The 118,755-nt window shown below is 50.1% G+C and overlaps 4 protein-coding genes across 5 annotated transcripts; 1 reads left to right on the top strand and 3 right to left on the bottom strand.

Moving 5' to 3' along the window:
* Nucleotides 1-30,829: 30,829 nt before the first annotated feature.
* Nucleotides 30,830-33,874, top strand: ACRV1 (acrosomal vesicle protein 1; the record flags this gene model as incomplete). The annotated part of the gene is made up of 3 exons (XM_004605152.2): nucleotides 30,830-31,292; nucleotides 32,777-32,890; nucleotides 33,750-33,874. Coding segments are annotated over 3 exons (702 nt in total), but the record flags the coding sequence as incomplete, so codon positions are not given.
* A 6,382-nt stretch (nucleotides 33,875-40,256) lies between these two features.
* On the bottom strand, nucleotides 40,257-57,544 carry CHEK1 (checkpoint kinase 1). Its single transcript, XM_004604790.3, has 12 exons — nucleotides 57,423-57,544; nucleotides 56,659-56,882; nucleotides 55,250-55,314; nucleotides 54,925-54,994; nucleotides 52,038-52,226; nucleotides 50,613-50,717; nucleotides 47,445-47,540; nucleotides 46,750-46,858; nucleotides 46,364-46,541; nucleotides 45,875-46,006; nucleotides 45,574-45,675; nucleotides 40,257-43,393 (listed from the first exon to the last, which is right to left on the bottom strand). Exons 1-12 carry the CDS (start codon nucleotides 57,485-57,487, stop codon nucleotides 43,298-43,300), a joined length of 1,431 nt encoding a protein of 476 aa, XP_004604847.1. The 5' UTR covers nucleotides 57,488-57,544; the 3' UTR covers nucleotides 40,257-43,297.
* A 2,938-nt stretch (nucleotides 57,545-60,482) lies between these two features.
* Nucleotides 60,483-85,869, bottom strand: STT3A (STT3 oligosaccharyltransferase complex catalytic subunit A). The gene is made up of 18 exons (XM_055132713.1): nucleotides 85,791-85,869; nucleotides 83,821-83,947; nucleotides 83,367-83,427; nucleotides 80,590-80,711; nucleotides 79,973-80,118; nucleotides 78,870-78,960; nucleotides 77,185-77,291; nucleotides 75,962-76,126; nucleotides 74,122-74,302; nucleotides 73,268-73,423; nucleotides 71,971-72,062; nucleotides 70,882-71,037; nucleotides 69,584-69,772; nucleotides 68,238-68,354; nucleotides 68,026-68,128; nucleotides 65,715-65,903; nucleotides 64,833-64,948; nucleotides 60,483-63,784 (listed from the first exon to the last, which is right to left on the bottom strand). Exons 2-18 carry the CDS (start codon nucleotides 83,906-83,908, stop codon nucleotides 63,746-63,748), a joined length of 2,118 nt encoding a protein of 705 aa, XP_054988688.1. The 5' UTR covers nucleotides 83,909-83,947; nucleotides 85,791-85,869; the 3' UTR covers nucleotides 60,483-63,745.
* A 7,503-nt stretch (nucleotides 85,870-93,372) lies between these two features.
* Nucleotides 93,373-109,790, bottom strand: EI24 (EI24 autophagy associated transmembrane protein). 2 transcript variants are annotated; one of them, XM_055131222.1, is made up of 11 exons: nucleotides 109,642-109,790; nucleotides 106,891-107,003; nucleotides 102,440-102,585; nucleotides 101,239-101,299; nucleotides 100,582-100,648; nucleotides 99,791-99,915; nucleotides 99,348-99,467; nucleotides 98,766-98,877; nucleotides 97,431-97,542; nucleotides 96,849-96,923; nucleotides 93,373-94,451 (listed from the first exon to the last, which is right to left on the bottom strand). In XM_055131222.1, the coding sequence occupies exons 2-11, from the start codon at nucleotides 106,930-106,932 to the stop codon at nucleotides 94,289-94,291; spliced, it is 1,023 nt and encodes a 340-aa protein (XP_054987197.1). In that variant the 5' UTR covers nucleotides 106,933-107,003; nucleotides 109,642-109,790; the 3' UTR covers nucleotides 93,373-94,288. The 2 variants fall into 2 exon arrangements, with proteins under 2 accessions (XP_054987197.1, XP_054987198.1); XM_055131223.1 differs by having other exon boundaries at nucleotides 109,638-109,760.
* Nucleotides 109,791-118,755: the final 8,965 nt, after the last annotated feature.

Raw genomic sequence — 118,755 nt, 5'->3', positions numbered from 1 at the left:
CTATCTACTGTACTATTGCTCCAGCCCGTTAATCATTTCAGTCTTATAAGAGGAGTTATTTGCGTTAAAGACAATGTTAAAATTGGGGCAGGAGCAATAGCACAGCGGGTAGGGCGTTTGCCTTGCACTCGGCCAACCCAGATTCAATTTCCAGCATTCCATATGATCCCCCAAGCTCCGCCAGGAGTAATTCATGAGTGCAGAGCCAGGAGCAATCCCTGTGCATTGTGCATTGCCGGGTGTGACAAAAAAAAGCAAAAAATAATAATAATAATAAAAGTATTAAAATGAACAATGGTTGCAAAGATCTGAGTTTTTGTAAGAGACTTTTCAGCATTGAATAACCTTATCCATACATCTTCATCCAGATCTGTATCTTTATCTATGTATGTATAATGACTGACCTGTTTACTTAGATATCTGTAAAGAGACTATGGAAAGTAATACCAAAATATTTGTTCCAAGAAAATCAGTTGATCAGGTTTCTTAACAATCAGTTATACTTTCTCTTATATTAAAATTATTTCATTAAAATGTGTTTTATTAAAACATTTATTTGAATTTTTAAAAATGAATGAATAATGTTGATAGATAATATTTGAATGTGGAGAGGAAATGAAAAACTATCCAGTCATATAATTAACTTTTCACTGACACAAATTGTTCATCTCATGTTGCTCTAATACTCTCTCAACCAAGAAGTAACACAATGGTTCACTGGATAATGTTTTCCCACACCTAGAAATTGGAGAGTTTACTCAAAGTATGGCATGACCTTTTTTTCTAGTTGATTTTCCTAAAACTGTTTACTCATCTTTTGACTTTTTTTCTGTTTTCTGGATGTTCCCCCGTGGTGCTCAGGGTTCAGCCCTGGCAGTGCTCAGGGTCACAGGCTGTGCAGTAGATGGAGCCTGAGGACCCCACCTGCAAAGCCCGCATGCTGCCACCCTCCCCCACCCCGATGCTCTCAACTTCACCAAACGTCAATCAGAGACAAACCCCTGGTGAGTGAAATTGTTGTAAGAGTGCTTCTGTCAGATCTACTCGTCCCCTCGGCCTGGTCTGGGCACCAGGCAGGCAAGTGGCCTTCTTGTGCCACCGCCCCATGGGATCACAGGGTCTGTGCAGTGCCGAAGGCTGCCACTCGGCTACCATCTGAGGCCCAGCCACTCCCTTCTCAACTTTCACTGCCCCTTCCGTGTGGCATCTCAGAAAGCCAGAACGGCCTCCTGTGTCCCTGTCCTGTGCTTCTATCAGTTGATTCGTGTTTCCCAGGTACCTGAGTGTCTGACAGTGGATGACTCTGGTAGTGGGAATGGTCTGAGAAGGCTGTTTCCCAGGTGAAAATGCTTCTAGCCAGCCCCCTCGGCCCCCTGACACGCCAATACCGACTGCAGGGCCTGGGCTGGGCCCTCTCTGAGGTTGGCGCTACCCCTGCTGGCTCAGTTCTTCATGCCAATCTCTGTTAGAGCTGTACCCCACAGAATACACGCCCGACTTCCCATCTAGCTCCTGGTGAGTGATCACCCAGCTCCAGGCCTCAGTCACCCACATTCCATCCCGTCCCCGGAGCACCGCCAGGAGTGACTCTTGAGTGCAGAGCCAGAAGTTTTCCCTGAGCAATTTGTTTAAAACAGTTTTTTTTTTTAAACATGGGATGATCCTGTTCCATGAACTTATTTCTCTGGACCCCAAAAGCAGCAGGTGATCGGTCACTACCTTTTTAGAGACACAGGTAATGGGAAGGGTGTAGCCCCACTTCCTAACAGCCAATGCGGAGAATCTGAGTTCTTTCGACATGCTTAATCAATACAGTCACGTCCCCACCAGAGGGCTCCTGTCTGGAGGCCAGACGGGGGGGGGGGGGGTGGGGGGGGGAAAGAGCGTTGGAGCAAGATCCCAAATGTGCAGTGGAGGCCTTTGCCAGGAAGGAGCTGGCTGGCCGGTGTCCATTAAATCCACCCTCCGCCTGAGTGTCCACGGAGGCTCTTAGAGCGAGGAGACAGCAGACAGCCCTAATTCACGGCCGCGGGGCCAGCTCGGTTACTAAAATAGGGCTCACTTCTCCCGATCGTCATTCTTGTGTCAGTGAGCGGCTACTGACTCAGAGGGGGTCAGGCACAGTCTCTGCCGAGACAGGAATGAGCCCCTCTGTGCCAGACTGTGGGTTTAGAACTACAAGCTCCGGCCTCCCTCCAGGCCCACTGGATTCCAGGAGCACGTGAGGTGGAGAGAGAGCACTGGCCAGGGGACGGACTCTCTTGACGCCTCCTCCTAACCATCACTGAACAAGAGATCCGGGCAAATCTGCCATGACTATGGCTCCATCAAGGAAATAAGGAATATAATCATTAGGTTACTGGTTTAAGCCTTTTTATTAATTTCCCTACCAATTATTAGCTATACAATCCAATAAAGGGGCTGGAGCAATAGCACAACAGGTAGGGTGTTTGCTTTGCACGCGGCCCACCCGGGTTCGATTCCCAGCATCCCATATGGTCCCCTGAGCACCACCAGGGGTGATTCCTGAGTACAGAGCCAGGAGTAACACCTGTACATTGCTGGGTGTGACCCAAAAAAGCAAAAAAAAAAAAAAAGTTAAAATCCAATAAATAAAAACTGATTTAAAATTGGAACTAGCAGGGCCGAAGAGATGGTACAGTGGGGAGGGCACTTGCCTTGCAGGTGACCAACCAAGGTTTTGATCCCCTGCATTCCATAGGGTCCCTCAAACCCAGCAGGAGTGATGCCAGAGTGCAGAGCCAGAATTATACCCTGAACATTTTCCAAAACAACAGACAAACAAAAACTGGAACTCATTATTATCACAAGTCAAAATTTTTCAAAATGAGAATATATTTTCTATTGAAGAAATATTAAAGCAGAATATATTAAACTTTGTGGGGCACAGCTTAAAGCGATGCTTCACTATATTTATAACATTAATCCTCATACATTCATAACATTCACTCCAACTAAAATATCACCCAACTTTTTCTAAGACGTTATTAAGTTATGAGACAAACCTTGACATTTTGCCAACAGAAATGACTCTGCCAAGCAGGCGGGGTGAGGAGGATGAGAAGGGACAAAGGAGAGTGGGGGAGGGGCCCTGGCTCGCTGGCAAAGGGTGTGGCACAGCAGCACCGCACACCCAGAATATTAATGTTAGTGCTGTTATAAATCAGGATAGCTCAATGTGAACACCACCGTCGGGGTCATGGAGATGGCTCAAAGGTCTGAAGCACACTCTCTGCAGGCAGGTAGTCCCCAGCATTGGACAGCCCCCCACACACTGCCAGGAGTAAACCCCACATACCAAGTGGAGAGAAGCCCCTGGGCACCCCAGATGTGGTCCTCAAACCAAACGAACTAAAAAGTGCATGAATGCATAGGAGATGGCTCTAAGGACAGGATGGGGCCAGGGGTCAGTTCCTGCCCTCCACCTGTGAGCTCCCCCATCACACAAACATACACACACACATACACACACACACACACACACACACAGGGAAGAACACCTGAGCACAACTGCATGCGGCACCCCCCCACACTCACACACACATACCCACACACATACAGACACACATAGGGAAGAACACCTGAGCACAATTGCATGTGGCCACCCTCCACACTCACACACACACACACAGGCACACACATGCGCACGCGCGCGCGCACACACACACAGAGGGAAGGAAATGGACAAGGTTTGAATAGATGCCGAAGCAGAAATTCTAATGGCAAATATGCACATGAAAGGTATTCCACAGCATCCATCATCAGGAAACTAGAAATTAGTATCATTGGGAAAACCTGCTAACATGACTGCTCCTGAAAGAAAAAATCTCTGACCCAGAGTTTCCGCCTGAAGAAAGCGGAAGTCACCAAGTGCTGGGGAGGAAGCGGCTCGGTACAGCCAGTCCCCTGGCAAGGCTGACGGTTACAGGGTGAACCACACATTCCTGCTGAGACATTTGCAGCCACTGCCAGAGAGAGTCGGAGACACAGCTCCCCTGCAGAGGGACGTGCAAAGGTTTAGAGCAATTTCTTTTCACAACCCAAAGCACAATAATCTACACGATGACCCAGTGACTGGCTATCCATGCTAAGCAACAAAGAAAGATGTGTGCGGCCGCCTGGGTACTAGATAGTGAAAAAGAACCAAATGGAACAGCCAGAGAGACCAGCTGAAGGGAAGACGCTTGCCCAGGATGCAGCTGACAGGGTGGCCCAAGTTAGAGTCCTGACACCACATATGGTCCCTTGAGCACTACCAGGCATGACCCCAGAGCACAGAACAAGTGTGGTCTCTGGAGTCACACCGGACAGAGCCCTAAGCATGACCCCTGAGCACAGAACCAGGTGTGGATCAGCCCCTGGGTACTGCCCGCTATGGCTCCTGTCACTGTATTCACTGTCATCCCATTGATCATCGATTTGCTCGAGTGGGCGCCAGTAGTGTCTCCATTCATCCTAGCCCTGAGATTTTAGCAGCCTCTCTTTACTCATTCTTCCCAGCAGTACCGCACTGGAGGCTCTTTCAGGGTAAGGGGACTGAGACCCACCATTGTTACTCTATTTGGCATGTCGATTATGCCACGGAGAGCTTGCCAGGCTCTGCCATGCAGGCAAGATGCTCTTGGTACCTTGCCAGGTTCTCCGAGAGGGAGAACTATTCTACAAGAGGTCGGGGGCAGTATGCTTCCAGAAGCTTTGTTTTACAGTCTCTGGATCTTGGCAGTTGATGGGAATACACGGCCCCAGGGACAGTTTGTGGGTGTGGCTGCCAAGCTACTGGAAAACGGGGGATCTGGGTGGAAGAGGCCCAGTCCCGAGCTGAGCAGGCTTGGAGATCTCAGCCCCGGGTTCTGCACACGTGGGTTCCTCTGCCAGTTCCTTCATGCATGAGGCTCGTCTGAACATGTGGAGAGTGGCCTTGAGCATGACTGTGGCTGGGTTCCGGAAGTCTTCCACTGCAGGGCTCTGCTCGGGGTGGGAAGAAAACTCAACCCGCCCCCCTCCCCAGGGGCTCCAGTGAAGACAGCCAGGCGTAGGGCAAGAGACTCTGCTATGGCTCCTACCCCCAAATAAAACAAAATGGAGCCACTCTAGCCAAATCTCCAGAGGAAGATTTACTAATACATAACTAAATGGCAGTTGGGAGCCTCAGGGCAGGCTCTCTAGCCCAGGCTGATCACTAATCTCAGGTGATCTGTCCTCCCCAAGGGGAAGTCACTCCTTCTTTGCTTGTTTCTAGGCCAGGCCTGGAGGTGCTTAGAGGCACAGTACTCGGGGCTGGGAATGGGAGACAGGTGCCAGGGATGGAATCCAGGCCTCGGGCGCTCAAGCCTGTGCTCCAGCCCTTTGACTCTTCCCTGAAGTCATCTTTTCTTTGGCTAGCAAAAACCTTGCTGAGGACCTGAGCGACAGCACAGCAGGGAGGGCGTCTGCCTCACGTTTGATTCCCAGTACCACGTATGCTCTCCCCAACCCTGCCAGGAGTGACCCCTGAGCACAGAGTCAGGAGTAAGTCCTGAACACCGCTAGGCGTGGCCCCAAAGCAAAGAACAATGCAAGGAACACTTGCTGAACCCTTGCTCCGACATACCAACCTTCCGTCTGGCCAGGGACGGATGACATTGCTAGAATGCTGACTGTGAGCAGGAGGGGCTGGGCCGGTCCCTGGCCAAGGTCCCCTGAGCTCCACTAGGAGAGATCAGCAGCATCCAGCCCCGCACCGCCAAGTGTGGCCACCCCCTCCACACACACACAGCCCGTCTCTGCCGCTAACGCACTGGACCATGCTGGGGACAGAGGATATTTCAGCACATGACACCTCTCCCAGAACCACAGGGCCCCACAAGCACGGCATAGAATCTCTGGAAGGGACAGGAGCCCCTTGAGCACCACTTGGGAAACCCCCACAAAAAAGAGACAAAATAACCTCATTGAATTTGGGGGGACTCCCTAGTGAGCCTGGTGAGCTCCCTGGTGAGCTGAGGTCATGGGGTACTGGGGTGTGGTAAACAGCTTGAGAGGGTTAGGTGCATAGGCCAGGGATTTGGTCCTGGGGGACACTAGGGCCACACTGGGGGTGGGGGTCTCAGCGCACGAACTTGGGTATTGGGGCTGGACTGAGCTATCAGGATGAGCCCATGTAAACTGCTCCGCACACGGGCAGGAACACAGGGACCCATGAACACGAACAAGATTTCTCGTGTGTCCTGACTGGTTTGGATGAGGCTGAACATCTTTTTCCTTTTGGCTGCCTTAGTAAATGATTTCATAAATTTCGGTATACTGACATTGTCAGTCTTCCTCTTCTCGCAGGTCCCCGGTACTTAGTTTGTTTGTTGTCAGTATGCAGATCCTAGTTGCTTTGTTTGTTTTCAGTATGCAGAAAAGTTTCCAGCTTTGCATGTTCTTCCTGTAACTCCTTAGTTGATGACCTCACGGTATGGAGCCCTTTAAAGTATAAACTGTAGGATGGTAATAAAAGGAGATTTCAGGGCTCTCTACCTTTGTCACAGGTCTGAGAGAACCTGGGCCCTCCATGACATACATTTCTCTCGCTTTCGTTGTCTCAGCGCCTTTGACTGAATGAATGTTCACGCAACACTTGGGTCCTTGCACGTGCAAGGGATACTCTCCCTGTCTCTGGGTCATGGCCCTGAGCCTGCTGGATGCTCTGGCTTTATGCTAAGAGAGCTCCCCCCGCCACTTGCTGGTGGGGGATCTGAGGTGCTGGGGGTCATATCTGGACCTTCCAAATACCCAGTATGCACCCCAGTTCTTTATGCCCTCTTCCCAGTCTCCTGATTGCGTTTCTCACAGGAAAAAAAGTGGTGGCTAGGAAAGGCGGTAGAGGGGGGCTGGTCACCAAGGGCCCCGAGGGACCTGTCTGTGGAGACAGTCTCTCTCCTGATCCTTTTATAAAACTAGCGAAGACTGGACACCTAGGAAGGATAAGCCTCACTATATGCAGCAACGATTCAATCTCTTTTTTGGGGGGTGGGGGGTAGTGTAGTGGGGAGCAGTGTTGCTGTTTTTGATTCAAACCCAGTGGTGCTCAGAGCTTATCCTGGCTCTCCTCAGGAATCACTTACGGAAGGGCTCAGGGGACCATATGTGGTACAGGGATCAAACCCAGGTCAGCCACATGCAACGACAGAGCCTTCCCTGCTGCCCTCTCTCTGGCCACTTCATCTGATTTATTTTTTGCTTTTTGGATCACACCCAGTGTTGCACAGAAGTTACTCCTGGCTCTGCACTCAGGAATTACTCCTGGCAGTACTCGGGGGACCATATGGGATGCTGGGAATCGAACCCAGGTCAGCCGCATGCAAGGCAAACGCCCTACCCGCTGTGCTATCACTCCAGCCCAATAATTTATTTTTTTTTCTTTTGGGGTCACACCTGGTGATGCACAGAGGTTACTCCTGGCTCATGCACTCAGAAATTACTCCCGGCGGTGCTCGGGGGGACCATATGGGATGCTGGGACTCGAACCCGGGTGGGCCATGTTCAAGGCAAACACCCTACTCTCTGTGCTATTGCTCCAGCCCCCTTCATCTGATTTTTAAGAAACAGTATAACATTGCACTTTAGCACTGTTGTCCCATTGTTCATCAATTTGCTGGAGCGGGCACTAGTAACATCTCCATTGTGAGACTTGTTGTTACAGTTTTTAGCATATTGAATATGCCATGGGTAGCTTGCCAGGCTCTGCTGTGTGGGCGCGATACTCTCGGTAGCTTGCCGGGCTCTCCAAGAGGGGCGGGGGAATTGAATCTGGGTCAGCCGAGTGAAAGGCGAATGCCCAACCGCTGTGCTATCGCTCCAGCCCAAGAAACAGTATAAATTCTAAAAAGTGTACAGAATTTATCCAATTTTGTCATGGAATGTAAAAAACAAGTGGTCCCAAAATTAAAGCTTGGGAAATATCCTTACCTCATATATTTTAAAAAGCTTCACCTTCTTCTATGTAAATGGGCACATATTTCTGTCATGGACACACAGGACTACTTCTGCTTTTTTGGTTTTGTTTTTGTCTTTCAGTCACACCTGGCGGTGCCTGGGGGACCCCGCAGGGCCTGGCCGTGACCCTGGGCCCCTGTATGCAAAGCAAGCACCAGACTGCTGGGTTCTCTCCACTCCTGCTTGTTTTTAAAGGCCTGGGGAGCCCTGGGGCTGGAGCTCAGAGGCTGAGCACATGCTCGCAGTGAGAAAGCCTGGCTTCCCACCCCCAAGCACCACCACAGCCACAAAAAAAAGGCCTGGAAAGATACACCTGCAACTTAATGAATAACTGGAGACAATTACTAGCAATATCCACTTTGCCTTTTTTTTCTTTTTTTTGCGTTTTGGGTTGCGCTCCTGGCTCTGCACTCAGGAATTACTCCTGGCAGTGTTCAGGGGACCATATGGGATGCTGGAAATCAAACCTGAGTTGGCTGTGTGCAAGGCAAATGCCCTACCCACCATGCTATCGCTCCAGCTCCCAGCAAAAGCACAGTGGATGGGGTGTTTGCCTTGCACACGGCCGACCCGGGTTCGATTCTTCCATCCCTCTCGGAGAGCCCGGCAAGCTACTGAGAGTATCTCGCTCACACAGCAGAGCCTGGCAAGATACCTGTGGTGTATTTGATACGCCAAAAACAGTAACAAGTCTCACAATGATTATGGTCCCCCGAGCACTGCCTGGAGTAATTCCTGAGTGCATGAGCCAGGAGTAACCCCTGTGCATCACTGGATGTGACCCAAAAACAAAAACAAAAAACAAAACAAAACAAAACTGTGGCTGGAGCAATAGCACAGCGAGTAGGGCTTTTGCCTTGTACGCCGCCAACCCAGGTTCGATTCCCAGCATCCCATATGGTCCCCCGAGCACTGCCAGGAGTAATTCCTGAGTGCACAAGCCAGGAGTAACCCCTGTGCATCGCTGGGTATGACCCAAAAACAAAAACAAAAAACAAAACAAGTCTCACAATGGAGACGTTACTTGTGCCCACTCGAGCAAATCCATGTGCAACAGGATGGCAGTGATACAGTGATGCAGTGATCTACTTTGCCTAATTTTCTGCTACTCTAAATTGAACATATATATATATTTTTATTTTATTATTTTTTTTAAATTGAACATATATTTACTCATATCATTAGACCATACAAATACACAAACCATGCCAATATAACAATAAACAGAATTTATTCAGGAAATAAAGCTAAGAGTGGAAAGGAGATAAAACATGAGGAGGGGTGCCAGCATGTGTGCATGTCAGATGGAGCCAGTGGTGAGGGCGTCCCCTGCCCCTGGGGTAAGAAAACAGAGGTCAGCTCTCAGCCTGGCCCAGTGTGGGCAGGGGTCCAGGCCACTGTATTCACTGTAGTATGAGCACCACCGACTGAGTGACAATGGTCAGCAGGCATTTGCTGCAGAGAGGGTGGGAGGGAGTGGAAGAGAACGGAGACCAGGGCAGGGAGGAAGCCTGGTTCCAAGGGTGCAGGAGGGACAAGCGGCCACTTTGGGGTCCTTGGGGACCGGCAGCCCATCCTCTGTGGCTACAAAAGAGGAGAATAAGAACCAAGCTAAATGCCCAAGCCAGCCAGGCCAAGGTGGGTGGCGGGGGCAGTGGCGGCAGCTCTAGAACTTGTTACAGAAAGAAGCATCCTTGCAGCACGCAAGGTCCACGTCGATGTCTGGTCGGAAGAAATCGAGGGGAAGACACAGGTCACTGCAGCCCTGGTGTGCATAGAGCAGCTGGCCACCTGGAGGGAGAAGAGCCAGCTCTGACCCCTGCTGAGCGGTGCCATTGGGCTGGGCACTGTCCCCAGGAGTCAGGCTGCCAGCTGGTGGTCCCCTCCCCCCCGCCACCATCCCTATCTCCTCCACCCCCCATGATCTCCATATCCCCAGAGCTCTACCCCTAGAGATTCCAGTGGCATTTTGTCACCCACTTCCTGTCATCTGTGAGTTGTGTGGGGACTGTTCATGGGCCCAGGACCCTCACGGAGCCCCTTTGTCCTGTGGCTCAGGGTGGCAGGGCGGGGGGGCCCCTACCCAGTGAGGGTCCCTCCCGAGAGGCCCAGCCCTACCTCGGTAGACCTTCCTCAGGAAGCACTGCTGGTCGCCGCTGCTCTCACACGTGTCCTCGCCCGTCTCGCACACCCCATTGGCATTGATTCGCTGACACTGGTAACATGTCAGGGCTGGAAAAGGTCAACCAGCATTGTGGGCTCCTGGGGTCCAAGCTCCCTGGCTGGCCGCCTCCAGCCCTGACACCACAGCAAGAAGGGGCAGAAAGCGATGGCTCCAGCGAGGCTTGTCCCCACGGGGGGCCACGTGCCTCTGAGAGCATGTTCAGGTTTATGGGAAGGCCCAAGTTGCGTTCGCACTGCAGACCCCGGGACCCGGAAGGCCCACTGTGCCCACCCGTTACAGTAAAGTAACCCATTTCTATCTGCACCGCCCACAGAGACCCCTCCCTTGCCTCCAAGTTTGGGGTCTCAGCAAGAAAGCCAGAGAAACTGGAGAAATACCCAGGATTAGAGGGAAAGTGGGGGCCGGAAAGACAGTAGGTGGAGCACGTCCAATGCCTGTCTCGTATGCAGGAGGCCCTGCTTGATCTGGGGCACCACAGTTCCCCAAGTACCTCTGGGGGGAACCCCCAAGCTCACTGGGTGGCCCCCAAACAGACAAAAATAACAAAAGAAAAATGAGAGTGGTTGGGAGAAGGAGGAGGAAGACAAGGAGGAGGAGGAGGAGGAAGAGGAGGAACTAAAGGTGCTGGAGTGAGGATCAGGGCCAAGGTGAAAGCAGAGGAGGAGGAAGAGTAGGAGGAGGTGAAACAGATGGAGGAGGTAGAGGAGGAGGAGGAGGAGGTAGAGGAGGTGGAGGAGGAGGCGGAGGAGGAGGAGGAGGAGGTGGAGGAACAGGAGGCGGAGGAGGAGGAGGTGAAACAGATGGAGGAGGTAGAGGAGGAGGAGGAGGAGGAGGAGGAGGAGGTGGATGTGGAGGAGGAGGAGGAGGAGGTGGAGAAAGAGGAGGAGGACGAGGAACACAGAGGAGGAAGAGAAGGAGGGGGTGGAAAAGAGCCGGCAGGCCTGTTGTGTGACTGTGAGGTGAAGGCAGCAGCACCCAAGGCCCTCCCTTGCCCCCAGGGCCGCCCCAGGGCTGGCTCTCACCCTGCAGGGAAGCGGGCAGCCCGCAGAGGCCCAGGAGCAGAAGCAGCAGATGCAGACGCACAGCCATTCCGAGCATCTCAGGATGGAGCTGCAGGCACTGGCCCCTGGGGCTGACGGGCTTTATACTCCAGCTGGGAGGGGCCAGGGTGCCTGGACACAGGATGGGATGGGACAGGGCCAGCCCCACTGCCTTGCCCCCAGGCCCGCCCCCAGGCTCTGCCCTGCCACTGCTTACGTACTTGGCATGGTTGGCTTTCTCTTAGCTTCTTCGTTTTGGGTTTTGTTGTTGTTGTTGTTAGAGTTTGTGGTTTTGTCTGTTTGGGGGCCACACCCAGCAATGCTCAGGGGTCACTCCTGGCAAGGGCTCGGGGCACCATATGGGATGCCAGAGATCGAATCCGGGTCAGCCGTGTGCAAGGCCAGCGCCCTATCTACTGCACCATCGCTCTAGCCTCGCTAGGAAAGGGGAAATCACATCTGCTTCAACCTCATACACACTTTGTGAGACCCAGCTGGGCCAAGGAGCCCAGAGAAATAGGGGTGCGCTCCACCATGATCTTCCAAACAAGGGGACCCTGGTACTTCCCTGAGGACAGAGCAGGTCCAGATGCTGAAATCTGAGCCCATAGAAGAGGGTAGCTGCTTAGACTATTGCTAAATAAGGCACTAAAATTCCAAAGAGCAGATTTGGGTTTATCTACCAGACAGGATGCAGCCAGACCAGAATAAAACAAATAGGAATCTGTTTGCTCGTGCTCTTGATTAAAGAGGTGAGCATGGGAAGCCCAGCGTTTAACTGAGAGCACCCCGAATCAATCAACAGACAAACCCAATGATTCGGAAACACAGAGCTGGACAGGAAGCTTGAAGCTTTGGCTTTAGGCCCTTCTGCTGCCCCTTAGGGTGTGGCTGGACCGAGGATGGGCAGATCTCTGTGAAAATACTTGTGAGTTTGGGGGGACAGGGAAATGGCTCGCAAGGCTGCAGTGTATGCTTTGCATGTGCAAAGCCTAGGTTGCATCCCTGATACTACCTGGTCCCCCAAGTTCTGCCAGGAACGACCCCCAAGCACCAAGCTGGGAGAGAGCCCTGAGCGCTGTCGGTGTGGCCACAAAACTTAGCCCAGAAGGAAAAGGTTTCTACTTTAAGGTTCTCTGGGGACTCCCGTTTCACTGTAGCCTAGAATGGGTGCGTCCTTTCCTCTCACCTCCCAGAGCTTTTCCTGGTCCTCCTGAAGGCCCGGGTTGTCCCGGCTCCTAGTCAGTTCTCTCTGCAGGGAAAATGCACTCAGGCCCATCTGAAATGTGGGGTGCTCGCTCCATACTGTGCACTGTGGCCGAGTGCGGGCACGCATCAGCAGGGAGGGAGAGCGAGCATCGTTTCAGCAAAGAGAAGCGACTCACACTTGTGTTAGCCAGAACTGTGGACCACAAAGGAGGAAAAGCACGTTTGCTTGGGCTCAGATCTGTAAAGGAGCGTAAGTTTAGGCAGAAACACAAACTGGGTTGGAAGAGGGATGCAAGTCGGGAGCTTTCCTTCGAGAGGAAAGTAGGTGAAGAGCAGCCTGCTGGGCGAGGAGGTGACGGGCCAGAGTAGGTGAGAGTTTGCGCTCCCTGTCCTAGAGACGGCATCGGCCAGCTGTCTTCGGGAATGTGACTGTGGTCCAGTCCCTAAGAGGCGATCGCCCTGGCATGGCTGCTCCCAGGCCCCCGCTGCCCTGCAGGGCCAGAGATCAGAGCTGGGGCCTCACATATGACCACTGAGCTCCACCTGCAGCCTTTGAGGCCCACATAAAAAATGACTCTAGTGTCCATGGCTCATGCTTCCACCAAGGAACATGGAACTGATGCTTCCCAGGACGACCACTGAAGGGAGCCTCTGAGGGGCCTGCAAAGATTTCGTGCTCCCCAAAACATGAAGCCCTTAGCTCCGAAGACAAGGACGCCACACCGGCCCCGAGCTTGCACTGTCAGTGAGGGCCCGGAGTGTCACCAGGGCTGATGCACGACGGACCAGCCAGATGCCTCAGGACGAAGCTCGCCACTCACCTAGGAGCAGGAGCCCATGAAGTCACACCCACACACACACACACACACACACACACACACACACATGCACACACACTCACACACACACACGCACACCCACACGCACATGCACACACATGCACACGCACATACACGCACATGTACATGCCCACACTCACACACTCACACTCACACATGCACACACATGCGCATGCGCTCACACGTACACACACACACACACACACACACACACTCATGCTTGTGGTCCTGGCTATGACCCGGCTGCCCCACACCCAGAGTCCTTGCAGACACCCTGAAATCCCAGGTTCACACCTTCCTCTTTCCAAAGAGCAAGAACCCAAACCCTTGGCTACTCAGGGCAGCTGCCCACATGCTAATGACTGTCCTCCTGTGTGAGAGGACAGAGACGGGCTGGCCCTGGGGCCGAGAGAGGCCCAGCAGGAAGGCTGTGAGCCCTGAATGCAGAGCCCACAGTAAGTTCTGGGTACTTCCAGGTGTGGCCTAAATGCAAAGGGGGAAAACCCCTGTTATACAGGTGGACTCAATAAAATTAACTTTAACATGGGCCAATCAGTGGTCAGCAGAAGGGATTGGAGGGGTTAATCTTGGAAATCAATGTATAGTGGTGGAAATCACTGGCCTTCCAGTGGCAAACAATATAGCATGTATGTATGTTGACTAGTCACTGTCACTGTCATCCCGTTGCTCATCGATTTGTTCGAGCAGGCACCAGTAATGTCTCTCAATGAGAGACTTATTGTTACTGTTTTTGGCATATCCAATACGCATGGGTAGCTTGCCAGGCTCTGCCGCACAGGCTCGATACTCTCGGTAGCTTGCTAGGCTCTCCGAGAGGGGTGGAGGAATCGAACTCGGGTTGACAGCATGAAAGGCAAAAGCCCAACCACTGTGCTAACATTCCAGTATGTTGACTAATCTTAATTTATTTTCCAGTGCTGGGGATCAAACCCAGGACCTCACACGTGCCAGATAAGAGCTCTACCACTGCACCCCGGGCCCCATGCTAATTTTTGTTTACATTTTGTGGGGGACCACATCTGAGGTGCTCAGGGGTTGTTCCTGGTTCTGCACTCAGGGATCAACCCTGGCAGCGCTCAGGGGACCACATGGGATGCCGAGAAGCAAATCCAAGTGGGTTGTGGGCAAGGCAAGTGCCCTACCTGCTGTGCTGTCGCTCTGGCCCTCATGTTGACGTCTCAGGGTGCAGACCTGAAACTACAGAACGGCACAACTCTTTGCCACCTAAGGGGGAGATCCAGCTGCAGGAGCGGCTTGCACACGGCGGGGGCTGGATGCAGTGTGTCGTTGGTGTGCAGTTTGCTCCTTCTCCCTCTGGCCCTCGGGAACGGGAAGGAGGCCTGGCTCCTTGGCAGAGTGGCAGCGAGTGAGAGGAGGAACAGCCGAGGGTGCACCCAAGGGGCAGAGTCCTGGGCATCAGGCGTGTAACCTCAGAAACAGTCCAGCCTCTCAGGTGTGGACACGAGCTTGGCAGCAAGGAGGCAGAATCCGGGCTCTGGGGCCTCGGGCCCTTGTGGAAAGTTCCTGATGACAGTTACTGGTAATCAGCAGCGAGGAAAGCCTCTCCAGTTTCCCAGCATGCAACTCTGTCATCCCCCCTCCAACTCTGGCCACCGAAGAAGCCCTGAGTGTGGGAAGCGCTCAGCAGCTGGCTTCTTGGGTGTGACCTCTGACCTGGAAGAAACCTGCAAGGTGCCAGCGTCTCCCAGAGGTCACTCTTGGCTTACCTGGATGTAGCCCAGTGGTGTCAGGCTAAGTGACAACTGGCTGCTGAGGCAAGGAGGTGGGAGAGCCCAGGCAGGAATTCAGGGCCACCATCCTGACATCACCAAAAGGGGACATAAAAATCACACTGTGCTCCCGGAAGGGCAGAAGGGCACTAAAGTAACTAGGAAGTGAGGAAGTATCGAGAATTTATCAGTTCTGCTTCAGGACTGTGATTTGGGGGGTTTGCTGTTGGTGTCAACCCAAGGGGGTTCAGGGGCCATTCTCGGAATTGTCATTGTCATCCCATTGCTCATCGATTTGCTTTAGCAGGCACCAGTAACATCTTCATTGTGAGACTTGTTGTTACTGTTTTTGGCATATCGAATACACCACAGGGAGCTTGCCAGGCTCTGCTGTGCAGGTAGGATACTCTCGGAAGCTTGCTGGGCTCTCTGAGAGGGACAGAGGAATCGAACCTAGGTCAGCCACGTGCAAGGCAAATGCCCTACCTGCTGTGCTATCGCTCCAGCCCTACTCTCAGAATAGCGCCGGGAACTGAACTCAGGTCTCCGTATGCAAAGCTGCAGCCCTCTGAGTATCTTCCTGGCCCCCACATTCTGGTCTTTTTTTTTGGTGGGGGTCACACCCAGCAATGCACAGGGGTCACTCCTGGCTCATGCACTCAGGAATCACCTCTGGTGGTGCTCAGGGGACCATATGGGATGCTGGGATTTGAACCTGGGTCAGCCTCGTGCAAGGCAAACGCCCTACCTGCTGTGCTATCACTCCAGCCCCCCACATTCTGGTCTTAAAGGTCGATTTCTAATTCTTCCCACCTTGTGAAATTCCTTCAACTTTAACAACCAACTTCCATAGGCCAGTTCTGGGGACTCCAGCTGGACCCGGAAACAAAACCACCTGGATGGGCCACAGACTGAAATCCTCAGACGGCCGACACTCACAGAACGGCTGGCCTCCTGGCACGTCAGACTCACCGAGAAAAACAAGTTTTACTACCCCAAAGTTGTTTGAAGATGACACCACAAAAAGCATGCTTGAGCCCCCACAGATGTTCGCTGATAAAGAACAGGGCTCGGGAGAAAAGACGTGAGCAGTGGAAGATGCCGTCATAGGAACAGCAGAGGGTGCGGGAACAAGATGTAAACAATGGGCAGTGGGGGGATTTTATCCAGAGGTAAATTGTCTCAAAACAGTGGGCCAATTCCCACCTAACTTACAGCTAACAATTCTAGTCCGATAAAGAGACTTTTAACACCCTGACTCCCGGCCCTGGCTGGTCTCTTTTGTTTTGAGGCCACACCGCGTGTTTTATGAACATTGGTTTGCCTTTTGACTCACCACTAGAATATTTCTACCTGAGATGCCCAGGTGCTGTCTTTGACTGGCCGGGACATCAGCCTGACCTGAGGCCACCAAAAGAGACAGGATTTCCTGCAGCTGTTAGGAGAGATGAAGTCATGAAATTTGCTTATGAAAGGATAGACATGGAGAGTATCGGGCTAAGTGAAATGAGTCAGAAAGAGAGGGACAGACATACAAGGACTGCACTCATTTGTGAAGGATAGAATAACATCACATGAGGCTGACACCCAAGGACAGTAGGTACAAGGGCCAGGGGGATTGCCCCATAGCTGGAAGACTGCTTCATGAGCGGAGGGGAGAAGGCAGATGGAATAGAGAAGGGATCACTAAGAAAATGATGGCTGGAGGAATCAGTCAGGATGGGAAATGCATGCCGAAAGTAGATAATGGACCAAACATGATGACCTCTCAGTGTCTGTGTTGCAAGCCATAATGCCCAAAAGTAGAGAGAGAGTATGGGGAATATTGTCTGCCATGGAGGCAGGGGGAGGGTGGGGAAGGGAGGGGTATACCAGGAATATTGGTGGTGGGGAATATGCACTGGTGGGGGATGGATGTTTGATCATAGTGAGATTGTAACCCAAACATGAAAGCTTGTAACTATCTCATGGTGATTCAATAAAATTTATTTATTTTTTATTTATTTATTTATTTTGCTTTTTGGGTCACACCCAGCAATGCACAGGGGTCACTCCTGGCTCATGTACTCAGGAATCACCCCTGGCGGTGCTCGGGGGACCATATGGGATGCTGGGGATCGAACCCGGGTCGGCCGCGTGCAAGGCAAACGCCCTACCCGCTGTTCTATCACTCCAGCCCAATTCAATAAAATTTAAAAAAAAAAAGAAAGACACAGGCTTTCCAAGAGCTTGGCCTGCTCCAGATGAAATTTCCCTCCCAGCCGTGATCCTTGAATGTGGAGCAAGGAGTGAACACTAAGCCCCGCCAGGTGTGGCTCCCAGACAAAACACACGAGACACTTCTCTCCTGGCCCGGCTCTCCGGGCTCTGAAGCCTAACGCTCTGTTTCGAGGTGAAGCAGCTCCGCGCTGGCTTCTTCGGGGCATCCAGTAAACTCGCAAGTAACTAAGCTTGTTTCTCTGTCCAAAGAGCAACAGTGACCCTGTAAGAGCGGGCCTCCTGGGAGCCAGCCCGCCGGCCAGCGCAGGTGCTCCCCTCTCTGACCGCCACACCTGCAGGGTGAGAGGGGGCAGCTCTGCCCACACCGACGTGACCTGGACCCTCCCACCTGGACAAACGCTTCAGGTCTGGGCGAGTGCCTGGGGGTGCTCAGGGACCACTGGATCTCAGGAATTGAACCCTGGTCCCCCCCCCCACACACACACATACACACACCTCAGGCATGCAAAGCGCCTGCACCCACCCTCAGGGCTGCCTCCCAGCCTGGCTAAGCACTGTCACAGGACCTGGGAGGAGACTAGTGCTCGGGGCTTGGAGGGAATGCTTCTTTCTCCCCCCAGACCCCCTCGGGGGCCACACTAAGTGGTGCTCAGGGCTTCCTTCTGGCTCTGCACTCAGGGACCACAGCTGGCTGTGCTGGGGACACCATAGAGGCCCCCAGGGACCCAACCCAGGTCGGCCCTATGCAGAGCAAACACCTTACTGCTATACTATCTCTCTGCTCCAGTTGAAATGTTTCCTTACAGAACTGTTTTCAGGAAAATCTGACATTGTGAAAGGAAAGAGACATCTTCCATGTCACAATGGGGATATCAAGCAAATCAGCACTGTTCTGGGCACATGGTTCAAAGGTGGAGCAGCTGCCTGGCATGGTGTTCCCCCCACACACACATCTGCTCCACCAGAACCGATGGGTGTGGCCCTGGGGTAAGGGGAAAACTGGGTGTTGGTTGAGTCTGGGATGAGACCGGGCCCATGTGAATGCCATGCCAAGGAGCTGGCGCTCAGACACATTGAGCTGGCATGGAAAAGCCTGGAGCTGCCCTCTGGGAAGGGAAGGCCCAGGACTGGGCGTTGAGAGGGACCCCGGGGAAAGGAGGCTGCGATTCATCTACAGAGCAAAAAAATGACCAGCTCAAAACAACCCAGGCAGAACAGCAGAGGCTGCCGGGAGACAGGGACCAAAGACTGACGCCCCAAAGGGCCCCACTGTGCCCCGAGATCCTGCCAGAGACCAGCGGCTCACTCTCAAGTCCACTCCCTCCGGGGCTGCCGGCACTCCGCCTCCTGCCTCCCTCCACTGGGCACTGGCGCCTGGCCAAGAGCTCTGAGACGTCCGTGAACATGTCAGGCACATGGAATGTGCTGGGACAGTGGGGTGTGTCCGCCTGCCCCCAGAGTCTCTCCGAGGCAACATCTGTCAACCCTGTGATTCCTCTTCTGGAAGCCAGTCGGGATAGAAGCTGGCAGGAACCAGATGCATCTACCGGGTGTGCAGAAGTTGTCCTACTGTGTGCTGGGCCTCTGGCGGCTAAAGCCAGCATCGAGCAGAGCTTCAACTTCTAACATGGCACATGCTCCGTGCGTGAGAAGCAAAGGAAGCGTCCCTGCTAAGCTGTTCATCGAGGGCGGAAGAACACGCCAAAGAGAACTGCTTGGAAAGCAGCTTGAATTTACAGATATGAGAGAGAGAAAGGGGCAGGGAGGGAGGGAGAGAGGGAGAGAGAGAGAAAGGGAGAGAGAAAGGGAGAGAGGGGGGATGAAGAAAGAGGGGAGGGAGAGAGGGGGAGAGAGAAGGAGAGAGAGATGGAGAGAGGGTGAGAGCGAGAGAGAGGGAGAGAGAGGGGGAGAGAGAGGACAGAGAGAGGGAGAGAGGGGGAGAGAGGGGGGAGAGAGAGGGACAGAGAGAGGGACAGAGGGAGAGAGGGGGGAGAGAGAGGGACAGAGAGAGGGAGAGGGGGGAGAGAGAGGGGAGAGAGAGGGACAGCGAGAGGGACAGAGAGAGGGAGAGAGGGAGAGAGAGAGGGACAGAGGGGGGAGAGAGAAGGGGAGAGAGAGGGACAGAGAGAGGGACAGAGAGGACAGAGAGAGGGAGAGAGGGGGAGAGAGGGGGGAGAGAGAGGGACAGAGAGAGGGACAGAGGGAGAGAGGGGGGAGAGAGAGGGACAGAGAGAGGGAGAGGGGGGAGAGAGAGGGGAGAGAGAGGGACAGCGAGAGGGACAGAGAGAGGGAGAGAGGGAGAGAGAGAGGGACAGAGGGGGGAGAGAGAAGGGGAGAGAGAGGGACAGAGAGAGGGACAGAGAGAGGGAGAGAGGGGGAGAGAGGGGGGAGAGAGAGGGAGAGAGGGGGAGAGAGAGTGACAGAGAGGGAGAGAGGGGGAGAGAGAGGGATAGAGAGAGGGAGAGGGGGGAGAGAGAGGGGAGAGAGAGGGACAGCGAGAGGGACAGAGAGAGGGAGAGAGGGAGAGAGAGAGGGACAGAGGGGGGAGAGAGAAGGGGAGAGAGAGGGACAGAGAGAGGAACAGAGAGAGGTAGAGAGGGGGAAGAGAGAGAGGGAGAGAGGGGAGAGAGAGCGGGAGAGAGAGCGGGAGATCGAGCGAGCTAGCAAGCATGCTCTCAGCAGTCTTCGTCCATGTCCCTTTTGGGGCCCTCCGTGTCTGCTGGCCGTGGTCCACTCTCCGAGGCACAGCCTTCACTGGACTGGTTGGAGCGGGGTGCAGGGGGCAGCCCTCTCCTCTCCAACTCGGGCCCAGTTTCCATGCTTTGGGCTGCTGAGAGTAACTTCATATCGTGTCTTGGTTTTATTCCTGCCCTAGACTATTGCCAGGGTCACCCCATCTTCCTCCTGCTTGTATTTTTGTGGCAGACTCACACCCTCTGTGATGCCCAGAGTCCTAGTTCGGGAGACCCTCCCAGCATCCCAAGAGCTACAGCTTTGTTCATCGTCTGCAGAAAGTCCTATCAGGGGGTATGGAGGGTCAGAGCTCCCCCTGGCTTTGGTTCCCACGGCCTCACATGCCTGCTGACCACCCAGCATGCAGTGGGATGGTGGACATGCCTGTGCTGTCCCCCATGACCCATCTGCGTGAACCCCGAAAGGCCTCTCCAAAGGTCAGCGGCTCTGCCTGGCCGTGCAATTTGTCCCTTTAGTGACAGTCGGGCAAGTGCAGGACCAGTCGGCTGCGGGTTCCACAGGGAATCATATGAGGGAAGCAGCTAACGGCCCCCACCCCTTCACTGACTTTTCCTCGCGTGACTCGGCAGTGGGAGGTGGACACTGAACAGACTTGGTCACTTGATGGGGCACGACACTGAACACACAGCACGGCTGATGCTTACGGGGTAACTGGGTGCGTGTCCAGTCAGACCGGTAGAGAAAAACATGTTTTATTACCTCCGTTGCTTTGACAGAAGGCAGAGCCCTAGACGGGCCCGGAACCTCGAGAGGTCAATGACGGAGACCAGGGAACAGAAACGACAGACGACCAAGGCAGGCGGAACAACTCGGGAGGCGGGGCCAAGAGAACGGTCACCAGAACCGAGGGGTGTTGGACCTGGGTGAGCCAGCAGGAGTGGGCCACCCCGGGAGCCAGGCGCCTGCCCGTGCAGGTGCTGCCCTTCCTGACCTGTAGGGTGAGAGGGGGCTGCCTCTACCTTAGCCAATGTGACTGACCTGGACAAGCTTCAGGTCTGGGTGCATGCCTGGGGGTGCTCAAGGCTGCTGGGACTCAGGAATTGAACTCTGCCCCCCACCCCACACACACACCGCAGGCATGCAAAGCGCGTGCACCCACCCTCAGGGCTGCCCCCTGGCTGGGCTGAATGCTCTCACAGGAACTGGGGGAGGGGCCAGTGCTGGGGTGTGGAGGGAATGTTTCTTTCTTTACCTTTGGGCTGTGAGCCACAGGGAGCTAGTAAGGCTCTGGGTTCGACCCCAGCAGCCTCTACGCGCCTTCCCAGCAGTTCTGCGATCGGAGACCCCTAGCAACGCTACAAAAGAGATTAATCTCCCACACAACCACAGCCAAATGTGTGCGTGCATGTGTGCATGTGTGTGCGTGTGTGCATGTGTGTGTGTGTCTGTCTGTGTGTGTGTGCCCAGCAACCAAGACACGCAGTGCTTGCCCTGTAACCACGTATGGCTGTGCCAACCATAGCATGTGTGACCCCGGTTATCACAGGGAAAGGAAGAGAGACGTTTCACACCCAGCATTGTGCCCCCATTTCGTACCGACCCACCCTTTTATTTCCAACCCTGGCGTTATATTTGCTCATCCCTAACATGCAGTTTATCTGTTTCCGGGTTCTAGATATCTGGGAGCTCTATTCTGGAATCACTGATATCTCCCGTTTGCCAGGGAGTCTGCACTATGCATGACCCTAGCCACACTTTAGTTTCAGGACTCAGCTTTTTCAGGGCAGTGCTCAGGGGCTAGTCTAAACTCAGGGCTCGGAGGAGCAGGCGGGGAGCAGGGGTTGACCCTGGGGCTCCCACCTGCAAAGCCCTCGAGCACTTTGAGCGTCTCCCTGCTCAGGAGTCAGTTTCCAGGGTCATACCCAGTGGTGGTCAGGGGCCACTCCCAGAAGGACTTGGGGGCTGCTCCTGGTGGTGACCAGAGGAGCATGTCGTGCCAGGGAGGGAAGCCAAAAGCCTGTGTGCAGAGGATGTGTCTGGCCCTTCGAGCCGCCTCCTGGCGCTCAGGGTCAGTGTCAACAACAGAAAAGGGAAGTTGGGCTGAAGAAGACAGAAGCCACGGGGGAGAGCAGAATCCGAGGAGGAAGTGTTTTGTGCCGGGGAGAGAAAACAAGGCCATAAACATAGGCTGTTAGTGGGATGGAGTCGGTAAACTGAGTCACCAGCCAGATATAAATTGATGCAAGGAGGTGTAGGATAACATAGCCTCAGGTAGTTTATTGGGTTACTCCCGTTACGGTGCTCCCATTCCTCTGTGTTTATTTGTAACTTCTTTCTTAGTGTTCTGTTGACTTGTAAATATTGTTTTTCTCTTCTCCTTGAGTCCTTTGCATAGTTTATTCAGAGCCATGTCCTTTTTGTATGGACACAGGAAGACTTAGCAAATGCCATGCTTTTGTAACCTGGGAGTCATTTGACTCTACATGATATTTTTCTCCTGGGCATCTGTTCTCTCTGCTAAGCCTCAGCTGCCCTTACTTCCTAGCACCCCCAAAAGCAGGGTCCCGACGAGGGATGAGATGGACCCAGGGCAAGTGGTGAGTTGTGTGCTACCCTGGCATCGAGATGGGCCTGGCCAAAGTGCCTAATGCTTAACTATAAGTTAAGAGCTTGATCATGGACAGAAGGGAGGCGAGGAGAAAGAGTTCCCTTCTCTCCAACATGAGGGTGCAAGAAGCATTCATTTCTTCTCTTTGGGATCATTTTCTGGGTTTCTTAACATTAAAAACCTTGCTAGGTATTATGTAGACCTGGATTAAGAAGTGGCCGGGGTGGGGGGAAGGGGGGAGCAATAGGACGGAAGGTAGGGCGCTTGCCTTGTAAGTGGCCAACCCAGGTTCGAGCCCCAGCATCCCTGGTGGTCTCCAAGCACTGTCAGGAATGAGTCCTCAGTGCAGAGCCAGAGGAAGCCCTGAGCATTGCGAGGTGTGGCCCCCAAAATAAACAAAGTAGCCTGGGGGCCAGAGAGAGAGGGCAGCAGGGCGGGGGAGGGCACTGACCTTGCCGAGAGCCCCCCCCAGCTCTGTCAGGAGTGATCAGGAATGATCCCTGAGCACAGCCAGAACGAAGCCTTGGACACCACCGGCATTACTTAAAAAAAAAAAAAAAAAGTAGCCTGAAGTGTGCGAAAGGGGAGGAGCGTGAGAGGCCAAACCATGGAGAGTGTCTCTGGAAACTGGCATCTGAGGAGAGCTGACAGCACATTTCAGGGGCGAAGGACAGACGGAGATGCACATCTGGGAGAAGTCAGGGGGCAGCGTGGCACTGGGCGAACACGGGCCTCGTGAGCTGGTGCAGCTGGGAGGGCGGGGAGGCACGTGTCTAGAATGCATGAGACTCAGTTCGATCCCCAGCTCCTGATTAGAGTCAGCCGGTGTAACAGACATTCGGAAACCAGGAATGGAAAATGGGAACAGTACGGCTTGCTTCCACGGAAGGAAGCAAGGAAGCAAAGGAAGGAGGCAGGCTGGAAAACCTGCAGATGTCTTATCCCCAGAACATTTCAAGCTCCAAATCCCATCCCCAAGTTTTTGCTTGTTTTTTTGCTTTTTTCCTCCCTTTGTTTTTGGGGCTCTACCCCAGCTTGGCAGCATGCAGAGCAAGCGCCCTGCCCTCTGGACTGTGCCGCCCCTCCCGCCCCCGTCATGTTTTTGTGTATCTGGTGCCCAGATACTCAAAGGTGCGGCTCTGGGGTGCCAGGCTTCTGAACCAAGGGAGGTTTGCAAAGCAGAGCCCAGGAAAGCCAGCCCCAGTGGTACTGGGACACATTCCTCTGAAGGGAGTGTTATGAAAAGAGGGAGCAGAAATTGGGAGATGAGGTTCAAGGAGGGAATGTGCAGGTTTTGTCTCCGTGATTAAAAAGTCAGCTGGTCGGAGCCGAAGCAATAGCACATCGGGGAGGGTGTTTGCCTGGCATGTGGCCGACCTGGGTTCGATCCCCAGCATCCCATATGGTCCCCCAAGCACCGCCAGGACTGGTTCCTGAGTGCAGAGCCAGGAGTAACTCCTGAGCATCGCTGGGTGTGACCCAAAAAGAGGAAGGAAGGAAAGGAAGGAAGGAAGGAAGGAAGGAAGGAAGGAAGGAAGGAAGGAAGGAAGGAAGGAAGGAAGGAAGGAAGGAAGGAAGGAGGGAGGGAAGGAGGGAGGGATGGAGGGAGAGAGAGAAAGAAAGAGAGAAAGAAAGAAAGAGAGAGAGAAAGAAAGAAAGAAAGAAAGAAAGAAAGAAAGAAAGAAAGAAAGAAAGAAAGAAAGAAAGAAAGAAAGAAAGAAAGAAAGAAAGAAAGAAAGAAAGAAAGAAAGAAAGAAAGAAAGAAAGAAAGAAAGAAAGAAAGAAAGCAAGCTGGTGTAATAAACATACAGAAACCAGGAATGGAAAAAGGGAACAGTAGTGGCTTGCTTCCATAGAAGATGAGCAGTTTGCCTCTTGAGGAAGGGAAGGCAGGTGTGGCCCAGAAGGTTCTGACATGCACAAGGGATGCACCTGGCCCTGAACACTGGGGAGAGGGGAAGAGAGCACCTCGCCCTTTCCACCCATTTCTGGCTAAAAACACCCTCACGTGGGGGCTGGAGCTATAGCACAGCGGGTAGGGTGTTTGCCTTGCGCAAGGCTGACCCGGGTTCAATCCCCAGCATCCCATATGGTCCCCTGAGCACCGCCAGGGGTGATTCCTGAGTGCAGAGCCAGGAGTTACCCCTGTGCATCAAAAAGAAAAAATAAATAAAACCCGCACGTCCCACATGAGCTCCCTGAGGCTGATCCCCGTGAGGGAGAGGAGTGACTGACAGCGTGCCCTGCTCTTTCCCGCCTCTGCCTCAGGCCAGGAAGCCCTGCTTATGTCCCCTGCCGCAAGCAAAGTTGGGCAGCGTCCCTTTGCCGTGAGAGATGGGGTACCCTTGACCTGGGATCTTTGGCCAGTCCACTCTAGACTTTCCTCCCTGTAAAGAGAATCCTGGAAACAGAAACGGATCCTTACTTCCCCTGGGGAACGGTCTGACAGGGGTCTTGACAGGGATAGGTGACAGGGCCAGGAGTCTAATGGAGGAAAAACATGAAGCCAGGCATTTTCAGAGCCAACACCCTGTCACGGTAACACAGTTGGAGCAAGAGAGGCAATGGGAGAAAGAAAGCCAGGACTGACCACTGCCTAACTCCTGGCATGCTGCCCTGTGCCAGCGTGTACCTAATTGTGTCCTTTTCAGCCTGGCATCCCTCTGTCAGGAGGCAAAGCTTCAGGCCTGAGGCAGAGCTGCCAGCCCCCTGTCAACCCCATTCCCCCGTGTCAAAGGCCAAAGGCTTCTCCCTCTCCCTCTCCCTCCCTCTCCCTCTCTCCCTGTCTCTCCCTCCCTCTTTCTCTCTCTGTCTCTTCCTCTCTCTCTCCCTCACTCTCTGTCTCTCCCTCTCTGTCTCTCCCTCTCTCTGTCTCTCCCTCTCTCTCTCCTCTCTCCTCTCCCTCTCCCTCTCTGTCTCTCCCTCTCTCTGTCTCTCCCTCTCTCCCTCTCTCTCTCCTCTCTCCTCTCCCTCTCCCTCTCTCTCCTTTTCAGATCAACACACTTCCCTATCAAGAATACTTTGAGTGGGGAGAGGGTGCTTGTCTTGCACGCCGCTGACCCAGGTTCAATCCCTGGCATCCCATAGGGTCCCCCAAGCACTGCCAGGAGTGATTCCTGAGTGCAGAGCCAGGAATAACCCCTGAGCATTGCCGGGTGTGACCCCAAAATTTTTAAAAATTATAAAAAAGGAATACTTTACAGAGCAGATAACTTTGAAAAGCATATTACAAAGAGCACATGTCATGTGGGCAGTGAGAATTTTGGGGGGAGGCAGGGGGTGCAAGTCTTTCATGCAGTGTCCAGGTCCCCCAAGCCCACCCTGGCGGTGAGGGGGCCGTGGGGTGCTGGGACCCCAAGGCCTTCGGCCCAAGCATACACTCTGGTCTTTTGAGCTCACTCCCTGACCCAAGAATTTTTCTCCTTCAAGCTGACAGCCCGGACATGCTCCTGACATGTCCAGGGGCAACGCGACCTCCTCAGACACAATTTGTCACAGGCAGCATCGGCAGGCCCGACCCGCTCCATGAGAACCTCTGAGCAGACACATTGTGAGGGAATCTGAGTTCTTCCTGGGGTTCTAGAACTCCTGCAGAACTCTCCTGCAGCACTGGGAGTCTCCGCTCAGTATCTCCTCACGGCTCTGGGGTGCCCCATCCCAGGGTACCCCACTTCTCCAAATGCAGATGAAGACGTTTCTGTTACTAATGAGTCTCTTTTGGCTTGGATCTGCCGGCGGTGAGTCCTCTTTCTTGACTCTGGGGGTGTCCCAGCCCTTGAAGAGAGAAGGACGGTATCTTAGTTCCCCTGGGCTCACACTCAGGGTCCCCTCTACTGCTGGCCCTCCCGACCAGCTCTTGGGGTTGGCACAGTGCTGTTCCTCCTCTCAGCCATGCACCGTGTAAGTCTGAAGCCGTCAGGGGGTCTGTGGAAGTTCAATAAAGAGTTGTCAAAGGTCTGAGTACGAAGGACCGCTGTGTCGTTGACAGGCAAGGAGAGCCGTTAATAGAGGGGAACATGGGGTGTCCAGAAAGCCCAGAGCACCAAGGGGAATCAGGTTGGGGGAGAGGCAGATGCAGGCCTCCAGCACCCCATTTCTGGCAGGTTATGTTCGCTCCTTCTTCCCACAGGATAGCGGTTCTGAGCTCAAGACGCCAGACCCAGGACAGGTCTTTAAGAAGTGACACTGTCACTGTCACTGTCATCCAGTTGCTCATCAATTTGCTTGAGTTGGCACCAGTAATGTCTCCATTGTGAGACTTGTTACTGTTTTTGGCATATTGAATACGCCACAGGTAGCTTGCCAGGCTCTGCTATGCGGGGGAGATACTCTCGGTAGCTTGCCAGGCTCTCCGAGAGGGGCAGAGGAATCAAACCCGGGTCAGCCGCATTCGAGGCAAACGCCCTACTGCTGTGCTATTGCTCCAGCCCAAGAAGTAACAGAAATATATATATATATATATATATATATATATATATATATATATTTGCTTTTGAGGTCACACCCAGCGATGCACAAGGGTTACTCCTGGCTCTGCACTCAGGAACTACTCCTGGCAGTGCTCGGGGGACCACATGGGATGCTGGGAATCGAACCCGAGTTGGCCGCGTGCAGGACGAATGCCCTACCTGTCGAGATATCGCTCCAGCACACAGAAATAATTCTTTCAGAAATAATCAGAGGGGCTGGGGAGAGAGTCAGGCAGCTAGGGAGCTTGCTTGGCAAATGCAGCTGACGCAGGTTGGATTCCCGGCATCCCCTCTGGTCTCCCGAGCTCACCAAGAGTGCAAAGTGCAGAGCCGGGAGTAAACTCCGAGCATCACCGGGAGTGACCTCTGAACCAAAATAATGATCATCACATCATCATCCTCAGAGATGAGTTTTGCTTGCTTTCTTTCTTTCTTTCTTTTTTTTTTTTTTTTGCTTTTTCGGTCACACCTGGCGATGCACAGGGGTTACTCCTGGCTCTGCACTCAGGAATCACCCCTGGCGGTGCTCAGGGGACCATATGGGATGCTGGGAATCGAACCCGGGTCGGCCGCGTGCAAGGCAAACGCCCTCCCCGCTATGCTATTGCTCCAGCCCCGAGTTTTGCTTTCTTGGACTTGTCACAGTTGGACTCCGGCCAGGCAGAGAGCACATGGCACAGGCTTTGTGCACGAGAGCCCTGGTTTGATCCCCAACCCCGGGAGCATGGTTCACTGGGAGCAATCCCTGAGCAAGCCTGTGAGGAGCCCTCAGCACGGCCCAGCTGGCCCCCAGAGAAAGCAACCCCAGGGCTGACTGCGGGACAGAGCCATCAGGCGCCCAGGTGGCAGGGAGTAAGGCAGGCAGAGCCCGAACCGCGGAGGAACCAGAAGTGAGGGGACTCTCCCCAGTCTCCTTTCTGGAGCAGGAAAATCCTTGTGCTAGAGCTTCTGTCAACAGTCAAGGAGCTATTTCCAACTTTGTGGTAACACTTTTTTATTTTTAAAGTTTGTGGGCTACACCCAGCAATGCTCAGGGGGTCACTCCTGGCTCTGTACTCAAGAATTACTCCTGGTGGTGCTTGGGGGACCCTATGAGATGCCGGGGATCAAACCCAGGTTGGTTAGGGTACAAGGCAAATGCCTTCCCTGCTGTGCTATCCGTCTGGCTGCAACACTTTTTTAAAGACATTCTGAAAGTCTAACAGAAAATCTTAGCTTTGCGATGTCAACCTTGTCTAATGTTCTTCATCTTTCAGACATTGACGCTAAAGCACCTAGAATATATTCTATTGCAAGATTCTTAGAGAATTCTGCAAAGCTCTAGGGCCCCTCAATCTCCTGTTCAGATTCCTGCTAGGATTCATTAACGTAGTTCTTATACCCTCCTTTCCTTCTAATATGTATGTGTATATATATATATATATGTATATATATATATATATATATATCATCCCGTTGATCCTCAATTTCCTCAATTTGCTTGAGCGGGCCCAGTAACATCTCAGTTTGTCCTAGCCCTGAGATTTTAGCAGCCTCTCTTTACTCGTCCTTCCCAACGGTGCCACATTAGAGGCTCTTTCAGGGTAAGGAGAATGAATGAGACCCATCATTGCTACTGTATTTGGCATATGAATACACCATGGGGAGCTTGTCAGGCTCTCCCATGGCCCAATAATACTATATTTAAAAGCAAAAACAAAACATATTATTTGCATTTACTGATCATATTCATTTTTTAAATTTTAAATACTTAACTATAGAATATCTCTAAAATTCACCTTTTACTTTTTGAGGGTTTTTTTTTTCCTTTTTGGGTCACATCTGATGATGCACAGGGGTCACTCCTGGCACTGCACTCAGGAATTACCCCTGGCGGTGCTCAGGGGACCATATGGGATGCTGGGAATCGAATCCAGGTCGGCCGCGTGCAAGGCAAATGCCCTACCTGCTGTGCTATCGCTCCAGCCCCTCAACTTTTACTTTTTGATAAATTACTATCTTCTTAAAGTCTCACAACAAATTTTAAAAAGAAGATAACACTAAACAAGAAATCAATGTTTCATAAGTTTCATTTATACATATACACAACACTATATATATATGTATGTATATATATATATATATAAAACACTGTAGCACTGTCGTCTCCTTGTTCATCGATTTGCTCAAGTGGGCACTGGTAATGTCTCATTGTGAGACTTGTTACTGTTTTTGGCACATCGAATACGCCACGGGTAGCTTGCCAGGCTCTGCTGTGCAGGCAGGATACTCTTGGTAGCTTGTCAGGTTCTCCGAGAGGGACAGAGGAATTGAACCTGGGTCAGCTGCATGCAAGGCAAACGCCCTACCCATTGTGCTATCGCTCCTTTACATATATATATATATATATATTTTTAACATACATATATATATTTGGCTTTTTGGGTCATGCCCTGGTGATGCTCAGGGCTTCCTTCTCGCTCTGCACTCAGAAATCACTCCTGGCTGTGCTTGGGGGAATCACATAGGATGTCAGGGATCGAACCCGGGTTGGCCGCATGCAAGGCAAACACTCTACCCACTGTACTATCCCTGGCCCTAATTTAATCTTTCAGATTAGTTGCAGAGTCTAATCAAAGACTAATCAAATTGTTTGGTGCTACCATTCAATTTAAGCATGGATTATTGGAGATAGCAGTGCTAGGCTTGCACATGACGGACTCAAGTTGGATCCTGGACATTAACATAAGATCCCCAAACACCCTCAGGAGTGATCCCTGAGCACTAAGCCAGGAGTAGCCCTGAGCACCACAGAGTGGGGCTCCAAAACCAAAATAAATAAAAGTCATGGTGGGGAGAAAGTGCAACACAAAGTAAAGAAAACTTCCAGCCCAGAAGACTGAATTCAGCTTCTTTCAAGCTTGAAAGATAAACCCAGAATGAAATGGAGAGATGGAAAGTCACGCCCTCTTATCCCCCTTCACTGGTGCCCAGACCCCTGGCTACAGCCTCTAATTCACTGAGCCATTATGGTTAATAATATGGCACGAACTGCAACCCAAATGGAAGCTTTTCCCCCCTCTGCGTTTTAAGGAGAGTTTATTAATTTTATTAATATATTTGGATTCACTCTCTCTCTCTCTCTCTCTCTCTCTCTCTCTCTCTCTCTCTCCCCCCTTTCTCAAAGAACCTCCAAATAAAATCTGCTTTTACTTCAGAAAAAAAAAAGTCATGGGGCTGGAGCGATAGCACAGCGGGTAGGGCGTTTGCCTTGCACGTGACCGACCCGGGTTTGATTCCCAGCATCCCATATTATCCCCCAAGAACTTCCAGGAGTAATTCCTGAGTGCAGAGCCAGGAGTAACCCTTGTGCATTGCTGGGTGTGACCCAAGAAAGATATATAATATATATAATATTATATATATTTGATATATAATATATATAAAAGATATATATATCTTTTATATATTATATATATTTTTTAAGTAGGAGCTGAAGTGATAGTAGAGCTGGTAGGACACTTACCTTGTACACAGCCGACACGGGTTCGATTCTTGGCATCCCATATGGTTCCCCAAGCACCACCAGGAGTAATTCCTGAGTGCAGAGCCAGGAGTAACCCCTGAGCATCGCTGGGTGTGACCCCAAAAAATAAAATAAAAGTCTTACTTAGCACTCGGGTCCTGATCGCCACTGGTGTGAACTAGAAGCGACTGCCAGTCTCAGCGCCCAGCCCTGGGGGTCACCTCGGGTGCCCGCGCTTCCTCCGGCCTCTGCCCTGCCCACTCCTCCCCTGCGTCCCAGGCCCGGCCGGAGGGGCTTGCCGGCCCCACGGCTCATGGTTCTCGGTGTGACTTCCAGGGAAGTACATCTCACGGGATGATGTGCTCGCGGATGCCGAGGCGCTGTACGAGAACTCCGTCAGCAAGAGCGCGATCAGCGAGCACACGGTGGCCGAGCACACCCCCGGGGTGCGCGCGGCGGTCGAGCACACGCCGAGTGAGCACGCCGTGAACGAGCACACCTCCAGCGAGCACACGGCGCCCGAGCACTCGACGGGCGAGCAGACGACCAGCGACGCGTCCGCCGAGCAGGCGAGCGAGAAGCCTTCGAGCGAGGCTTCCAACGAGCAGTCCATGAGCGAGCAGGCCTCCGGCGACGCGTCCTCCAGCGACCAGCCCTCGGGAGACAAGGCCCAGTCAGAAAAGCCTTCGAGTGAGCAGCCGTCCAGTGAAAAGTCCTCCGGCGAACAGTCATCCTCAGGTGAAAAGGTGTCTGGTGAACAGCCTCCCGTCACTTCCACCACTGCAGTCACAAGTGAGTCGCATTGGGGGGGGCTGAGTGTGCCTGTCACCCACCAGGTGGGGAGCAGGTAACACATGGCCCCAATTGGCAGGGGGATGGGGGATGTCCTCCTGCATGGTGTACAGGGGACCCTGGGGCCACTCTTGGTGATTTGTTTTTATTATTATTAATTATCGAATCATCATGTGGAAAGTTACAGAGCTTTCAGGCTTAAGTCTCAGTTATACAATGCTCAACACCCATCCCTTCACCAGTGCCCATATTCCACCACCAAGAACTCCAGTATACCTCCCCCCGAACCCCACCCCCATCCCCCACCTGTGTAGCTGATAGATTTCACTTTACTTTGATTACATTCAATATTTCAACCAAAAACTCACTATTATTGTTTGGAGTTTACCCCCCAAAGTCAGACCTGTTGAAAAGGAAGCAATTGATAATTTGTTTTCCATTGCTGACAATTAAGAGATATGAGGTCACACGGCCGCCAACAGTGGCCACGCGGTTTTTGGACTTCTGTATTTTAGTAACTAAGTCTAGGGAAATTTCTGCCAGAAATTGCATCACTGCAAGCTTGCACCTCCCTTTTGTGGTGCTCATAAAATGGTGGTCGCCATGCCGTGCCCAGAAAGGAAAAGCCGAGAGAGAAAAACCCTTCCTCTCCTGGTGCGACATGGGGCCATGGCTCAGTTCGCAATCTAGAGACATTTCTGCAAGAAGGTGCTGGTGCCCAAAGGAGTTTAGCTGGCCTCTGGAATCATGCTCGTGCAGCAGCGGAAAGGGTGATTCTTGGCCAATGGGACTACACCTGGCAGCTTGTTGCTAGGAGCCCCCAGCCTAACCCAGCAGTGCTCTGGGGGTCATGCAGTCATAGGACTGACACCGACACAGTGAACAGGCCTGCACTCCCCCCCAACTCCAAGTCACTCAATTTTAGGAAGCATAGAACACAGGTCCGCAGTCCTCCAACGGCGGGTGTTTAACACTAGGAGACAGGAATCAGGCTGTGTGTGGCTCTGAACATTATTTGGAGGGCTTCTTTCAGAAAGGTGACACTAATACAGTCGTCCTTCTGTCCGTCCCTCCAGGTCCAATCGATGCAGGAAAGTACTGATGCCCTCAATTGTCAGTGGGCTGGTAAAAGACTCTCGTGAGCTTCAAGCTCAAGCCTTACGGCCCGAGAATGCTCTTGCATGGCCGCAAAGATATGCCTAGCACTGAGGCTGGACAGTCACTTGCAGTGGGCTTTGTTGGAATAGGGAAAGTGACACGTGCAAATGCTTGTTAGGTCCAGGGAAGGTTCCCGGGACAGGTGCAATTCTGTGGCTCTTCTCGCCAAGAGATTAATTTAGTCGGGGATGGGGTGGGGGTGGGGACAAGAGATAAAATGTGTCTCTAGGCTAAACTCCTCTCATCCCTCCCGAGACGTGGTTCCAGGCCACATACCTGGTCTACAAGGGAATTTCACCAGGCTTATCTTGAATTTTCAGACCCAGCATTAAATTGCCACACGTGCTCTTACATGAATGATCAAAAAAAGTGTCTTCGTGGAGAGGGAGTTTGTACCACCCAGAACTCCCAGCAGTGCATGTTAAAGAAAATCTATGAAGGTAGGTGGAACTTGATGAGATGTTCTTTGACATGAACCAACTTGATTACTGATGGGGGTCATTTGAGGCTCCCGGGATCCTTGGGAGAGGGTCAGGCTGTGATTCCTCAGGAGCTTTAACTTGGGGAAAACTTAGCTTTTTAATAACCAAAGGCAGGAGAGTCAGCCCATCCCAGCAGGCTTATCATGTCTTAAAAGGAGGCAGCAGCAACATGGCTGCTTCTTCCTAAGAAATGGTTTTCCTTGATCACTGAGAAACATACTAGAAGGTCAGGACTATATGTCGATCTTGGTCCTGGCTACATATACTCCTTGACCTTCACACAATGGTATGTGGTAGGCAGTTGTTTATTATTTGTTTGTTTGTGTTTCGGGGGCCACACCCGGCGATGCTCAGGGGAGTGACTGGGCTCTGTGCTCCGGAATCACTCACTCCTGGAGGTGCTCAGGGATGCTAAGGATCGAAGCTGGGTCGGCCACGTGCAAAACAAGCGTCCAGCCCCTATGGTAGACATTGAGTTAAAACCGAGTAAACTAATAAATCATTTTCTAGGAGTCTCTATTTACAGGCTGCCAGAAAAACTTCCAGTCCTTTCTCTCTTAGACCCACTCATCTCCCAGATGCAGCTGACGACCCCAGGAAGCCCCAGGGACAGAATTCCCTTGTGGTTTGTCCTTAGACAGCAGGAGCAACTGACAGGAGGGATGGAGAGGAGGGAAGGCAGGTTCCGGAAGAGGCAGGTGGAAAGTAGCAGGAAGCAAGCCCACTGGAGGTCTTGTCATAGCTTCATGGGGACCAGGGAGAAAGAGAAGCCTGGAGGAAGCTCCTGCTCATGGCAGTCTGTCTCTGCTCCTTCCAGGAGGAAAACTCCAGTTCATGGTTCAGGGATGCGAGAACATGTGCCCATCCATGAACCTCTTCTCCCATGGGACCAGGATGCAAATCATATGTTGTCGGAATCAGTCTTTCTGCAACAAGATCTAGGACTCTCAGCCCTTGCTTCTTGTCCTGGCTAGAGCAGCAGAAACCCTGTAATCCCATGGGTCTGATTTACTTTTAGTTTCTCAGCAACGACTCCCTGTCTCTGTGTCGGACAGAACGTGCAAAGAATGCATCCTGCTCAGATCTCTATTCTTTCTTCTCTCTTGCTCAAATGTCTTATCTTTCTTTTCTGAGATTCTTTGCTGTCCTCTCTTTCCTGTTCCCCTTGCCCCGTCTCTGAATGCTCTTTTAATAAATTCTATATATTGAAAAATAGAGTCTAACATTTTTTGTTGCCACAACCTGCAGTGCTCAGGGCTTACTCCTGGTTCTCCACTCAGAGATCATTCCTGGCAGGGTTTGAGGGACCATATGAGGTGCCAGGGATAGAGTCTGGGTCTGCTGCTGTGTGCAGTGCAAGTGCCTTCCTTGTTGTTCTATTTCTCTGGCCCCAAGTGCAGAGATTCTCACACTCACACAAAGGATTCTTGTGTTGATGGGAATGTTCTTGACTTAATCAATATTAGTTATACTGTTTCACAAGACATTACCATGGAAAGAAATTGAGTGGATCTACAGAATCCAGGGGCTGGGGGGGACAGTACAGTGGCAGAACGCCTGCCTTCAGGCATGAGTGCAGAGGCTCCGTCCCCAGCACCACCCCTTATGCCGAGCTGGATCAGGGACACTCGTCTAGGGTCCTTGATGCACACAGGGCATCTGAGCTCCACTGCACCACAATCAAATGTGTGTGGCAGCGTCATCATCATGAGAATAAAGGGAAACTTTTTTTTTAATTCGAGAACATCCTGACCCCATGCCAGGCTGTCTTCACCAGGGCAACTTGGAAGGGGATGGGTTGAGTTTCCATCCCCGCCCCAGCAAAACTCCAGCAGCTGAAAACCTCCAGAACCCAACTGCAGCCATGCTCAGGGCCGCTCTCCACAGGCTCAGACAAGCCTCACCCATGAGAACCGCAGAAAAACCCAAGTATGTGGGACCTGTGACTGAGATCTCCAAGCTTCCTTGGAATGGGACTGGACTCTTCCCCCCCCAGCTCCCCAGTTTTCCAGTAGCTTGGCAGTCACACCCACAAACTGCCTCTGGTGCCATATAATCTTATCAATGGCCAAGATCCAGAGACTATGAAATAAAGCCTACTGGAAGAGAAAGACATAGAATTTCTTGGAGCGCAGCCACGTGACCTCTTATACACTAGTCCACTGATGTACCAAAAGTAGCATACATTTGTTTGGGTTTAACATATGTGCTTGCAATCTCTTATACAAGGGCTTAAATGGCTCCAGGATGAAATACCAACAATCTTCACACACTTTCCTCTTATGGTGATGGGAAAGTACATGGTGATGGGATTGGTGTTTGAATATTAACTGTAATGAACTATTTGAACAACTTTATAAAAATTAAATTAAAAAATTCATAACTGCATAACAATATTTTAGTACACAATAGTATATCATTAGAAAAGAGTTAAGGTCCCTTAGTTGTCTAGAAAGTATAAAGGATTATCTTCAGACTTTGATAAATTTACCCACAGACAGATATTACCAATTGTGGTGAAGTACTCACTCTTCCCCCCCATCAAATTTTGAAGTTAGATTCAAACTGGGAGGGGAGAAATAGACTTTCAAAGAGAATGGTAAGCAAGACAGAAAAAAGAGAAAATATAAATGCAGGGGCCATGAGGTGGCACAGAGGGCTAGAGCAAATGTTCGCATGCAGGAGCCCACCCACGTGAACTGGGCTCAGCATGTGCCCCCCCTCATCCTGAGTGAGCCCCCCCTCCAAGCACTGTGCCAGACATAGTCCCAAGCATTACTGGGTGTGGCCCATAGGCCAAAAAAACACCCATTTGGATCTAAATATAAAGATAGAAATAAACCCAAACATCAGTAATTACACTGAGTGCATTCTGTACTTCAGTTAAAGACAAAGATGATCAAACTTGACTAAAAATAATTAAGAAGGCCTGAGCGACAGTACAGTGGGGAGGGCGTTTGCCTTGCACGGGACCGACCTGGGGTCGATGCCTGGCATCCCATATGGTCCCCGAGCATCGCCAGCAGTAATTCCTGCATGCAGACTCAGGAGTAACCCCTGAGCAACCAGGTGTGACCCTTAAGATACATCTTATATGTGACAGAAAAATTCTCCATAGAAAGGCTAAAAAGATGCTATGCAAACATTAACCAAAAGAAAGCATGTGGAGTTCTATTACTCTCAGTCCCAAAGCCCGCTGTATTTTTATCTGTAGAAGGGTCCTCCTGGGCCCAGAGGTACTACAGGGAGTAAGGTACTTGCCCAGTCCAAATCTCCTGAGCACTACCAGGGGCCACCCCTGAGCACAGAGCCAGAAGTAGTCCCGGGGCACTGCAGGATGTGCCCCTTCCAAAAAATATTCAAAAAGCAAAGAGGATCACTGCTAAATACGTACATGGTTTAATTCACTGAGATGTGACAAGTTTGCACCCATATGCAACCTAAGAATGTATCACTTGTTTCTGTATCACTTGTCATCCCGTTGCTCATCGATTTGCTCGAGCGGGAGCCAGTAACATCTCCATTCATCCCTGTCGCATGCTAGTGTAGCCCAATGACATCTGCTCGCTCCAGGAACATGAAGAGCATCAAACTGTTCATTCAGGGTCTTGATGAAGAAGTCTGACCATCTCATAGGTGGGCGGCCAGGCATTCTTTTGATATCCCATGGAATCCAGTCGGTAACAGCGCTAGTCAAGCAGTCATCTCCAAATCGCATTACGTGTCCGGCCCATCTGATTTTCCCCTCCAGGGCTCACTGCCTCATCGTGGCGGGGGGTGGCAATGGTGCCAACTGGCAAAGAGTGAACCAACAGGTGCTGCCCAGAGATGCAGGCAGGTGCGTGTTTGTCAGCGTGCAAACTAAGAATACAGCCCCAAAATATATAAAGCAAAGTCTAGAGTACTAGGGGAAATGCACAACCAAGGTGAATTTGTGCTTCCTCTGTAGCTCATTAAATAAGTAGGTAATATCTAGAAAATGTGACTATTACCTGAGTCAATCACACATGTAGAAGCATGTATGTGTAAGCACACACAAAGGGAGCCAGAGCATACAGCAGGGAGGACGCTTGTCTTGCATGCGGCCAACACAGGTTCAATCCCCGGCATCCCATGTGGTCCCCTAAACCAAACAGGAGTGACTCCTGAGCACAGCTAAGGGTGGCCCCAATTTTTTTTTAAACCTGAAAAGCACAAATATATTATTTATAAGGACCAACTATAGGATGGGGGGCACCTCCCTGTAAAGCATCAAGCCAGTGAGTTCTCTCAGTTTGGTGCCCAGCCCAGCCCCAGTGACTGAGCCAAGGACAATGTGTGATCTTGGACCCTAAATCAAGGGCATGTTAGCACAACCAAGAGTGTCCCGCCCAGTGCACAGACCCATGTGTGAGCCCCAAAACCAAAGTGCATCACCCTGACCATCACAACAACCAAAGGCAAGGATCTGGGTATGTGGAACAGTCCTAAAAGATCAGCAGCTCCAGGGCCGGAGAAGGTACAATGGGTAAAGTGCCTGTCTTGCATGCAGCTGACCTGGGTTCAATCCCCGGCATCCCATATGATCTCCTGAGCCCACTAGAAGTGATCCAGGAGCATTGCTGGTGTGGCCCCGCAAAAGACAAAGCCAAAATAAAAAATCCAACAGCAAAAAGATCAGTGGCTCCTTTCTGCTGCACGCACCAGTGGGTGCAAGTTGGTGAAAGCCAGGAAGGTGGGCCCCCATCCAAGATGTGAAATCACTGGGTGTCACTACAGATGCAAAGCAAGCAGACGATGGCACTTCTCAGGGCCCTACAGCCACCTGGTGGCTGCAACTGGCAGCTACCCCTGCAGAGCCACAGCTGCTGGCGGCAACCACCAAAAGCTCAGAACACCAGTCTCCTGTCCACAGCTCCATGGACACAGTTGCACAGACTCATCAACAGCCACCTTCAGAAAGAGACCCCCTTGGAAGCGTGCAGCCCTGTGAGAAGCCGGGACCAAGTCTGAGTTCAAGATGGGCAAGAACAACTCCTAAGGCACCACCCCCCTTCTGTGTTATCCCCCTACCCACCCACCCTGACTTGGTGGCTGCTGTGGTGCCCGAGGGTGGCACATGCCCAGCTTCAGCGCCGTTATGGAGCCTGACACGTGCTCTCCAGGGGCTGCTGCCCGCCAGGAGTCACACTTCTGGCCACAGAGCCCACATGTCTTTACTAGCAGCAGCACTGACTGGGGCTGCACTTCTCTGTGGTGCTCACATACGCCTGGCCGGGAACAAACCTGTGTGGTGCCAGGGACCCACAGAGACTTCAGGCTCCAAGGGCGCAGCTGCCAGGCTCACTCTTGGCACGCGGAGTGTCCCAGGCCTTTAGACTGGCGTCCATGGGCGTGCGGGGACGGGGTTCCGCTGGGCTATTCCTCTGGGCCTGGAAGATGCACTTTTTCATCTGTTTTGTTTCCATCATCAAAGACAAAAAAGAAAAGAGGAATTGGGGGCTGGGGGGGAGGGGAAGAACCAAAATTTGATCCAGATAACAGAAATACAACATGTTAAAACTGTGGCATGAAGTGAAGCAGTAGAGGGAAATTTATGCTTTAAAATGCTTGTGTGAAATACCTGAGTAAGACTTTGTATTCACAAAGTCAGAGGACAGAGGAAACAAGTAAAACCTACCACATTGATCAAATCGGCAGCTCCAGACTGAGGGAAAACTGTATGGCAAACTGGCTAGATTCTTCTACCAATAAACCAAGATGGAAAAGAAGGGACAATAGTAAAACTTACAGACCAAAAAGCAAGCAAAACGTGGATAAGCAGGTAAGATGCTCACCTGGCATACAGCTGGCCAAGATGTGATTCCCCTAACCACATGGTTTCCAAAGTGAGACTAAGAGTGATTCCTGAGCACAGAGCCAGAGTGACCCAAGAGATGGGATGGCCCAAAAATCAAACAGAAAAAAAGTGAAAATACACCATTCAATTGCAAAGGACTTTATTTGGATTATTATTCAAAAGCATAGTGAAAAATAAGAATTAAAAACGCAGGGCCTATGGGGCTGGAGTGATAGCACAGCAGGTAGGGCGTTTGCCTTGCACGTGGCCAACCCGGGTTCAATTCCCAGCATCCCATATGGTTCTCTGAGCACCGCCAGGGGTGATTCCTGAGTGCAGAGCCAGGAGTAACCCCTGTGCATTGCCAGGTGTGACCCAAAAGGCAAAAAAAAAAAAAAAACCACCTCAGGGTCTAGAGCAATGGTAGAGTAGGTGAGGCCACTTACCTCACACACAGCCGACCTGGGTTCGATTCCCAGCATTCTCACACACACACACACACACACACACACACACACACACACTTTCCCACAAAATTTTAGCTGCTGGGAGCCAGAGAGCGGCCAAGGTGCTTGCCTTGCATGCGGCTGAGGCCGAGTCCCAAACTCCTAAGTCATTGGGTGTCACTGGTCCCCTGAGCTCTGCCAGACGTGGTCCCCGAACACAGGATGTTATAACTGCAGGACGATATCTCTGGACAATAAATCCCCCCTTCCCCCATTTTTTACAGGGGAATTTGCAGATTTTCACTGACAAAATATACTTTTTTAATGGGGGGGAGTTTGGGGGCCACACATAGCTGTTCCCTGTGCTTAGGGAACATTTCCAGCAGTGCTTGGGGGACCACATGCGGTACCAGGGATCAAATCAGGGCCTGTGGCATCCCAGGCAGACACTTTAACTCTTGTATCATCCCTCCAGCCCCAGATACTAATAGTAAAAGCATTAATAATCAACATTGCTTTTTAAAAAAAAGGATGACAAAAAGCTTTTGTTCAACAAAGTACAAAAAACTCTTCATATAAATGAATACATTTAAGACTACCAACAACTCTGGGGTCAGGAGATAGTACAGTGTATCACGCCTTGTACGCCACTGACCTGAGTTTGATTCCGAACACCAAATGGCCATGAGCACATGTGGTCATGGAGGTTGCTGACACTCTTGGGTGTGGGCTTGGAGGTTCCCAGCACCGCCAGGGTGGTCCGAGGATCCCCAGTGCCACCTGAGTAGCATCACATACTTGGGCCCCTGCATTGAACCCCTGCCCCAGTGGGACCCGGCGTCTCCTAAGCACTGCTTGGGAGTCCCACCACCACCACCCACACCCACACCCACACCCACACCCACATAAAAGACCCACCAATGCTAAAACAGTTGTGATCAGCCTTCTTCATGCAGAGGCAGTTCAGTTTCCGTGTAACTAACCAGGCTTTGTCTGTCCTAACTTGAATCAGATTTTTCCCACCGGGAGACACATATTCCGCAGCTGACCTTGTTTACTCTCTCTTCACCTGCCCCTGACACAGCGGTATTTCCCCTACCAAATATTTCATTCATTTCTTCAACACTCATTATTCGACATACATTTATTGAGCACTTAACTACTTGCCAGGATGTTCAATATACAAAACACACAAGGTCGACATGGATACAAAATCTAAGTTTACATACATTTTCATGGGGAGACAGACAATAAATAAATAATTTCAGGTGGTGATCACTTCTGGAAGAAACTATTACATGATTGGTAATAATTGGGCTTAACAGGGACGTTTGGGCTCAGGTTCGGGGGGGGGGGGGGGGGAGCTAGATCCATGACACAAAGTCCTAAAGGGGTTTCCGCTGAGACACACCAACACAAAGGCCCTGGAAGGGGAAGCCCCGGACAGCGGATGCAGCGGACAAAGGCCTCGCAGCCGGCGTTACAGTGAGCCAAGAGGACAGGCGTTTGGAGGGACAGAGTCAAGTCAGAGTGAAGAGTTCAGATCCAGTCTTGGTCACTAGAAGTCACCGGAGGTGTTCTGTTTTGGGGGAAGAGGTGTAGGGGTGTTTGGGCCACACCCAGCACTGCTCCACCTGGCTCTGTGCTCAGGGCTCACTTACTGGAGAGCTGGGGGACCACCTGCGATGCCAGGTTGCTGGAAGTTTCTGAGTACAGGAGGGTGAGCACTATTTAACCTTTAAAGACTAGAATGGTGGCTCAGGACTATGAAAAGCCCGAGGGAAAAGACAGGCTGGAAAACGGCAAGAGTTGAAGTGGGAAAACAGATTTAATAATAGACACCCGGGAGAGAGATGGAGCTTAAATTCAGGTGACAGCAAAAAAAACAAAACAAAACAAAAAAAACCCAAAAAAAAAACCCAAGAGAGGTGCTGAGCTCCCAGCTGTATTTTGACAGACCAGATGCACTGAGTCTATTTACTAAATACTGTAACATTCTAGGTGCTGTGTGAGGCTCTGAGGTGAGGGTGGATGGGTGGGGGACACACAGAACTGAACAGGATAGATCAAGTTCTGGACCCAAAGAAGCTGACGTAATATATAAACCAACGGGGAAAACAGACATATGGACATTAAATTATCTCAAAATTAGATTCAATATAAGTGTTATGAAAAATAAAGGGGCTGGGGTGGAGCGTTAGTACAGTGGGTAGGGCGTTTGTCCTGCACGTGGCCAACCCAGGTTCAATCCCCGGCATCCCATAGGATCCCCCAAGCACCGCCAGGAGTGATTCTGGAGTGCAGAGCCAGGAGGAACCCCTGAGCATTGCTGGGTATGACCCAAAAGCCGAAAAAAAAAAGAAGGAAAAGAAAAAGAAAGGAAAGAGTGACAGAAGGGTGTGATTTTAGGTAAGCCAAGTAATGATTTTCCAGAGAAGGTGACACAGAGGCAAAGACAGAAAGGGAAGCACAAGTTTCAGGAACAGCGAGGACTAGTGTTCTGGAGATTGGAACGGCCAACACAAGGACACCCGATTCAGAGTGATGAAAAGTCATGAGGACAGACAGCAGGGCGGGCACCTGGCTCACATGTCAGAGCATCATTCCAACTGCCCATCTGAACGAGAGAGGCCTCGGCCCACACATGGGTCACGGTGCCTCTGCCTAGCGCAGTGTTGTCCCAGCACAAGGAGGGGACGTTTCTAATGTACTGGGCGGACGGGAGAGGATTCGTGGCTTGACAGTAGACTGTTAATCACTTCAACGATGATTCCTAGAGTTTGGGCTTCAGAAACTGGAGCTTGACATAACAGTTATTGAGATGATGGAAGTGAGGGAGGAAGAGGCTGAAGGTCACAGGTCAAAGCCGTTTCTGGTCATCATGTCCAGTGGCCTTGTGGAGGAAGCAGGAAGGCTGCAGCTCTCGGTGTCTGAAGCTCACTGAAGAGATTAGAGCCTGTGCTAACGTAGTGGCTGGCTGACAACGCTCAAGAACATTTCTTTCCTGGTTGGCAATTTACCGAATCTACTCTTAGGGGCTGCCTATTAGTTGAAACCTATTCCTCCTTTGCCTACTCTTTGGTAACAATTTTACCTGTAAGCACTGATATACAATCAACTTGAACCATAAAATTTTGTATGTTCTTGGCTTCAAAGAAGGTAATTTTATGAACTACCAAAAGGAATACAGAAATCCAAGCCAACATATCCAAAAGTTAATAAAACTTTACACAAAGAACATCTTTATATATCTAGTAAGAAGAAGAATCAGTAATCAGATTTATTTCTTTTATAGCCTTCTTCTCCCTCTTTCCTTATCACCTAAGAGCTTAGTCATCAATAAGTTCACAGAATTAACTATTCATTTTCAAAACAGAATTTATTTCTGCAATAAAAAATTAAAATATGGCTGTGAAGGTAGGATATAGAAAAATATTATACTTGTGCAACAGTAGTATTAGAAAAAAAGGTAGTTAAGCACTAGCTCTTATATGCTCAACTTCTACTCAAAGACCAAGCAGCATTTTGTAATTAACTACACTAGAAAAAACATATTCACCTGCAATTTTAATTAATAGCTGTCATTCAAAAACAGTGTTTAAATACCTGGTCACTGCCCCTTTGAAGTTGTCAGTATAAAATCCAAGGCTATGTTTTTCAAAGTTGGCTTCACATCAGAGACTAATGAACCTAACATCCCAAACGCACAAGGATTGTCTTTTTAAATTCATCCATTTGATGACACCAATAGGTCAGTAAAAATAGGACAAGGCTATATCTATCATATTCCATAATATTAGTAGAAACACTGGTGAGTTCCCGTGCCCCGAAAGCTTGGTTTCTATCTGGTGGATCTCAAGTTTAGACACTGGACGAAGAGGTATCTGATGAATTCTATTCGTCCCTTCCCCAAAGTTCTACTTAGAGTGAAGATGTAGGTATCACTTTACACAGGACGTACATCAAGACTGGAACGTGTTCGGTTAACAAGGGGAGGGGACTCTGCAGCGACTACCCAGCCAAGGAGAATCTTCTCTAGGAAGAGTCATGTCAACATAGCAGCACCATATTCACCAGGAGATCCCGGAGCCCAGGGCTCCATCACGTGGCAGGAAGCCAAACTTTCTGGCTGCTGATCACATCACTCAGCTTCCCTTTAATCTTCAGGAAATGTCTCTTGAATTCCAATCCATCACCCTATATAAGAAGCAACATCAAAAAATAATGTAAAAACAAAACAAAACAAAACCTATGCCATAAAAGCAAACCAATCTTTAGCAACAAATTGAAACAAGCATCCCTGAAGAAATGACCGTATAAAATAGTTCTGACCGGAGTCTGAGTCCACCACTCTCCCCACCACACTGGGCTCAGAGCCTGTTTCAAACATCTCTATCTGCCTTTGGGAGAAAGCTAAACCACTGCAGAGAGTAAGACTGCAGGTAAGACTGGTACGCAGCTAGGCGGTTCATCCCAGCAATACCTAACCCCCAAGCACAGCTGGGTGTAACCCCAAAACAAAGCCAAAGGAATTAGGGGGTTTTAACTACACAGCTATGCTTAAGCCAAAGTACAGTACTGGTGATAGTACAGTGACCAGGGAGCTTGTCTTGCACGCACCCAACCCAGGTTTGATCCCTGACACCCCAGATGGTTCCCCAAGCACCACCAGGAGTGATCCCTGAGCACAGAGCCAATACTCAAAAGTCCTGAGCATTGCCAGGTGCGGCCCAAACAAAAGCAAACAAATAATATACTGTAATACTAAGCCTAGTGGTGCAGTGATAAGACTGCATTCTGGGGACAGAGCAATAGTACAGCATGTAGAGCAGTTTGCCTTGCATGGGTGGCCGACCCAGGTTCAATCCTGGCATCCCACATGGTCCCCCAAGCACTGCCAGGAGCAACTCCTGAGTGCAGAGCCAGGAGTAAGCCCTGAGCATCTCTGGATGTGGCCCCAAAACTACAATAACAACAACAAAAACACAAAGACTGCATTCCATCAGGATCTTAACAATCTGATCCAGCATCTGGACAACAGTTCTATAGTATAATCCACAATATGGAACGTGAATTACTCTTCCAATCTTTGGACCCAGCTCTAAACTGATTTTACTGTCTTAATTTACAATCATTTAAATTTTTTAATTTGTGACTTACTTATACTTAAAAAAAAAAAAACACTTTTACAAGGAAACTGTCACCAAAAATATGCTTTAGAAGACTAGAACTGTAGGGGGCTGGACCTATAGCACAGCAGGTAGGGCTTGCACGCGGCCGACCCGGGTTCGATTCCCAGCATCCCGTATGGTCTCCTGAGCACCGCCAGGAGTAATTCCTGAGTGCAGAGCCAGGAGAAACCCCTGTGCATCGATCGCCGGGTGTGACCCAAAAAGTTAAAAAAAAAAAAAAGAAGAAGACTAGAACTATAGCACTGTCATCCTGTTGTTCATCAATTTGCTCAAGTGGGCACCAGTAATGTCTCCATTGTAAGACCAGTTGTTACTGTTTTTGGCATATCGAATATACCATGGGTAGCTTGCCAGGCTCTGCCAAGCAGGCAGGATACTCTCGATAGCTTGCCGGGCTCTCCAAGAAGGATGGAGGAATTAAACCCAGGTTGGCCGCGTACAAGGCAAACGCCTTACCCGCTGTGTTATTGCTCCAGTCCTCATAAGACTAAGTTTTTAAAAATTAAGTTACAGCAAGTAGGATGCTTGCCTTGCATGTGGCTGACCTGGGTTTGATCCCCAGCATCCCATATAGTCCTAATAGTGGTTTCCGAATGCAGAACCAGGAAGAACCCCTGAGCATCTCCAGGCATGGCCCAAAAAACAAAAATTAAAAAAAAAAAATACAACTGACCCTCCTCAAAAATAAAATTAAAAAATTAAGCTACATTACTTTTGTATACAGATATTTGTATATACATGTATATAGATGTTGCATATACAAACACAAAAATTCTCTGCACCTCCAGGAGAAAGTAGCCCCAGAGTACCACTAGGTATGGGCCCTCCCACTCCAAAGAGAATCTTCATACAAGAGTATTTACAAATTAAGACTATCATAATGAAATAGATAAAAAGCAAATCTGTTCTCTTCAGATGTTAAGATTAAGCTTGACTATTTTCTCCTTTATACCTTTTTATATTTTTAAAAACTTCTCTTTAACAAAGGCAAAAACAAAGAAAAAATATCACTGGGGGTCAGAGTGGGTAAGGCACTACCAACCCAGGTTCCATCCCGGGCATCCCATATGGTCCCCAGAGCTACCAGGAGTGATCTCTGAGGGCAGAGCCAGGAGTCAGCCCTGAGCACAGCTGGGTGTGGCCCCAAAACCAAACTAAAACCAAAAAATCCACTGTTCTACATACCTTAGAGAGCCGGAAATCAACTAAGATCTTCTCATCCATTTCTACCAAATTCACTTTGAATATCAGTTTATTGTTTCTCCTATCCGTTGTTGATACAGTTACCTAAGGCCAAAAAAAATGAGATTAAGCAAATGTGAGGCATAGAAAACTCTTTTTAAAAATGAACTATAACCTGAGGTTAGTGGCATATGGGTGGGGGTGTGTGGCAGCAGGCCCACCTACCTAGCCAAGCATCGCCAGGCGTGGCCCCTGCCCTATCTTGGGGGCCACCCCCAGTCAAAAACCTATCAACAAAGCATACCTGATTCATACAACTCTTCTTCCACTGGTAACCCAATTTCTCACAAGTCTCTTTCAGGCACTGGTAAGATTTATCTGCATCCAATTTGGTAAAGAATCGAGTCATTCTTTTCACCAGACGCTGCCAGGGGTTCTATAGAGCAAAGAAGAGGAAAGCTGAATAAAACGCTTTTCACCTAAAGCAGTTACAGCACAGCTATTGTCTGAAAATTCCTTTATGTGAAGGCCTCCTCTAATTCTCTCTTCCTCACCAAAGACTTCCAAGATTTATACCTTTAAAGAACACGTTAGGGCCTAGAGCCGACCCATATTCAATCCACGAAACCACATATGGTCCCCCAAGATCACCTGAGCACAGAGCCAGAAGTAAGCCCTCTATGTAGCCCAGGTAGCCCCCGCACCCAGCAATTTAATTAATTAATTAATTAATTAGTTAGTTAGTTAGTTAGTTAAAAGGGCTTTAAGTATTTGAAAGACCAAACTAGCTTACCTGTGAAGATCCTGGGGTGCCCAGTAATTGGCTATTCAGCAGCATGTGGTCAGGACATGTGGGCTGGGAAAAGCTGATTCCTTGGACCAGTTTATCGATGTAGGAGGGGCTGGAGTCCCATAAGGAAAGGCCTGTCCGTGGTTCTGGCTGGGAACTGGAGTACTTCACATTTTCTTCACTGAGGCATCAACGTACAGGAAAAGCGTATCTTTAGATAAAATCTACCAGGTTTTCCTTAAATCACACCATCACTTTCACACAGATTAAAGTCAAAATTATGTAATGTGAAACTACATAATAATAAAAACAATATTAATCATTCAGAAGCTAGTTCCACAAGGAATAGTATATGGAACACCTGGCTGATCTTGACGAACCAATCTCACCTGGGAGCACCGTTTGATGGAGAGAAGTCCAAACTGGAGTGAATATGCTTCGAGAGCCCGCCAGGAGACTCCGATACACCACCCGAAGTGACTCGGGGCCTCTTTGCCCCTGGAAAAGAAAAGATAAATACCAATACTTTCAGGTATTCTGCGTATATACCTTTTAGATCAACCCAACTGGCAACTTGAAGCATAAAAGCATATGGAAACAAAATGCCTTGAAGACAAACCATGGCTCTTCCCAGCATGGTTCTCACAAGAAATGGAGTGAAAACTCACACTCACTTTTCAAGTTACACATTTCATAAAACTGACTAGTAGTAAGAATGTTGATACTAAGGCTTTAGTTTGAATGGTACCACTTAATGGTAGCAGGACACCGGTCTCAAAGGGAGAGGTCCAGCCAAAGGATGAAACAGACATTCGAGAATGAACATTCTACAGCACTCTTGGGTCCTCCAGAAAAGCTTTACCAAGAGTTATCATTAGACCAGGAAAGGTCTTATAAAAGCCACTGGCCTCACCCAGACCCTCAGTCCTGTTTTTCTATTGCTTTTCTCCAAATGGTTAATTCAAAACTCGTCACTCTTGCTAAATTCCTAAGACACTCTCCAGTACCAAATTACTTAGTGTATAAAACCACTTTCCATTTCACAGAAAAAAAAAAAAACACCTTTGTATTTTAAGGATATTACCTTTCTTGAGTGGCTTGTTATACCATCGGTCTTTTTTGATGTCTGGGATAGTGATCCTTACTGATGGATTCTCTACTAGGATTTTATGCAGCAGGGCTGAAGACAAACATTAAGACAACATTAACAAAAGAATCGTGCAGAGAAGGACAGTCTATAGTGTGTGCTTTACTTGGAGCTTTACTTGGCTCCTTCAGTCCAAACATTTCTGGGGAAGAGAAAGAATAAAGCTACCCAGTCACTGCCTCCATGTCTTTAACGTGTCATACAACGATTCTTTGTTACTGTCCAAGAATATTCGTCTTGGTTGTGCGTCCCCAAAGCCTTCAAACATGACATTAACAAGAAAGATGCAAAACACCCTTGTCCCTTCTGAATGTCAAACTTCATGGTTCTAATATATCATAGTAAGTCCTCATTCACAATCTTACTAGGAGAATTTATTTTCCAGTTACCTTTCTTTGATGATGGTGGTGGCTGGTGGGTAGGTGAGGGGTGCTGAGGATTGAATCTGGAGTCTGTATCTTTGAGTTATATCCCCAGCCCCTGCAGTAATTTTTTAAAAATACTCCCTACCGGGGCTAGAGCAATAGCACAGCAGGTAGGGTGTTTGCCTTGCATGCGGCCAACCCGGGTTCGAATCCCAGCATCCTATATGGTCCCCTGAGCACCGCCAGGAGTAATTCCTGAGTGCAGAGCCAGGAGTAACCCCTGTGCATTGCCGGGTGTGACCCAAAAAAGCAAAAAACTTTTAAAGAAATAATATAAACAACAACCATGTCCTGAAGTATCTTCTTATCTTGATAAATAATTAACATCTCGTGATAACAAAACCAATTTCTATTTGGGGGAGGCACATTTGGCTCCCGAGCTCTATGATCAGAGGTGACATTTGTCTCTGTGCTCAAAAGACCATGTGCAGAACTAGGATTCCAACCCTGGTGCCCGCAGCCAGACCTCTCTATCTCTCCAGCCCCCCAAACTAATTTGTTTCTAGTGGACCAAACATTAAATGTAAAAGTTATTACAGTCAGCAAAATAGTTTCGAGAACAAGGTTCTTGACATGCACGTGACTGCCCTGAGTTCAATCCCAGCACCACATACGATCCCCTGAACCCATAGGAGTGATCCCTGAGCTCAGCCAGTGTCAGCCCTGAGTAAAGCGGAGTATGGATCCAAGAACCCTTCCCCACAAAAAAACGCAGACAGGGGCTGGAGGGGGTAGGCTGTTTGCCTTGCACATGACAGGCTGGGTTCAATTCCCGGTATCCCATGTGGTCCCCCAAGCACAGCAAGGAGTAATTCCTGAGTGCAGAGACAGAAGTAACCCTTGAGCATCGCTGGGTGTGACCCAAAAAGCAAAAAACAAACAGGGGCTGGAACAATAGCACAGCGGGTAGGGCGTTTGTCTTGCACACAGCTGACCCCAGGTTAGATTCCCAGCATCCCATATGGTCCCTGAGCACCACCAGGAGAAATTCCTGAGCACAGAGCCAGGATGCACAGAGCCTGTGCATCGCTGGGTGTGACCCAAAAAGCAAAAAACAAACAAACAAAAAAAAAAACACCAAAAAAACAACTACACAGACAAAGCAAAGCCATAAAAACACAAATGAAAATACTGGGAGTTTTCTCCTAAAAAAAAAAAAAAAACCAAAAACGACAGAACTCTAAAATTTCTATGGGAATTCTTTTTTTTTTTCTTTTTTTGCTTTTTGGGTCACACCCAGCAATGCACAGAGGTTACTCCTGGCTCATTCACTCAGGAATCACCCTTGGCGGTGCTCAGGGGACCTCTATGGGAATTCTTTAATAAAGTAGCAAAGACCCCTTCCTAATATGACAATATATGCAGAAACAACAAAGGAGAATAGATTTGAACAAAAAGAAATGTAAAACTTCTCTATGTCCAAATAGCATTAACAATAAAAATAAATGGTATGGTCTTAAAAAAAATGCAAAGATGACATTAAATATTAGAAAGAAACAAAAGGAAAAAAACTTTAGAAATTATACAAAGTAATAAGAAATGCTCTATGCCAAAAATGAGCAAAATAGACAATCCACAAAAATAAAAAAAAAACTATCATATTGAGGACATATAACATCATTGTTATTAAATTTAAAACCGATTTTATAACTATGAATACAAATTTTCCAAGCCTACAAGATCAAATACTTTTAAAACTTAAAAGTCTCATTTAAAAATGATTTAAAACCCACGAGGAAGAATATGCCGAGCAGATGCCAGCCCCAAGTCTGGTACTGCCCGCCTGACCACTCCAGTCGCTCTAGCCTGGCCCACAGTGGGCCCGCCTCTGCCATACATGACACCCTTTAAACAACTTCTTACTTAACATGTGTACAAAGATTCAGTTATACACAAGTTAAGATGAGTGCTAGATCATCTTAAAGCGAAAAGATCTTCAAAATTTAAATCTGCAGCATCAAGAACTGGTTAAGTATACTTAACTATAGGTCAGGCATATCCACAAAACAGGTACCAAGACAACCTTTAAAAACAATGATGCAGACCCACTCACAGCCATGAAAGCATGTGCACGGGGCTGACAGCAGAGACAGCAAGACGCCTGCCCTGGGTGCAGCCCACCCAGTTTGACCCCCAGCACTGCATATAGTCCCTGAGCAAGTGTCACCCCCCCAGCCCCCAGCATGGCTATCCACTCCCAAGAATGACCCCTTGTGTTCAGAGCCAGAAGGAGCCCCTGAGTCCTGCTGGGAGGTGGAAGTGGCATAGCAAGCCCTCTCCTCACCAAATAAACAAAACCCTTACCAAAAAATTGTGAACAAAGCAACATAATAGGTTACAAAATAGCAAGTCTAGTGCAACTTCCCATTCTAGGAAAACATAACATGTAACAACTTCGGAACATGCAAATGTAACATACCTTAATAACAAAGTATTAGAAGCAGGGGTCAAAATACCCAAAGAAGTGACTTAGACTGCAGGGTCCCACATTCCAGACAGCTGGCAGCCATAGCAGCTGTCTTTAGGCATGAGGCTGCAAATTCACATCCCAGCACCACCCTGGTACAAAGGATGACCCAGATGGCACTGCCCTCTGGGACCCCGAGCGCCCCGTAACCAACTGCGTGCAGGTATTACAACTGCGAGTATGATGTCTGCCAAAACAGATAACCCAGTTTACCTAGAGGAGCAGAATCGATCTTTTTCCAAGGGTTGAGGTACGTTTTTTTTTCTTTCCAGTCAGAATATTCCTGACAACTATCACTGGGCTGGTCCCATGGCAATTCTGAGGGGAAAAAAAAAAGTTAAGTTAGGGGTTTTTGAGCCTTGACAGTGACACTATATAGAAATCACGGTAAGGGGGGGGAAACAATACAAATTGATTTAATTTCCTCCAAATTACCTTAATATTCTTCAAATTAAGAATGTCAACTTGCAGGGGGGAGGAAATAAAACTGGGGCACTGGGAGCTCCCCAGGGGTGCTCAGGAGGACTGGGGGCCTCCCAGCTACTCTCATCCAAGCAACTTGATGCAAGCAAGGAGGATGCATGCTGCCTGGTCCCACCGGTGCCAGGAGTACCCTGGCCGCTCCAGCGATGTGGGGACCTCCTGGGCTCTACCTGACAACGCTCCGAGGACCAGGTGTTGCATACACTAGCCATGCACCTCAGCCACTGGACTGACTATTGCAGGGCTCCAGAAATCTGAGGCACATATAAACCACCATTTATAGATATATAAATGTGTATAAACAAATATTAAAAGAAATAGCTTCTATACTTCAGTTACTAGCAACAGCACCTTTATTCATTATCTATTTGTTATTGGGGGATGGGAGTGCAGCATTCCTGGAGGTGCTGAAGAAAGAACTACTATTGGTTCAGTGCTCAGGAGACCTCAGGGTGCTGGAGATTGAATCCAGGCCCAGGCCGCCTGCAATGCATGCACTGAGTCAGCAATATGCATTCTTTCATTCTGTTTTTATTTTTTTGGGGGGAGGGGGCGAGGCACACCCAAGTGATACTCAAGGACTACCTCAGCTCCGTATTCCTGGCAGTGCTGGGACTTGAAGCAGGAATATAAGGCAAGTGCCTTAACACCTGTACTACCTCTCTAGTCCCGGCAAGACACAGTTTTTAACAAACAAAAACCCTTCAGAAACCAAGAAGCTCAAATGGTTTGTGTGGGCCAGAGTGGGTGGGGTAGGGCGTTTGCCTTGCATGCAGCTGACCCAGGTTCAAATCAACCCTTGACCCAGGTTCAATCCCCGGCATCCCATGTGGTCCCCCAGCACCTCCAGGAGTACTTCCTGAGTGCAGAGCCAAGAGTAACCCCTGAGCATTGCCAGGTGTGACCCAAAAAGCCAAAAAAAAAAAAAAAAAACCAATCAAATGGCTTGTGTGTTGTTCTGCATGTGGGAGGGGAAGGGTGTGACCCCAGGACTGCAGGGAAGACCCCAAAACCCACAAACAAACAAGTAATTAATCCGGATTAAACTCTTTGTTGTTCTTATATTTATATCATACACAAACATGAATTCCCTTATTTTGGCAAAACAAATCTGATTTTCCGTGTAGAGTTTAACCATTATTAAGCAACTCTTACCTCCAGCCAACATGGCTGTAAGTACTATTCCACAGGACCAAACATCCACTGGTTCTGCATGAAATTCTTTCCTTTTTAGAAGTTCGGGAGCAACATAAGGTAAAGTACCGCACATCTTATTCAATAAACGTTCCCGATTATTATGCCGAAACACTGTTGCCAAGCCAAAGTCAGAGATCTTGAGGTTATCTAAACCAAAGGAGAAAAATGACATGGATAAAAATCTCTTCTTTTTCTCGTTTTTTTTATAATTTACTAAGGCACCATGATTTACAAAATTACGCCGCATGACTGAGAGCTCTGGGCACACAATGCTCCAACACTAATCCCATCAAGAGTGTCAATTTTCCTCCACCAAATGAGAGAAATGTTCTGTAAATCCTTAAAGAAGTTAGGCTTTACTGGAAAAACATAAGAGAGATGATTAAAAAGAAATTTCAGAAAGGAAAAAATAAGAGATAGCCTCATTTAACTACAACTAGAAAATGACCTTAACCTTTCTCTTAGCTTAAGAGAACCATGAATACACCAAATGCTGTCTCAGGTGAGGTGGAGGCAATGGAGGAGGCTAGGAAGAAGGTCGTGAGGTTATGCAGAAGCACCAACGACAGACCAGGCATGACTTTCTCAGCAGCAAACAAATCCAACTGGCATGCTCTTGTGGTTTACACAAGAACTCAAGATCCAGAACTTGTCAAGAGGTTGATCAATGGAGGAGAAACTATAAAATACACATCAGAAGAGCAAACTTCTACACTAATTTCTCATCTTCAACACCCAGAGGAAGGACTTTCAATTAAACTAACACTTAGTGAACATCTACCTCTGCAAAATTGAAGATCAACAATAGGTAACTCTGGTGAAGGTCATGGAAATAGAGACCACCACATAACCCTTTCACAAGGAAATCAAAGCTAATCTTAAGAGTTAGGAAAGACTCTGGGGCTGGAGCAATAGCACAGCGGGTAGGGCGTTTGCCTTGCACGCAGCCGACCCAGTTCAATTCCCAGCATCCCATATGGTCCCCTGAGCATCGCCAGGAGTAATTCCTGAGTGCAAAGCCAAGAGGTAACCCCTGTGCATTGCCAGGTGTGACCCAAAAAGCAAGAAACAAAAAAGTTAGGAAAGACTCTTCTATGATCAAGGATATCAACTGGTTTTCTTAGCGGGTATAAACTACCAAAGAGCTCGGTAAGAGAAGATTTTAGATGTACTTTATCTAGTGAGTCTGGCGATGTTTAAATTCCTTTTACAACATTCCTGATAATTCAGTTCTATACTTAGTACATTCAAAGGCAACCTACTCAGTCTTTCAACAGATTAACTGGGGTGTGTGTATGTCAGGGGAGATCTTTGTACTTACCCAAATAGCTTCTGCAGAGTCTACCCATATATTCTACTTCATTGTATGTTTGTGTGGCAGAGGACTGAACCCAGGGCCCGACACATGAAGCATGAGCTCTCCCCTGAACCAGCTCCCCGGCCTCTCCCCCACAAATTCTGAAAGACTGTATTTAATAATGAACAAGTTTCCCCTGCATTCCTTCAGTTATCTTATTTTACATGATCTGTAGCCCTTCCACCGTTGTGGTCTTTCTGCTATAAAAGCACTGTAGTATGGGCTGGAGAGACAGCAGGTAGAGCGCTTTTATGGGGAAGACTTGCGATCCATAGGGTCCCCCAAACCCCACCAGGAGTGATCCCTGAGTGCAGAGGCAGGAGTAGGACCTGAGCACCACAAGAAGTGGTTCTCCCCTCCCCCACCCCCCAAAAAAGACAAAAAGCAAAAAAGAAAGTAAGTGTTGCAATAGTCTACACGCCTTTACATAATTCCTGGTCTGGCCTCACATGGGTAGTTGGGCTGTTTCTGTTTCTACATTTCTTATCCTAAGTAAGATCGCCTTAGTTTTCTAACGACCAAATCACACTGGTGACTGATATGCCACATATTGGTTACTTAATTGGTTGGTCTGTCCAATCTAAATTTTGGATTTTCTGCCGTTTGGAAAATAACTCATGAAACCCGATCTACCTCTCTGGTCTAATAAGTTTATATTCATTTCAATACATTTTTTTGAAAATCTACTCTGCCAGTAACTAGTCTTCTATTTCATTAAACAGAACACTAAAATAAATACAAAAAATACTGTCTCATGCAAGTGACTCGTTGTCTGTTTACAGTTTTTCAGTGCTGAGGGCTTCCTTCTAGGTCTGTGCTTGGGGTTCACTCCTGGTGGTGCTCACGGAACCATCTGTGGTGATGGGGACCGAACCTGGGTTGCTACATAAAAAACACGTTCCTGGACTCCAGTCCAGCTGACTTTTTTTAAATGTTGATTCTGAACGCTAAAATTTTTTATGATCCATCTTTTCCGGTTTTTACAACATCCACCAAAAAAACTATGCCACTTGCACCTTGATTCAGGTCACAGAGTTAAAAGAACACACAGAATGCCACTAAGATCCCAGGCATTCTAACAGAACTTCTCTTGAGCAGCAGAGAGCTATTTATAGCAACTCTTAGTTACTCATGTGGAGAGCTGAGCCTGCGTCTATATCAGACATCCCTGTCGCACCACAACTAATAGGACAGACTTCTGAAGTCCAACTCTACTGGTCTCTAGAATTTCCTGGATTTTCCCACCCTGAAATTTTAGCAATACAATAGTAATGACACAGGGACTGGAGCGATAGTACAGCAGGAAAGGTGTTTGCCTTGCATGCGGCTGACCCGGGTTCGATCACCGGCATCCCATGTGGTACCGAGCAGAGCCAGAGTAAACCCTGACCTAAAAAGACAAACTAATGATAATAAAAAATAGTAGTGACACTGCCTTGTATAGTTGAATATAAAAACACAAGAACAGAGTAAAAATACTAAACTTACCCCTCTCATCCAATAAGAGATTTTCAGGCTTAATATCCCTGTGAGTTATTCCAATACCATGCAGATAAACCTAGAGGAAAGCATACCAGATTTGGGTTACTCATTCCATTCATAATTACTTTCTGCAAGGTGGGACTGGAGTACAGTGAATAGGGCATTTGCCTTGCCCACGGTTGACCGAGGTCCAATCCCCGGCATCCCACGTGGTCCCCTGAGCACCACCTTGAATAATTCCTGAGTGCAGAGCCAGGAGTAACCCGAGCACTGCCAAGTGGAGCCCCCAAAATAAAAACTTTCAGTAAGTATAAGAGACAATTGTACCTACCACCCCTGCCATGAGCTGATGGAAGAACCTCTGAGCATCTTGTTCAGGCATGCCTATATCTGGTTCTAAAACAATTACGAATGCAAATTAACCAAGTAAATATAATCACACATTAGCCACATTTCCTGAATCTAAGATTAAACACTGTGACTGTAATCTAGCAAACAAGATTTTTATAACAATGAAAAACTAAAGCCCACTAACTCATATAATACCTAATAACTCCTTTTTCCTATCTGTTTTATGGTGAAACAATTTTCAAGTACAATGCTAGACATTTAATCACAGGATAACAACAGCATGACAGAATACATCACAAAAATAATGTACTACCATCAAATGAAAAATGTAAAACACAAACGAACAAAGATGAAAACCCTTGCTTATTCTATACTATGATTTATTTGATAATATCCAAAACATCCCATAATTTCTTCTAAATGCTACACCAAAATTTTTACTACTCCTAAATCTTGACTCATAGTGTAACCATAGCAAACAAACTACAAAGTATGGAAAAATAGATTTAAACGTCATACATGACTCACAAAGGCTTGGTAAGCTCCTTCAAGTTTTATTCAAGTTCTCAGGGCCAGAGGAGCAGTTAAGCGAGTAGGGTGCTTTATGAGGCAGACCCAGGTTCAGTGCCCCGTACCATGTAAGGTCCACAGAGGGATTCCTGAGTGCAGAACCTGGTGTAAGTCCTGAAACCCCTTTTAGACCAGTGTGGCCTAAAAACCAAAACAAACAATAACGTTTTCTTGAACCTTTCCCTGCTCTTCTTCATTTCTTCTGCACTCAGCTCTACGCTGAGATGCATATTTAAGTTTCTAATAATCAGCTTTTGGGGGATGGGGAGGACTCTTAAGTCACAAGTGGCAGGACATTAGCCTTCAAGTAGGTAATATAAACATTCAAACTAAAATGCTTACAAAGGAAAAAATGCACAGGCAAACCATACACTGTACTATTTTACTATGAGATTACAGTTTATCTCGTTTGTTTGTTTATATTTGGATCAAATCCAGGGCTTATTTCTGGCTCTGTGCTCAGGAAATCACTCCTTGTGTGGCTTGGGGGACTGTATCTGGTGCCCAGGGTTGAACCCTGATGGACAATTAGCCGCATGCAGGGCAAGCAACCCTACCTACTCTCTAGCCCCTGGCTTATCATTCTTAAATTCTATGAAACAGCAAACACTCCAAAGCCTCTTATGCAACCTGGAAATTTTTTCTTTGGTAACTCTATATATGCTTTTTGTGTTCACATAAGCAGCCACACCCCCCCCCAAATATCCAATTTCACTATCGCTTAATTATAAATGGACCATGACCATTCAGCAGACCAAGATTAAAAACACAAACATAGAAACCTTTTCTTAGAATAAGCGCCTTAAATTTTTTCCATACCTATTCTATCAAACAGCTCTCCCCCACTACAGTACTCCAGAAAAAGATACTGGATGTTGCCTTCTCTTCTGTGGCCATAGAATTTCACGACATTCTCATGATTTAGCATTTTATTGATGCAGATCTCTTTCTTAATATTCTCCGGACAGTCTATGGCTCGCTTCATGTCTACAATCTTCACCGCAACGGCTTCCTCGGTCCTTCGGTTCACAGCCAGCTGAACTCTGAAAGGGGAAAGAGAGGAGCCTCACATCCCGGACATCGGGAGTTTGCGCTTCCGTTAAAAAAAAAAAAAAACCCACAAGAGTTTCCACCTGCCCCGCCCAGACCTTGACCCCTCTCTCCTGCAAGGGGGAAACCCAGGGAACTAATTGCAGCCGCAGAGCCTGCTCCTCCCTAGGGACGCCTGCAGCGGCGAGCGCGCCCACGCTCGGGACGGGGTACCCACGGGCCAGTCTGCACACCTGCATCACCTGCGCACAGGGGCATCCCCAGCGCGCATCCCGTCGCACCTCCAGTCGGGGGGTCACTGCCCTAAGGACCTCCGGGCAGGGGCACTGGTGCCATCTCGGGCTCCAAGGGGCCCGCCAGGACATGAGCTAGAGGCCACACGGGGGGAGGGGAAGGAGGGAGCGGCTAGTGCCGAGCAGGGCAGCCGCGGTGCACAGGTTCGAGCCCCGCCGGCAGAAGGGGCCGCGCGGTCACTGCGGGCGAGGGACCGAGGGCGGCGGGGAAGGGACCCGGCCCCGCGGGGCTGCACTCACTCGCCGTACGCGCCTTCTCCCAGCGTCTGCACCAGGTCCCAGTCCTCCACGAAGGGCACGGCCATGGCTCCGCGGGCGCGCCGGCCACCGAGCCCTCCCGCAGCCGCCCCCGGCCAGCGCTTTTCCCGCCAAAATCCCGGCTGGCGTCACACTGTCGCAAACGGCGCGCGCCGGCGCCGTAAAGCACCAGCAGCGCGCGCGCGCCCGCCCGCATCCCGGGCTCAGGCGAGGTGCGGGCGCGCACCCGCGGCCCGGCCGGGGAACCGCCTGCTAGCTCGACCCTGCGGTGGTTCCCGCGGAGCCCGCGTCCACCCGCGCAGCACAACTGCACATTTACCTGCTTTACGTGCATTTTTTTAAAGGGATTTTATTTAGGTAAGCAACGTAAACGGGAAAGTATATTCTGTGGGAAGGGATCTAATTAAAACAGTGAAGGAAGCTACGAACACGGGGCCCACGGCATTTCTAATATTGAGTGTGGGCGTGTGTGCCCGGCAGCGACTGTGATGCTGGTAACGGGGCACACGCTGTCAAATGTTGCACACAAAATTCACACGTCGAGAACGTGGGGCACACAGCATTATTGACCAGAACGCTCCAGAATGCTTATCTGGGTTTGGAACCATGTTTTATATAAGTTTTATTTATTTATTTATTTATTTATTTATTTATTTATTGGCTTCGTGTACTGAAGTTGCCTAGATCGTTGGGTGCGTTTTCTCTAGTTCCATGCAGCACTGCAAAATAAATATTAGGTGATGAAGAGGAGTAGCACAGTCCCATTTGTGAATTAAGTATCTAGTATTTTTTTCCACTAGAGTAAGGAAGGTGGGTAGATGTTAGGCAGAGCAGCATAGGGAGTCAATCTAGAACCCTAATTCAATCACTAATTTTACTATTCTAAAAGAATATACTTTTTTTTTTCTTTTTGGGTCACACCTGGCAATGCACAGGGGTTACTCCTGGCTCATGCACTCAGAAATTACTCCTGGCAGTGCTCAGGGGACCATATGGGATGCTGGGAATCGAACCCGGGTGGGCTGCATGCCAGGCAAATGCCCTACCCTCTGTCCTATTGCTCCAGTCCCCACACAATGTTTTTAAGAGGCAATAGCCCCATGAAGGAAGTCTGAAGAATGAAATTTGTAAAGTGGAAAAACATTTGGGGAGAGCCAGTCTACCATGCTCAGGGCTTATTCTTGGCTCTGTGCTCAGGGATCACTCCTGGCAGTGCTTGGGAGTCCATCTGGGGTGCAAGGGTTGGCTGCATGCAAGGCAAATGCTTTACCTACTATGTTCATCTCTGGCCCCTGAAGTGGAAAATCTTCAGATGAGAGTTAACCAGCTCAAGTGAAAGGTGAATCTGAATCACTTTCACCTTTAAGTGAAAGTTGAGTCTGAAGAGCACAAAAGCAGGATTTACTACACAGAAACTCAATGGGCTCGACTTGCTTGAGGCAAGTAAATGAATGCGGAAGTGCTGGTGAGACTAAAATGAGCGAAGGCTGCAAAGCCAATCAGAAGGCCCCTGGGACCCCCTCTTCTCCCTCAATACTGCACCCGGGAAAGTGCATGGAGAATTTAAACCAACATATTTATAATTTATAATTTAGAATTTATACCAACAGAATTTAAACCAACCCTACCCTTGGGTTCCTCACTGCGGGGATTAAGTCTCTAATCATGCACTGAAGGATTGATGCAGGCTTGTGTCTGAGATGCCTGCAGGCCCTCTTCTCAATGTTTAGTTCAACATTGTTTCACTCTTAACAGAAACCAGGGAAAAAAACAAGCCTGGCCCCTGTGTGTGAGGTCACACAGGTGGGGACCTGCTCTCATCTGTTGTGGGTTCTGAGACACAGCTGACAGGCACGAAGGAATCTTCCTTACAGAGAAGACAGGATGGGAATATGCCAGTCTCGGGAAGTCCTGAGGCTACTGTTCGACAAACCCCACTCAACCCAGGCTTTCAATCGCTTTCTGGGATCCCTCTCTAGAAGAGCAGATAAGAACAGATAACTGAAAAATTAAGAAAGGCTTCAAAAAAAAGTCAAGTGGTCACAGGGCCCTTCAAGCTGAGAGGAATTAAATGTAGCAGAGCCCTGGGTTTGATCCCCAACATCACAGATGAGCAAGCACAGAGCTGGGGGTAGCCCCTGAGCACCATCAGGTGTGGCCCCCAGAACAAACACAAGCCAGCAGGACCCAGGACGCGGGGAACAGAGCTCAGCAGCGGGATGCTAACCATGCACGTGAGAACTCTGGGCTCAGGGCCCTTCTCTCCCGCCCCCAGAAAACAGGTTGAAATGTTTAGGAAATCTCCCAAAAGGTGGGAAACAGAAGAGTATTAGAAGACAAGGGGGGAAATCCAAAATCCAAGTAACTAAAGTGAGTTTGAGAAATTCACAAATAGCTCAAGGTTTCCTAAACTGAAAACCTTGATTTGCCATAATTTCCATTAAAAAATTTAGAGTACTCCACTAGGAACCTCATCTAACTGCCTATCAAACTGTTCCAGATCTATGGTGCCTGAACTGCCACCTCCAAGTTTCACTGTTGGCCAGTAGGATCAAGGCAAATCTAATGGGAAAGTTGCCCAGAAGCCCACTGAGCTCAATATCCCGAAACAGTTAACGCAAAAGGCTCAACTAGCATCAACCAGCACAGCAACTCTAAATGACTGTAGTGACATAACCGTGATCACAAACTGACTCACTGACCTTACTTTTGATCATTCCATTTGCCTTTGTGTTGTAACAAACAATATAAATTTACTTGTGCCTAGGGGCAGGCTGGGGTGGTGGGTGGGAAACGGGGGACACTTGTAGAGGGAAGGTGACAAAAGTAATGAGTTGGTATTGGAATACTGTATGTCTAAAACAAGTGTCTTATGAACAACTTGGTAAATTATGGTGTTACAATAAAAAACAAAAACAAAAAAATCTTGAAAAAAAAATACCCACAAGGGGCCAGAGGAGTTAGAGCCCCAGCTTTGCATGTGCTTGACTGTGATTCCATTGCAGAATATTTGAGTAAAATAAAAATGTTTTAAACTCAAAGCTCAGTAACCCCATGGATATTTAATGCCAAGACATTCAAACAACTGTGTGTTCATTACAGTAAGACATATTTACAACCAAGGTGTATCATTGTAAGATACATTCACAGTGTATATCAGTAAATCCTAAGTTACTTCAAAATGTATAAGGTAACAGTTTCGTGTTACCTGCTTAAAAAACAGGAAGTATTCCACTTACAGGTAAGTCAAACAATGCTCCCAAAGGTTCTCTTCAGGAGCACCTGCAGGCCCAGGAACCAGCTTTCCAGACTAATTTATATACCAAGTTCTTCAAGCAAGGCCGAGTTCGGCTTAATACACATACAGAGGTTTGGGGGTGTCTCTTTGACACACTGGGGGTACTCATGAGAGATCATCCATGATCTTCCACTGCCCTCTAGCGTCAGAGTTCCTGATCTTCTCTCGGGCTGTTCTTTTATTTGGTTGTATATTATTTTAAAAGATTTTATTTTAAGGCTGGAGTAATAGGACAGTGAGTCCTATCACTGCCAGGAGTAATTCCTGAGTGCATAAGCCAGGAGTAACCCCTGTGCATCACCGGGTGTGACCCAAAAAGCCAAAAAAAAAAAAAAAGACTTTATTTTAGACACCCTAATAGTGTTACATAGCTGTTCTTTTGATTTTAATTTTGTTACTTCCTAGGCTACATGACAGCACATTTTGTTGTTTTGGGCCACACCCGGTGGTGCTCAGGGCTTACTCCTGGCTCTGCACTCGGGAATCATTCCTGGCTGGTGGTGCTCCCAGGGCAATATGGGGTGTCAGGGACCAAACCCAGGTCTACCACGTGCAAGGCAAGCACCTACGCTGTACTATTACTCCACCCCACCCCACCCCCGCCATGACAGCACTTTTCGAGAACTTTCTTTGGGGCCTGGAAGCAGTTCAGCGAGCTGGAGCACATGTGTGCTCATGGTCCCCTGAGCACACAGCGAGGAGTCATTCCTGAGAGCCACTGGGTGAGACCCAAACTGTCGTTCCCCCCTACACACACACCCAGAAAAAAAAACAAAACACATTAAAAGCCTTGCCCTTGAAAGCAGGGGGGTAACTCAAACGCCTCGGACACAGGTGCTGCAAGTGGGCGCTGGGTTTCCACTCCAGCACAGCGTCGTTCCCCGAACTACTGAACAGTAAGAACTGTTTTCCTGTTCAGTGTTATAGTGCACTTAATTCCTAACTCCCGGTTCCCCCACCCACAAATTCTAAAAAGCAACATTTTCTAATTCTCAGGAAAGACCACTTTCAACTCAGCTGATTCTCACATTTGCAATGGCTGTGCCTGAATAAATTTTTTATTTTTGGCTTTGGGTCACACCCCATGATGCTCAGGGGTTAGTTACTCCTGGCTCTGCACTCAAGAATTACTCCTGGCAGTGCTCAGGGGACCCTATAGGTCGTCAGGGAACATTGAACCTGGACTGGCCACGTGCAAGGTAAATGGCCTCCTTGCTGTGCTATAGCTCTGGTTCTTTATCTTGTTTGTTTGGTTTTCTTGGGTCATATTTAGTGATGCTCAGGGGTTACTCCTGGCTCTGCATTAAGGAATTACTCCTGGCAGTGCTCAAGGGACTGACTATATAGGATGCCAGGGATTAAACCTAAGTCAGCCGCATGCAAGGCAGATGCCCTACCTGCTATACTATTGCTCCAGCCCTAGTCCTTTATCTTTGAGCACAACCTTGGCCCCTTGATGCAATCCTGGTGGGGCTCCAGAAAACATATGGGGTGCTGGGGATTGAATCCCAGGTTGGCTGTGTGTGCCCTAACCACTGTACTGTCTTGCCAGCCCCTGAAGGGAGTTTGATTTTTGTACCTGTCACGAGTTTTTTCCCAAAGTCTCCTTTATTTCCCCCAAGCCTCTTTTGAGTATATATCTATTGAAATAGATACCATTTCTGTTTTGAGTGAGAGTTTTCCAACGAGTGCTCAGGAGGCCTGGGAGCCCCTAGTGACGATAATCAGCCCTCGTGGGTGCTTCTGTGCCCAGACCCTGCAGTGCAAGGGGCTGCCCAGACCAGCCCCTGCAGTCCTCAGGCTGCCTGGAGCACCCCTGCAATGCTTGGGCCATGAGTTCCATCACTGCATCTTGTTAGTGGCATATACTAACAAGAAGGCAGAGACTAAGGGAGGAAGTAACTCACCTTTATCCACAAGAGTTTTAGAGCACAGTGTAAGAAAATGTGCAAAGGGACATTTACTGTGTCAGGGGTACACCAGAATAATGAAGTTGAATTTCAAAGACATACAAGACTACAATGGACCAAAAAAAAGGACTCTCACTTCCTTTTCCTCTCTCTCCACACACACAAACACATGTTAGTTTTTTTCCTCTTACAGAAAACAATAACTGTTTGCCTTGAATCTTCAAAACTACTAGCTCAGTCTTCATTTATTCCTGCTCCAAATATACAAACAAAAACATCAAACTAGTCCCAAAGAAAAAAAGACATCGAACTAGTCCCAAAGAACATTAGTGAGAGCAAGTCTGGGTAGACCTTGAGTCCTGATCGCATCAGAGAGCCTCAGAGGACCAGAGATCTGAGAATAGACAGGAAGGCAACACAGCTGCCAGCCTTACCCAGGAAGGGCCCCTGGTCCCACAAACATTGATTCATCCAACCGGAGTTTACTGAGCACCCACTAATGTGCTAGGCATTGTACCAGGTGCTGGTTCTTGAAATGACAAAACTGTTAGCATCTGTGGAATCTCAGCCATTCCTTGATTATGTTCCAAATCTGAGAAAGGCAGGGCTGGGAGCAAGGAGAAGGTCTACTTTCTTGCTTGCTTGCTTCTTGGGTCACATCCGGCGGGCTACTCCTGGCTCTGCACTCAGGAATTACTCCTGGCAGTGCTCAGGGAACCATATGGGATGCCAGGGATCAAACCTGGGTTAGTCATGTGCAAGGCAAACACCCTACCTGCTGTACTATCGCTCTGGCCCAGATCTACTTTCTGTCCTCTGTCAGCCTTCCTCAAATCACTCAAAAGTCAAAACAAATAAGGCACGTAAAAAAAAAAATCCCCCCTTTAATTGACCAAAGTAAAGCCATGACATTTCATTTGGTAACCTGCTCAGAATTATAAAAATCATTCCATTTGGCCCAGCCCACAATGTCCAGAGAAAAACTCTCAGACATTCTAACCCCACCATGTTCTTGGAAACTGCATATTTAAGGAACATCTTCGGCGTCCTAAATGCGACGCGCTCAGTGCGAAGCGTATCAGAGCTGGAGGTGACGTCTATGTCCTCGACAAGCCTCGGTTATCCAGGTCCTTCACCTGCAACAGAAAGATGCCAGCATAGTGGTTACGGCGAGGTCGGACCTAACCCAGACAGCTCGACTGTGCTGGACTCACCCAAGTGGGGCCCAATCATGTTGGGTTTTGCTACCCAGTTTGGCTTTGTACCTGAACAAGCACTGGTTACAGACAGTTTACTCTGCGCTTGGCATTTGTGTACCCTAGAAGGTATGAATATATCAAATATATATATATATATATGAATATATACAGATATATATCTCCTTTTTTTTTTCTTTTTGAGTCATATCCAGCGATGCTCAGGGGTTACTCCTAGCTCTGGACTCAGGAATTGCTCCTAGCGGTGCTCAGGGGACCATATGGGATGCTGGGAATAGAACCTAGGTCGGCTGCATGCAAGACAAATGCCCTACCTGCTGTGCTATCACTCCGGCCCCTCCATTTTTTGTATGGAAGAGTTATAACACAATCCTATGCTATTCAATACCATAAAGTCTTAGCAAGAGAGAAGAAACTAGTTTTTTGTTTGTTTGTTTGTTTGTTTGTTTGTTTTTTAAGTAAAATAGAATTTGGAGGATTTTGAAGGTGAGGAGGGAAGGAGAAGGAGAGAGAGGGGGGGGGAGGGAGAAAGAGAGAGAGGGAGGGAGGGGGAGGGAAAGAGAGAACACTCTCAAGAGAAAACGAGGGCTTCTCCAAGGGCAGAGAGAGCCCCTTCACACACCCTAGCACTGGACAGGGAAATACGAAAATCCAAATCTCAAGAGGGGAGATGCAGGTGACACTTGTGTTTGGCCGAGGTGGGCGCAAGCAGCACATGGTTTCGGGCAGTATGCGTCAGAAGTTACAGTTTAGAGACAAACACAAACTTTCCGACCCTTGTCCACCAGAGCCTGCTACTTATAGAAACTCAAGGTGAGTCCGGCCCCGACTGAACCACACTGCGACCACTGCCCAAATGACAGCCCCCTGTGACTCCCAGTGCCACACAGCAGAGCGTGATTCTGGGGGAGGCCCATGCGCGTCTCAGACAGCAGAAGCATCCCGGCGTTGACAGGCGCGTCCTCACCTTGTATATCCTCACCAGCCAGTGCTCTGTGGTGTATGCCTCCTCCAGGACATCGAGCTCGAAGTCTTTATTCCCAATCTCGGCGTTTCGGACTCGGTCAAAGCCTGGGGGACGTTCTAGAAAGGAGTGGGGAGAAAAGAGACACACAATCTCAGGAAACAGTGAGGCCGCACGGGAAGTGATCTGCCATGTTCTCCATTCTGGCCGGCAGTTACCTAGGAGGTCAGCCCGTCAGACCAGGGTGTCAGGCAGCAAGGGAAGATCCTATATGTCCCCCTATCTCAAGTCCTTGCCAAGAAGACGCCAGTAGAGCGCATGGAACTTAGCTCTCTTGAGCTAAGTTGGTGTCCCAACGTTCCCATTCCTGAGGACTGCCACCCGGAGGCCTCCCAGACACACAAACCCTTCTAGGGATTGGGGATGAAACCATCAGAAATGCACCTACTCCAGGAGCCGTCCCGACCTCGTAAGCGTTCTTTCTCTCCCCGCTCCCCCAACAACACACACACTCCTTACACTCCTTTCTCCATCACAATCCTTTTAAACGGGAAGCTCAGGAAGGAGAAAGTAATCCAGAACCAGGGCTGGAGTGATAGCACAGGGTAAGGAGGGCATTTGCCTTGTAGGCACCCCAGCACTGCCAGAAATATCCCTGAGGGCAGGGATTAAAAAAAAAAAAAATCCAGAGCCAGATGGCTTGAGTTTAACCTGACTGATACTAGTTAAACGACTCTGAACACTTAAATAACCTATTTATATTATATTATATTTATATTATACCACCATCCCCTCTGTATAAAATGAGATGTGAGTGTCACTCGCTACCCGCAGCTGGGCACCGAGCAGCCCCAGCCACAGGGACGGGCTGGAGGAGTCACTCACTGGCTTCCGTGTAGACCTGCCCAAAGCGGTAGTAGCACATCTTGTACATGAGGCAGTTGAGCAGCACGGGTGAGCCCTCCCGGTCCACTCGGAACTCCCCGGTCGGGGTGTAGTAGTCGTGCTCCTTAATGTGCTTGCCCGTGTCCGTGCTCCCTCCGATCCGGACCATCCACAGGAACTTGTTGATATCTGGGGCGGGGGGAGAAATACAGAAATCCACAGCATTACAAAGGCTGGGGCAAAGCGACTGAATACAAAGATCACTCTTTCTTTCTCGAGTCCTCTCCAAGGCATGCAAGTCAGCCCTCTTAGTGACAGGGCTGTGTCCTCCGGTGCTGGGGGACTGTGGGGGGCTGGGGATCAAACCTGGATCTCCCACGCACAAAGCATGTGCTTAGCCCTTGGGCCGTTTCTCCAGCCCAGTAGAGACTCTTTAAACTGCCTGAGTCTACAGTACTGTTGGTTCTAGGTGGGAGACTGGGCAAAGAGGGCCTGAGGGGAGGGCTGAAGCCACATCTCAGCAGGGGCTGGCCTGGCACATACACAAGCTGGGTGTGACCCCCGGAATCCCACATGGTCTCCCGAGCGTTGCCAGGAGTCATACCTGAGTCAAGAGCCAGGAGTGATCCCTGAGCATCCCAGGGTGTGACCCAAAAACTTAAAAACATAGTGTAAAAAGAGGGTTGTAGGGTAGTGAGTCGCACTGCCCACCTGGCAAGCCTGCGGCCATGAGGCTGAGACCTGGCACTGCCCACAGAGAGCCAGACCCTGTGAGGAACATCATCTGGAGTAAAGTGCGTGGTTTCCAATGCAGAGCAATTACAGTATCACAACCAAAGGGGCCAAAAAACTACCAACAAAATTAGATTTAGGGCCGGGAGACAGTTCAGACAGCCACGCCTGTGCTCTGCTAGCAGGGCGCATGCCGCCCCATGGTTCTGAGGACCACCATCACATGCGTCGCCCCCTGCCAATACAAAGCCACCTGTGGGCCTCCGGCTAACAAAAAATTCTCTAGGCAAGGGCTTGAGTAGACATGCTTCCAGCAGATGCAAAATGAACAGAACAGAGACTCAGCACCACCACAGAGCACAGACACGGCCACAGGTACATGGAAAAAGGTTCGAGCTACAGCAACCAAACAAGCTCTCTCTGGGGTGTGCCTGCATCTGAAAGCTGCTAAGCTGAGCTCCGGAAGTTCTTATCACAAGAGGCCTAGGGATGTAGTTTAAGCATTTGCCTTGCATGGGTGAGGCCCTAGATTTGATATCTGGCCTGATAATGGTGAGAATTTCTTAAAAAGTTCTCACCAGAAGGGGAAAAAACTAACTCTGTGAGGTGATGAATGCTAACTAAACATAGGGATCACTTTCAATATATACACATACCAAATTTTCTATACTTCAAACACACAATCGTATATGTCCAGTGTATCTTCAAGAATGAAACTAAGGCAAAAAAAATACTACATGAATGATTGGGCGTGGCTGAGGTCTAACAGAGGCCCTGATCGACTGGACCATCCGTCTCTATGTATCTTGTCTTAAAATCTGCATGTCATGCGTTACCAAGGAAATATTCTAAGTCTCTGGTTTCTTACTGGTTTTTGTTTTTTGTTTTTTATTTTTATTTTTTTGTTTGTTTTGTTTTTTGCGTTTTTGGGTCACACCCGGAGATGCTCAGGGGTTACTCCTGGCTCTACACTCAGGAATTACTCCTGGCAATGCTCGAGGCACCATATGGGATGCTGGGAATCGAACCAGGGTCGGCTGCATGCAAGACAAATGCTTTACCTGCTGTACTATTGCTCCAGCCCCTCTTTACTGCTAAAGAGGTCCAAAACCAGGAGCTGGTAGCCAGCTTGATGGTGTGGGGGATATCCCAACGGCAGCACCCCAGACCCACACACACCTGGCCCCACACTCTCTACGTAAAGCTCAGGACCCTGTGACTGGAATCAAGAGTCAAACTCATGGCCCCACATTTGTGAGGCCAGAGCTCTCAGCCGTCCCCAGGGCCCTGCAAACATTGGGCTTACAAGGACACAGGTTTGGTATCTGGGATTCCTGTGCGAAGCATGTCGAGCACGTGACCCTGGGCTGCATGAAGCTCCATGTCTCATGAAAGAAGCCAGAGAGGTGCCGAAAGTAAGTCTATCAAACCACACACTCAAAAATGCAATTAGAAATGTTTCCAACTTTAAACTAACCAATGGGGCCGGAGAGAACAGTCTAGCCGCGCCCTCCAGAGGGTGGTATTTGGGGGAACACTGATTTATGCCCAGAGCGAGATACAGGACCCAGCACTTTACCATCAGAGGAATATCCAGTGAGGCCTCCAAAAATGACCAGCACGTAGCTGACGTCCAGCTCCCTCATAATCTCATAGGCTTTCTCTTCTGTGGACGCCATTGCCTGCAAAATACATGCACGTTAAAAACAAATACCCACACCTTTTCTCAGAGTAAAACCCACAGGACCTGCCACAGGAAAACAGTTCACTGAAACGATCCCATCACCGTACCTGCCCCACTCGAGAAATATGAGTATTATTCCATGTGTTATTGTCCACTAAAATCGTCCGATTTGCCATAGCTGTAATCTGGTAGCCATAATCCCACCATGACATGACTTTCGCATCCTGAAAGAACAGGAAATGGAAATAAATGTTTCCAAACATTTCTTTGGAATGGAAAAAACGAGCTTTTTAACACTTCCAAAATTTTGTCAAGGAATGGAAAGGAATGTGCTAGAAAGAGAGGCATGCTAAGGAATCAGAATTCTCACAAAAGCAAGCTTGAGCAGAACCGAAAAGAAATCTTGAAACCTGGCCCTCGGTTACATACACTGAGTCTCCACACAGACGATATAACACCAATACCTTTATCACAAATCAGCTGACACAGAGCTAAGTGACCTATCCACCAGTTGATTTCTTTGGTTCTGGTTTTTGGTGCACATCCAGCCATGCTCTAGGGATCAAACCTGTAGTTTCCACACACCGAGCAGGCGCCTGCACCCTTGAACCCCTCCCTAGCCCTAGACTGCTATTTCTCAAAAACAGCTGGTGTTAAAATTGTACTAAATAACATTTAGAGATAAGACAATAAACAGCAATTATAAAGATGGGGAAACACAAAGCACAGGATATGATTACAAGGGACTAAGAAATATTTTTAAGAGGCCAAAGATATAGTACAGGGGCTGGAGCAATAGTACAGCAGGTTGCCGGGTGTGACCCAAAAAGAAAAAAAAAACCCACAAAGAGACAGTATAGTGGGTAGGGCACCTGCCTCGCATGTAGCCAACCCAGGTTTGATCCCTGGCTCCCACACAATCCCCTGAGCACCACCAAGAGTGATCCCTGAGTGCAGAGCCAGGAGCAAGTCCAGAGCACTACAGGATGTAGACCACGAAACAAATGTTTCAACATTTCAAACAAGATTTGGGGCTCAGGGAGAGAACACAGAGGAAATCTGATCCAGCACAGCGGGGTGGCCCCGGGGACTCTATAGCACCAAGACTGGGACGGGGGCCCAAACACTGCTAGTGGAGCCCCAACAATTGAAAAGAAAAGAATCTGACTCAGAATGCTACCATTTGGGACCTCAAATGACATAAACAAAGATGCTAAAAGTGACTATCACCAAGTGATCACCTCAATAAACACTTCCATCTTTTCTCTTTTATTTTTCTAACATGGTTTTTGTTTTCTCTTTTGTTTTTCTAACATGGCAACTAACATGGTAATGACTTCTTTGGAACCTTTTTCTTCTTTCATGGTTCTTTCTAAGGCTCACTGTCCAGCTAAAGGCCAGCCAGCTCACCAGAACAGAAACTGTCCCACAGCCGAGTCTCCCGGACCCTCACCTCCGGGGTATTGTGGCGCAGCCAGTAGTAGGCTTCTCGGAAGTCATCGAAGATGATGCGGCTGCCGTCCCCACCACGGGCGGAGAGCACAATGGAAGGCGAAGAGTAGGCCTCACTGGTCACCCAGGTGGAGTGAAAGGTGTAGGTGATGAGGAAGAAGGCCATGACCAGCACCATCCCGCTGGCCACCTGGGCGAGAGAACCACATCTCACTTACTCACAACCCACACTGCAGACGTGATGGACCACGTAGGTCAGGGCATCTGAGGTCACTCGGACACTTCTGTATGCGCTCAACCTTGCTCATACACATGCACAGCGGCACACACGGGCTCACACAGGCACACACGTGAGTTCAAAGTGTGGGTACGCAATGCATGGGTTTGGTGGCCAAGGACTGAGACCCTAGAGGGCCAAGGCGATGGGTGAATGAAGGAAAAAGGGAGAGGGCCCCGGGCTGGTTGGTCATCAATGACCATTTATTTTTCCCTTTCCCAGGGTCAATTGTTACATAGAAATCACAACAGGTGAGGGTACACTTAGGTGGGATTTGAACATTATCATAACAAACAAATGTAAAGCCCCTCCTTGGGGTGGGGGAGTTCTAGGAGATTAACCCAAGGACAAAATCTCATCTGGGGGCTCAGCACTCTAGATTACTGGAAGATCAGTTCAAGGATAGGATTCCATCAAAGGGCGTATTGCTTTCTCCTTTCCTTCGCTACTAATTCATTTATTTTTAGTCATTTTGATGAACATAATAAGAGATATACAAATTCAAAGCTCAAACTGTCTTTCTGTGTCTATACAAAAACGGCATTGCTAAACCATACAAAGGACATAAAGGAATGAGGAAAAACAATTTAAGATTAGGAGTGTCTGATAGAATTAGGTATGCCTCAGGTGCACTGTGGTGGGAGTAACTTAATAAACCTAAGCTCCCTGCAGGAAGAGCAAGGACAAAGCATGTTATCCAACACACAGAAAGGCACACACATGCACTCACAAGCATGCACAGGCATGCATAAGCACATACAGGCACACACAGGCACACACAGGCACGCACAGGCACACACAAGCACGCACATGCATGTTAAAAGCACACGCACATACAGGTATGCACAGGCATGCAGAGGCAGACACAGGCACATACAGGCACATACAGACACACACAGACACACACAGGCACACACAGACACTCACAAGCATACACAGGTACATACAGGCACGCACACGCAGGCACACAGAGGCACATATTTGGTTTCCCAGGCCAGCTCTTAGTAGCAGCTAACCCTCACCTCGTTCTTAATAGGGTAAGTGGAATCCTGTTGTTTCTTGCTCTTCTTGTCTGGCCGACTTATGTCTAGATTCTTCATGTATGTAGAGAGCACCTGGGAGACGCCGATGCCAGAAAGGATGCACATAACAGGCGCCAACACCAGCATCAGTCGCACCTGAGAGACAGGAAGCGCCAGCACAGCAGAGTGAGCATTTCACAAACAAACTGTTTATGGCATCAATTCAGGGATATTCAATAAGCACGATTTTTCTATGAAGTAGAATAGAAAACGTGATACATCTGTAGCGTAGTTTCTTAATTTTTCAGTATGAATGTACACCCTAAGATAAGTTCTTCTTTCTTTTGGTGGGAAGGCCACAGCCAGTAGTGTCCAGGGACCACTGGATATGATACCCCAGGGCCACTCCTGGCATGCTTGGGGGACTGTATGTGGTGTCAGGATTCAAACCACTGTGGCAGACCCAAACACAGACATGCAAGGCAAATGTCTTAAACTTCAGTACTATTTCTCCAGTCCCAAAATAATTTCTCTTTTAAAGGAGGGGCCCACATTCTATGATGCTGAGGGGTTACTCCTGGTGGTGCTTGGGGATCATATGGGATGCCAGGGGTCAAAACCGCCATGTGCCAGACAAGCGCCTTTCCCCACTGTACTATTTCTCCGATCCCTAATATCCATTTCTTCACCAGGGTTTTGGATGTTAAAAGCTGTAAGAAACCATCTTATTACAATAAACAAAATGTCTCCCTCCTTTAGAAATCCGGCAGTCTTGAGTGCTAGATGGAGCCCTTAAGTCCCTGGCATTTAAGGGGAAAATGTTTCATCTCCCTTTTTAGGATGTCCAGGAAGAAAGCAGGAGGCATTTAGGACCAACCTTCCTAACAAGTCTAAAACTAGGGATCCCAAGAAAGCTGGGTCGACACCCAGAATGTCTGGGTGCTTCACGCTCTTGGGAGGGCCCCAAAGCAGAGCTGCATAAGCCAGGGGGGAAGTGTCTGAGTAACTGCCCAGTGTCTGCTGCATCCAGCCCACCACGGCCCAGCAGTACAAAAGGGGGCTGGGGCAAGAGGCCAGGGCCGTCCTCACCATGACCGCCGAGAAGTACATGCTCGTCACCCCATACATGATGATGAAGATCCGGGCGTCGGACAGGTTACTAAAGCAGTAGTAGAGACCAACTACAAAGTAAAAGGGAAAACAAGTCAGCGGCCGGTCCCAGAGGGAGGAAGCCCCAAGGGAAAGGATCTGTACTATCTGCTGACCCCGAACCGAGCCCAGCAACTCGACTCTGGGCATTTGGCTGGAAACACGATCACAAATACGTGTGAGGACACTCTCAACTACACTTTTTTCTCCTTTTTGTGTTTTGGGTCACACCTGACTCTGCTCAGTGATGCTCCCAGCGGTGCCCACAGGGGGTCCACTGCAACACAGCATACACTGGAGCCCTCTGCCCTGTCCCCTTTCAATCAGCAAAAAAACAGGAGCCACTTACATGTCTATAAAACGGAATTATCAACTGAAACAGAGTTGAAGCAAATATATCTCTCTTATCTCTATACTGTACAAAAAATCTAGCAAGTAATATATCTTGAGTACTTTTCTAATGAAGATTTCCTTAAAATAATACTAAATAACAGAAACAATGAGTCCTCCTGTTTGTCAGTTTTGTAGTGCCAGGGACTGAACCCAGGAAATTCTGACTCTTTATGACATGAAAAGCTCTTTCTCTTTTAGAGGGAAGGGAAGACTGATGCTCAGAGCTTATTCCTGGCTCTGTGCTCAGGGATCACTCCTGGCAGTGCTCAGGGGACCATATGGGATACTGTGGATTGAACCCTGTCCAATCGCATCAAGGCAAATAAATGCCCTCTTTGTTTTTGTTTTTGAGCCTTAGCTAGAAGTGCTTAGGGATCACCCCAGGAAGGGCTCGGTGTACCACCGGTGGTGTTGGGGATTGAACCCAGGTCAGCCCCCAGAAAGGCAAGTGCCCTACCCGCTATACTGTCTCTTTGATCCCTTAAAAATATTTCTTGGTCCCAGGTTAAATTTGTTTTATGTTTTTATATTTCACTTTTGGTATTGGGGTAGGGGAGGGGGTAGTCAAACCTGGGCCTCATTCATACGGAACAGGTGTGGGCTGTACTGCTCAGACATATCCCCAATTTCCTCTGAAATTCTATGGACAACCCATGAATGGGAAATTCTGAGAGTGCCTGAAAGTATGTGCAAAACCTCTACTTTGTACTGTGTCTCGAACACTCCGGACTAATGTTCAGCCGCTCTGTGGACTGCCGGGAAAAGGGGCAAATGCACAACAACAAAAACTCAGGCGTGAGGAGGCTTTGCTTACTTGGAATCTAATGGTGACTCTTATACAGACCTGGAAACATGAAGACCAGAAGCTGGAGATCAAAATAGTAGGAGGACCAGGTTGTAGGCTGATGCTCGGACACTGAGGCTATGATGGGGATGTTGTTCTTGGCATAAGAAGGATCCAGCAGCGAGTAGAAGCGCCCAGTCCAGGGAGATATTTTTCCTGGCAGCAAAGAGGTAAAATCAATTTCCAATGACTCCTGCAACCAACGAGCATCTGGTCCTAACTAGCTACGAACCCCCATTGTACTAAGGGCTCAGGCACAGTGACTGCATTGTTGTTTAAATGCTACCAGTGACTTGTGAGCATGTTACTCCTTCCTTTCTTCCAGACGTCTGCTCAGAAGAGTTTCGGGCCCATACCAGGGCCAGCTTCTTAAACTAAAGGCCCTACACCTGCACCCCTTCCCCACCCCGAGTGCTACTATGAATCAGCTAATGCACAGAGCTACACCTAATCTGCCTCTGCAGCCTGGAGGTGAGGCAACGGAGGAGGAAGAAAAGTGGGGCCACTGGCCCGCACCACCCTCCCTCCGCCACAGCCACAGCTCAGCCGTGGGGGGAGGGGAGAGCATGGCAGGGTGAAAGTCGCACCCTGCCATCAGGGAAAAACAGGAAACAGAAGAAAGGCAGGGGACAGGTGGAACATGGCAGGTGGGTCTCTCCTGCTACTGAACGCTGCTCTAAGACTCTTTCACTCCGTTGAGTCCAAATACTAGGCTGACCAGAGGACCGAATGTAAAGCTTAGAACACAGAGAAATGGGCAGAGAAGGTTCTCTGTGGTCAGGAACTATCCCACCTTCCTGGGAGTCTGTCCACCCCCAGCTGCAGGGGGCACCGGAGGGCGGGGGCAGGGCTACCTGTCAGCATGAGCAGTGCTCCCACGGTGAGAAGGACGAAGCCCACCAGGGAGATGACGCTGCGGAAGAGAACTTCAAACTGCTGCGGGTTCAGCTTGCTGCGCAGATAATCTACGAAGGCGTGGATCTGGCAGAGGCCAAAGACCCCGAAGGCTGCCATGTGCTCCGACGAAAGGACGGGCTGTTGGCGACAACACACACAAGAACAGCGTTGGGAGAGCAGCCAAGACCCGACTACCCTGGCCTCACTGAGTCCAAAGGGTCCCAGGAGCTCAGCAGCCTCCAGGAATGAGGAGGAGTGGGAGGGAGGAGCCGGCCTCTCTACTCAGGCAATTCTGATGGTCTGGCTGCAGTTTTCTAAATTTCTTGGAACTTTCACTGAAATTCTCATCATTCATCCCGCGCCCCCTTGATCTGCCAAGCTGAGCTCCTTCCCTGCCCCTCTGTGCTTCCCGACACAGTAAGAACTCCGCCGTCCCCCACCCCAATGAGACCCCGAGCTGCTGCCCACGAACGGCTCCTCCGGCTACTTATCGAGCTCCTTAATGGCCATGATCCCAGAGCCACACAAACCAATCTCAGAACCCAGCAACTTTTGGCAGAAATTACTAAAATATCAGAATTTCAAAATCGCGCGACATCATATGCTCTTCTTAATCAGCAGTAGAAAACAAATTATCTAATGATGCCTTTTCAGGCGGTCTGACTGTTGGGGGAAAATTCCAAATAATAATGGTGGGTCTTTTGTCGAAATGTTGAATGTAATCAAAGTAGAGAGAGAGTAAAGTGGAAATCATCTGCCACACAGCAGGGAGAGGGGTGGGATGGGGAGTATACTGGGGTTCTTGATGGTGGAAAATGTACACTGGTGAAGGGATGGGTGTTTGATCATTGTATGACCGAGACTTAAACCCGAAAGCTTTGTAACTGTTCTTATGGTGAGTCAATAAAAAAAAAAAAAAAAAAAAAGAACTCCACCATGACCGAAATGCCATCCTTAGAACAATGGTCCCAAAATGCTAGTTGGGAAGCACTCTCAAAGAGAGGCAGGGTGGCAATGGGGCATCAAGACACTAACTGCTGAGCCAACTCAAGATGCCCGGCCTCCTGGGTCTCTTCTGCAGCTCCACATTTGCTAGCGGTCTCCTGCTTCCACTGCTACGGGAACTGTATTTCCAGAAGCTACCAACAGCTAGCTCTATTTCTTTACCTCAAGTCACAGACAAGGCGGGAACTTTCTCCAAGACAAAAACTACATTTGCAGTTTTCAAGTTTATCCACACAGGGGCCAGAGAGATAGTAGGGTGGGTAGGGCGCCTGCCTTGCACTCAGCTGACCCAGCACCCTGTATGGGCCCCAGCGCACAACCAGGAGTGATCCCAAAGCACATAGCCAGGAGTAATCCCGAAGCATCGCCAGGTGTGGTCGAAAAACAAAAAAGTAAAAATGCACCAGCACCTTATATATTGTAGGTGACCAATAAAAGGTTTCCACTTCAACATCCATTTCACAAGCTAATCAAATATACAGAGTTAACACTCACTCTGATGGGCTAATGTAAGGTAAAGACTCGTGCTTTGCTTCCTTGAAGCTGCTGCTGAGTTCTGGGATTGCTATTCCTCATGGGTTCTTTACCAGTAAGAAGGATGGAAATAATAACCCTGATCACTCAATGACTTACTTAATTGACCAAAATTCTTCTGCCTCGGCAACCCAAAGCCATTCGAGGCCAGAACTGTAAGTCTTTCCCTCCTTATCAGAATCCAATATAAATAAATCCAGTTGAATTTCCTACCGACCAGTGCTGGAAGCGGAGACCCTGCCCACAGCCCAGGCCTACCTGGAAGCCCACGAAGGAGATCTGCATGGAGAGGATGGTGCCCAGGCAGTACACGGTGCAGTAGGCCACGTAGATGCGGTGGGAGAAGCGCCCCGTGAGCATCAGCACCAGCACGTGCAGGGGGATCAGGTTGATGAGGAAGACGTAACCTCCCCAGGAGGAGACCTGCGGCAGCAGAAGGCATCAGCTCAGGGCACGAAAGCCACCTCTCCACAGAACATCCCTTTAGGGGCCAGAGCGATGGTACCACGGGGAGGGCACCTGCCTCGGCTACATCCCCAGCACCCCATGTGGTCCCCAGCCTGCCAGGAGTGATCCCTGAGTACGGAACCAGGATTAAGTTCCGAGCACTGTCGGGTGTGCCCACCCACCACACAAACCCCCCACTCCCACTCCCCCAAAAGGGAACATCTCTTTAAAAAGCTAAGAACGGGGCTGGAGTGATAGCACAGCGGGTAGGGCGTTTGCCTTGCACGAGGCCGACCCGGGTTCGAATCCCAGCATCCCATATGGTCCCCTGAGCACCGCCAGGAGTAATTCCTGAGTGTAGAACCAGGAGTAACCCCTGTGCATCGCCGGGTGTGACCCAAAAAGAAAAAAAAAATAAAAAGCTAAGAACTGTATTAGGCAGAGTGGTCTCAAGAGTCTAAATAATGGGCTTCAAAACAGGAAAGCCACGCTCCTGGCCAATAACTCAATCCTGGGCTCACCCCTCAATGCTCAAGAACGCAAAACAGGAGGAGCCCAGCCCGGGGTCATGCAGTGGATCCAAGGGCATCAGAAAAGAGAAGGCAAGCGGATTCAGCAAAGGGCAGAAGTCCACGTGTGCATATAAGGTCAGGCAGAAAAAATAAATACTGAGAAAGGAAAAAATCGAAGGGGAATGTAAGAAAAAAAGAGAGCTGGTCAGACACTAAATACCAAAGAAATAGACTCTGGAGGATGGCAAAAGCAAAAACACCAGGGGCAGATTGCTCTGGACACTTTACAAGGAGGATCCCAGAAGTCGTGCAGACAGCAGCAACAAGATCTTGACTCCCAGCTGGCTGTTTTACCGTGTCCACACCAGCATGACGGGGCTCTGTATGGCCAGGAGACAACAGAGATTTCCAGCCCCGAGCCCATAAGCACGAGACCCAGAGCTACTTTCTATGGCACCAGGAAGCCGTCGGGGGGTGGGGTGGGGGGGCAGGGTTCTGGACACGAAAGGAGTGAGAAGTTACCATGTAGAAATAAGCCAGGGCGCACTTGGCTGCCCAGTAGATGGACCCGGTCTTCACTGCTTTGATCCACATGTAGTAGGTGAGCAGCATGCAGAAGATGGCGATCCCTGTGGAAAGAGTGGACGGCGTCCAACGGTCAAGCGGACACTGGGGCACGCTGCTCAGAGCAGACCGTACACGGGTGACAGGCCCAGGGGGTGGCTGCCCAGGAGCCGACTCACACTGAGATCATGGTGCGACTCTAAGCAAACTATTTTCCCTCTCCTTGTCCCAACCTCCTATAGAAAGGGTCAATGTAGATGATACTCTTACAAAGAGTATCATCTTCGTAAGACTGAAGACACAAATTGAACTACTTCGTGTACAGCACTCACAACCACCAAGTACCAGCTGGGAGACTCATTTCCGGCCCTTCAGTTCCCTGCCAGGGCCGTCCTGGAGACTCCCGGCGCCACACCACCGCCTGGCGGTATCCACAGCTGGTCACAGGCTGACTGCCCTTCCCCTTCTCGGCTCATGCAAGTTCCCATCTCAGAGTCTAGTTTCACCTTGACCACTGCTGTCCCTGACCTCCAAATCAGATCGATCTCTCCCTTTACCATACCCCATATGCTCTCATAACCTGAACTACCTGAGTATTTTCATTTTTTTTTCTTTTTCTTTTGGGGGGTCACACCTGGCAATGCACAGGGGTTACTCCTGGCTCTGCACTCAGGAATTACTCCTGGCGGTGCTCAGGGGACCATATGGGATGCTGGGATTCGAACCCGGGTCGGCCTCGTGCAAGGCAAACGCCCTACACACTGGCCTATCGCTCCAGCCCCCTATCTGAGTATTTTCAAAGGTCGGTACTGACCTTACGGGCCCACTGCAATTTATTCATTGTCCATCTCTACAATTCTGCGCCTACCACTGTTCCCAACAACATCAACCAATGTCAGCTGAGTTAGAAATGAGTCTCTAAGTCATTATAGTTTTAGGGACATCCACTTCTCTTACTTAGGAACATAAAGTGAAAGGTCACAATGTTAAAGCAACAATATTATGCAACACTAAAAATTAACTGAACTTTCCTAAGTCCAGAGATGAGCAGAAAGGCTGAAGTCCGTCAGGAAGATGAGCAGAAACTTTCGAATATAAGCTCGCTGAGATACCTTCCTGCCCGCCTAACCTTCTTAACAAGATACCAAGTTCAGATCTAAGGTTGGAGAGGTAGTACAGTGGGTAGGGCGTTTGCCTTACAAACAGCCAACTGGGGCTTGATCCCTGGCCCCCCCCCCCCGCCATACAGTCAGCCAGCCAGCTCTGGATACTCCTGAACTCGGCCAGGAGTGATCCCTGAGAGAACAGAGCCAGGAGAAACCCCTGATTAGCACTGGGTATGCCCCGACACCAACCCACCCCCCCAAAAACAAAACCAGATCTGACCCTGATTCTACTGCACTTCATGAAGCTCTGCTGGAAAATGATGTGGACAGCGCCTTGCAGCACTCATTCTTATTGGAGGGCAGAGAGCCTGTCACATGCTCTGGGGCAGTTTTATCTCAGGACTCAAGAGCCAATGCTGGCAGGGTTCAGGGGATCATGCAGCCTCAGGGAGCAAACCTGGGGTGCTCACATGCAAAGCCTCACTCCAGCCCTCTGGATCATCTCTAGGGCCCATTTCAGCACCCTGCAGGCCTTACCTTCATTATCGTAGGAGCCAGCCACGGACCGGGAGATATAGCCGGGCACGATGGCAATCATGGCGGCAGCGAGAAGCCCAGCCCCTGCATCCTGTAGGGAAAGAAGGGGCAGGAAAGGTTAGCACAGAGAGAGGACCCACAAGTCCATTCTGTTCACAAGTGGCCCGAACAACAGCCCACTACTTCACAGGAAGCGTGTGATGTGAGAAAGGCCAGAGATGCTCGTGGCACAACAGTCCCCCATGGGGAGACCAAGCCTGAGGCTGAGTGCCCAGATGCTACAGGCAGACACATCGGGTGAGCTGTCAGACACCAGACAGGCACTCAGCTGACGCCAAGCTATCATCTATCCCTGGGATACCAGGGAACACCAGGCACACCTCTATGGGCTATACGATGACAGAGAAAGAGAATCATTATTTGAACTAAAACAGACAGACAGGTGATAATCTAGAGACGCCAAGAGCCCCACTCCACGAGAGGCCAGCCAGCTGGAGAGAGTCGGGCTCGGAAGGAGGGCAGCGGGAGGCCTTCGGAAGGCTCCACACTAAACTCCAGCTTCCTAAGCCCCACGAATCACCTCCCTGACACAAGCCACACCTGAGAGCAATCTCCGAGGAGCCAGTGCCTGGAAAGCAGAAGCCCGGAAAGAGTCAGAATCAGAATCACGGAGCCTGACACAGCCAAATGGACTGAGATCCTTAAATGTGAAAACAACAATGGGAACAGCTGTGTGTCCATCTTCAGAAGAACTGACCATGTTAGAATACATCTGAGTCATTTTTCTTCCTTCTGAGACTGGGAAGAAATCACATTTCTCAGAATTCCTCTGAATTCCGAGACTGCAAAATCAAGTTCTAAATTTTGAATGTTTCTCTCTTCCTCGTGAAGCAAAGTGCACCGGACTTCCTAACGTTCTTCCCTTCCAGCACAAACAGCTGCTGGTGATAAGAAACCACACAGAGGGCAGGGGCGGGAGAGGACCCAACACTCCCCCCATAACCCCCGCAACTGGGTGGCTCTCGCCTCGAGCCCAGCCTGCGGGAGCTAGCACAGAGGGTGAACTCTCATTCCCAAGTGTCCTGCCGCCCCCGACCCTTCACCTTGAGCTCTTTGGTAAGGTGGTAGGTGACGATGGTGGTGAAGGAAGAGAAGAGAGGGGCCAGGAACACACAGACATTCCGAATGTCGATGGTGATGTGGAAAAAATGGAGCACGTGGTAGATCGCCGCGGAGGTGATCATCAGGCCTGCAACAGGAAGGAGAAGTGCCATTAGGTTCCAGGAGCAGGGCCAAGAACACGGGAACAGGTGGGTCCAGGGAGCAGTGACGTTGACAAAGCAGGCTCTGATCGCCCCGGGAACACCGAACACAGCATCAGATACACACTATCCAGAATACTCACGCCACGGCGCCGGGCACACGCGGCAACATAAAGCCTGGCAAGCTTCATGCCCGGCGCCGCAGAGTAACAACGCGTCTCCGAAGAGGACAGCAGTGCTACGGCAACTCCAGCCCTCCTGCAGAGCTCTCCTAAGGAGGCGAGCAGGGAAGAAACCCAAAACGCCGCCCACCCCACGCTCCCCGTCTGTCCTCCTGAGAGTACACAGGGCACTCTGGGCAGTCCAGAGGGAACAAATCTGTGCCACAAAATGAAGATGATACTAAATGAAATAAACTGCCCCGTAACCCCTTATTCCTTTCATCGTATTCCTCTTACCTGGGTAGATGGTTCCTCCGATGATTCGCCCCAAAGGGTACCAGGCCCGGTCATCAAACCAGTTATGGAATTTATAAAAGCCCTCTTCAGCCAGGAAGCGGGTGGTTCGGTAATTGAAGTAGCTGGAGCAGGAAAGGAGAGAGCTCAGTTTCCCTTTCTTCACACTCGGGAGCAGACACTGCCACTCCACGGCTCATGCCACAGAGCAACTTCTCACCCTCGTAACAGTCAGCTTCATACTAGGAATCATGCGGGGAGCAAGAGTGATAGGACAGCAGGGAGAGCGTTTTTTTTTTTTTTTTTTTTTGCTTTTTGGGTCACACCCGGCAATGCACAGGGCTTACTCCTGGCTCTGCACTCAGGAATTACCCCTGGCGGTGCTCAGGGGGACCATATGGGATGCTGGGATTCAAACCCGGGTCGGCCGCGTGCAAGGCAAACGCACTACCCGCTGTGCTATCTCTCCAGCCCCCAAGGGAGAGCGTTTGCCTTGCCTGCGGCCAACCAGTGTTCGATCCTCGCCATCCCATAAGGTCCCCCAGCACTGCCAGGAGGGATTCCTAAGTGCCGATCCAGTAGTAACCTCTGAGCACCACTGGCTGTGCCCCCCGCAAAAAAAAAAAAAAAAAAAGAGAAAAAAAAACAAAATATTTTTAGTTCTAAACTACGTACCCCTTCTCCTGTTTCTCCTGAAAAAACTTGGAGGAAAAAGCAAAAAATAAACGACAATATGAATTAACAGGCCAGGGATTCAAAGGGCAAGAGCTTATGCTTTTATGCTTTGGCATTTAGGAGGTCCAGGTTCAATGTCCGGCACTGTGGAGACGATGAGTGGAAACACCTCTGGGCGAGGCGTGGTGGTGGGACCATGATGAGAGTAGCCCCTGAGAGCCACTGGGCACGGCCCAAAAATTCTGACTAATCCAGAGGAACTTAGTTCCTGAAGATAATCTTCCCTGCCCGTGTCTCCAGTCCAATTCCTCCCCGGTCAGCCAAATTTTAGCAGCTCGAGTAAGTCGAAGTGGCAGATGGCAGAAATCTCTGTCCTGTGTTTGCCACTGGTGAGTGTTATTCTGGTAACTCAAAGACAGAAGAAACAAGGGTAAGTCCATACATCAGAACTGTGGGCTCTGCCCAGGGGTATAAGACACAGAGACGGAAGAGGCAAGAATCAGCAGAAGCAGGTCTGGTCTGCTCGTACCCCAGACCGCCTTTCCTGCTCTACCAAAGGAGTGTCACTTTCCATGACCTTTAGGTCCTTCCGGTTCGATGACTTTGGCAGAGGGCCTGCTTCCCCAACCACCTCCCTGCAACGTGGCTCGTCCATGGGGCCGAGATAAGCCCGGCCACACTGGTGACCGGGAAACAAAACCACGTGAGAATTTTTCTCTCATTTGTGAGAAAAAAACTGATGAAGAGACACTGATGGAAATACCAGTGTGCCTCCAACGTGCTTTGAAGACATCTGCATGGATCAGAATGCAAAGATCTACAAATGGGTACGGGCCTCAAGCCTTCTGCTCGTGTTCCTCCGGCTGCTCCTGGCCTGGTGTCCGGCAACGAGCCCAAGGCAAGTGCTTCATTGCTCAGCCACAGCCCCGCGCCCCTCACTGACTGGGTTTGAGTCGTTTGGCTTTTCTGAAAGTTATTTGGCTTCATTTTTTTCTTTTATTTGGGGGGTGGTCACACCCGGCAATGCACAGGGGTTACTTCTGGCTTTACACTCAGGAATTACTCCTGGCGGTGCTCAGAGGACCATGTGGGATGCTGGGAATCGAACCCGGGTCGGCCGCGTACAAGGCAAACGCCCTACCCGCTGTGCTATCACTTCAGCCCTATTTGGCTTTATTTTGTTCCGTCTTCCTTCATCCCCTTCCCCTCACTGTTGCTGTTGCCACCGCATCTGGGTGCAGTGTCTGCTGTGCTGCCCACACACATTCCGCAAAGCACTAGGAGCTGCACACTTGTGCCAGGGGAGGAGAATGACCGCTCAGAGGTGACATGGGGACCGAGCTAGTCAGTGTCCTGCATGCAAGGCAGGCGCCCTGCCTCAGAGCCACATGCCTGGGCCACTCCATATTTTTCCCATGAAGCCTTGATTTAGGTGACACAGTGACTCCAAGGACTGTAGTCCAACCTAGATTTCACAGCGTGGCCTTCATACCCCTAAAGGTCTAACTGCATGACTGCCATTGGCCTCAGTCTTTCTACCCCTAAGAAGGAGGTATCTGGGCCTACCCCCCACTAGTGTGGTCAGAGGACTTCATAAAAATGTAAGAGAGTGCTTGCCACAAAATGCTCGGTAAAATGTCTTTCACCTCTACTGTGGCTCAGCCTCGGATCAGCCTCCCGGTAGTACAGCGGGTACAGTACTATTTCTTTGGCTCTGGAGTTTTCTTAGTCTAGTCAGGTTGTAAGTGACAGAAGGGTACACCAAAAATACCACTCATCTTTGCTTTGAAACTCTGAGCGATTCACTCAGTAAATTCCAAGAGAAATGCTTAAAAGAAGGCAGTAACTCTTTATAGAGAATTGAGAGTTTTCAACCCACATGTATTAAAAATATGTCTGTACACGGGGAAGTGATTGACATTCAAATATTTGGGGGGAGGGTAAAACCCTCACTCAGTAGTACTTGGGGCTCACTCCTGGAGGTGCTCAAGGGACATGAGGTGAAAGGATCAAGCTCACGGTTTAATGCATGCAAGGCAAGTGCTCGGCCACGGAGCCAAGTCCCCAACATTAGAATCTAAGAGAGACCAAGCGAAGATACTTACGGATCAAACTCATGGATGACACTTTCAAATCTGAGAACAGCAAACAGACGAGTAGAGAAAGCTGCAAAAGCCAGAATTTTAACAGTGATTTTAACAGTAACATTTTAATGCAAAAGGCATCATTTCAAAGGTCAGTAGTTAGGTGTAACTGTCCTTCCAAAATTCCGAGTCCTGGGGTCTCAGTACCCCCCCATCCTAGAAGGAAACAGAATTAGCACAGTAGGCTGGCCGCTCCTTCCCCGGTGAACATCAGCCTTGACTTTACTTTCTATTCCTTCTGCTCCTTTCATTTTGCCTTCATACAAGTATACTGATGGGGGGGGGGGGGGGGCAGTGGAAAGAACATACTACAGTCTGCTGAAAAGAACACAGCGTTTTAGAAAAGCCCCTGAGTCTTCCCCAAGATTTTCTCCATCCCATGCCCAAAGGGAGAGCGAGCCCCAGGGACACTCACATAACACAGCAGCCATCGACAGAATGAGAAGCTTCAGAAGCGTGTCCTGCTTCTCATAGGACAGCCGCAAGAATCCTAGCTTGGTCATCTTGGCATCAATGGGTGGCAACAGATGACAGGCAAACGGCTACAATGGAAAAGTCAAGACCGTAAGTGATGGGACACCTTCTCTTTGCCTGCTCCGCCTTCTCTTGTATTGGTAGGAGCCATGAGCAGCAACCACATCAGAGAGAACTGAGCTACCACTAATAGCCCAGCCTTGCCTGACGCGAAGGGAGCACAGGGGCTGGGAGGGCAGAGGGCCTGGCACAAGTCAGGCAGCGACACTACAAAGGGGCCTAGACCGCAGCACCGTCATTCTGTCCCCACTCCCTCTCAGCTACCCAAGCAACAACACAACTGGCAGTCCAGAACAACAGGAGTAAACAGGAAACACTGGGAATACACAAAAATGGGGTTTGGGGAAAGATGGCAAGAAGGTAGAATGATTGGAAATAGAGGAGGAGAAAATGAAATGGTCAAAGACCATTCAAGAAAATGGGATGCGTGAGACAAAGCAAGGAACAAATAACTGAGTACAGAAGCAGAAAGAGGAGATAGATGATTATCTGAATCGGCATAATTTACAGCCCCAAAAGGCAGCGTCTACACGTGTCTCTGTTTCAAATCCAAACTGGGCTGCAGGGTCCACTAAAAGGCACGACTGATCCCTAAGATGAGGAGAAATATACCTCAGTAGCTTGGAGCACTTTCAGTCCTGTGACCCACTCTGTGAATAAGGCTAAGCTCCACACCCACTGCCAATCAGCAGTCTCAAGGCCCTCTGTCCTCGACACTCCCGGTTTACACCAATGATAGGGGGTGGAGGGTGTTGAGATGAAAATATACTGTTGAGGGAAGCAGCTTGTAAAACGTTTGTAACAGTGATCACTCAATGGACAAGACATACTAGCACTGATTTATCACAGGAGGGTGGCTTGACTCTATAACACGGCAACCCACAGCTCCAAAAGCACCAGCCTGTCAAGGGGCAAGCCATAAAGAACAGGCAACATTTTTTAAGACTGCAGGGGGAAAAAGAAGCTGAATCTCTCCTGATCCCTTCCTCCTACTGCAGCGAAGGGAAGGGAAAAATCTAAGACTGGGCTAGGGAAGGCGTGAAGAATCATCTATTCCTAGCTCCTCTAACTCAAACATCTTTTCCATTTAATTACAGCCCCAAAGGAAATCCCTGTCATACAATCTAAAATAAACACCTAGTTCCGGGAAGCCAATAATCCTGCCACATCCCTCGGGTTTTGTGCTTGCTTTCTAGAATGCCTGAAACAGAAAAACCATGCCAACAGAGAACTGATACGGGGCGAACCCTGGAAAGAGTGGGAGAAATACAAATGCCAGGACCTCCTCCTGCAAACTGAGAAGCCGGAGGGTTAAGGCAGGAGCTTTAAAAGGGAGGGGTGAGGGTGAGCTTTGGGCTTCCAAGCACGTCCTGGCCAATGGCATCTCAGCTGTGCACGGGGCAGCATCCTCGTCCCACCTCAGTTCTAGTCTCCAAGACCACCGCTTCCCCACCCCCGTCTGCCCCCTCTTCGCCAAGGGTCTCCCACTGCTCTACCCACCGCCCTTCCGCTACTTCTGCAGGTCCCACTTGCCGGGAATCAGCACCTCGGGCACAGCCCACCCTGCAAAGCCCCCTCCTCACCGCCCCTGCATCCCAAAGCCCTCCCCCTGCAGGCCTGGCTCTCCAGTCTCCCCCACGCGCCCCAGGCCTCGACCCCCGCCCCATAGCGGACCTTCCCATCCCGGTGCTCCAAGACGTCCACACCCCTCGCCCCACGCCCCACGCCCCCCGCCCCGGGAGGTTTCCGCCCTTCCACGTCGAAAATCCCACCCCTTTCAGTCCCACCAACCGTGCCGTGGGCTGCACCTGTTAATGATCCTCAAGTTCTAACCGAAGGCCTCCCCCTCACCTGGCCGGCGTTCCTGGAGGATCCGCTCGGCTCCTTCTGCCATCCGTTCAGCGGCGCACCCAACCTTGGCAGCGGCTGGGCCCGCCTCCCGGACCTTGTTCCCATTGGCTGGATCAGGGCCGAAGCCCCACCTTAAGGACGCGATAGGATGACAGAACTGCCGATCGGGCTCAGAGGCGCGGCCCAAGCTGCGTTCCAGCTCCGTAAGTGGACGATACTGACATCACTTAGCGGCCCAGGGGCGGGGCCTCGAGCTCCTGCCGGGCTCGGATAGGCCCGCCGCGGAGTGAGAGAGCGCGGAAAGAACACGCTCCGAGCAGTTTGGTTGAGGGCCGAGGAGTGACGTGTCGGTCTGCGGAGCGCCGAGGAGCGGAGCAGGACCGGGGAGGCGTGGCCAGGGCGGCGGTCACGTGAGCAGAAGCGGAAACGACGGGAGGGAAAGGCCGGGACTCCAAATGTGGCTTGGGCCCCAGCGCGAAATCGGCTGCTGGTTCTTTGGGAGATCAGCATGGGCCGTCACCTACGATTCTAGGAGGGGTTTCTACCCGTTCTCCGGGACCACCCACCGGCCTGCCTACTGGAGGCCGTTGCACCCGCGCCGGGTGGCCGGACCGTTTGCCTCCGTTTTGACAGTGCTCACCCGAGCGTGCCGCGGACGGGAGCGCTGGAGCAATTCACGCGGCCTTCCCGGACTTGTGGCAGGGACTTCCTCGGGGTCAGTCTGAAAGACTGCGGGGCCCGAGCGATGGTACAGCGGGCCGGGCGCTTGCATTGCACGTATTGCATTGCTTACATTGCATTGCTTGCATTGCACGGGCCGAACCCGGGTTCAATCCTGGGCACCCCAAACGGTCCCCCTATCCCCGCCAGAAGTGAGTCTCCAAGAGCACCGCCTTGTGTCTGTCACACACACACACACACACACACACACACACACACACACACACACACACACACACACTCAAAAAGGGGGGAGAAAAAACCTGCAGGGCTGCATAGGACGCCCTCCTCCAGAAAACGGGGCGCCCTGCAAGCGTTAGTGTTCCGGCTACTCCCCTCCCTGTTTATCCCACCAGAATGCAACCAACAAATGGACTCAACACATTGGAAACTGCCTCAAAATCGTGTTTTTTCACAGCCCTCCCCGCCCCCCCCCAGGCCTTTTGACTGGGCAGATTTGCTTTTTTGCAGGAGGTGAGGGGAGCTGGGTGATAAAGGGGGTGCTGGATCAGGTGAGTGGAACTGGGTGTTACAGGAAGTGCTGGATCGACACCCCCCCCCCAGCCTCTGTACAAAGGTTGCTCTCCTACCTTTTGAACTCACTCTGCAGCGCTTTTTGATTTGTTCTTAATGTGTTCAATCAATGTCATTTTGTGACATGGGAAGCGGAACCTGAACTGCAGAACCTCAAGTAAATGTTTTTTTCAAGAGGAGTGATTTTTTTTTCTCTAGCGATTTAAAATCAGAAAGATTCCTCTAAAGCTTTTTTTTTAAAAAAAAACTGCCTCAAGAACACGAAAATGTTGGGGGATTCTCATTAATTTTTAAAAATTTATTGGACGACAAGGATAGCTAAAACAATTCTTGGGAAAAAGATGATGGGAGGCATCACCATCCCCAACCTCAAACTTTACTACAAAGCAGTAACAATTAAAACAGCATGGTACTGGAACAAAGGCAGAGCCGTAGACCAATGGAACAGGGTGGAATATCCCTACACACAACCCCAAATGTATGACCATCTAATCTTTGATAAGGGAGCAAGAGAAGTGAAGTGGAGCAAGGAAAGCCTCTTTAACAAATGGTGCTGGCACAACTGGACAACCACATGCAAAAAAATGGGTTTAGACCTTGACCTGACACCATGCACAAAAGTCAGATCAAAATGGATTAAAGACCTCAACATTAGACCACAAACCATAAGGTACATTGAAGACAAGGTCGGCGAAACCCTCCACGATATTGAAGATAAGGGTATCTTCAAAGGTGACACGGAACTAAGCAATCTAGTAAAAACAGAGATCAACAAATGGGACTACATTAAACTAAAAAGCTTCTGCACCGCAAGAGATACAGTGACCAGAATACAAAGACTATCCACAGAATGGGAAAGGATATTTACACAATACCCATCAGATAAGGGGTTGATATCAATGGTATATAAAGCACTGGTTGAGCTCTACAAGAAGAAAACATCCAACCCCATCAAAAAATGGGGCAAAGAAATGAACAGAAACTTTACCAAGGAAGAAATACGAATGGCCAAAAGGCACATGAAAAAGTGCTCTACATCACTAATCATCAGAGAGATGCAGATCAAAACAACCATGAGATACCACCTCACACCACAGAGACTAGCACACATCCAAAAGAACAAAAGCAACCGCTGTTGGAGAGGATGTGGGGAGAAAGGGACCCTTCTTCACTGCTGGTGGGAATGCCGACTGGTTCAGCCCTTCTGGAAAACAATTTGGACGACTCTCAAAAAATTAGATATTGAATTCCCATTTGACCCAGCAATACCACTGCTGGGAATATATCCCAGAGAATCAAAAAAGTACAATCGAAACAACATCTGCACATGTATGTTCATCGCAGCACTGTTTACAATAGCCAGAATCTGGAAAAAACCCGAATGCCCCAGAATGGATGACTGGTTGAGGAAACTTTGGTACATCTATACAATGGAATACTATGCAGCTGTTAGAAAAAAGGAGGTCAAGAATTTTGTAGTTAAGTGGATGGGCATGAAAAGTTTCATGCTGAGTGAAATGAGTCAGAAAGAGAGAGACAGACATAGAAAGATTGCACTCATCTATGGTATATAGAATAACAGAGTGGGAGACTAACACCCAAGAACTGTAGAAATAAGTACCAGGAGGTTGACTCCATGGCTTCGAGGCTGGCCTCACGTTCCGGGGAAAGGTCAACTCAGAGAAGCGATCACCAACTACATTGCAGTCGAAGGCCATGTGGGGGAAGGGAGTTGCGGGCTGAATGAGGGCTAGAGACTGAGCACAGCGGCCACTCAACACCTTTGTTGCAAACCACAACAGCTAATTAGAGAGAGAAAGCAGAAGGGAATGCCTTGCCACAGTGGCAGGGTGGGGTGGGGGGGAGATGGGATTGGGGAGGGTGGGAGGGACACTGGGTTTACGGGTGGTGGAGAATGGGCACTGGTGAAGGGATGGGTTCCCAAACTTTGTATGAGGGAAGTGTGAGCACAGAAGTGTATAAATCTGTAACTGTACCCTCACGGTGATTCTCTAATTAAAAATAAATAAATTATAAAAAAAAAAAAAAAAATTTATTGGACGAGCATTTGAAAGCAATTATTTTTAAATTTCCAAGTAGTAGAATTAAGTCAACTCTCAAGAGGCAAAAGAAGTATTACTAAAGTTTAAAATCTAATGATGCTTTGCCTGTAGAAGTAAAATCCCTTTTAAAAGTTGAATTCAAAATGCCAGTTTATATAGTCTTATCTAAAACCAAAACCGAAAGTTGGGAAGAGGAGAGTGAGGTCAAAGAGCTGATCCCTACCAGCCCCTGAGCACCCTGTGGGCCCCAAGCACAGAGCCAGGAGTGGCTCAAACCCTCCATTTCCTCCCTGTACCTCCAAAAAGGAAAAAAAAAAAAAAGACAGGACTACAAAGTTTTAAGGAAAACTAAACCCAGAGAACACAGCCTGTCATCCTCCCTTCTGACTTACTGGACCGAGAAGGGTTTTTTTGCTTTTGGTCTCCAGAGACCCCTGAGACCACTCCCCACCTCGGCTGGCCAGGCATGCAGTGCTAGGGCCAGAGGATGCAGCGCTTCGTGCGCCTGGAATACCAAGGACATGCTCAGCCCTTCAGCTCCGCATCCGGGGACACTTGGGTCCTCCAGGGCTACACCTGGTAGATGCTCAGCGGCCAGGAGGTGCTGGAGATGGAACCAGTCAGGGTCAGGCCTTGAACTGCGTCCTTGAGACCCCCTGAGGCCAGAACACGTTCTAAGTGCACTGCCAAGCCCTACCGCCAGGCTCCCTTCTCATGACTCATTTCACTGTTTCATAGTCGAGGGTTTTGTTTCAGTCATTTTTGTTTGTTTTGGGGCCCCACCTGGCAATGCTCAGGTGTTACTCCTGGCTCGGCGCCGAGGAATTACTCCTGGCAGTGCTCAGGATCAGGGCAAGTTTGGGGGAAGCTACTGAGATGGTTAATGCCAAGCTTTTGCCAAATCGGTTCTTTCCAACTGAGGCAGCCATAGTACAGGCATTAAGGCACTTGCCTTGCATACAGCCAACTCCACTAATCCCCAGGATCACATATGGTCCCTCGAGGAACACCGCAGGTCACCCGATCAGAGGGCCAAGAATAGTTGCAGAGCATTGCCTTGTGTGGTCCAACCCTCCAAAATAAAAAGTGGGTGATACTGCCCAGCACCCCCCACCCCAGGAGCTGGTGCTCAGTCCAGAGGGGCACCTGGGGGAGGAGGGCTCCCTATTTGTGCTCTTGGACGAAGGACACATCCAGCCAGAGTTGAGCACTGTTTTTGCTGCAAGGGGGCAGTAGGTCGTTAGGGAGCCTCTGCTTTGAATGACCAGTCTTGGGGCCAGAGTTGTAGCACAGTGAGGAGGACACTTGCCTTGCATGCAGCCTACCAGGGTTTGATCCCCCGCAACACCTACGATCCCCAGACCACCACAAGGAGCAACCCCTGAGTGCAGAGCCACGAATCAGCCCTGCCGTGCACTGCTGAGTGTAATCCCCCAAAGCCAAAAATAAACAAAAATAAATTCACTATTCCGGCCCCCCACCCCCCCCACACAGGTCTTAAAGACACTCCAAAATCTTCAGCTTGACATCAGAGAATGAAATGCATACAAAACTGGGGTGCCTACCTGGTCCTATGCAGGCACTCACTGACTCCCAGTGGTACCCAATTTGGGGACCTATGGAAAATAGTAGCATTTGGAAACAAGTTCAAAAATCTGCTTGATCACTCAGTTTCAATTCTATTGTTCGATCCAAGGGGCTAATAATCTTCTTTCTGATTCTCCCTGAGCTGCCCAGTGCCTTGCTGGGCCTGTCAGCACTCAACAGCAGCCATTGATGACGTCACCTGTCACCATCATCCTTCACTGATCCCTTGGATTCACTTTAGGTTCATCCTAATTATTCCACTTGCAGAGCCAGAGAGAGCTCAGCAGGATGGAGTGAAGGCCTGGGTCAGTTTCCTTCTAGCACTTCAAGGTCCCCCGGAGCAACCCCCAAGGAGAGCCTGGAGCAGCCCTGAAGTATCAACAGCTGTAGCCCCAAAACCAGGGGAAAAAAAAAGCATCCCCTGGGCATCACTCAGCAAAGCTGACCTGATGTCAGCTTCCTTTGAACTTCTGGGGCCCTACAACTTGGGGGGAATATGAATGAGGGTGGTGCAGAAGCTGATGGCTGCCCTCTCTACCCACCACCCGTGAACGGGCCACCTACCAGAGCAGTCACAGTGAGAGAGGTGAGCCCATGGTACGTGTGTGCACTGCTCCTATAACCAGAAAATAAAGTGCTATTAGTGAAGGGACACCAACAGGCAGTGAGCAGTAGCCCACCTCTGTCTTATTAGCACAGAAGTTACCTTCGCAGGTGGCTCATAAGCCTCTAATTGTTAGCTGCCACTGCCAATCCATTGTCCCAATCCCCCTTCATCTCTGTCCTTACCAAATGCAGAGCAATTAACAAGTCAGTGCACGAAAAAAAAAAAATCTGCCCATTAAAATGTTCCTAGTCGGCTCAACGCTCAGCTCGGAGGCATCCGCTGGCAAGTCAAGAGCTGTTCTGATGAACGGAGTTCTACGTAGGACCGTGGGGGGCATTTTGAATCATGGGTCCAATGCCAAGCTGGGAGACTAATCCCAGGAGGGATTTTATGAACTTGATTCCTTCCATTCTACTGGCTGTGTGATTCAAACTCCAGCTCTCATTCTTTCAGTTACTAATTATTAGTCTGCCTCAAACTGCCTTTCTGAAGCCAGCTGAGAAATCTACTCTGCCTTTGATCCCTGGAAACATGATCTTTAATCACCGCCTGCAGTACCTGAGGCAAGAGAAGTTTTCACTGCTTTCTTGTACATCTTATTGGAGATTGTTACAAACTCCTGCTGTGCATATGCCTGATGTAGCCTTGGTACAAGTCTGGCCTTTGAGTTGCACTGGTGAAACTTTGGAGAGCGCCCAGCTGCACTCACAAGAAGGAGCATTTTTCTCAAGAGAGTTGGGCTGGCTAAAAATCACACATCTCGAGGCTGGAGCAACAGCGCAGCGGGTAGGGCGTTTGCCTTGCACGCAGCCTACCCAGGTTCGATTCCCAGCATCCCATATGGTCTCCTGAGCATCACCAAGAGTAATTCCTGAGCACAGAGCCAGGAGTAATCCCTGTGCATCGCCGGGTGTGACCCAAAAAGAAAAAAAAAATCACAGATCTCTACCTGCCATGACTCTCCTTCAACACAATCAGAAGACCAGCCTTGTTGGTGAATTTCAGGCAGCAAAGACATGGCCACTTAAATAACTGAGCCAATTTAAAACATTTTAACAGCTAAAGAAATACTTATCACTGATCAGCTAATGGAACACCAGGTTGTCTTTTTCAAACCACCCCCAACAACCTTGAAGTTTAATTCCCTACAATGCTGCTTTCACATGACCGCAGGAGACAAAGAGAAATATTGAAATAAATCTAGTTGTTTTTTGTTGCTTAATTTTTGCCACATGTGGCGATGCTCAGGGGTTCCTCCTGGCTCTGCACTCAGAATCACTCCTGGCAGTGCTTGGAGATGCCTTCTGGGATGCCGGGGATTGAACCCAGGTTGGCTGCATGCAAGGCAAAAACACTCTACCCGTTGCCCTATCACTCTGGCCCTTGAAAGAAAATCTTAAAAGAATGTCTTATAACTTTTTGTGCACAGGATGAAAAGTGATTATTCCCAAAATGTCCACTATGAAATAAGGTTCTACATTTTAAACCAGGTTTTCATCTCTCAGCGATCATTATGAATCCCAATTTCTTTTTATCCTATACATGGCAAAGATTGCTGTCCATCTTTCATGCATTTTAGGACCATAAAGGTAGTATGCACATTCCAGATTTTAAAGCAAATAGTCCCAAATTCCTTAACAAGATGCAAACGTAATGACATAATCTGAACATCTAGATTCAGGGAACGTTTTCAGGGCTAATGTCTCAAAAGCATATCCATTATCCAGGACTGGCTTGTGGCTCCACGGATATATCTGGGGGAAGGGGCTTCCCAGAAATTCTCAGCCCATCCATCACATGGGGTTATGCTCAGAGTCCCTGCGGCCCCTGGAATGCTCGGGGTCCTCCCCGACTCCCCCAGCCCTGCTTGAGAAACCATATGGAGCTGTGCAGGTAACCAGGATCAGCTATGTAAGCATGAGCCTTAAGCCCCCGCCCACCTCCCCCACCCTGATACTCTCTCCCCAGACCCCTTCCTTGAAGAATGATAAACTCAACCATCACACACCTTGTGGGAAACCAGCTCACATTTAATTGTGATGTTTTAAAATTGTACAAGTGTTTTGACATCTGACCCATCCCCCCACCCCCCTACTTAAGTCTCTTAAAATAACAGGAAAACACCAACCACAGGTTTAATGGACTTATTCAGTTCAACCCCCCAGTTCCTATTCGCAGCACCCGGTATTTCCTCTGAAACAGTGGGCAGAGCAGCAGCGGCCAGCAGCAAGTCCAGGCCCCAGAGTTTAAAGGTTCGGGTGCCGAGGTCTGCCGCCTCGGCTCTCACCCAATGTTGGTGCCTCCCTACAGGTGGGGAACTTTAAAAATGTTCCAGTGAAAACACCTTGATTCCCCTTCAAGGGGAAGAAAGAAAACTCACTCTTTAGACCCCGGCAGATCTGGCTGTGGGGTCTTTCCTCCTGTCCCCTCTTTACAGACTTTTTTTTTTCTTTTTTGCAGTGGACCAAGGGAGACCAAAAATCTAACCTGAGTTACAAGAAACAAGACAGTGATGGCTAGAACGGGAGGGCCGGGAGCAGCGGCGACGCTCCCTCTCCCTCCCACATCCAATATATGTGCTTCACAGGAGAACAACAGAAGTGACGACGGCACGAAATACGACAGCTAGAATTACAAAATCCATTCATCCGAGGGTGGAGAGAGGCAGGAAGGTGGGGGGGGTGGGGAGTAGATAAATGGCACAGGGAGAAAAAGTATTCAAATAAGTCCAGACACAGGGCAGGGACGGGGGCTGGCAGATGCTAGAAAAGAGCTGAGGACGGACCTGTGGTCCTTGCAGACTCATCCGAGTTTAAAAAAAAAAAAATTAAAATCTGCATACAGGAGTCAGGAAGATTCTGCCTTACATGCACCAGAAACGAAACTTCCGATTCCTCCGAGACGGGAAAACGCACAGGGCCCTTGGCAGAGTGGGTCCTGCCTTCCCTGGTTTGGAGGGGGCCGAGGGGGGGAGGCTGGCTGGTGACTCAGTGGCCCGAGGCAGGCTTCGGTTTGGCGGGAGATGGGTGTGGTGAGGGAAGCTTGTCGGCGGAGGCAGAGCTGCTCAGTGCGGACTGCAGGTAGACCGTCTTGTGGAAGAGTCTGTTGCTTAGGAAGACCACCAAGGAGAAGAGGCGCAACTGGAAAAGGCTGCAAGGCAAGAGACCCCGCTCAGCAGGTCCCCGAACGGATGGAAACAGTTATGGGGGCGAGCGGGGGTGTGGCTTGGGCGCCAGCCCCCATACACAACCAAAGAGAGATAGTTTTAGGGGCCGGAGCGATAGCACAGTGGGTAGAGCATTTGCCTTGCATGCGGCCGACCCGGGTTCAATCCCTGAGCATCCCCTAGGGTCCCCCGAGCACCACCAGGAGTGATTCCTGAGTGCAGAGCTGGGAGTGACCCCTGCGCATCGCTGGGTGTGACCCAAAAAGAAAAAAAAAAACACCAAAGATGTGGTTTTAGCTATGGGACAACTTGTGAAGTAGGGCAGGGAAAGAGGACCGAAGGGCACCATCAGACGCAGATCAGGGGGAGCACTCGAATGCCCTGGGCCCCCGCAGGAGCTGCCGTGGAAGGACTGGGGCTTGCCCAAGTGACATCGTGTCTCGGGACACACCCATCAAAAAAAGGCCAGCAGTGTCTCGGAGAGTCCACACAGCACTGCGGCCTGGCAGAGCAGATCAAGTCCCAAACAGTGGAACATCCCAAAAAGTGGAACATCCACACTGCAGACCCCCAGAGACTGAAGCGAGACTGAGGCGGGACCAACAAAAGCCAGTGCCCAGGGCTCGGACTGGTCAACGTTCTCCGAGGATGCTTCACTGACGGCATCTGCTTTGCATGTGGTGATCCGGGTTTAATTCCCACACGCCATATGGTCTCTGAGCCCCCACAAGTGATACCAGAGGGCAGAGCCAAGAGTAAATCCTGAGCATCACAGGGATATGGCCCCCAAGCAGTAAACAAACAAAAACCCCCAAACAAACCAAAACTTCACCACCTTCCAAATAAGAGTTTTGTTTAGGGCCCCACCCAGCTGTGCTCAGGGCTTACACCTGGCTCTGCTCAGAGATCACTCCTAGTGGAGCTCGGGGAACCCCAGGCAACACCAGGGATCAAACCCAGGTTGGCCACATGCCAGGCCAGCGCCCTATGTGCCATGCTGCGCTATCAGCTGCGCTATAGATCTCAGGATCTCCTTTAAAACAAATACATATTCATGTGCTTGTATGAAGAAGAAGGGCTGGAGTGATAGCACAGCGGTAGGGTGTTCACCTTTCACGCGGCCAACCTGTGTTCAATTCCCCCGCCCCGGCAAGCTACCGAGAGTATCGCGCGCACACACAGCAGAGCCTGGCAAGCTACCCGGGGCGTACTGGATATGCCAAAAACAGTAACAACAAGTCTCAAAATGGAGACATTACTGGTGCCCACTTGAGCAAATGGATGAGCAACAGGATGACAGTGACAGTAACAGTGATGAAGAAGTCTTGAGGATACATCCCAGGTCTCATTACACTTCATATTAATGCTCTCCTCCCGAGTGAAGATTATTTGAAATAAATATGGGCTGGGGAGACAGTCCAAAGGGTTGGTGAGCATAATGTGCACGAGGAAATTCCAGGTTCAATCCCCAGCACTGCCTGATTGTTGCCCTAAGCATGTCAGTGAGTGCTGCCAACTAAGGCCCCCCCCAACTGATATATACTAGAGGGGGCAGGGACATGGTTCTGTATAGAGAAGAGCCTCATATGTGTGAGGCCGGAGTTTGATCCCTTGCATGGCAAAAGCAATTTTTTTTTGCTCTTTTGGGTCACACCTGGCGATGCACAGGGGTCATTCCTGGCTCTGCACTCAGGAGTCACTCCTGGCGCTGCTCAGGGGACCATATGGGGTGCTGGGAATCGAACATGGGTCGGCCACGTGCAAGGCAAACACCCTACCCGCTGTGCTATTGCTCCAGCCCCAGCAAAAGCAATTTTTAAAAAAATTTTTAGAAAGCTTTTCAAAGGGAAAAGCCGGAGTGATAGTGTAGCAGGTCAGGCATTTGCCTTGCAAGTGGTGGGCCTGGGTTCAACCCCGGCATCCCATAGGATCCCCTGAGCCCTCCAGGAGTGATTCCTGAGGGGAGAGGCAGGAGGGACCCCTGAGCATAGCTGGGTGCTACCCAAAAGACAAAACAGCTGTTCAAAGAGCACAAGGTTTGATCGCAGGAGGCCCAGGTTCAATCCCTGGCATCACATAGTTCCCTGAGCACCACCAAATGGAGTTGAACCTGAGAAAAACTAGGGGCCCAGAAGCTAAGTTAAAAGCAGGAGGAGAGAAGACTTGGGACCTGGCTGGAGGCTCACCAGGCTGAGCACACACTTTACAGGCAGGAGGCCCACATTCAATCCCCGGTACCACACAGCCCCCCGAGTGCCCCCAGAAAAACCCTTGCCCTTAAAAACAAAACCAAAAGAAGAAAACCCAAAATACAAATAAACCCTTTCCATGCAGCTGCAGGATTCCATCCCCACTCCTCAGCACACCGGGGTCCTACTCACTATGCTTTGCCAGGGGTCTTTGCTTCGTTGGCGCTGATGATGAATAAAGGAAAGAGGATGGAGAAAAGGCAGCCGCTGCAAAGAAAACAAAACACCAGCCATGAGTCACTCCCATAACAGCCAAGCGTCGGAACCCCCGGGGGTCCTCAGGCTCCAGTGGAGCATCAGAGCTTGAGGAAGCCTCAGAGGAGCGGACATGCCTTCCAAAGAGGACAGAGGACTTCTCTACAGCTGTCTGTCGCTGCCCCAAAAGGAGCATAAAAGCAGCAGCAGGTCACAGGGGCTCGTGCACCTGCATTTTCAAGCCAACCCAGGTTCAATCCCTGGCTAACACAGGGCCCCCCCAAGTACCACCAAGAGTAATTCCTGAGTGCACAGCCAGGCCAGGTGTGACCCAAAATTCCAAAAAGGAAAAGGAAAAACTGGTATTTATCTACTAGGGAGTCAGATTCTATGACTCTGGCAAGGTAAATAAGGCAAAACGCCTCGCGCAGAGGGAGACTCAAGCCCCTGACCATGCAGCCACTTCCTCACTGAGTCTCAGTCTGCACCCGGCCCCTCCAAGCCCCTCCAGCCCATTACCTGATGATGTATGAGGACTGCATTGCCGTCAGGAAGGCCAACGGCAAGCCAAATCCAAAGTAGTATGGCCAATTCCTTTCTATGTTCGACAGCCGCTGGTGCATCTCGATTCCTGAAACGAGGGGCCCGATACAATGACGACTCGGGTCTCCCCTGAGTCAGACAAACATGGCAGACAAATGGGCTTGAGTTTTAGCACAGCTCTGCCACTGAGAGCACAGCTAAGACATGCACATCGGAAACATGCAAATCCCACACAAGGCTTCAAGGCAGTTTTTATGATTCAACCACGGCAATTCCAAAATGGGCAGCTAAGCCAATTATGGACTATAACACGAGCATCCTTCGCCAGATTTTGCCTTCAACAAACCAAGACAGCAAATAAAGCAGCAGCAGAAACCCTCTATGACCACGCAAATCAGATACAGAGGCCGCAGGCCTTTCCAGTAATTCAAGCATCTGAATTCACTGGTGGCAATTTCATTTCTAAGTCAGAATAACTCTTAATCACTTAGGACATGTTTTGGCTCAAATAGAGCGACTCCACATTGAGTGCGAAAAAAGGGAATGGTATATTGCTCTGTTCTCTGCCACCCCCAAGTTAAGGGTTAAAACCCCGGAGGCAAGAAAAGAGGCCACTTCCTCCCAAAGGTCCACTGTCATTGAGTAGTTTAAAATGCCAGTTCAGGGCTGGAACAATAGCACAGCGGGTAGGGCATTTGTCTTGCACGCGGTCAACCCAGGCTCGATTCCCAGCATCCCATATGTTCCCCCAGCACCACCAGGAGTGATTCCTGAGTGCAGAGCCAGGAGTAACCCCTGAGCATCGCTGGGCGTGACCCAAAAAGCAAATAAAGATAAAAATAAAATTAAGGGCTGGAGCGATAGCACAGCAGGTAGGGCGTTTGCCTTGCACGCGGCCGACCCGGGTTCGATCCCCAGCATCCCATATGGTCCCCTGAGCACCGCCAGGAGTAACTCCTGAGTGCAAAGCCAGGAGTAACCCCTGTGCATCTCTGGGTGAGACCCAAAAAGAAGAAAAAAAAAAAAAGACTTGTTTTGGGGGCTGGAGAGATAGCACAGCGGGTAGGGCGTTTGCCTTGCACGCGGCCGACCCAGGTTCGAATCCCAGCATCCCATATGGTCCCCTGAGCGCAGCCAGGGGTAATTCCTGAGTGCAGAGCCAGGAGTAACCCCTGTGCATCGCCAGGTGTGACCCAAAAAGCCAAAAAAAAAAAAAAAAAAAAAAAAAAAAAAAATAAAATTAAATGCCCATTCTGCAGCTGTGTGTCCAAGCTGGAGCCCCAAGCTTCGGAGTTGGGGAGCTGCACGTACCTTTATTGAACCACCGATATTCGAAGCAGTACAAGGAGTAGAGAAGGGACATGTGCAGGAGACTAACCAGCTGACCGACCAGATGGATGGGAAAGAGACTCACAAACATGCCCTGCAGAACAAATAAAGAAAATGTTAGTCCCGGAGCTTCAGAGCCCTGGGCCGGGGTTGGAGTGGCTCCGTGGCAGAGCTCAGCTTTGCACATGCGAGGCCTTGGGTTCGAGCCCCCAGCACCACAGAAACAAAACCAAAATTAATGGGAAAAATAAAATAAAACAAGAATGAACCAGAGCTTCAGCACCCAAACACTTCACATGCCATGAATCGCCAGGCTCCGCCTATATGATTACCCCACCCCCTGCTCCCACTGTGACCCCCTGAAACCTCTGCTAATCCTAGGGCTCCCCAATAACGGGGCGTGCTCAGGGAGGCCGGGATGGGCGGGCAAACTCGTCCTCTCATTTTAGATTGCCTAGCCTTTCATTCCTCTATTTTCACAGTTGTCTGTGAAAAATACGACGTGAAGCTCATCATGTCCCACAGCGCACAGCCAGCCCCGGCTGCGGCCTCCGGCCGGCTCACCTGCAGGAGGAAGAGCGCCTGCAGCAGCAGGTTGAAGAGCATGTCGGCGATGATCTTGCTGACGCTTGGGAAGGGGTGCGGCTTCCTCCCTGACACCTCAAACGCCAGATCGGCGATGTCCTGGAGCAGAGCAACGTCGCTTAGCGAAACAGGGAGTCAATCGCCTCTAACCCACACCCCCCCATCAAAGGTCACTCATCTGCCACTGGACCTGCCAGCTGAGGTCATCGAGATGCCCGGCAAACGGGCCCAGGATGCTCCAGTGACAGGGGACAAAAGCTCCATTCTACAGGAGCAAAGATGGCCTGCTGGCTGCTTGCTTGGTCCATAGGGGTCAAGGTTGCGAGATGGTCCCTCCATGGCCACTTCGGGCCAGGGCTGCCCCTGGCCACCCGCCCAGCCACCATCCAGTCGGGCCCAGGCTCCCCCTGCCCTAGACCTACTTGGAACCAAATCGCATTCACGACTTTGCTGAGCACAAACAGCGGGAGCACCCAGAGAGCGCTGAAAATTGACGTGAGGAAGAATTCCAGCCATGACCAAACGTCTCCATGGAGCGATGGGTCACCTGAGAGCAGGGGCAAAGAGAGAGGAACCAGTTGGACAGGAGAGAGAGAGAGAGAGACGGCAGCGCATCCTGCCCCTGGGAGGGGCTCGCCACTCCCTGCCACGCCGACACCTTTAGTTCCTAGCTGGCACGTCCCCTACTGCAATTCATGTTTCCCTCTGCGGACACACCTGCGTCTGGCCCCGGTGCCAACTCAGGAGAGCCATCTCTGAGACAGACCAGCCGAGCAAGCGGTGACTTGAGACGTCAAGAGCAACGGCACAGGGACCATCTGCAGGAAGCCACCTGGCTGTCACCACTGATTTCACCTCAGGAATTCACTTCCATTTCTTCAGCCATAAATAAATAAATAAATAAATAGGGGCTGAAGCAATAGCATGGCAGGGAGGGCGTTTGCCTTGCACACTGTGGACCTGGGTTCGGTCCCTGGCATCCCATAGGGTCCCCCAAGCACCTCCAGGAGTATGAGTGCAGAGCCAGGAGTAAGCCCTGAGCATCGCCAGGTGTGACCCAAAAAGCCAAAAAATAAATACATTTATCTAAAACAAGATCCTCTCAAAGGATCGGGAGGTTTGAGTCTTGGGACAGAGAAGTAATAGACTAGCCCAGCATCCACACACCCCAACTCCACAGCGGGCAAGCCCCACGGAGCCGGGAGGCACCTACCGATAATTTGCGCTGTTACGGACTGAAGCACAGGAATGAAGACGCGGTAGAACAGGAGGAGACTGAACTAAAGGGAAGAAGCAACACGGGAACATTAGAGTCCGCCTTTAAAACACAGTTCCGAGTTTCAGGGTGATTATGTTCCAGAGGAAGGGGCCTCTCATACATTAGGAAAACCCAAAGAGGCCCCCAAATCGGACAGGGAGCTTCCAATCCGCGTGCCAGGTTGGAAGGAAAGTCCTCACCTGGCTGACAGGAACGGTGCAACTTTAGGGACGGAGAAACCAACCTCAAAGAATTCAGAGGCTGAGATACAGGGAATCACTAACAAAGCTAAGGTGGATGTTTTCAACATCAGGAAATGCTTAGATTTCCAAGTCGAAGGAAACACTTAACTGGCCATCCAGAGCACTTAAATCTCACTTAAGCTTGTTGTTGGCGCTCTGGGAAGCAACAGTGTATCTTCAGACCCATCCCGGACATACACATATTCTCTGAGTGGGAACAGAAATCACAACCCGGGTGTAAACTGAGGTTTTAGAGATGGAGAAACAAGTGAGAGCTACTCGCCAAGGTTTTGAGAAAACAGCCGAAAACTCCGAACAGAGTAAAGATTCAGGTAGAGGGCACCGAGAATTCACGGTGAAAAGGACTCACCCAGAACACGCCACCGTTCCAAGCGCAGCACTGGAAAATTCTGCTGACGATTCGTGGCTCGCTGGAAAAGATCATGCCCATTTAGACAGGCAGAGAGGCCATCCCAGGTGTCACTGCACGCTGTGGTTTTGTTCTGCTTTGCTCTGGAGGGGGCCACACCCAGCAGTGCACGGGGCTTACTCCTGACTCTGCTCTGCGCTCACTCCCACCGGCGGTCAGGGGCACACACATAGTACTGGGACCAAACTGGGGTCTGCTGAGTGCAAGGAAGCGTCTCAGCCCCTGCCGTCTCTCTCCGGTCTTGTTTTTATAGCTTTTACTGATAGCATACTGTCTTTCCAGCTACTATCATTCTCTGTCAGCCCCAAAAAAGCTAAACATTTCTAGAGACGATTTTCATAAAAGGAAGTAAAACTATACACACACACAAAGAGCAAAACAACTTAATTTAGGAGATAGGAGAAAAGAGAGAGGGAGAGAGAAAACCCCATAAAGTAAATAGAAGTAATTACATATCCCCAGCGGAGATGTGGTGACCCCCAAGTGTGCCAAAATATTTACCGTCTAAATTTCAATTAGATGGTAAATATTTACCATCTAATAGCACAGCGGATAGCGAGTCTGCCTTGCACGCAGCCGACCAGGGTTCGAGTCCTCTGTCCCTTTTGGAGAGCCCAGCAAGCTACCGAGAGTATCTCACCCGCATGGCAGAGCCTGGCAAGCTACCCATGGTGTATTCGATATGCCAAAAACAGTAACAACAAGCCTCACAATGGAGACGTTGCTGGTGCCCGCTTGAGCAAATCGATGAACAATGGGATGACAGTACTACAGTGACGGTGCTAAATTTCAATATTAAAAATTTAAAAACGATGCCTAAGTTATAAATAAATCCACATCAGCTCTCCTAGATGCATCCATTAGTTCAAATAATTTCTTTTGAGATTCTCTTTTCATCCATCTGACTGAAGCATCACAAGATCCTGTGCAAGAATTACCTCTAGGCCTTCATCTAATTTATTATGGGGGGGGGGCATGGAGTTTGGCACAGGATCTACTTATGACATTTTTATTTTTGGAGCAAAAGGAAAAATGAAGCTATAGGGTCTTCACTAAGAGTGGCTCCTGTGAAACGCCCCTCTGCCCCGCCCCATCGACTCCATGCTTCCTGGCCCCCCTGCCATCACCCTTCCCCCCTCACCTCTCCTGCTTCCTCTCTGTGCTTTGTGCTCTCCTCTGTGCCAGGGCACTGCTCGCCCTCCGCCGACGCTGCTCCTCTCTCTTCTGCTGAATCCGAGCATCCAGATTGGAGATGGTGCATATTCCCCAGATGGAGTCTTTGATCCCCTGTAGAGAAGGACATCATTTTATTTTGTTTTGTTTTGTTGGCTTTTTCGGTCACACCCAGTGATGCTCAGGGCTTACTTCTGGCTCTGCACTCACACTCTTGGCCGTGCTCGGGGGACCATATGGGAAGCCGGGGATGGAACCCGGGTCAGCCACATGCAAGGCAAACACCCTCCCCGCTGTACTATGGCTCCAGTCCTGATAAGCACATAATTTTTAAAGGGGGAGATGAAGGCCCAGAGGAAACTCTCCACAGTTCGATACAGCATGAAATAATACCAAAATAAAACCCAGCTGAGCTTTGGGGGCCGTGCAGCTTAAAGGAACCTTGTCTCTTCGGCTTGCTGCTGGCTTCGGGGCCACACCCGGCAATGTTCAGGGAACCACATGGTGTTGGGGATCAAACCTGGGCCTCCCACACAGACAGCACGTGCTCCAGACCTCTGACTCACCTCCCCAGCCCTCGTTTCAAAGTAATTCTCAAAATACTGAAAAGTTTTAAGAACAGAGACCTTCAGAGTACCCTTTGTTCCGATTTCATAGACCCACACTTCACTCACACCACTGTCATTTTCTTATAGGTCTATACTATTTTCCTCCACCTTCGGAGTGGCCTGTTCCCTCGGGACCTGCAACTGTAAATTCTCCAGTGACATTTACTTCTTTTTTGCTACTTGGGTCACACCAGCAATGCACAGGGGTTACTCCTGGCTCTGCACTCGGGAATTACTCCTGGCGGTGCTCAGGGGACCATATGAGATGCTGAGAATGGAACCCACGTTGGCTACATGCAAGGCAAACGCCCTACCCGCTGTGCTATTGCTCCAGCCCCAACATTTACTAAAAACAACAACGCTCCCTTCTATATAACTGCAAGACAGCCACCAAGTGAAGCGACACTGAACTGTTCTCAGCACCAGCCCAGGCCCCACTGCCACCCCTCGTCCCAACTCGTCTGCTCGTATTCAGCCACTCAGCCCAGCATCACGACTACCTCTGGCTGCTGGATCCTGTCATCAGAGACAGCTCCGAGCTCCGCTCTTTGAATCGGCCAATCTCACGGAGCCTCGTGATCAGGCCCCACAGCTACTGGCAGCAATGCCCCATGACGAGTCCTCACAGGCCGAGATGCTAATCTGACTGGAGGTGGGGTCTGGCTCCTCCGCTGCAGGCCCGCACGATGTCCTCCTTGCAACCACCCAGAAACGTGACGGCTGGGATTTCCAAGGCTGGATCTGCACAGCGGGTTCTGTCCCCTGGTGCTGGCATGGAAATCTCTCCGGGAGAGCAATCGGGGGGGGGGGGGGGGGCGGGGGGGGACACGTGGATAGGACACGGATCGTCCACACTCATGTGGCAGAAACTGAATTTACTGTGCTGTTCTCCTTATGCTCCTTCAAGAACTGGATCCCATAGGACGCTGCTTCCTGTACTGTCTAATGCAAGGAGACACTCAACACTCATTCCGAGAAGGACCAGCACTAGACCAAGTTGGAGAGAGACGCCCAGAGGTGATACTGTGTGGAGGGAAAAGCTGCCGGATCGGAGCGTGCAGTGGGAGAGCTGGAAGAGAGCACTGTCCCGAGAGTGCAAGTGTAGGAAGAGGGAGGTCAGCCTGTCAAGACAATGACCGGGCGCTTGCCAGCCACACACAGGCAGCAGCAGGAATGACAAGTGCCACTCACTCATCCGCCCACACCCCGAGCAGCTCCTGCAGACGAGACAGACAGGTTGGACGGAAATACTCCAGAAACGTAACTCCTCGGGGAAAGGACATGGGAGCCACAGAAACTCTGGGTCAATAAGTGACAACAGATTGATTTGCAAAGTTGGGGTGGTGGCACTGGCATACACATGGGGACACACTAAAAAAAAAAAAGGGAGGGCTGGAGTGACAGCATAGCGGGTAGGGCATTTGCCTTGCACGCGGCCGACCCGGGTTCAAATCCCAGCACCCATATGGTCCCCCGAGCACCGCCAGGAGTAATTCCTGAGTGCAGAGCCAGGAGTAACCCCTGTGCATCGCCAGGTGTGACCAAAAAAAAAAAAAAAAAAAAAGACACCTTGAAGTAGCAGGTGACCAGCTAGAGAGACCCTCCAGCGGTCTGCGCTGCATGCAGCAGAGCCCGGCTCTATCCCCAGCACTCCATGGCCTTCCCCCCCTCCCCTCCTTCCACCAGGAAGGAGCGAGGAAGGAGCACAGAAGGAGTGCAGAACCGCCCCTGAGCACCACTGGGTGCGGCTCCAAAACAAGACAATGAAAATATTAGCTACATGGCAAACGGCCAGGTACAAAAGAATGGCCAAAAAAAAAAACCCAAAAAAACAAACAAATGGCCAAAATCCCATAAGAACCACTGATGGGGATCCTTGTCTCCGAGTAATTTTTGGTCTTGCTTTGAATTTCCAAGTCACCCACAAATTCTGTGAAAACAGAAGTGAATCAAGTTCAAACGGCGAAGGGCCTGGGGAATGCAGGGAGGACAGCGGAAGCGCCACTTCTTACTTCCAGTTTGGCCGGACCTGGAAGCGGCCCACGGCAAAATGGCTCCCGGGGCCTAGTAAGTTGCCCTGCAAGCCACCTGCTCACAGCCCGTGTCCCACATACGCTCAGCCTGCTCCAGGCAGCACTGCTGTCTGAGTGATCCCCGGCACCGCCTGGAACGTCCAGCTGCACCCCAGAGAGGGGTGTGTCCGCCAGTGAGCGCCACAACTGAAAAGGTGTTGAGGCCAGGAAGCACAACCCCGGGGCACGCGGTACAACTTCACCACACGTGCAAGCCCCCCAAACGTGAGCAGCCCGCCTCCCTGAGCAGTGCTCGCACCGCGGGAGCAGCGTGGCCAAGCATGTCAGCACCTCAGCCGGGCTGGGGCCCACGGACGCCGCAGCAACTTCTAGAGCAGCAGCCAGGGGGCTGGGCACCAGCTCAGCAGGCGCTGCATGTCGGGGGCCTGGTCCTGGTCCCCAGGCCCCACATGATCCCACACACATCAACAGGAAAGACCGCTGGGCACAGCGCCAGGAGCAGTCCCAGGGCATCACCAGTGTCGCCCAAAGCTCCAACCACCACCACCATCAGGGGCTGGAGAGAGCGTGCGGTGAGTAGGGCATTTGCCTGGTTCAAGCACGGCAGCCCATATGGTCCCCCGAGCACCGCCAGGATTGATTGCTAAGAGCAGAGCCATGAGTAACTCCTGTGCATCTCCAGGTATAGCCCACAACAAACAAAAATAAACAACAGCAGCAAACAAACAAAGAGAAGGGGAATTAAAAAAAAAAAAGAACTAATCCAGGCTCAATATTTCACAGACAGGATGAGCTAGACAATGAGTGAAGGTATTAAAGGCCGGTCACATGGCACCTTGCATAAAGTCGCCTCCCTCTTATGAGACACCCCCTCACCCCCTTCTGCTCAAAGGTTACAAAATTTTACCATTCCCAAGACCCACCTCCCTCAGCCTGAGCTGCTCCTCTCCTACTCCTAGAACACAGGTGCTAGGGCTGCAGCTAGAACATTCGCTCTCAGACCGCCATGACAATGGACTTCTGTTTGTTTGGGGGCCACACCCTGCAGTGCTCAGGGCTTATACCTCACTCTGCACAACTCAGGGAACTCAGAGATCACAGATTAGGGACTGCATCTAGATCATGGGGTGTCAGGAGACCAAACCCAGGTTGCCAGCATGCAAGGCAGAGTCCCCTATCCCCGGGCCGACAATAACGGAATTTTGTGCTACAGTGATTTGGGTGATTACATCCTAAACAGATCTTGATGGGATTTTTTTCTAGAGCATCATCTACACCCCATGTGGTGTGTGTGTGTGTGTGTGTGTGTGTGTGTGTGTGTGTGTGTGTGTGCATGCGTGCATGCATGCGGTGGGGGGGAGAGGAGGATCTATACTACGAATTCAGGTAAAGCAGCTTAAGTAATAGTTAGTTCATTGTTTCATTAGGTGCATCAGACAATGGGAATACAAGATGCGTGCAACTTTGCTCCATCAATTATCATTCCAAAACAAAGTTAATAAAAGAGATAAATAAAGGCTCCGAAGCCAGGCTAAACAGGGCTCCAACACTAAAAACTCTCCCTAGACACAACTCCCAAACTTCCCCCACACATCGAGACGTATCTCTTGAGCAGCGCAGGACAGAACGGAAACCTGGCATGCAGGGCCCAGCAAAGAGGCATAAACTTAAAGAAAGCAAAACACAGAAGAAACAACAACCATCCCCAGAACACGGAAAGGATTTCCTCATCAGTTCCCGTAGCAGAGAGAGGGCGGAAGACCCAAGGCACTACTCACCCTGGCGAGGTCCTGGAGAAAGGTCTTGACACTGTCCGCCATCTCTTCACCGTCCGAGCTACCAGCCACACAGTGGAGACACTGGCGTCCTGAAACCTTGCATCATGAGGGACCTGGACACGGGAGCAGCAGGGGGAGGGAGGATGCTTATCTCAGAGCTGAGCCGCCTTCTGCACTTCTTCATGTGACGCCAGTTTTCCTGGGCTTCCTGGCTTCTATGTGTGAATGGGTGGGGCTGATCCCATCACAGACAGCTAGCGACTGGGAGGCTCTATCCACAGCTGCTGAGGCCTCCCGAGGGTCACCACTGCTGCCCTTTCACCTTCCCCTGTAGGAAACACACTCCCAGTGTCCCCAGTGTCCCTCCTACACATTCCAAGTCCTCTGGAGGATGTAGAAAGGGGCGCTAACTCTTACAATGGCCTCTGAGATAGTCATGCTCACTGTGTAATGTCAAATACTCAAACAGGACGGCAAGATGAAAGTTCCAACAATCTTCAGACCCAAGGTTCTCAGGCACACAGGGAGGCTGAGGGCTGGGTGTGAAAGTGCCCAAGGGGCCAAAGAGACAGTCCAGTGGGTAGGGTGCTTGCCTTCCATGCTCTGACAGGTGTGATTGCTGGCATCCCATATGATTCCCGGATCCCCGCCAGAAGTCCCACCAGAAGTCCCGGGAGCAGAGCCAGGAGTAACCCCTGAGTACTGCTGGGTGTGATCAAAAAACAAAGGAAAAAGACCCCACCCCAGCTCCCATGGGACTCCAACTATGAAGATACTCATGTACACATGGTCAATTTCAGTAAGAAACGGGGGGCTTTAAAACTAGATCCAGAAAAGGCCGCATGTGAAAATGGTCTTTGAGACACCACAGCAGTCCCTTTTCATGTATATCTCAAGTACATGAGGTGAAAAGAACATGAAAGATGATGTGTCTTATTCTCCCACGCTGGAACATTCATGCTGATATTCCATGTCTTTTAAGGGAGGGGGCTGTGCTGGGGGGTAGTGCTCAGGGCTTACTCCTGGTTCTGTACCCAGGGATCACTCCTGGCAGTGGTGGGAGCCCACGTTTGGTGCTGGGGATTGGACAGGGGTCTGCCACACGTGAGGCAAGCACCTGTGTCTAATGTCTCTCTTCAAACAGGTGATACCCCAGTGGGGCTGGAACTTCGAATCTCACCCATGCTAGGCAGGTACCCTACCGACTCACACGCCCGGCTTCTAAATGCCATTCAGGGGAGGGGGGAAAAGCCAAGTTTTTAGAAATCTTTATCAAGAACCCACCATTCGGGGGCTGGAGCAATAGCACAGCAGGTAGGGCGTTTGCCTTTCACGCAGCCAACCCGGGTTCGATTCCCAGCATCCCATATGGTCCCCTGAGCACCACCAGGAGTGATTCCTGAGTGCATGAGCCAGGAGAGTAACCTCTGTGCATTGCCTGGTGTGACCCCCCCCCCCAAAAAAAAAAAAGCAAAAAGAACCCGCCATTCAGAAGTTCTTCCCAGCAGAAGTGACTAGAGGGTATTCTGAACTTAGGAGGCCCTTGCTTCTTCCCCGGCAGCTTCTCCGTACAAACCTCCCGTTTCAAAACCTAAGCACCCTTCCTCCTGACCTATAACCACTCGGACAAAGTGAACCTTACTGACCCAGCTGGCCCTGGGCCACCAGAGCTGGTGGGCAGGACCAGTTGAGCGGCGGGTGGTGACTTGCACAACCCCCACAGGTAGCGCCCGCGCCTCCAGGAGGAGCAATGCGAGCAGAGACGGGGAAACTTGGTCCAAACTTACACCAACACAAACCCCCGGCCCAGTGATGGGCAGCGCGGGGCCAAGGGAAAGAGCAGAGGTGGAATCTAATAGGCAGGTGCCTGCAGCCTGGAGGGTTCACTGCCTTGGCTACAAACTGAAGGTGTTTCTTTGAAAACTTCCTTGCTGATCTTTCTTGCATTTTCCAGCTGTAAGTGCAGTGACATGCGACTCAAACCACCCCTCTCCAGGGGCACTGCCCCACCATAGCAGAGATGTGCTGGGAGGGCTCCTGCCAGCCAGGGGGGTGGGGAGCGGCGGTTATCTGAACCTCGGCCCCTGCCACCTGGCTCTGAGCGCCAGCCGCTCACCTACAGCCCCGGCGCGACCTTCCAAGGACGTTTTACCCGGGGAGCCCCGCGGCTTCCCACGGGCACATCTAGGGGTGACCCGGCTTGACAAAAAAAAAAAAAAATGAAAGAAAGAAAGAAAAGCTGGGCGAGGAGGAGAGCGATCTGCCACAATTTGAGACCCCCGGATTATGTACGTGTTACGTGCCTGGCTCCAGGGTCCAGCCCAGGGAAGGTCCAGAGAACTTCAAACCCCCTCCCCTCCCGGCCAGGTGGGACTGTTCTGGCGTCCAGTTGTGCACAGAGGGCTCCTGCTGACCCCGTGCATCCCACTCGCACGTCTCGGACCCGGGGCCCCCGCGGCCGCGGGGCTCCAAAGAGACTCTGACACCCCCCACCCCATGTCCACTCCTCCCTCCTACCCTGCGGAGCGACCACTGGGCACGGGGGCGCAGCGCGATGAGCGGCGCCCTCGTCTCCTCCCGGGGGTCCCGGCTTTGGCCTCGAGCCGCACCCCCGGGTCTCTGCGCCGCGGCCGGTGCCCCCTCCCGAGCCCGGGAGCCGCCGCGCAGCTGGCCACGACCCCGGGCACAACCCCGGCCCGGCCCGGCCTGACCCGGCCCCCCGCGAGCCCGCGCCCCGCCGCGCGCACCTACCCGGCCGCTCGGCTCCGGCCCGGCCCGAGACCCCCGCGGGCCCGCTCGCCTCCTGCGCGCCCCTCGCGCCCGGCGCTGCCAGGGCCGGGGCCGCACCGCCCGCACTGGGCATGCCCGGGCCGCCCGGGGCCGCTGGGAAGGCGGCGGGTGCCGGGCCCGGGCCGGGGCGGAGCCGCGCGCGGCGGGGCGGGGCCGCGGGCAACGCCGGGCAGGACAGCCTCGCGGGCGCCGAGGCCCCGGGACCGCGGAGGGGACGGGAACGAGCCCCCCGCGGTCACCTCGGTCGGTCTGGGGCAAATGTCTCCCTAGGCAGAGAATACCGAGCAATGAGGGCGTGGCCGAAAACAGTCGGCAGGGGCCGGAGAGGTAGGACCGCGGGGAGGGCCCTTCCCGGAGTCCCATGCGGTCCCCAAGCACCGCCGGGAGTGGACTCTGAGTGCAGGGCCAGGAATGACCCATCTGATCCCCGGGGCACCGCCGGGAGTGACTCCTGCATGCTGGTTCCGGAGTGACCCATCTGGTCCCCGGGGCACCGCCGGGAGTGACTCCTGAATGCAGGGCCAGGAATGACCCATCTGGACCCTGGGGCACCGCCGGGAGTGACTCCTGAGTGCAGGGCCAGGAATGACCCATGTAGTCCCCTGAGCACCGCCAGGCCAGGAGTGACTCTGAATGCTGGGCCAGAAGTAAACCCTGAACTGTGCACCACCAGTGGTGACCCATATAGTCCCCTGTGCTCCGGCAAGACTAACTCCTGAGTGTAGAGCCAGTAGTCACCCGTATGGTTCCCTGAGCACCGCCCGGGGTGACCCCTTAGCATCTCCAGGTATGTCCCAAAAGCCAAAAATAGAAGAAAAAAAGAAAGAAAGGAAAGGAAACCGGTCAATAGAACAAACAGGACTACAAAACAGCCAAGAGCAAGGGTTGGGGTTGTTTTCTTAACAAAGTATAAATAAATATCCTGGAGGAAGCTCAAGGGATCATGTGTGATGCGGGGGATGAACACCTTACCAGCTGTGTACATGCAAGATAAGAACACTGTCCTCCAGCCCAAAACCTAGGAGCTCTGTGATTTCCTGTCCAAAGGTGGAAAGAACCTTTCTTTCCTATTTGTTCAGCCTGCTTCCATGGTCTCATTTTCACCAAGAGCAGATCTACTAGTGATCCACTCATTTCCTTTTCCAGAAAAATCTGTTGTTTGCTTCATTCCATCGCTAAGAGATATTATGGGCAGAAGACACTCCTAAACGTTCCTATTGCCCTATGAGTATTTCTTCAAAGGTTCCGTGAATAGAATCTCTTTTGAATTTTTATTTTGATGAAGCAGCCCATCTGCTGATAGCTTGTTATAAAGATGTAAGTGGTTTAATGACAAGTGATCGTTGTAATTACCACTTACAACGGCAATTCCTCCAAATTTTCCTTTCTATGAAGTTAGAATTTAGCCTACTCTTACTTGATGGAAAGAAATTTTTTAAAGTCCCAACCTAAATAATATAATCTGGAACCAAAAGATTAGAATTTATTTTTAATTATATTTGAATTAAGTAATTCAAATATAATTAAAGAACTCATTATAACTTGTGCTTTTAAAAAGCTCTTGAATACTAGAGGCCAGAGTGACAGCGCAGCAGGGAGGACGTTTGCCTTGCCTGCGGCCAAGCCGTGTTCAATCCCAGGCATCCCATATGGTCCCTCCATGCACTGTCAGGAGTAATTCCTAAATCCAGAGCCAGCAGTAATCCCTGAGCATCAATGGGTGTGACCAAAAAAAAACCCAAAACAAAAAATAAACAAAAAAAAGCTTTAGAGTACTTACCTGATACTACATACCGCCTGTGACGTGAGTAAGAAGGGGGTGTTCCTTTCTGGAGTTTACAAGTACAAAATACAGAACTCAGAAACGGAGGCCCAATCAGCGGGCAAGCTTTGTTTCTATAGCTAGGACACACAGCCGCTAAAATCAGTAGCTTTTAGGGGAGCTGGAGCAATAGCACAGCGGGTAGGGTGTTTGCCTTGCACACGGCTGACCCGGGTTCGATTCCCAGCATCCCATATGGTCCCCTGAGCACCGCCAGGAGTGATTCCTGAGTGCAGAGCTAGGAGTAACCCCTGTGCATCGCCGGGTGTGACCCAAAAAGAAAAAAAATATCAGTGGCTTCTAGGGGATATAGCTCAGCAGTTGAGCACTACTTACCTGTCAATTGGAGTTCTGGGTGCAATAGCTGGCACCATAAAAAAATTACTAAGTTAGCGGTATCTAAACCAAGTTTCTGTTCAACTCTGTGATTCCATTCATGGTGAACGGTGACAATGACAGAGCAGGAGAGCGCTGTCCTGGTTCCCAGGCTTGGGCTCTCGCAGGGGAAAGAGACTCCGTGCTACAGTCAGCGTCAACAACTCCCTCGATGTTTCATATTTATTATTTCACAGTCCTTTAATTGTTGTGCCTGATTAAAAAAAAATACAATGGGTCTCGGGAGTTAGCATGGCAGTAAGGCCTTCCACGTGGCTGACCCTGATTTGACCCTAGCCCTGGGTAAAGCTCCCCCACCCCACCCCCAATCACAGCCAGCAGTGACCCATGAGCACAGAGCAAGGAGTAATCCTCGAGTATTGCAAAACCAAATAAAATCCCAACCAAGTTCGTTGAGGTCTCTGTGTCATGCCCATTTCTTTACCCTCCCAGCCTTCCCTAAGGATCTTTGTGAGCGCCTCCCCCGCAACCCCAGTTAAATTTAGGTTACATATTATTATCACTGTTGTTTTAATGGGGAAATATCACCTAGAGACCAGACTAAAGCCAGGTTCTGTTCATCCTACATGGGATAAGGGCCCAGTGTCTGCATTCTAAGAAACTCCAGGTGACCCTTGGAAGCACCCATCAAGTGCTGATGTGCATCTCTCTTGGCTGGGTACTGACACGGGACCATGGGACACCCTCTGCTTCTCTTAGGCAGAATGTAGACAAGGTAATAATACTCCACACCTCACCATCCCTCCCCCGCCCCTCCCCGCCAAATACCAAATAGCATCTTACCACATTCCAGTGAAAACCAGAAAAGAAGATGGTAATAAAAAAAAGTGCTGGGAGGGCCAAAGTGACAGCGCAGAGGGCAATTGCCTTGCATGCGGCTGACCTGGGTTCTATTCCTAGTATCCCATATGGTCCCCCGAGCACTGCCAGGAGTAATTCCTGAGTGTAGAGCCAGGAGTAACCCCTGAGCATTGCTAGGTGTGATCCCAAAACAGACAAACAAACAAACAAAAAAGTGCTGGGAAAAGCAGAATGAGAAAATGCCACCAGGAATATCTGGCAGGGGGAGTGTGCAAGACTGTTAGAAGGTCACCGGGGAAGGCAGGTGTGAGGAGTGGGTTTTGTGTTGTAATCTCGAATACAGAGGGAACCAGGCAAAGGTCCCAAGTTAGAGGAGGGGACCAACTTACATAGCCTGAAGACAGGGATTTGCTGGACTTGGCCCAGGAAAAGAAACGGGCGGGCAAAGTTTGACTGAAAATATGCCCATCTAATTTGGCTTCCTCTTCTTTATCTTCCAAGCAGTAACACCCTAAAAACTCTCGAGTCCTGAATCCTTCTTCTTGGGTTGGCACCAACTGAAATGAGCTGGCATAGCCTTGCAAGGGTTGGCACAAGATGGGATGGGTGATGCCGACTGGCAAGGCTGTCACTGGCTGGCACCAATTTGACACTGACAAAGGCTAGTGACACTGGCTGGCATGGGTTAGCACTGACTGGCACAGATAGGCACAGGTTGGCACCGACCAGCACAGCTTAGCATGGATTGGCTCAGATAGGCAGGGGTCTCACACTGACTGGCAAATGTCAGCATTGACTATCATCAGTAGGCACAGATAGTGACTGGCAAGTTTGACATAGACGAGCACTGACAGGAGTTGGAACTAACTGGCACACATTGGTGCAGATGATCATAGATGGTACATAGCATAAGTTGGCAAAACTAGGATGGGTGGGTACCGACTTCTACAGGTTGACACAGATTGCCACTGATTGGCACTGACTGGTGAAGGTTGGCACAATGGATATCACTTGACACAGGTTGACACTTACTGGCATCAATTGGTGTAAGCTGGTTCTGAAAAGCATTTATGGGCACACTGGCAAGGATTGGCATATGTTGGTATGTACTTGCACAGGTTAGCACATATTGGCACTGTCTGGAACAGGTAATCATAAACTGGTACAGGTGGTATAGACTGGCACTGGTGGGCACTGACAGGAACATGGACTGATGCTACCAGGCAAATTTGGCATCAGCTGGGAAGGTTAGCATCGAATAAATGCATTGGCATAGGTTGGCCTGGATTGGCACTGATAGCATAGGCGTGCACGGACTGGCAGGAATGACAAAGTTTGGCTTGAACTGGCACGAGTTGGTGTGGATTATCATAGGTTGGCAGGGGAGCAGTATTGGACTGGCACAAAGCTTGGCATTGACTAGCATGACCTGGCACCAGATGGCACAGATCGGCATGTCTGACAAGACTAACTTGAAACTGTATGGACTGGCGCCAGCTGGCATGGGTTTGCATGGATAGTCCCAGGCTTGTACCGATTGGCATAGGTTGGTATGGGTTAGCACTGGCTATACCCTAAATCAAGTTAATCCAAAGGTAGGATGAAAAAAGAAAACTCCCCCAAATCAAGTTATTCCATAAAAAAATAGTGGGGGGGAGGGAGGGACAGGTGAAACAAAGAGAAAATAATACCATATTAGGTTTAAATCCGTTCATATCAAAGCACTGTACTGCAATGTCATAGCACTGTCATCCCGTTGTTCATCAATTTGCTCAAGAGGGCACCAATAAGGTCTCCATTGTGAGACTTGTTGTTACTGTTTTTGGCATATCAAACATGCCATGGTTAGCTTGCCAGGCTTTGCCGTGTGGACGGGATACTCTCGATAGCTTGCCAGGCTCTCCGGGAGGGACAGAGGAATCGAACCCGGGTCAGCCATGTAAAAGGCAAACACCCTACCCACTGTGCTATCTCTCCGGTCCGGTCCAATCAACTGATCAAAAGCCCATTTAAAGTAAATTGTTTAACCACCTCAATTAAATGTATACTTTTTTGTTTTGTTTGGGACCACACCTGGCTGTGCTCAGGGCTTATTGCTGCTTTGTGCTCAGGGATCACTCCTGGGGTGCCAGGGATCTGACAGGTCAGTAGTGTGCAAAGCAAACCCCTTGCCCCTTGGACTATCGCTCTGACCCCTAAATGTATACATTTAGTAAGGAAAAACCGCATCATAAGTTACACTTCAGTAATATTTTTGCAAGCCACCTCTTTGGCCATTACTGGAATCAGAGATTTTAGTAGCTGGCCTCATGGTTTGTAGGTAGACGATTGGAAAGAGCCCAAATCCAGTTGGCAAAAGTCACAAGTGAGGGCTGGAGCAATAGATCAGAGGGGAGAGCATTTGCCTTGCATGCAGATAACTAGGGTTCAATGCCCCAGCCTCCCATATGGTCCCCTGAGTGATTCCTGAGTGCAGAACCAGAATAAACCCTGAGCACTGCCAGGTGTGACCCGAAAAGCCAAAAAAAAAAAAAATCACACAAGCAAATAAAACAGTTAAAACATATTGCAGCCCTTGAAAGGTGTTATAAATAATAGAATACAATGTCCTGACTGTCAGCAACCCGCAAATGAAACAAGAGAAGCGCTACTGTTTTACCTGAATGGAAATAAATTATTGATCATCATAACTACTATTTCCTGAGGGTTTTCTGTGTGGCAGAAATTGAGTTTTCTTACCTTATTGAAAACACATGGACACTGTAGAAATGGTAGGATGAAATTTAAGCAAAAAAAAAAAAAAAAAGAAAAGAATTTCCAGGCATATGGAAGTATAATATTAGGTGAGGGGATAACCTCCTTCCCTCCCTTCACCTTGACAACTCTCAGGAATTGGAAACGACATTTGTGGCAGCATGAAAAAGGGTTTGGACAGAGTTCACTGAAGTTAAGAATGAGAACAAACCTCACAGAATTCTCCTTAGTTGGCTAGAGAATCAGAGAACCCAGCCAAGGGACATGCTTTGTTTCCTTTTTTTGTTTGTTTGTTTAACTACTAGAACCCAGCAAACATTAAGACCTAAATATAGCACTGTAGCACTGTCATCTGTTGTTCATCGATTTGCTCACGCGGGCACCAGTAACATCTCCATTGTGAAACTTGTTATTATTTTTGGTATATCAAATACACCACGGGTAGCTTGCCAGACTCTGCCGTGCGGGCAGGATGCTCTTGGGAGCTTGCCGGGTTCTCCGAGAGGGACGGAGGAATTGAACCCAGGTTGGCCTCGTGCAAGGCAGACGCCCTACCCACTGTGCTATTGCGCCCGAAGACCTAACTACTTCTTTTAATTTAAGTCTCCAGGTACTTGTTTTTTAAAATGCCGTGTGGGGGCATAAACTTCAGAAGCCCCGCCAGGAATGATCCCTGAGCACAGAGCTAAGCCTGGAGCATAGCCAGGTATGGCCCCCAAACCAAAACAAACATTTTTGAAGTGTTGTTTTTCAATAGGGGCCAGGGACAATCCCAGCAGAGGTAACCCTGGTGTGGGTGATGACACTCAGTGGCCATCTGGGTTATACCCCAAGGTGCTGGGAGGGCTCCCCATCTTTGAAGATGCCTGCCTCTTTCACTGCAGGGAGGCAGGACACTTTCTCAGAGAGGGAAATGTCTGCCTTGCATTCAGCCACAGAAGGTAACAATGGTGTGTGTGTTTGAGAAAGTGCCTTGTTTTTTTTCTTTTTGACTTTTGGGCCATACCTGGTGATGCTCAGGGCTTGCTTTGTTCTTTTTGGCTTTGGGGCCATACCTGGTGATGCTCAGGGCTTACTCCTGGCTCTGTATTCAGGGATCACTCCTGGCAGGCTTGGGGAATCAGTAGGGTACTGGGGAACCCAGTTCAGCTACGTGCAAGGCAAGCACGCTACTCACTATACTATCACTCCGGCCCCTGAATTGTCATATCTCATTTGACAACTGTTACAGCAGAGCTATAGAAAAATCTAAATCAGGTCAGTGGAATTTCAAATACCATGTTTTATAACTTCTATGTAAAACAAACGTGTCTGAAAAAGAATAGCTATTTTATGACACAACTATGAATGATGTTTTTCTACTTTCTTTTTAAAAATTGGGGTGAGGGATAATGAGGGGCTCTTCCTGATTCTGTGCTGGGGCTGATCCCTCACTGCTTCAGAAACCATGTGTCAGCTGCGAGCATGGCAAGCACCTTATTTTCTGTACTATCTCTTGGCCCTTCCTTTGGATATAATATTCAAATATGCATCATCACATTGGAAAGAAGATGAAGCAGAGCTGAAGAGATGGTACAGCGGGTAGGCAGCTGACCCAGGTTAGATCCCTGGTACCCCCTGAGCATCGTCAGGCATGGACCCTATACCAAACCTGTCACTGTCATCCTGTTGCTCATCGATTTGTTCGAGCAGGCACCAGTAACATCTCTCATTGAGAGACTTGTTACTGTTTTTGGCATATCCAATACGCACGGGTAGCTTGCCAGGCTCTGCTGTGTGGGCTCCATACTCTCAGTAGCTTGCTGGGCTCTCCGAGAGGGGTGGAGGAATCGAACTCGGGTCGGCTGCATGAAAGGCAAATGCCCAACCGCTGCGCTATTGCTCTGGCTGCAACATCTGTCACCCCATTGATCGCCAGGGTTGATTCGGCTGATCTGGCTGGCTAGGCGAGTGTCCCTTCCTCCCTCACCGCTCCATGTGCGTCCCTCCTGAAGCTGCGCACTCGGTCGAAGAGGACACGGCCTTCCCCAAATAGAGACAGACCGGTCTTCGGTCGAGGGTATACGAGTAGCTGCGCTCCCCTGCTAGAACCTCCAAACAAGCTCTCAAGGTCCATACCAAACCTAAAGAAATAAAAGAATGAGACAGAACAGAGAGATGGCTGGGGAGGATTGGAGTATGAGGTGCCACACGGTCCCCTGTGGATCTCCTGGCACCTCCCCAACCAAGCTCAGAGTCAGGGACCCCGGAGCACCCCCATACCCAAACCAAACAAACGCACAAATAAATAGATGCGACACTATTGATGCTTGTCAATCAGAGGGCGCGTCTGAAGGACAAAAAGCAGATTCCAGGCAAGAAATTTCAGCACGGAGGCGGTTCTGCGTGGTTGACATTTTGCCCTTTTCCCCCAGTGAGACAAAGAGCCCCAGGGACACGCCCGTCTACATATGCACACAGCCTGCACAAAGGCGGGTCTATCTGGACCTCACACTAGGTCACACAATGGGCTTGAATGTGTGCCAGGCGCCTCTGGGCCCGGAAGGAGCCGAGGCTGCAGCCTTGGAGAGCGCCAGCGGCTCAAGCAGCCCCTGTGCTGAGACCACCTGGGTCGACGGTCAGTTTGGGTTTCTTCGCTGGGGAGCAACAGTGAACCCCCTTTCTCTTCGGTAGAGTTAGCACTGCCAGTGGGAATGTGGTGATCAATGCTCCTTGGTAACCGGGAGGTCCTTGTTGGCATGGCAACCCCTAGGGAGAGGCAGCTTCGGGCTGGGGGGTGAGGGGCGCCCCCCTATATCACTCCCCCCTTGCAGAAAGGCCTGAAGGACCAGCAGGAAAGATTCTGCAGACCTGGTACCCCAGCCCAGTTCACAAGAGGCTTTGCCAGGGGTCCCGAGACCTCCACCTCAGGGTGCTTTTGTGTTCTGCAGCTCCAGGAGGAGAGCAGAGGCAGGGGGCAGGAAATAGGGGAGCACAGTCTGTTTGCTGTCTAGTTTTGTTTCTGCTGGGGGCTGCTCCAGGGCTCCTGTAGTGCCAGGGATGGGGTGCAGGTGTTCTGGCTCTTCGCGCCCTCTCCAGTCCCCACATCCAGTTTTGGTCACAGGCTAAGAGCTGCCATGGGGCCCTGCGAATCCTGTCTCCCTTTCTTTAAGAGAGCTACAGATAACAGCACCCCAAGAACAGGCCCTTGGGCTGGCCTTTGGTCTGCACCACGTGCTTGGAAACTGGGTTCCAGCCCTCGCACCTGTGACATCGCTGGGAGCACCCCCTAAGCACCCAGCCTGCAGCAGCCCCTGAGCATC

This window comes from Sorex araneus, chromosome 3 (assembly GCF_027595985.1).
Source record: "Sorex araneus isolate mSorAra2 chromosome 3, mSorAra2.pri, whole genome shotgun sequence".
NCBI classification, from domain to species: domain Eukaryota; kingdom Metazoa; phylum Chordata; class Mammalia; order Eulipotyphla; family Soricidae; genus Sorex; species Sorex araneus.
Note: the sequence above shows the minus strand (reverse complement) of the source record. Positions and strands in the feature narration are given on the sequence as shown.

Bases quoted from the DNA above. Each gene is read 5' to 3' on its own strand.
- STT3A (XM_055132713.1), bottom strand. From the start codon at position 83,908: ATGACCAAGCTAGGATTCTTGCGGCTGTCCTATGAGAAGCAGGACACG. The intron at 73,424-74,121 runs GTAGCCCTGCCC...CTTTGCTGCCAG, and splicing joins AGCACTGCTCATGCTGACAG to GAAAAATATCTCCCTGGACT. The intron at 69,773-70,881 runs GTGAGGGTTAGC...TCTCTCGCCCAG, and splicing joins CTTACCCTATTAAGAACGAG to GTGGCCAGCGGGATGGTGCT.
- EI24 (XM_055131222.1), bottom strand. From the start codon at position 106,932: ATGGCGGACAGTGTCAAGACCTTTCTCCAGGACCTCGCCAGG. The intron at 99,468-99,790 runs GTAGGTCTAGGG...GCTCTGCTCCAG, and splicing joins TGAATGCGATTTGGTTCCAA to GACATCGCCGATCTGGCGTT. The intron at 96,924-97,430 runs GTAATGGGCTGG...TTTTCTTTGCAG, and splicing joins CAGTCCTCATACATCATCAG to CGGCTGCCTTTTCTCCATCC.
- CHEK1 (XM_004604790.3), bottom strand. From the start codon at position 57,487: ATGGCCGTGCCCTTCGTGGAGGACTGGGACCTGGTGCAGACGCTGGGA. The intron at 55,315-56,658 runs GTATGGAAAAAA...TAATTGTTTTAG, and splicing joins AGAGCTGTTTGATAGAATAG to AACCAGATATAGGCATGCCT. The intron at 52,227-54,924 runs GTAAGTTTAGTA...CCTTTGGTTTAG, and splicing joins TCTCTTATTGGATGAGAGGG to ATAACCTCAAGATCTCTGAC.